Source organism: Hippoglossus hippoglossus, chromosome 10 (assembly GCF_009819705.1).
Source record: "Hippoglossus hippoglossus isolate fHipHip1 chromosome 10, fHipHip1.pri, whole genome shotgun sequence".
Lineage (NCBI taxonomy): Eukaryota > Metazoa > Chordata > Actinopteri > Pleuronectiformes > Pleuronectidae > Hippoglossus > Hippoglossus hippoglossus.
Genome location: NC_047160.1, coordinates 1,229,367 through 1,373,545, shown reverse-complemented (window position 1 = coordinate 1,373,545; position 144,179 = coordinate 1,229,367). Strand labels below are relative to the sequence as shown.

At 40.1% G+C, this 144,179-nt stretch overlaps 1 protein-coding gene across 1 annotated transcript; it reads left to right on the top strand.

The window, feature by feature from the left end:
* The first annotated feature begins 31,867 nt into the window (after nucleotides 1-31,867).
* gfra3 (GDNF family receptor alpha 3) lies at nucleotides 31,868-96,314 on the top strand. The gene is made up of 8 exons (XM_034598803.1): nucleotides 31,868-32,347; nucleotides 64,454-64,750; nucleotides 76,093-76,152; nucleotides 76,753-77,107; nucleotides 79,354-79,463; nucleotides 81,623-81,757; nucleotides 87,750-87,886; nucleotides 94,319-96,314. The coding sequence occupies exons 1-8, from the start codon at nucleotides 32,308-32,310 to the stop codon at nucleotides 94,532-94,534; spliced, it is 1,350 nt and encodes a 449-aa protein (XP_034454694.1). The 5' UTR covers nucleotides 31,868-32,307; the 3' UTR covers nucleotides 94,535-96,314.
* The last annotated feature ends 47,865 nt before the right edge of the window (nucleotides 96,315-144,179 follow it).

Here is a 144,179-nt window from a genome sequence, read left to right as displayed (position 1 = left end):
AATATTAATGGTAAAACTGTATTGTTACTTTTGCAGAGCTGGTTATGTTATGTTTGTTTGTTTGTTAGTTAGTTAGCAGGATATCCGATATCCACAAAATGGATTGTGGAGGGGCAGGCCATGATGCAGGGAAGCACCCATTACATTTTGGTGCAGATCCGGATAATGGGGTGGATCCAGAGAATAACTTTTTCACTCTCTTTAACATTGTGTTTTTCAACATTTTCATTGATTTCTCAGAGAATAATTAATGGACAAGACATGTTTAGGAGACAGACATTCATGAGTGTGTGCAAAATCCAGATCTTGTAAATATAAATGGGAATGTTGTGTCTTGGCAGAAAGCAAAAACTACTGAACAGATTACTGCGAAACATAACTGATGTATGTTCTATCGGTCAGGGAAGAATCCATTAGATGTATATACATAGATATAGAAGATTCCCTGAGTGTTTGGTGCTGTGGTGCTGCTGCAGATGGCCACACTGAAACAATGAAAGCTGTGGTTCTAATAAATACAGGTCAGAGTCTTACTCCTGATTTGTTCAAACAGCCTTTTGTGTATTTTATGTAAATGTTTCTTTTAAATGTCTGTTTGGATGTTTTTTATGTACCTTTTATAGCACTTTTTGCACATGTAAGCAAATACTAATTTCTGCCTTGACAAAGGAAGACGATAAAATATTTTCTATTCTATTTTTATACATTTCAACATTCAAAATTCTCCTCAATCCGGCAATATGTTGCATGTCATAGAGTTAAATTGTGACTTTACTATGCAAACCAATATATATATATATATAAATATATATAAATATATTTTTGTGTGTGTGTGTGTGTGTGTATTATTGTGGTTGTGTCAAAAGTTTTGACAGCTTTCACACAATGATCCAAACTAATGCACACTTGTATCACATCCCGTTGAATGAGTTAGGACCCTTATCTTGTTAGTCACAAACTTGCTGCCTTGGGCGTCAACAGTATGGTCTTAAATCAACTGACATAAATAATATGTGCTTAAGTGTGATAGAAGGTCCTGATCAGGTAGTGACAGAGCTGTCATGTCTGCAGGTGATCTAATTGTTTCTGACACTGAGAAAAAACCTTCTCTGTCAACAAGGTGTTCTCTCCTGCACTGTCACTTTCTTTGTGTGCGGGGATGTGTGTGTGTGTGTGCATATGCGCCTGTTTGTGGTTTAGGCATTGCTCATGTTGTGGGGACCTAAAATTCGATTATATTCACACAGTCTCCAGGAAATTAATGTAACTCAGTGTAATATCACCTGAAGTTAAGGAATAACAACTAGTTGTGTGTTTGTGTGTCTGAAGTTTTGCTGGTTAGTTAATTATCATCATCAAGAGCAGCGCAGTGCATTTTCCACTGGCAGGATGTGAAAAGTTTCCTGCGTGTCTCGTGTTGTCATCCTCAGAGTCAAATTAGTTTGTGAAAATCTGTCAGTCTTTCAGTGTGTCAGCTGCTTAGCGACAGCAGATCCTGTGCCGCGGGGCCTTGTTTGACACACACACCCTTGTGCAAACAGACACACAGGCCAAAACTGTCACACACACACACACACACACACACACACACACACACACACACACACACACACACACACACACACACACACACACACACACACACACACACACACACACACTCCCATGTACGCACTTAAGCTTGCGCATGTACATGCTTATACTGCATGCTCAATCCCTCCCGTTTTCTCTCTGTCCACACACACACACACACACACACACACACACACACACACACACACACACACACACACACACACACACACACACACACACACACAAATACAAACACAGCTGTGCTCTCCATCTTCCTCTCCTAAACATCAGTGGGGGTGATCTGTCTTCCCCAGTCTCACCTGAGGGTGAGCTCCGAGCGTCTGCAATCTGTCAGCTGTCACTCTCCATCACTTTTCAATCCTCATTCCCCACCGATACACACAATCCAGAGCCCGGCTGCAACAACTCTTTAAAGACTTTGAAACAACTCGAGTCATTTGACTGCAGTTCAACAGCTGCTCAGTAATGAAGGGACCTTGATGTTGGGAAGGCCTGCGGTCTGTGGTCCGTGGATCTTTTGGTCATTGGATTTTCCGTTCAGAAATGGATATTACAAAACAAAAAGCGAGTGGTGATTTGATTTTCATTTTAAAATACAAAATTGAAAATTGAAAAAGAGGGCATGTTTCTATTCATGGTCAAAAGGGGATAAGTGAAATTTAAAAAATGAAAAAATCCTTATTTAATCCATGTATCATTCGTTCTTTTTATATTCAATTACAAAACCAAAATCGAAAAAAATACCTGATACCAAAAAACTAATAGTTTTTTGTAATTTTTTGCTCAGATCAAAAATATGAAATGAAAAAACGGGTCATGGGCCGAACTTAATTTTGATATTTAATTTGTTTGATTTCTGTGACACGGAAGTCAGAGAACTAAATAACAGACTGCCATAAAGAAACTTCCTGTTTCCACAGACTAATTTCCCTTCAGAATGATGGTTCACCACCTCAGAGCCTCAGTCTGACAATATCATGGTCGTGTGTTTTGGATTGGAGGCTGGCTTAACGGCAGTTACTGATCCATGTTCATCACGGTCAGTTAAGCAGACACCGTAGTTTTTTTCGCTCAACACTTGCCAATTACCACATCTGCTCTTAGAACATGAAGAAATGGGCCGTGTTTCGTCTCTGTCCTCAAGTGATTTTATTTTTTGTTGTACAAAATAGAAAATCAAAATCAAACCATTTGTTAAATATTGGTTATCTCGTTTTGACTATGAAAATGCCCCACTTTTCCATTTAAATTTTTGTATTTTAAAAAGAAAATCCAATAACCACTCGTTTTAGTTTTTTCTAAACATAAAATCCAATGACCAAAAGATATACTGACTGCAAGCCCTGCACCCTTTCCACCTTTCCCCATCTTCTTTATTTTCTTATTATCACTTACCATTATTATTATTATTATTATTATTATGCTTACTAAGTTTATTAAAGGCAGTTATGTATTTCTGAGAGTAACAGAAATTCCAAAAGCAATTTGATTAAACAAGTACAGTCAGGGCTGGCCCTGGCAATGTTGGAGCCCTAGGCGAGATTTCAGATTGGCCCCCCCCAGGACCCCCAACATACACACGCAAAACTGCAAATTGTCATGCATCCCCAAGAACTTTTGTACTGTGTACAGATGCACACACAGGCAGACAAACATGTAGGCTATAAAAAATAATTAAAATAGATAATAAAAAAGAGTCTGAAATCTGCTGTACTGACAGCTAGCTAGCTATTCATGTTGACAAAAATAAACATTAATGATGTGCAATTCTCGTGTGAGCAGCTGCCTGGGTTTTCACACAGGAAGCGCATTTCTCTGCACCGGTTCGGGGGTAAATGATGATGGTCTTCACAGGTGACTGACCTACACAAGCCTATAACTATAGAAACTAGGAGAACAGCGGGGAAATCGAAAGTGTGGGATGCATATTTGATCATTTATATAATATATAATATATCACTTATATCGTTTAATATCGATTTGCAGTGCGTTTTCTGGCGCTTACCGGCACGGCGCTTCCCGGTGAAGTCAATAAGATGAACAATGTGCGAGATATGTGTTCCATAGACAGACAGACAGACAGACAGACAGACAGACAGACAGACAGACAAACAGACAGACAAACAGACAGACAGACAGACAGACAGACAGACAGACAGACAGACAGACAAACAGACAGACAGACAGACAGACAAACAAACAGACAGACAGACAGACAGACAGACAGACAGACAGACAAACAGACAGACAGACAGACAGACAGACAGACATTTGTGCAATTAGTAGGTAGATTGTTTAGTTGATTAACAAGTGACTTAGCAAAGAAGGGTGAGTCTGTGGAGACAATAATGAGGTACAGACAAATATTTGCCTCGACTCACACCTCCCTCACCTGCACTGTTTAAGAGTCATAGCCAAGGTAAAGGGTATTGAATTAGTCCACAACCATGTATTTGTAACCCAGGTTTTCACCATAGACTCATCTTTGATGTTTAATGACACTTAATACAGATGGACTAAATGTCCCTATTTTCTCCCATTGTACAAAAATGAAATCAAAATCTGTGACTGAAACACAGCCAGTTAAGAAGAAAGGTTGACCTGCAGTGACATCCAGGCAGTTTCCTAACTCCTACTGACACATAAAGACAATGGCTGTGCTTTCGGTTATATTTACTTGTGAAACACTGTGAAAAATGCTCATTCTATTCTATGTCAGTTATTAGGTGTGTGAGAAGGATAAACTTGAGCTTGTGCTTGCAGGTCACTGCTAGTGACTGTTGAAGTAGATATGGGTAAAATAATGTAATTTAAAATGTGTTAGATTAGTTATAGGGCCTTGAGTGTAGCATCAAGTAACCAAGGTGCTAAGTTTGAAACGCTGCCTGAAAATTTTCCAATGAAAACTTTTTGTGTCAAATTGTGAAAGAGTGACAGCCAATGAGGAAAATCCAACACTTGGATGGCAGACCAATGAGGAGGTGTCATCACTCAGTCATTGAATGTTTTCAGTCTGATTTTATAAAAACAGAAAAACAAAACAATACTTATAAGAACTATATAATCATTAATGATTTATGATTCATTTACTTTTTGATCTAAAACGTACATTATCTAAATCAGACTCATAAATACCCTATTATGACCACATGATTAACGGCCAAGTATTGTTCAAAATATGGTGTCATACAGTGTGAATATTTTATTTTTGGATCAGAACAGTATTGTAATATTTTTTTAATATTTATCTACCTTCATACATTTTAAATACTTTGTTTTGATAATCATAGATGAGATATTATTAAAAATGCCTGATGCTCCTAGGGAGGAGAAAGTCAGTGTGCAATATAAAAATGAGGTTGTTTCATGTGTAAATAAAAGACTGTCATTCGGCAGGTTACAGATGCTCCCCACAGGATTTTCAAGTAGCAGGTGGAAAATTCTGCTGCTGATAATATGCAGATTGTTCAGGAACACATGATGCTTTTGTGAGAACAGCGAGGAAACAGTTTCTTTAATTCAGCCTGTTCAGAGACATAACCCTGTTGTTCGTACAGATTTTTTAAATCACCCTCTGATTTAAATACGTAACACAGAGGCCTTTAAAAAATATCCTCATTTTCACTGATCTAATTAGGAACCTTTCTCATCAGTTTCAGGAAAAGGTAAATTGGCTTCTGTTTCCATTGTAATGTAATTACTTAAGCCTTTTAAAATACAATTATAAACCAGCAACAGTTATTCCACACTAATGCAACAGAGGGTGTTTTAGTTCCCCCTTCATTACTGAGGTCGGACATAAGTGGCAAATATATAAATCAAAATCTACTTTATTTTCTTTTTCTCAGTAGGCCTGTAAATATCCTTTCAATGTCGGGACATCACATGATTGTGTATAGTAGTCATAAATTGAGCATATATTTTAGGTTAATGCTTGTTTTCTTTTCATGGTGGAGTGACATTGGAACACAGTGTTTTTCTGCAGTTATTTACTGCTCCTTGAATTTCATAGCTGTTTCTTTCTATGGGATACAGACGTGAAGTATTAGGCTACTGATAAACGATTTATTCCTACATGATCACAATCTCATACATAAGCTCATCAAGGGTCAGAGGTTATCAGTGTGTAAAAGAGTAAAAAGAAAACGTTTTAAAATGTAATATTTCTGCAAGATGATTTTCCTTGAAGACCATGCATTTCTTTCATATTTAACAAGGTTAGCTGGCTTAAAACACCTTCACCCACAGAGAGTTTCTGTGAATGTAAAAATACTGTAAACATGATGTTGTATCTACACAGGGTTCTCATATTCATGAAGTTTCTGGAAACGCAGGTATTAGAACAAGCGAAAACATGAACAAAATATAACCGCAAGCGGCAATGAGCGGGTTCAAGCCTTCATCGCTAAAAAGGAGAAAGCAGCTCAATAGGGGACAGCAGCTCAATGGGAGGAAGCAGATCAATAGGAAGAAGCAGCTGAATAGGAAGAAGCAGTTGATTAAAAAGAGGAAGCAGCTCAAAAGGAGGAAGTAGCTCAAATGGAAGAAGTAACTCAAAAGAGGAAGCAGCGCAATAGGAAGAAGCAGCTCAATAAGAGTAAGCAGCTCAGTAAGAGGAAGCAGCTCAATAAGAAGACGCAGCTTAATAGGAAGAAGTAGCTCAATAAAAGGGAGGCAGCTCAATAGGAGAAATTATTTCAATGGTGAACAGTTATGGTCCAAGAGGCTTTTTTGTAGAGCACATTGAGTTTGACTTGTGTGTCAAATTTCAAGTCAATCAGATTTAGGGTGTGAGGGGTATGACCTGTCAAAATGTGTATTTTTGAGACCCAATTACAGCACCACCATGTGGCCAATTGAGGTCATGTTCCAGAGAAAGTTGATGCACATCAATTCCAGTTATTGTGCCAGGTTGTGTTTTTCTGAGTCATTTCAGCTCACAGAAATTCGAGCCGAGGCGGCAGACACCATATAATAATAATTACAAACCGAAGCAAAAACAATAGGGTTCTGAACCTAATTAGGAATAACATACATGAAATAAGAGTTCCCTCATTGTGGTTGTATGCCTCCACCAACCAGTGCAGTTTCTGTGTACATATTTCTACATAATTTGTTCATATAAAGGTCATTGTAACATTTACCTTTGACAACTGAAACACTGTAACATGAGGTCATTGTGATCTGGAGCTTTGACCTCCAGGCACTAAAATCTAATCAGTTCATCCCTGAGTTCAAGTAAAGTTTGTAACAAATTTGAAGACATTCCATCAAGCTGATCTTAAACTGAAAATCCCCTTATTATGGAGGGGTGGGTGAAGTGTTTGAGTCCACAAAGCACTTTCGGAGTTTCAGGGGTAAGCGGTGCAGCCAAATCCAATACAATTGAAGTAATGGGACCACTTCTTCGAATGTAAAATACTAACAGAAAAAGGACATAAAATGCCTTCATACTGCTCCTGTGGTTTCATCCAAGTGTCCGTACGCCCCGACATTTAGACTTGAATCAGTATCATTTACATGTTTTTAGCTTAAATGTCCACTACCATAATTAACGATGCTACCAGAACTAGCGATGCTACTGCGTACCCCATGCATACCCTTGGGCAAGAGCTTGTGTGCAGTGTGTGCGTGCGAACATGAACGTGGCTCCAGAGGAGGATCCCAGAGGACATTTAGGCTAAATATCCGATTTTTTTTAAGGTCACCGTGACCTTGACCTTGACCACCAAAATATAATCAGTTCATCCTTGAGTACAAGTGAATATTTGTACCAAATTTGAGGAAATTCCGTCAAGGCATTCTTGAGATATCTCGTTCACAGATTAAATATTCCTCACTGCTTCCACTTCCCTTTGGTCTGAGTCAGACTTTTGATTCCTGAAAATCTTAACCCCATACCAGAGTCAAGAATAGTACTCTGCCAAGGCCCAGCAGGCCCCTTATGGAACCAACGGTGAAACTCACAAGATCCAGTTTTTTATTTAGATCTGCACCAAATTGCACACACTCCAATATCAGTTCATTTAACATGTATTTCGGCCTTGTGACGGACTGGCCGGCGACCACCCACAAACACACACGCCGGCAATCATTCTAACGTTTCCTTTTTTAGTGCCTAGTTTATCGCGATTCACCCATCATGTACTCTGTTTAGACATTAAAAGGAACATGGGAGAGATATTAGCTGATTAACAAGTTATGTGACCATGACAAGATGCAAACACTGCTCACTGTGACTGACCTGCTGTAGTGCTGCAGCTGCTACTGACAGATGCTGCAGACAAGGCTGACGGCTGGGAGTAAGAAGGAGATGCTCATAGGAGATGGATGCTACAGGAAGAGAAAATCAGGTCCCAGATTCAAAAAAATTGTGCGAAATAAATTGAAAAGGGAACATTAGTGGGGGAAAGAATGGGCGTGATTGTGTGTGTGTGTGTGTGTGTGTGTGTGTGTGTGTGTGTGTGTGTGTGTGTGTGTGTGTTCTGTTGGCACCTACTAAACATCACAGTGTAGCAATCTTACCAATAAGTGGAGGAGGTTTATGTACAACTCTTGATTGAATTCAAAGCAGCAGCTTTCTGTTTGCCATGTCCCGAAAAATGCCTATGACGTCACTGTGGTTGATTCAATTGGCAATAAAAGAAGCTCTGACAACCACTCCTCTTTGCAAAGGCTGCAGAGTTTGGTTTTCACCAGCTTTCATTTTGAGAAAGAACATTCCACAGTTGCGGTGCGAAGTGTGCAATATGTCTTAAGCAGCTCAGTCACGTTAGGGAAAACCAGATGTGCATTGTTTTCTTGGACCACTGAAAGCATTGATGTCACATTGATTGGTGGGGGGCATGAGTATGACATATGAAAGACCTTAAATTCTGTCTGCAATTTGTCCTCCTCTTCAATGTCATAGAAGTGGCAGAGCTTCTTCACACCTTGGAGTGCTTCTGTTGTACTTTTTGCTGTTTTCCAATTCTCTGGGACTGTCAGGCAATAGAAGGCATTCAAGATTTCCCATGTGGAATTATCTCCTCCTTTGAAGCATCTCTGAAGCTCTTGCATCATTGTGTCCACAAAAACATCACACACCTTCACATGGTAGTACTCTCCCAAAGTTGGGAAAGCATGGTCAGCAGTAGCTGTAGATTGAAAAAGTTGACAAAACAGATGTTTGACTTTGCACTTTCTACCAACACCAGATTAAGACAGTGTGTCTGACAGTGCACATACCTTACCATGCCAGGCCTTTGGATTTTATTTCAGGATTCTTGACTGAAGTCCCTTATAGCACCCACTCATGTTTGCAGCCCCATCATAACCTTGTTGTCTATTATCATGAGGATTTTCTTCCATTAGAGCCATCACAAGATTTTCAAGAGCATCTCCACAACTCCACTAACTTTCCCTCGATTTTGGCTTGACATGGTCTCATCGTCTCACCTGAAAGACAGACCCTGTCTTACCAGGAGAACAGTAATGGCTATCAAACGTGACAACATTTCTCTGTTCTTCTCCTTCTCTTTGTCTTTTGCAGCTCGTGACTCCAGGTCACCCACTTCAAAAGCTGCATTCAATGATTTTTTCTTAAATGTGTTCCACCTCACCATACCACACATGTGAGACTCTGAGGCACTGTGCTCTTTAATTTTAACTAAAGCCTTTCTCCACCGATTGAACCCTTCTGTTTTCCAGGTTTTGTGGCTCATGAATTTTTCATCTTTTAGAAAAAGACAACAGCTGAAACAAAACATGGCCTCAGCACTCAGAGAATATTCTAGCCATGGGTTATTCTCAAACCACTTCTTTTGAAATGACCGTCCCTCAACATTCTTTGGAAATGACAGTACTGTTTGACAGGGTCCAATATTAGTACACATTTGGATAAAGCCTCATCATACTTTACATAAGAATTATGGGACATGGGCAGGATCAGGTACAATACCCAACTCGGCTCTGTCTCCTGAGCTTCTGTTCCCTGCACTCTTTCTCTGGGCTGTGGCACAATGTCTCCCTCTTTCTCTCCAGACTCTGTCTCCTGATCTTCTGTTCCCTGCACTCTTTCTCTGGGCTGTGGCACAATGTTTCCCTCTTTCTCTCCAGACTCTGTCTCCTGATCTTCTGTTCCCTGCACTCTTTCTCTGGGCTGTGGCACAATGTCTCCCTCTTTCTCTCCAGACTCTGTCTCCTGATCTTCTGTTCCCTGCACTCTTTCTCTGGGCTGTGGCACAATGTCTCCCTCTTTCTATCCAGACTCTGTCTCCTGATCTTCTGTTCCCTGCACTCTTTCTCTGGGCTGTGGCACAATGTCTCCCTCTTTCTATCCAGACTCTGTCTCCTGAGCTTCTGTTCCCTGCACTCTTTCTCTGGGCTGTGGCACAATGTCTCCCTCTTTCTATCCAGACTCTGTCTCCTGAGCTTCTGTTCCCTGCACTCTTTCTCTGGGCTGTGGCACAATGTCTCCCTCTCTCTCTCCTTGCTGTGTCTCCATCTCCTCATCTGACCCATCACTGTCCACCTGCTGTCCATCTGGGAACAAGGCACAATTTATTATTGCAGCATTAATCTATACTTGTATTAACCATAATCAACTATATTGCAATATTGTGTTGTTTATAATGGTCTAAACTTGAACTACTGCATTGTGGAAAACTGGTCTTATTCTTACCTTGTGGTCTTTTTAATCCAGCTGGTCAGGGATCCACTTCCTTTAGCAGCCTCACACAGCTCCCTTTTTTTTGCTTTGATCTCCTCTCTTTACGAGGCATGTTTGCACTGCAGAATGAAATATCATGAGAAGATATGATACACTGAAAACACACACACAGTGGCGTTTTATAACTTTTCCACAGTATTTTGATGTCAAGAACATTATTTAACCTACTGAAACTCAGATTTGTCTCTAGTGAGATATGGTGTTTATTGTGATTGTGCTGTTGTAAATATTACTGTTGCTGCTGTTGAAATAATATCTATTCTAATCCTTTTCTGAATTTATCATTTATTCTATTTTTGATGATAATTAAATAAAAAACAAACAAACTATTGATAATTGGGAGGATGAGAAAACCACAGTTCAAAACCATTCACTATAAGACTTGTCTTATCAATGTTTTGTGATTATAATTTTTTATGGCAAGCACGCACACACACACACGCGCGCGCACACACACACACACACACACACACACACACACACACACACACACACACACACACACACACACAGTACTGCACCTAAGACCTCCGCAAACCTGGGACAGAAGTACAATTCACCCATGACAAAAGAAAGACGTACAAAAAACAAAACAGCCATCATAAGTGTTTTCCTCAGGCAGCAGCAGCACAGTGGTTAACTGCCAGATGGCGCCCAACGTTACTTGTACAGGCTGCGCAGTGAACACAGCGATATCAACCACAACCATGCATGTTCATTGCTCACTGCGTTCATGTAGAAATACACCAAATAATGTGCACACTGCTGCAAACCCCATTTAGCGGCGTTGAAGTTTCCCCAGGTGCAAAAAACTGTAAGACCCCTTCATCATATGCGTTCTTCGTTTTCGTTAAAAAAATTAGGTGGTTTCCTCCTTGTGTTTCATAGTCAACGATTTATAGCTGGATTTTCCATGTTCATACCAAGTTTCACAACGCTGAGGATCCTCATTTGACCGCAAGTCCTCTGACTCACTTGTGGCCGCCGTTGAATTGATCCTACCTGCCGCTGTCACTGAATTGCTTGAGGTCGGTGCTGTCATTGAACCACTTGCATCTAATCTTTGCACCTTGCCTGTTGTGTCAGAAGTTTAATTTGGTTTTCGTTTAATTGACCCCGTCTTAAGCCACCGATCCATCTTGTCAGTTTGACAGTGCTGGTCACATTTGCCACAAATACAGTAGTCAGTGTCGCAAAACGGTCACAAAACAGCTTAAGTCCGACAACATAGCAAAAGAGCCAATTCAAATATTACAGTTTAAGTTTATATATTGATTTAATATTGGAAACAACAAATTGATGCTACTCACTAGGTTTTGGAGTCAAATACAGTTTAAGAAACACTTTTAATGTAATATATTATATTTTACCAAATTTACTCGCGGACCACTATTAGTGAAAGGCTGCTAGGTGATCACTCACTGCAGGTGTTGTCAAGCAGTAATTTTATTGATTTTGTAAGATGACTTCATAGTCATAACTGAGTGACACAGTAACAAGGTTCTCAGCACATTAGAGCAGCTGCCTGGTTAGAATCAAATCGTTTTTTATGCTCCTTCGGTTACCTGATAACAGAAACAGAAAACTCAGATACAGAAAGGTTAAGGATGATGGTAGAGCTCAGGACAGGACCGTTGTTGTCTGTTGCACTGTTCAACACATGCTGGCAATTATCGTTATCAATAGGTCTTTTGATTTCTGAATTCAGGGCTAAGATTTTGTGTTTCTCATTTATAGTTTGGGTTTCTCATTTTTGGTTTGTGAGTCATAATGGGATTTTTGTTATACATTAAAGGCTGCAGAGCTATTAACGTTATAAACAGGGCTGCTTATCAGCCTAAACTGTGGATGAATCTTGTCATAATCACTTATTGTAAAAAAAATACAGAAAAATATGTGTTTGTACAAATGACTGAACTACTAAAGATATACAACCCTGAAACATGAGTATAAACCTTTTTACTCTATTTGTTGTTTGTTTTCACATTATACATTTCTAAGTATACCATAATCTGTTTTACCTTGCATTAGTGTAACATGAATGAACGCCTGAGCAGTGCAGTGGTTTCTAAAACTTGGTTTATTACAGTATAATTGTCCAAAGACTTGACATTGTCTTTCTCAGTTTACAAGGCCTGCAAACATTTCCACTATTCGGTACAAAATCACAATGTCTTTTTCTACAATATCAAAATCTATTTTCAGTGAAAATGAGTGTTCACATTTTTTAGATATCCAACCCTCAAACATCAATAAATATAAAAATTAAATGAAATAAAAAAGTATTGCACTGTTCTCTGCAACTTTGTTATTCACAGTTTAACTTTCTGAGGGCATCCTAGTCTATATTTCCCAGTGCATTACATGGAAAACCCTAAAACAGTGATCACCAACCTTTTCGAGACCAAGATCACTTTTTAATTCCAAACGTAAGCCAAGATCTACCACCCTGATATCTTCCAAGAAACCAACTTAAGAGGGTCATATTTATTAGTTTTTGCAATGTCTGTTAAAGGCTGAATGTAGGAGCATAAATATACACAAAGAAAGGGAGCTGTGCAACTTATCTATTCAATACACAATATTCACATTAATATCAATTCATATTTACAGCTTCAGTTCAACAATATGTTCTGCAGAGGAGCTGCTACTGCAGCACAATGTTTTTACATAGGCTTTGCCTTGAATATGGCCATAAATAGGACTATTTCCTTGTATGAAAGTAGTCCCTTGTACTCAAATAAATACAAGTACTATACAGTATGAAGCCGTGCGTCTTCCGCTCCTACAAATATTTCATAATAAAAAAAACTTTTTAAACAAAAGAATGGATTCAGTCAACAGAAACGCTGGAGTGCTTTTATTTTGAAACGCATACAGAAAGTGGTTTTAACATTTTAAAATGCATGTTTGTGACATAATTTCAACAGATAAACATTAAAACTGATAAACATTAAAACTGACATTATACTAACATAATAAACATTAGAACAACAGACAACCGTCACACAGCTGATCTGCGGCACAACCGCAGCCAGTGAGTTTCGGGGATTGACCGGTAGATCGCGATCGACAGGTTGGCGACCACTGCCCTAAAACATTAAGGAATGCCTGAGCAGTGCACTGGTCTCTGCAACTTCATTTACTACAATGTCATTACATGAGAAATACATGAGAATTTCTTTCTCTGTGCAAATGAGCATCAATGCCTTCAGGTGATTCTGGGTCAATGTGCTCCCGGGTGGTGCGATATGATATTTTGTGAAAATACAGGACTATCATGCAAAAAAAAAAAGGATCGCTAGCATGCTAATGATAGCATGCTAATGATAGCGTGCTAACGCTAGTGCTGTCGTGATCTTTTGTTTTAAGGTTTTTTACGACCCTAGCTCATGAGGGAAAGGGAAGTAAATATGCCAGGTTGGAATTGACAGTTTAAGTTAAAATCATTTTATTTACTGAGTTTTTAGGTGAATGTTCAATCAAATGAAATTACATAAGCAGAAACAATGGCTTGTACAAACAAGGGTAACAAAAGGAGGACTCTCACCTAGAGCTAATGATGTTATTAAAACTAAACAACAGATTAAACTCCTACGCTAATAAACTTTAAAACTGTTAACAACAAAACAAATAATCCACACCCCGAAACTCACTTTAGACTATACAAAACTCTCTAAATGGTGCACTCAAACAATTTCTAACATCCAATCCTACACTTACAAACTTTAGGACGAGTCACAAATGATATCTCACAAAGGATCTAAGGCGTGCTGCTAATCAGCCGCCCTGATTGGACATTCAGTGGGAGGTTATGTAGGGCCGATGCTCTCCCGTGATTGGTAGGGTGGCCTGGGAATCTGCCCATAAGGAGCGAGGGGAAGGAACGATGGCAGGAGCTGCTGATTGAAAACAGGCCACGCTAACACCCGTGGGGGCCAATCCTGCACCGGGGGACGCACAGCCTACTTAACATAAACACACAGCAATACATATCCCAAGGCAGCCGTAACAAGGTTGTTCTGAAAAAAGTGACCATAATACATTGAAATAATATTAAACAAGGATATTACAATCATTAGTGTATTTTTTAAATCCTTATTAAAGGAGAAAATTCTACAATTTGCAGGTGATTCGCAAGGCATTCTGGGTACCCCTACGTTCGAAGTGATGGTCGGAAAAATCGGTTTGGTGTGGTATAGAGCCCTACCCCTCGGCCCTACCCCTACACGTGAACGTGCAAAATGAAGGGGAAGGGCTAAGGGATAGGGCCAAGGCGTGAAATGGGATTGGGCCTCAGTCTGTCCAACTGGGAAGCAAGGCCAAACAGCTCACTACATAATGTGCCAACTGTAGCTCTACTATCAAACCTAAGTAGGCATTTGCTTATTTCTCCAAGAACTGAGTTGGGAAGCCCATTTTCACTCACTTTAGCAGATTTTCTAGGGTCCAGTTAGGCAAAATCTGACCAAAGTTGTGGATTAGCAGAAAACCTCCTAAGAATACTGTCTGTCACAGTGTCTACAATGATGTGTACTTTGACCTTGAAGTCAGTTTCAGGTGATGCTAGTAGCTCATCTTCTGCACACTCTCCAGGTATTTTTCTTTTCTTTTTTCCGACTCTTTTCTAAGTAAGGGCAGTCTGCACTACCAGCTGACAATCTTCCTTCTTTTGCAGCTGTAAGAATATCCATTTCTCTTGGAAGTATTTTGCCCTCACAATAGGCTTTTGTCTGACATCTTTCACAATGTGTCTAAGGCCATAAGCACGTCAACAAACAAGGCTTCCTGAAGCTTCCCAAAGCTCCTAAACACTTTACTTAGGGCCTGATCCTTAGCCCACCACCTAGTTTCTCCTATTGGGGTCAGTCTTCTGTGATGCTTGTCCTGACTCATCTCTTCCCACTTCTGCATACACTTGTATGACTGTTTTGAAGACTGCAATATCATTAAGCAGTGAAAACAGTGATGCACTTTCAACAACACTGCCCGGTGTGTCTGACAGTACAAGTTTCAGAGGATGTGCATAACACCATATATGAATCTGAGTAGGAGGCTGCTCAGAGAGAAGTCTAGAAAACCCCTGATACTGTTAGCTGCACTATCCGTCGAGTTGCCCACATGTGCCACTGTCTATGTTGAGCTTCAGTAAAACTTCTTTCAATAGCTCTGCATAATGCTGCCCTGTAGATGATTCACATTTCACCATAGCAATTAATGACATATCTCAGTTTAAAAGGACACATATCCTTTGAGTTAGTCTTTGTAAGTTGGCCTCCCATCCACACCTTTGTTAATGATGTCTTTTGACAGCAGGGTAACAACAGATCCTCTGCCCTTTGACCCAGTTTCATGCTGCCTCTAACTTTTCTCCATTCAACTGATTACATGCTGTTGGAGACAAACATCATATTTGCTCAAGAGTAGAATAATTCCTAGGATGTTTCCATGATAAACAGCCATATTTTTTAAGATTAAGGCTGCCTCTTGATCTCCCCTGTAACTAATGCTACATTTGCTTATGACTTTTGTGACGTCCACTACACACTCCATCACCTGACGATTCTTCTTCACTTGCTCGGTATGAAATTACATTTGGCTGCCGGTCAACAGGCTTCTTACTACATCTGCCTTTTTTACATTCATAAAATAAGCATCTGCACTATCTCTGTGGAGTGTACTTGACCACTTTTCTTTGGTAAATATGTTTCCAGGCTTTCATACCTGGTATGGGAAGTTCCGGGGGCTGTTGTGGATGATAACAAAAGAACATATCTAAATCCTGTGGCTGAAACCGTTGCAAAAGCATCTGTCTTTTTCTTGGGCAGTTGTTCAGTGTTCTGCTGCTGAGATGTTGTTGCTTCTGTGATCAGTCCCTGAGGAAACTCTGCTCTCACTTTCTCTCTTCCTACAGTAGTTCTGTGAGACTCATCTATACCTAAGTTAAATCACAACAAAAACAGCAATGTGGAAGGCTTGAGCATATGTAACATGTAAACATGTTTTCATGGAAACATAGATGGTTTTGCCAAAACATGCTGCATTATTTTACATTATTATTTATTCTACTCCCTTTCAATGTTGGTCTTCTTTACCATTCTACTATTATCGATAAAAGGCATAACCGGTCACTAGTTATATGGGGGTGTAAATAGTGGTGATTGAAACATATATATCTGGCCTATTAGCCTGTTTACAAACTGAACACTCCTCCTGGGCACACTACTTGGTTCTGGAACTGACTCTGACATTAAATCAACATTTTAAAGTAAATTATCACAAACAATCATTATTAAAAACTCATATCATAATTAAAAGTAATTTTCTTATTATTATGAACTACTAAGCCCTTATTATGACATAAGTCGTAGCATCTCATTATATACAAAGCCATTATAAGAAGCTTCCTCGTGTGTGTGACTTTTTTTCAAGAGGCAGAAACAGACTTCAGATCTGAGGACTGTCGCTTTAACTAGGAGACCTGTCTCGTCACCAACAATTTCTGCTTTTGCCGCTTGTTCTGTACCTTCAAGCAGGTACAAGCTGGTTTTAAACAAATGGCCCATTTGGTCGCGACAGCTTGTAATGCTTACGTTTAAAAAAATTCTGGCCTTTTCAGCCCCTACTTTTCTCTTTCTATTGTCCACCTTGTGTATTTCATCTCCCCATTCTCGCTCACTTGATCTGCCTCCTCCTGTGCTGTGAGTGTCCTGTGGGGTGCAGCCTGTAGTCAAATGTCGCTGCCTGTGAAATTGGTAAGCATGACGTCCTACGACATCACGCTTCAGAGTTCAGGGGGTTACACAGGTTAAGTTATAAGCCTGCATGCAGATAAAAACTGTAACGATTTTGAATGAGATAAACTTGCAGTAGTTGTCACAGTTTATATAAAGAATGTTACGCGACGGCATACGTATTTATTATTTCATTTATTTATCTTTTTATACCCAGCCTCAAATACCAGTAGTCCATAGTGAGGTCTTAAAAATAAACACCTAAAAAGGGGGGAAAAATGATAAATATGACACAATTCAAGCCTGAAAACCAGGTCAATCAGCAAGCTCATTTTCTTTCTCGCAAAGGTATACAGATGTGATCTCCCGTACTGGTCAAGCAGATCTCTAAAATTGAAACATTTTCTGAGAAGTTCCAGACCAACAATGGCTCTAGAAAATTAAATGCCTGGCTGACATAAGCCAGATTCAAATATAAACGTGTATTTCTGCAGCATGTACTGTGTGATTGAAGCTTGTGTTCACCCCCTCTCTCTCTCCCTCTCATTGTGTGGTGTGTTGCTGATCAGACTGACAGACGGAGGCTAATTCATCCAGGTGATAAGGCGTGTCATTGGCTCTTCGTTCTCCATTGCTACTGTGCTTAATGTGACCTGCAGCATGTCGCGAGCGTGCTGGTCAATATTAGCTCTGCAGCTACGGACTCAAAAGGACATGTTTGTTCACCCTGCACCCCCACCCCCCCACCATAGAAGACAAACACACACATACAACACACACTGACAGACAGAGTGGTGATAGCCCTGATAGTAGCATGGAACAATCTCTCATCGAGGCCTCGAGCTAAGAGCAAAACAGTGGCAGCAGATGTTTGGTAGGGGAGCTGGGGTATCACATGTTTTTTTATGATTCACCTGGTTGTTAATGTTTTTAATTATGTTTTATTGATTTTTTTTGTAAAACTTTAATCATTTTCTACAACGCTTTCATGAAGACTGGTTGCCAATTACTGTTTAATTTTTCCATGTTACAACATTGCATCCATCAAAAATAACCAATCAAACCAACAAATGTAAAATAATATTAGTTTCTTCATGGTTTCTTACTATAACATTTAAATGAAATATTTGATTGGTAAGTATCAGTAAAGATTAAAGTTCCTCTCCTGGCATTGATTACACCCCTAGAAACTCATCTCCCATCAAAGGTTAAAAGGTGGTGATCAAAGTATTTTCTTTGATGAAGTGACCTGGAACGGAAGTAGAAGTGTGTGCAGGAGAGAGGAGAGAGATAGAGAAGAGATTAACAGCAGACATAGCCACATCAAGAACCAGAGACAGAACTAACAGCTAGCTATAAGAGACAACTAGCTCGCCATTCTCAGTGGGGACATCCTGGCAGAGCCACCAAAGAAACCAGAGGACATTGTCGGAAGAAACGATGAAGAGGAAAACAGAAGGTGACTGAGTTAGAAATCAAACAAGAATGAATATCCCACTTGACATTTGTCTGCAATGGAAATGGATACAATCGGCATTACTCCTGTGTCAAATGATTTTGCAGTAGCCACCGGTTTTAATCGGCTCTGGCTCAGATAAGCAATGGAAACGTGAAAACCAGGGTGAACTCACGCTGTGTTTGTGACATCAAACATGAAGCACTGAGGGTCAAATAAATTGCAATTGCAAAGGAGATAATATGATTTTTTAGCGGGTTTACTTGGATTAAAAAAAAAATGCATATACCTGCTTTGGTGTAAAAGAGGTATAAGTGAAGTTATCGACTCGCTAGTTTATCATTTTAAAAGAGGTTTAGTTGGCAAGTTAGCCAAAATTCATGCTCGACATTGATAACTACGCTGGCTACTTAGTTAACAGTCATTCGTCTTTCATTCTTTTTATGTAAAATTTCATCTCCAATGTCACAAAAAATAAAGCTTACCTGTCATACTTTTTTTATATACCTACCTTGTCAGTCAACATGGTTTTTGGCTTCTGAGGTTGCCAGTTTCTTCTTCGCCAGCTTGTCAACAAATGCACAAGTCTATTCATGGGGAGGCTCAGACCAGTTTTTACAACAGTGAAGTACGCATCCCAACTGTTGGAGGGAGGCCGAATATATCCAAGAGTGAATCTCACATTGTGTTGCTTTATGCTAGGGGGCTTTCAGTGTGCCTGCTTTCCTGTCCTTTTTTGTGGCAATGAGCAGGGACTGTGAGGGGACCAACTGGAGGCAGAGTATTTCCCAGACAGATGCACAAACTCTGTCAGAGTTGGATCACAGCTTGCTCAGGCTGCTAATTTGCAAAACTGGGAACGAGGAAGGCTTGTGGCTGGAGTGAATGCTCCTATTCCGGCCACCTGAGGTACCCGATGCTGGCTCCTGCAGCGAAACAGTGCTGGGATCCAAAAACTCCAGGTCAGAGTCAGGCTGAAATCATAACAATGTGAAATTACACAGGGTGAATAGAACACATCGCATTTTCAATGAATCACAGAATTTACAGCTGACAGCAGAAGAGAAAACACGTTTAATGTTTGAAAGCAACTACATGATTGGCTGATTTAGACTGCGGTGAAATCGGATTGGTTAGGGAGAAAAAGAGAGAATGGTGAATGAATGAGACACAGAAAGTCTTCCCGATTGAACACACACTGAGCTTCATTTAGACCAGCGGCTGTGGCTGAGGGGTAGACCGGTTGTCCTTCAACCTGAAGGTCGGCAGTTCAATCCCCAGTCTTCCCCATCTGCCAAAGTGTCCTTGGGCAAGATGCTGAACCCCGAATTGCCCCTCATAGAACAAGAAAGTGCTGCTAATAGATGCACTGGGTGAATGTGAAACTATACTGTAAAGAGTGGTCATCAAGACTAGAAAAGTGCTATATAAATACAAAAAACCATTACCATTTACCAGAGGTAACCAACCTGTCGCTCCTTTTAACGTTCTGGACACACTGGTTGTGTTGCCTATTGGCAAATTGTTTGTTGTTCACACTGGCAGTGTGTCTGCTGTAGTTCTGCAGCGGAGCTGTTGGTATAACTGCTGCATTTGTTTCAAAAAAAGCTGTGTTATGTACTTGACTAAATGCCAGGACACTTCAGTATGAAACCGGTCGGCATCTTCCAGTCTTGTGATAACAATCAAAGCCTTTTTTTAAACAAATGAATGGATTCAATAAAAAGAAAAACTGGAGTGCTTTTACATTGAAATGGGTACAGGTAGTATATATATTAATGTTTGTGACATATTCAACAGATAAACATTTGGTCAAAATTATCTTTCACCAGAGTTTTAATGTTTATCTGTTGGATTTATGTCACAAACATACATGTTTGCAACACTTCCTGTGCCTGTTTCAAAATGGAAATGGAAATGCACATTCAAACAAGGGTTTTGTTGTGAAGTATGTTCAGGGAGTGGACGTTGTACGGCCACATACTGTACTTTTTATATGAGTACATAGGAGTACTTTTATACAAGGAAATATAGTAGTTATGGACATTTTTAAGGCAAACCCTATTGAAAAATAATGCTGGCTGTAGCAGCTCTGCTGCAGAACTTCTTGCTGAACTGAGAAGCTAAATATTGTGCATTGAACAGATGCAGTAAATGTGAACACTGTGCATTGAAAAGATAAAGTTGCATAACTGTCTTTCTTTGTGATGATGTAACAAGCTATCTTACGTATAGCTTGTTGTAACCGAAATAGCAAAATGAATAGATATAACCCTCCTAAGTGGGTTTTTTGGAAGACATCGCAGTGGTAGATCTCAGTTTAGGTTTGGAATTAAAAAGTGATCTTGGGCTTGAAAAGGTTGTTACCACTGATTTAGACTATAATGTAACAGTGAAAAACTGATAGAAAATATTCTTAGAAATACAAATAAAAACATATTATTTGGTGAACAAGGGATGAATCAAATGCAAACATGAAAAGCATAATACATTAGAGCCACTAAAGCTTGTCTAACCTTTTTCAGTACCTCTTCACGTCCTTAAATGAATTCAAAGGTAAAAAATGACTATTTCTGTTGTGACATAGCTTGTGTGTGCTTTAATTCTATATGAGGAACCATGGTGGGTGGGAAGGGGTGGACTGTGTGCGTGTTTCAGCTTATATCCTGTTTGTTTAGTCTCTGCAGCTCTATGAGGGCAGCGAGGTAGCAGCTCACTGGGTTTAGATTGTATGTCATTTGGCATTTCAAGTGGAACTAACAAGCCTATAAAATGGTAAAGAGAGGAAGACGAGAAGAAGAGAGAGAGGGAGAATGAGAAAGAAAGAGAGATGGGGGAAAGAGGAAGAGGTGAGGAGAGGAAGTAGGCATGGATGATAGAAATAAAAGAAAGAACAAAAGTGAGATATAGGAAGAGGTTGAGTGGGAGAAATTTCATGTGAAATTGTTTGTGAGATTTGGTAAGGTTATTTGGTATTTCACGCTCACATGGATCTGATCTTATTTTGTGCTAATAATGGACAATTTATCTCAGCCTCAGCTCAGTCTCTCTAAGGGCAAATTCTTGGACATGGACTGTGTGATTCTACACATTCTGGTTAATTTTATTGGCACCCATGAATTTTAAGTACGTAATTTTGAATATCTTCATAAATTAATCAAAATGAATTTTGAAAGGAATATTTAACAAAATGTCCCAGGTTACAGAACGGAAGAAAAGAAAATCATCATTGGGAGGGAATTGAATGATGAAATCAGCAGATTACCAAAGCAATCTAAAAATATTTTCAAAATGGTAAAGACGAACTAGCCAGCATTACCAGCAATTAGTTAGGACCTAACATATCAGACATGAACGACAAAGCCATCACACGACTAGCACTTGCCAGAGCAAATGACACTGACCGCCCCCCTCAATCACCATTTCACATTAGTGCCATCAGAGGAGCCTCTGCCATTGCAGCGCTAACAAACTGTCACGGTGAATGTGTCATTTATGGATTTATGGTTTTATGTTTCATTTATTGTATTGTCCTACCTGTTGGTTGCCTGTGTTAAAATGTGCCTATTTGTGTTGATCTATACTGAATTGGCTGTGAAAACAAATTTCCGCAAGGGGACAATAAAGTCATTGGATGTGTAAAGCTCTTGACAGTAGGTTACAGTAAATACAGACAACCAATTAACACTGATACTATTCTTTACTACATACTAATTATTAACAATAAAACACTAATACACATTTAAGGCCTTCATGATGAAAGATGAATGTAGAACCAGGGTTTGGTTCACATTTGGACACAAAAGCCTATGTATAATTTCTTATTACGTGCTGTTAGTAAAGAGGAAGGTACTTGTGTGTCTCTGACACAGCTTGGTCAACATGGTAGTGACCAGAATGAGGGAGATGGTGATGGGGTCACAGCAGAGCTGAAGCCGTGAAGAAGAAGAATGATTTTTGTTGAAGCTGGTTGGAGCGACACAGAAACAGAATGGGACATTTAAATCATGTTTAAGAAGCAATATCCAAAGCCTTCATTTCAGTTATGGGTGCTCATTTTCAAAACAATGCATAGGATTCATACTAAAAGTTTATGTGCACACAAAAGCAGACATTGGCTTAAGCAAAAAAAAGATTCAGATTTATAAAACCATGCCCATGCATACCTCAGGGGAATGCTCCCTTTAAAAATAACAGTTCACGTGGAAATCTTCGTAAGTGGATCTGCCTCATACCCCGCAATCTACACGCCCACATTCAACCATAAATCATCAATACAAAGCAACTCATTAATATTAAGTTAACCTGCTGACCAATCGGTTTCTATGGTGAATCATGGCATCAAGCAATGAGAAGGAAGAGCACAACTTGGCTGACACCGAAATCGAGGTGCTTGTTAGTGAGGTAAAGAAAAACAAATTGCTCGGTGGCCTCGTCAGTGATATCACTAATAATGAAAATAGACTGATTGGTAACGTGTTGCTGCTGCTGTGAATGCAGTGAATGAGGTTGACAGAGAGGACTGTGCCTCAAAAAGAAAATATATTTAAAAAATTGCTTCTCACCGTCAGAGTGTCAGAGAAGTTGTTGTATCGCCTACTCATTTTAATAATCCCATTCAAAAAGGCAGGATTATTGAATTCAAGGAAGGCTGCGGTATCCCCAATCTATAAAATTTAACAGGATTATTTGTATTCCCAAAAGAGGCTTTAGACAGAAAGGTAAATATTATACAGTGTTAATCATATCACACACATACCTGTCGGCTATTTAACTCACAGTGATGTGCAGTTGTGTTTCTACTGGGATGGTTCGGTTGTAATACTGGACTCAAAGATCCAAGATCACAGAGAATCTATATCAGTTGATGAGTCAGTCATCGTCAACGGACAAGAAATCTCTGTGGTCACTTTTTCTCCTCTTACTTTTATATGTTTACATCCCCATCAGTGCCAGTGCATCCATCACAAAGCATTACATACAAATAAATGGTCTGTATTTGATCTGAATTTATATGAGCTTTTCTCGTTTTGATGACCATTCAAAGGGCTTTACAGTACAGTTTTTTTCTTTTGCCATTTACCAAATCACACATACATTCATATAGTGCATCTATAGGCAACACATTTTTCAATGAGAACGGCACCGGGCATCATGGTAAATTTTAGGTTCAGTATCTTGCCCAAGGACACTTCGAAATACAGAATGGGGAAGACTGGGATCGAACCACCAACCTTGTGACTTTCTCTATCCCCTGAGCAGAATTTATGTTAACAGCAATCAGACCGATTACTTCACATAACAGTCCTTTCCTAGCCCCCACCCATATTTGGAAATGAAAGTTTGCCAGGTGAAGACAGTTAATCTGTAAACAGATTTTACACACACACACGCTCAGTGTTAGAAGATATTAAAAAATACTAATGGCTATTCACTTTTACAAATGAAGGTTCTTATGGAACAGTTATGTTGCACAAACACAAATAACACTGCTTGTTAAATTATTATTTCTCTGTTTCACTTTCAGGTGCAAGAACAGTCCCCAAAAATGTAATTCCTTTCCCAAGCGCTATTCAATAACAACAAACTTCAAAACATTGAGAAGATTGCCTCATCATCACACCATCATCCTCACCGCCACTGTGTGGTATCTCCACCCAAAAGACCACCTCTTTCAGCTAGTTAGTAGAACCAGGTAGATCCCCTAAATTTGTTGGCATGACTCCAGATTAACTCATCTTTCAGGCCTCCCTCCCAATGTATCTCCAAGCACAACCAAGTAAGATGTACCATGCATGACCTCCACTCATCCCTCAGGTCGTTCCTTTGTCTTTCATTTACTGTTCCTGTTTGCATCCATCTTGTGCCCTCATATTTGCATCATGTTGGATGATACCTGCAAAAGCTGAGATTTTGTTGTGACTTTCTCTCCTCTTAAAATGGCACTACAATGTACTATTTCCCTTTAATTTGGCTTTGATCTTAGCTTTGAGGAACTGAAGCCAATACCAACTAACATTGGATGAGAGGCAGGGTACACACTGGTCAATTAATTTAGTCCTAATTCATCCAAATAGGTCTAAGTTTCTAAAACATTGCTTATATTTACCGAACTCATGTTGACCCAAGAACTCTTAGACCCAGAAGATGTATTGATGCATTCAAATGTTTGGTGGCATGACAGGCTGCTTCTTACAGATTGAATTTATGCAGAGATTCTTAACTATGTGAGAACATATTTGTGATAAAATATTCTTAAATCTACGTTTGGTAAGTTCAGCTGACGGATCTCTGTCGAAGTTTGTACTTTTATCAAACTTCACTACTGTTTTCTATGCCCCGTCATTGAGTCCTGTGTTAGACTAAAACAGACAAAATATCTATAATTTCAGTATGAAATAAAGAAAAACAAAACAGTGCATTTGATGTTAATAACTTTACTGGGCTGATTCTGCCTCAGAAGCACCATGTATTTGATCAAACAGAAGGCTTGACAAGTTGCAAAAAACAAGAGGCCATGTAGCGATGTCACAGTGGAGGAGTGAGATTCCAATTGGGAGTGTACATTTGTTTAGATGTTTTGAGAGGGCGGCATGTTTTATAGATGAGCCACATGAAATAACTGAATATTATCACACTAGTTACATAACTTGTCTTTCAGTGTCCTAGCTGACGTTCCTCATAGATATGAGAATGATAATTTTCACTCTGTCAGATTTTCCTAAACAGGTTTATTTTCTCCATCAGCAATCCAGGGATTCACTCACCAAAAGAAGCTGCCATAGAATGCCTCCTACCAAATAAATGTTGTTCTCTTTGTTCTGTCTTACAGTCTTCAACTGGGGTCATCTTTACTGTTTATCAGATTAGTCCATATTATTGAAGCTTTATTGTAAATCTACTACTACTGCTGTTCAATATTGCACTTCTGTAAGACTCTTCAGTATCTTTGCCAAGGACCAAGGAGACTGGGATCAAACCGCCAATGTTGTGGGTAGTAGACAACCCTCCTAAGCCACAGCCATTCAAGAATAAAAATCAATGCTGTTGTATTTTGTATGGTTTTCTGGACCCAAATTGCAGATAAAGGAACAAGTTGGTTGTGCAGAACAGAATATGTTTTTGCCTGGCAACATGAACAATTTAATGAAGGTTTTTTAAGTTGTGTACTGTTAGCTTTTTGGTTGAGTTGAAGCACAATACTTGAGCACTGGATATCTTGTTGGTTGCCACCTTTTTGATAAATGGTCTTCCACTGAGACAGTGAATCGTGGGATGACTTGGGCAGGAACAGATCCACCTTTTGGAGCCTTTATTTCTAAGGATGGAAGGACACATTTGTTGACTGTCCCACCGCTGTGACCCAGTCGTTGTTCAAATGCGGCCCCTGAATTGAGACACAACTAAGGGTACTGACAAAGTAAAACAGGAAATAACCAGAATGGCACTCAGTAGAGCACATGCTTCCATCACGGCCCAACAGTCCCCTTAAATTCAATCAAGCTGAACCAAATTTTACACACATTGTTTTATCATCAAAATCTATGGATTATTCCCTATGAATAATGAAAGTAAATAAAAAAATCATTGATGCTTCCAACAAGTTGAAATCTGTTCACTTTTTTTTGTTATCTCACAAACAAACATGGACAGGGTGACACAACTTCCTTGGTCATCTGCTCAAAGTCCAAACAACTGAAATCAAGTGCATATCCATTCAACAAATCTTAACGAGTCCTAAACACATCTACACAAAGAAATTTAAAAAGTCCATAAAGTCAGATGACCTTCAAAAGTCCTTAACAAGGACATATCATAATCAGAACAAGAAATGTGCTCTTTTTTATTCCACAAATTCTACTTCATTTATTAAATTTATCTATTCAGGTTAAAAAATATTACACTTTTGTTGGCAAACATAACCTGGAGCCTCTAACTAGCAGCTCCACTCTACCAGATTTTTTTTCTCAAAGTGATCCTTAAAAGAATAAGAGTTAGATAATGGATGGCAAGATGTCTAAAATGCATGCTGCATATATGCAATCAAATAAGAATGCTATCTTCCAATCCCTTTAAAAACTAAGTGTGCTTGCACATTGACAGATTGGTATTATAAAGATGGGTTTTCCATGTAGAATGAGACAACACTTCTCTGGACAGGAAACAGTTTAACTTTGCCCTAAGGAGATGGCTTGTGCAAGCAGAATGTTGCAGTGATAAGCCCTTAGAGGCTGTGGTTTATGTTGATTTTAGAAAAGCTATGGGGGTTAGGGTCATGTGTCTGCCGTGGTGCCATTGGCCATGACCCCAGATGCAGGAGCCGGGTTGGCATTGGCAGGGACCCCCTGATGCAGAAGAAAACTGAGTGTTGGCAGAGAGCCCTTGGCTTCTGGCTTGGTGTCACTGGAAGTGCTGTGCAGTGGAGATCCAGAGGTGCTGTGCAGTGGAGACCCTTGCAGCTTAAGCCTGTGACTTTGGCATGGAATGGCCACTAGAAATCTGAGGCTGAAGCTTGGAATGGTCGCCAGGGACCTGGGTTCCCCTTCCCCTAGGGGCTCCAACCCCATGATATCTGGATTTGGCAGCCAAGCGAGTCCCACGAAAAGGGGACTGATCATCCAAATATGGTCAGTCTAGGTTATATTCAGACCAAGAGTCTAGCAGCATGCTACCAGGTCGGACATAAACAGACTGGGTGGCTGTCTGAAGGCTAACAAGCTAAAGGCTAGCCGACAGGAAAATGGGATGGAGGCTAGCAGGCCAGAGGCTAGCAGGCCAGAGGGTAGTTGACTGAGAAGCTGGCTGGAGGCTGGCAACTGCAAATGCAGGCTGGATATTTAACCGCAACAGTAATGTCCACAAAGTTGTTTCGCCATGGTGGCAAAAAACCTATTAGCCCTAAGGGGCTTTGTGCCAAATTCTGTGCAGCCTCATGGTGCTCCTGGGTGTTGCCTCTCTTCTACTCATCATACAAATAATTATTGTATAAATTATAAATTATTTCAGAAGAAGAGGGGCTAAACCAGAATTCATTTACTGGATCCATACTGGCCAGTTTGTCCTGTAACGTCTTGAGACTTGTGAGGACCCATAATGCAGATGACACACAAGGGCAAATAAAACAAAGTCTTTAATTTGACCCATGGGTAGGTATAAAGGTTGGCAGTGAAATCAGGCAGACATACCCAAAATCATCTAGGCTGAAAGCACGGTCAAAAAACATATCCGTGTTTGAGAATCCATCCAATAAATGTGGAGGAATTAAATTAAAAAATGTCAGCCCCAAAGTGGCTTTTGAGGAATAATCACAGTAGCACCAGAGTCAGAAGAATTCAGTCTGTTCAGAGGTTTCAAGGCAAATCTATCAGTACGTGTTGAGATATTTAAGGTTGAATAGAAGTGGTGGACCAAACAGAACATTGCTGGTTGTAGATAACATGTATACAGTATACAATATACACATGCTATGTGGCCTATAATACAGTAGTGATGGAATTTATATGACATGGAGCAGTTAGCTTAAATTTTTATAACATGACATCATCGCATTATATGCACCATCTCTTAAAATGACCTACACCATCATCACCATGGAGTCCTGTTGGCCAGTGGCTGTATGTAACGATTTACTGCCAGTTTGGCAGCAGACCTCCATGGTGGAGACAGATGTGGTCACAAAGCACACCTTTATTATGATGTCACAGAGGTTGTTATTTGTTGTGATGTCACAGTGCTGTGCACCATATGTCATTCCCTGGAGAGTTGAGGCTCTCCACTGATTAGCTGAACAGCTTGTTGCCCAACAGGCCATGACGTTGAATGACCTCTGGGGGTGAACAGAGGGGCATGTAATTTGCTTGATGGGACAAGGTGGTAACACTTTTGTGTGAGCATGAGTGTGTATGTGTGTGTATGTGCATATCATTAGTATAATGAGCCCCCTGATTTTACGTTGAAATTTCATGTTGGCTGAAAAAGCGGTTCATACATAAAGTTACATTTTGCATTTCTTTATCTCCATGCCCTCCCTGTTGCTCGGCTGTCTAAGGAGCTGACCGATCATCTTGTTTCTCATGTTAACATTTTGTAAATGCAAACCCATAAAAACTCTGTCCCCTCTCAGCTGCTTCCATCACAAATCATAGGAATTGCATGTGATGAAACTGAAGCACACGTGATGGGGGATTGTCTGTGAGCATGTGTAATTGTGTAAGTGTTGTACATGTTAATACTATTTATGGCTGGCCACCCATAAAACTCTCTGCTCCCGCTCCTCTCTCCTCCATTTATACAATTATCCAGTCCAGCAGTGCACCTAATGGCCTTACACTATAGCAGCACACAGCGCCACACATGTTCTGCCCTAAATCCACACGCCATCTACACTTCCATCACAATGAAAAACCACATGCTGTAAGCAACAAGGTGTGAGCCAAAATGTTCTAACATTTACTCAAACTCAATAACATTACACACAAAAGCAGGTCATTTAAGTCTGTTATGTTTCATTATATTTTTTCTTTTTCTTTTGTGAAAAAGTTCTTAAAGTAAATTAGAATAAAGTTAAATATACACTGTATATTTTTCAATATACAATGTGAATAACTGCAAATGATTTATACTTAATGCATGGACCCTATGAGTAGTATCTTGTGCGCACACACACACACACCGTCAAACAAGGATTTACTGTACAGGCATGTGCTTGAACATGTGGGTGACAGACAGTTCTAGCGACGGTGTCACACTATTCCACAGAGAAACACTGACTGTAAAAATAACTTTTGTCTCTGTTCAAGAAAGCTCCACAGGGAACCTTTAACCATGCACAGCACCAGGCTGTTTCCCTGTGTTAAGGTGGAGACACTTCAACGTTATAGAGCAACACAACAGTTCCTACAATGAACACGCAGCAACAGTGACAGATAAAGTCCCTTTTAACATGAAGAAACCTCCGACAGAACCAGACCCAGTGGGGGGGGGGGGGTGGGGTGGGGTGGGGTGGGCATCTGCCTCAACTGGTTGGGTTGAGAGGAGAGGAATCAGGGGAAACAGAGAGAGAGTGTAGGAACAGTGGAATAAACTTTGTATTTAATCACTGTCAGACTGGCAATTGAAATGACAAAATAATAGTGATCTTTTAAGATGTAATATCAGCACCAATTATTTAATAATAGTAATAACGACAACAGTTAATGCTTAGAGCAGTTCCCTCAGCAGTAGGCTGGAGGTCAGTATAGGCCTTATCTCCCATTCTACTCTTACAGACGCTAAGAACTACAAGTGAGGCTGTATTGAGGGACCAGGTGATCTTCTTCGCGGTACACCTGGAAGCCAAGGTAATGTCATCTGGTTATATTGTTTCTCTAAGGGGAAACATTTAATTGAAAATAAAAAAAAAACTGAACTTGGAAGTAAAAAAAAATCACAGGTCATTCAGGCCTTTACGTTTTTACGACATTCCTGAATTTTGGCCACCGGATAACTTTAATCTGGTTTCATGGATACATTCAGATTTGTTTCATCTGCCAATGGAAGTCTCCACCCATTTCTTGTCATCTAAATCTATTACAATCTCTATAATATTCTTTAAATGTTTGTGTGTACACAGTATTTCAATGGCATTCTTTCACGATTTTTTGGCTTGCTGAGAAATGTGTAAATGAATCTGAGAAATGTGGACGTAAGCTAAATCACACCGGGTCAACAATTAGAAGATGATTATCCTTCACAGAGATTATGTGAAAGTTAATATAGCTGTCAAGTGATTTGAGTGGTTTTATTCAGCATTTATCCTGAAACAAACTTTAACTAATGGTTGTGTAGCATAATAAAAAAGAAAAGGTATATTATGAGAGGATGACTCATCTCTTAATGCTGCAACTGCTGAAGTTGCACCTCTGGGTACTTCTCAGAATTCAGTCCTCTGTATCCTGTTATTACAGACACGTCTGCATCCCCTCAACTCAGCTCTGTGAAGGTGCAGGGCTTATGGAAAATGGCCTTTGTTAAAGAACAATAACACATCAATATTGAATAAATAATATTATATCATTAAAAAAGTACATGAATTGAGCAACATGGCATACTGTTGAGAGACACACCTTTAAAAAAAAAACCATTTCTAATGTTTCACACATTTTAGTGTTCATTTTATTCCTTCTTTTTATTCAATTAAATGATATTTCTATAGTGCCAAATTGCAACATACATTATCTCAACGCACAAAATGATAGCGAAACCCAACAGTTCCCACAATGAGCAGCACTGGTGACTGTGGAGATAAAGAAAACTCTGTCACTGAGTGGAGGAAACCTCTAGCAGAACCAGACTCAATGTGGGCGGCCATCTGCCTCGACCGGTTGGGGTGAGCAGGGAAAAATGGGGAGGAGAGAGAGAGAGAGAGAGAGAGAGAGAGAGAGAGAGAGAGAGAGAGAGAGAGAGAGAGACTATGGGATGGGGAAGAAAAGTTTGTGACATGGAGTAAAATAAATGGGCAAAGAGACAAAGAGAGGGAGAGTGAGAAGTGCTCAGTGCATGATGGGAGGTCCCCCAGCAGTCTAGGCCTATAGCAGTATAACTAAACAATGCTTCTCACCTGTACTTTATGTTTCTTTTATTTCTGTAAAGCACATTGAATGGCCTAATGCCCTCTACAAATAAATGTACCTAAAGCTCCACGTCCATGGGTGACATTTTACTTATTAATGTATAGTTACAAGTACATGATTTTGAATGATTTTTTTCGTACTTACAGGCTTTTGAACATGGAACTTTCGGTTTTACTTTCCATAGAAGTTCTGTTTTTCAATGAATGCTGTGAACTCAAAACGTTGGGTTTATTGCAGCTGTTTGGGTTGCCTTGATGGAAAACAAAACGAGCTAAGAGATGCAACACAGAGCTGTGAAGAAATGCAAAGCAGTTGATTGTAAGTGCAGTGACTACAAGTATCAAGGTCTGTAGGTCATATTATCCCTCTGCTTAGGAGAATTTCAGATGCATGGAGAACTGCAGCTATTCTCAACTTGTCCTTTAAAAGACCAACATACTTCCCTGATTTTGTTGCAGTTTTGAAACAAATCTCTTTACTAATTGTGAGGATCATTTTGGCCGGAGACAAAAGTTTCAGAGGCCACTGTAACATTCTTCACTGTCTTTACATCACGCGACAGTGGGCTAGACTGATAAAAGAAACTCAAAGGACAGCATTGTAAGTGGTATCATCATGACGGCTCAGTTCTAATGACCTCAATACAGGAATTATTTTCATCCCTTGGTTTATTGTCCCCAAGGTGATGATGTGAAGAAGAGGAGGAGGAGGAAGAGGAGGAGGAGGAGGAGGAGGAGGGATACCACCAGTTAATAACCCCTGCCTCCCCTGTCTGACAGCATCATGAGCGCACAATGTGCGGGACCTCTTCACCAGCGGAGCCGCGTCGTGATGACTGTCCAGGGGCCGAGCAGCAGCCCGCTGACGCCTGACGTGTCCTCCATCCAGAAGCTGATTTCTCCACGCAGCGCGCCGTGAAGCTGGGCTTACAGACACTCACACACTGTCACACACTCGCAGCGCCTGTGTGTGTTGGCTCCGACACATTTATCCCAGGCGGCTCAGTCCTTCCATCTGGGGATTGAAACTTGAGGGACTTTACCGTGGCAGTCAGAGAACAAAAGGCGCACGGACGGACGGAGGGAGCGCGGTGAATGTAGCGGCAGGCTGGGTGTCTGTCTGCGGGGCGCACAGCGGTGCTGCTGGAACAAGTCCCGTCCCACGTCCCGTTTTACCCCCGGTGACACGCACACGGCAAACATGATTCTCCTCGGGACTGTGCTTCTTCTTTTCTTCTCAGGTACGTTCAGCAGTTTCATTATCAGTCTGCTATAACACATACATGATTCATCTGTTGGGAGACACGGGATCAAAAGCGCAGTAACACAAGTTATGCTGCAAAGAAATTCATCACACTTAGCCACAAAGAGAATTTCCTCCTCACTTTTATTCTCCACTTCCATCACTGAGAGGTGCAGGGTGAGGATCCACAGGGACGAGACGCTTTTTCTCTCCTCTCAACTTTTCAGCAGAGTGAAAAAAGCAGACGAATGTTACTGACTTTATAAGTTATCAATGGTAGGTTATGTATTTATAATTCAGTTTCAATTCAGAATTGTATTCTTATAAAACGTCATTTGGCTACGCCCTTCCAGCTCCAAGCTCAGAACTGAAACTTTAAAAGCAGCCCAGAAACACTCAGGCTGATCGGATGAATCCCAGCAAAAGCCAACATCAACAATTAGGTCAAGTCTTTGTTCAATCTGTATGGACAAAAAAATTACAAAAATACCGTGAGTTCGTCTTAAAATATTTTTTTATTTTTGAGTTATGGGTACTGTTTGATCCCATATTTTGCTCGATTGTACATAAAATAGCCATAAAGCATAGAAATAATTAGACAATAAAAAGTGACTTTGGGGAAGCCAATGTCCTGACAATTATGAAATTAGCAAATAGAATTTGATGGATGTATTGAACCCTAAAATCGCCTAAAATGTGTGATGTAGAATGAATTCACTGGGGAGAAAAAGGGTTATACTAGAAAATATGAGAGCGAGAGAGAATATGATTGTACATAGAACAAAGCCTTAAATATGTCCTCAGTCTGCTCTCATGACGAAGGATTAACGCAGCTCTTCCTGCAAACAAAAGCAAAAAAATCAGGCATAAAATGAATTGATTTGGGCACCTGTATTTAGGAATTTATACATAAAATAAAGGATTCTTTTTGATAATCTTTTTTCCAGTTGCTCACATTTATACACTTTTATAGATTTTTAAACTGTGTCCGAGAGGCAGTTTTTGGTTATGGTGAATACATGAATCATAGAAAAGGTTTCAATATTTTTACCTTCGTCCTTTCTCTGTGAATGTCCCTAGAACTTATTTTTGGTCTATAGTTGACCTTTTGTAATTGACTTGAGTTTTTCCCGTGTATTGTTTTTTAATGATGACAATTATTGACTGTTTTAAAGCGTCGTATGGATACTCATGAACATTAGAACCTATTAATTCCATAAATCATTTTGTGAATTCTGAGAAATACCCAGCAAAACTTGAAATCTCAAATGATTAAAGTAATATATTTTTTGAGTATTTGTAGGACTGAGGATACGTGCTTTTGCTATCAACCAGTCAGCTTTTTGATCATGACTTAGTAAATGATGAACTTATTGTTGGCTTTGGGCGTGATATTGTCCTGAGCATGAGCTAGTCCTTTTTCTCTTTGTATGATATGTATAGAGGTGATGTGTTCCGTAGTCAGAGCAATAAAATAATGACAATGAAAAGAAAGCATAAAAAGGGATTGTTAACAGCACAATAAACATAGTCTGGATCTTCTCTAAAGGGATGTTTACAGAAGCCTGAAACAGTGTGTTGTGCTCAGGTCTCTAACGACCATTTTGTGGTATTCCATGGCACACATCTGGGAGGGCAGTGTCACCAAAAGAGCAAAAGGGAGTTTCCACGTCAAAGACAAGTAGACTCAGGTCAACGTTTGAGGGTCTGTGATTCTTCATTACAGATGTAATAACATACATTCATGATAGTATATCTCAGTGTTAAGAAGCTGCTTTACCAAACCCAGACAAAGAAACAAAGACAGATTTTTGGTCTCCAATGTTGGGAGTGATCGTGACTGAACAGACTCCTGAAATACAGGTTACCATAGTCATAGGAATCAATAAACGTCTGAAAAACATTTCTGGTCGTCTGCAATAAAGAGGGTTGGGTGAAGCCTTCCTAGAACTGAAGATTAGATAACAGGTAAGACAACAGACTTTACAATCTGTGGGTAAATAGGGAGATTTGTTTGTGACAAAATATGAGAGTTATAATTTAGTACACAGGGAGAGAAGCAAATTTCTGTGCAGAGTTTTACCTATCTCCTTTCTGGTTTTTATTAGATTCTTAGAACTTTAGAATGTGAGAAGGCCTTTGATAACAATTTCATCCGAACATGGCCACGTATGGCTCTTACACTCAGATGCTTTTCACAGTTAAAGTCTGATGTTATGGTGAAAACATAACAAGAGCACATGGAGAAGTCGCCCGACATGACTTAGCACATGGAATCTCACAGGATGACAAATCAGTTTCAGTTTCTGGCGACCAAACCTGTCCTTGCTTGATGTGAACTTTAATTACACTGAAATGAATGAAATTGTCTTTATGTGTATTAAAGATGAAACACTTAAGATATATCAACATTTCTCAGACAAACACCCGCTCTGTAAGATAGGCTAATTTGATGGGTTGGGTTTGTGGACTTATCTGACAGTATTAGAATACAGTGGTTATGGTTCACTTTTGCCTGTATGTGGTTCCACGCAATATACAGCAATCCTGGATTTGTTGACATTTAGGTCTATTTTTCCCCCTCTTTTTTCAGTCTTAAATGTTTTGTTTGCGTTTGTATTTTTGTCATTGTATTGATACAGTGCTGTAGGGGCGGCTACAGCACTGTTGACACAGGTTGGTGGAATCACATCCAAAATACTAAAGATCAATATATATATGTGTTTTTTCCAATGAACACACATATCTGGATATGTATTCTCAGATCATCTTTTCTACTACATTTTTCAAATTACCTGAGCTATTCCACAGCCCTCGCAGGTGCCCCCTGGTAGCTGCAGAAGGACCTCCTAGTGCACAAAGACGACTTGGGAATTAGATCATGGCAGTGCGCTGGAAGGACTAATGACATTCCCCTACAGTGGCTTTATGTGAGCATGGTCTGTGCTGCAGAATGGCCCCACTGTGTTCATTAGCCATGTTAATGATTGTCCAGCTTGTAGTGACAGTGTAATGTTGAGTGACAGGCTCATATATCTCCTTGTCTCTCTGCGTCAGTTTCACCCAGCCTCCCCCTGCTCTCGCTCTCCCCCAAGGCTTTCAGGTAGTGTCTGATTTTTTTCTTTTTTCAGTCTCAATCTAAATTCCCCCTCGGATTCAGTGGCGCGTCAGAATAAATTGTTCAAGTCGTTCAATGAGGAAGTGCAGTCAACCAACGCCGGTGTGCAAACACATTTGGAGCAGTGGTGGTTGACGTCTTATCGGTGCACAGGCAGGTGTTTGTGTGTATTTTTAGGGGTTGGAGGGTGTGTGACAGGGCTCATTTTGTGTAGACGGCCCTAGTCGGTTTTTGAAGACCTATACTGATACCAATATTTTGGGAGAGAAGCTGCCCACAGGGAATATTTACCTTGTCTTTTGGATCTTATTAGTGTATATGCTTATGGTTCCCCTCAAAGAAAAAACTGTTTTCTCAATCATAAGCATGGAGTCAAAACAAACACATCCTTTTCTGTTAAAGTTACACTGAGTCGCCTTATTAAACAGCACATATTTTTGTCTGAAAACAAAAAGGACAAAAACAGCTTTCTTCTCCTTGGTTCAAAGTGTGTGGAGCTCTGTAATGCCACATATTGTTCACCATTTGACAAATTTGAAAAAATAATTAAAGAGGAAAATTAGAGCTATCTTACCAACTGTTAGTTTAAGGGTTAGGGTTTATCAAAGACATATTTACCACTTATTGGTTAAAACTAACAACAAATGTAACTGTAACAGAGTGGTTTTTGGTGTAGCAGTATGTTGAAAAATAATATCATTCACTCTTACTTGAACATTTTTAACTCAAGTATCTTTGCTGCATTTCATTAGTGCTGCAAAAGTCATATGGTGAAGTTATGATGAACCATTTGAGCCAAATCAGCAGCTACAGCAGAGAAGAAGCTGCTGCTTTAATGCACCACCTGGCACTCGTAAAGTTTCCCGAATAAACGTCATAAAATAAATATAATGTCATGTTGCGTCATCAATAGGTGTTTGCTGGGCTGGGCTGGGCTAAAGGCTTTATGCTAAGATATTTTATGGTTTTTAGTTCTGACTTCAATGTTCTGTGCGGCACCTTTCTGCTGTGTTTGATAATCAAGTTGTTACTGAGCAGTTCATTCAGCTCAGTGTTGGAAAACCTGGACGGAAATAGTAAACCCAGACAGACTGAGTAGACTGCTTAAATTTTACATTGCAATTATAATAATAAATAATTTGTGCATATGCCCCCTAAAAAGTTGAGTGCCAGGTATGACAAAAGAAAGAGACATCACAAATCACCCTAAAACTCTATGCTTGGCCAGTTAAGCCATCTTGCAGCTGCTGAAATGCTGCATGCTAACAAGGTGCAACATTTCTGATATTTGTTCTTGTCTCGTCAAATTTGGATCACCCTTTTTAATAAAATGAAAATCTATGCAAACTTATATATTGCTGCATAAATAGTAATATGTTTGTCAAATTTAAGATATTCTCCCATCCAAACACACAACCTCCACTTATGGCACAGAAACACACACACACACACACACATGCACACAAAACCATGCCAGGTGTTTCAAACTGTAGGCTATCTTACCATGGTAACACACCTATTACTGATGATTCCACAGCACTGCAGGGGTGTGTGCTGTGAACAACAGGAGTCCTTCCAGTGGGAAGAGAGAGAGAGAGAGAGAGAGAGAGAGAGAGAGAGAGAGAGAGAATGTCTTATCTGTATTGACCTCCAGTGACAGACAATGATATCTATGAAGAGAAATGAGTCCAAAGAAATGAGCATCATAAACCTGCTTTGATGATAAGTGTAAAAAATGCGAATAGAAGAGGTGATTGTCCCAGGTCAAAGGGAGAGAAAAAGAGAGTGTGAGAGAGAGAGAGAGAGAGAGAGAGAGAGAGAGAGAGAGAGAGATGAAGAGTGTGTATGAGGCGAATAGACTTGGTAAAAGAAGTGAGGAAATCCATCTTCCTTCTCCTGTCACATCCAGTGAAAAATGAGCAACTTATGTGGCCTCCATCCAACTGGTTCCATCTGATCTGGGTGCAGAGGTGTGTGTGTGTGTGTGTGTGTGTATGTGATACAGTTCTTCTCAAAGGGAATGGTGTATCCAAGGGGAAGTTTGGAGGTCTTCTGCGTGTTTTGTTGATAACCAGGATTTGGAACTCAAACACAGGGGCGGCAGATGGTGTGTTGGCTTCTGCTTCCTTGGCTGTGTGTGTGTGTGTGTGTGTGTGTGTGTGTGTGTGTGTGTGTGTGTGTGTGTGTGTGTGTGTGTGTGTGTGTGTGTGTGTGTGTGTGTGTGTGTGTGTGTGAGAATTAGATTGAGTGCCGTGTGTGTAAGAGTATTGGTGTATCCTTACCCAAACTCAGTGTCAGGCATGCCTCAGTGGTCCCTGAAGATACCACTGCTCTCTGCGGTCAGAGCCTGGACTGATCCCAGGTCAGCCATGGCCTGACCTCAGGCCCATCTGCTATCATGATGACAGATGTGTCAGAGACTGGCTTCAGATCTGTGGCTGGACCCACAATCCCTAGTTAGACTTTCTGATAGACCTCACTCCTTGTTGGCAGGAGGACCTCTGCCAGAAATTTTGTTCAGTAATTCAAATCTAAAATATGTTTGGTTATACACTGGACGAAATGTGTTTTGATCTTGGCTTCTTCTTGTCTCATTGTAGAAGTAACGGCAGTATTATTTCGTCCAAGTTTATTTCTAAATGTCTCTAGCATAGCAAAGCCATCCTACAAGTTTTCACAAATAAATTGGTTTTACAAATTAAAGAAGGTAGAAAAGTACAAGACAGAAGGATCAATGGCTCTGAAACATGAAACAGGAAAAATCTGACAATGGGTTGTGAGTTTAACAACTAATAAAAGCAACCCAGCGGCCTGGGGTTATAGCATGTTAAAGACCTCCATATGTTTGAAAATAATTATTTGATATGATGTATTACTAAACCATATAGAATGGCAGAAGAGTTTGTAGCTGCTGCAGAAGAGTTTATAGCTGTTAATGGGTGAAAAGCCTTCTGTCATAGCCACCTTCTGGCTATATCACACTGTCCCCCAAGCCTATTTACAAGAATGTGCTTTCTAACTGACTCTAATCAATTGCTGGGTGTTGTACTGTTCGCTCTTCGAATGAAAATTAATGACCCTACATATTTTCACACCTTTGCACACCTGGCTAACTATAGCAAAGAGTGAGTGGGATTGGGGAATCATCTCCACAAAGTTACAAAAACAGCTGGACGCAGCCCCTCCACATCCTGCGGTTGCAGACATCTTTGACTTCCTTTGAATGCAATGGATAGTCTAATCTGAATGGTGTTAGGTATGTTACAGACTTTGTTGTATGTCATTCACGATCTGTCCTTCATTTTTTTCAGCTCTCTAAAGTCACTTATAAAAGCAAAAATGCAAATAAATACTACACGAAAACAGCATCAGAAAAAACACTGTTACAGTTTTATACAAAATAATTGTTATCACAGAGCCCACACAGCTTTATTGAATGTCAGTTAAATGGGAATGATAAAAAAAACTAAATGTGGAAAATTGGGAATATTTAGGACCATGAGCATTTGAAACTGGCAATCTGGTGAGTGGGTGTACAGGTGCCTTTAGTTCAGTAGTAATACTTGGTCATTTGTGGTCTGATGCATGTTCAGGATCCTGACGATCCCACTAGCTTAAAGCCTGGGCGTGTTTGCCGCTGAAAGAAAGCGATCTCTGGGTTACATCCATTTCGTATCTATGCTGGAAGAATAATGATCACAATCATCTTACCTGGGGCTGCTAGAATTGCCATAGTTTCTTTAACACAGCAGGCTCAGTGCAGAGCTAAAAGCTGCTAGGGTAAATTTTGGCAAGCAGAGCTTTCTGAACCTTAAAGGGATAGTTCATCCAAAAATGAAAATGTACTCATTATTTACTCACTACTATGCCAATGGAGGGACGGATGAAGTGTTTAAGTCCACAAAACAGAGTGTGGAGTCTCAGGGGGTAAACTTTGTTCGAGCAGAATCCAACTATACATAAACAGTGATGTTGATGTTATTGTCTGTATTGTTCTAATCTTTATTTTTTTTAAATGTATGCTTCTTAATTTTTGGTAATTTCTCCCCTGTGGTATCAAAAAAATGCTATAGAGTATTTACCTGGGTATCGGTATTGAGTTTTAAATTCTAGTATTGTGACAACCTTATTTTATAGTAACTTCTATATAGAGAACTATATTGTGAGCTCATCAGGAAAAGAAAAAAAAAAGCTTTTGGACACTACTCTGCGCATTTTCTCTGCATCAGTAATCACGTCATTGCCACAGGATTATTTTGTACAACAACAACAGCGTCGGCCAGTGGAAAAAAACCCAATACATTTTAAATGTGTATTTTACACTTAGTATCAATACTTTTTGTAAAAAAACATGGTGAATGATCATCTTTAAACGTAGAAATAAACTTGTTTCATGTAGTTCGTGCTGTGATGTGCTGCTCGGCTTGTATTTACATTGATAAGACAGGTTGGGCTGTTCCTGCTGCCCTCGCTCCTCTCGTCTCTCCACCACGAGTGGTATATATTAGTCGGTTGTACACTATTTTTCATGATGCATTATGGGAAATAATGAGTGCACTATATAGGGTATAAAAATTGTCACTAAACCTTCAAACACCACTACAAAATGGCAAACTCACTATATAGTGTGCTATATAGTGATGAGAGAGTGATTTCAGACACAGCCAAGTTGTGATCTATTTAACATTTGGGGATTGACAATTAACAAAAGAAGAGAAATCCTCAACGATACTTTCAGGAACTGACTCTCTAAGTGTTAGTTCTGTAATGTAAACAGAAATTGTTTTGATGTGTAAGTGTTTAAAGGAGGTAAAAATGACATGGATCACTACTTGGCAGAAAACACAGACTATTCAAACATGAATTCAGGTTGCCAACAAAAATTCCAAAAACTATGTCCTAATGAGGGCTCTCATTTGGATACCCTCTATGTCTGTACCATGGTGGACCTCTTCCTGCAGGTCTTGGCTGATGCCTTTTTTGTAAAAGAAAAAAAAATAAGAAAAAAGCAGTCCCACTCAGCAGGAGTTAGAAAATTGGGAGACATTCATCACAGTCTGAGACCTTTGCAACTATTCAGACATGATCCATTATTTTGCTCTTTGATCATAATTACAGCTTCTCTATTACCTCAGTCTTTCATAAACAAGGAAGGGGGGGGGGGGGGGGATGAGAATGTCGAGGCGTACTGATTCAGAGTCTCAGTGTTGGACTTTGCAGGTGACTCACTGATGGACTTTTATACAAATTACTGTTAATTTAATGTGAAAGAGCACCACGTTGTGACAATAAAGTGCCAGAGAGGGGAACCAGAAGTCAGCTCATATCAGTGATTTTCTGCAAACTGCTCCACATGGTCTTGCTACTACACATTTTTAGAGATATTAGTTGACTTACCCTGGTGTTACATAGCTAATTTTACCAATACGATGACGTTTTTACTCCATTCAAAGGTCACCCAGACTCTGAAACTTCAGCCATCAGCCATAATTGGACCCTTATTTGGAAATCAATGAAAGCTGCTTGAAGGGTTTTAGTGTGGCATTAAGACTGAGATTTTGTAAAATGTTATATAGTTGAAACTCATGTTCTTTGGTTTTCTGACCAAAAATCATCAATGGCTGTGATTCTTAGTTAAAAATTGACCATTTTGGGCCTTTCGCTTGTTTCATATTATGAAGTATCCTCATGTTCGCTGTTTTCAGTAATAAAAAAAAAACCCCGTAGATAAATTCAGGCCAACCCTGATTACATGATACCTTTCCTATGTATTTATTGACAAAAGTACTTTTTGAGGATTGGCAACACCTTGAAACTCATCCTGTTTCTGTGAGAGCCCACCAATCACAAAGGAGGAGTCCTCATCATTGGAGACTTTTCTCTTGTTTTAATGAAGCATGAAATATGGTAATATCACATCACTGTATCTCGTCGATCAGTAGCAGACTCAGACTCTCTCCTGTCAGGCTGTTGAAGCATCAGAATCATTTTCTCTAACAGTTAACACTTTACAGACTTCAGTCTCTTTGGGCTCATCATCTGAGACACGTGATTTTTGGCTTTTAGACAGATTTTCTCCCTGTTTGTTTTTCTGCAGTAAAGCTGTCATGAGACGACATGAAAACTTGCTTTCACTCATCATGAATTTACTTCCTCTGCCCCAGCAAAAAGACGAAATATCCTGCAGGTTAAACTTGTCTGGCCACACACTAAGTGCTGACGCTACTACAAACACACTGAAACCCTTGGCTTCAACATCAAGGTGACAAACAACATATAATGTAATACGCAGTAGAAGATTGTGCGACAATGGGTAAGTGTGAGAAGTGTAGGATGACCCCCACGTAAAAAAAATATATTTCCAGAAAAAATATCTTATATTTCATTATTGACCTTACAGGAATACTTTGACTGCTTTATTTAGCTCCAAGACAAGCTAGTTAGTGGGCCCTGAGCTATGGTAATTCTGTCAGGCTGTTATGTAATTTTAACAACATTTTTCACATGAGGAATGAAAGTATACGCAAATGCATAGTTTATCGATAGGGCAGAGCAGAGCAGAGCAGAAGAAGACACCATTGCTTTATGTGTTCATAATGTGGAATTAGAGGGTGGACATCTCTTTTCTTTATTTTTTTCCATCCATTTTTTGGACGCTGCACTTTAACATTGCTGTAGTCGGTCATAAGCTCCTGAATTTTCTGTATATCCCGGATAAAGTATGAAGAAGCTTTCCATAAATAAGGCAAAGTGTATTGTATTCATCACATCTACTGTTACTTTACGCAGCCCTACTTCAGCTTTACAGTGCAGTGAAGTGCATGAATAATGAAGAAGCTTCCTGGTCATTTACTGATGATCTCAGTCTCCATGTGATTATGACTGTTTTGGCTCTCGCTAAGCACTGGTTGTGCTTTGTGTGGTTTTTGCTCTTTGTAGATTTATATTTTCCAGCACACACTGCTCCCCACAGACAGATTTTTCTGTGGTGTTCAATTTAAGTTTGGGTTTTTATAGATGTTTGTCTTCTTTTTGTCTGTTTGTTCAGTTCTTGTTGCCATCACTTCTCAATCTGACCAGCCAGTTATTCCTCTCTTTGTCCCAAACAAAACCAGAATGTGAAACACATCACTTCCACTTCTCATCACAATGGTGGAATTTTGTTTCCACCCAGAGTAACACAGACCCTATTTATTCACCACAGCCAGCTCAGAGTTTTGCTTTGTATTTTCTTTATATGAAGGAGGTATTGGAACAGATAGAAGGATACGTATAAAGCATATTATGCAGGTAAGTCAGTGAGATAAGTAGTTACAATAATAAAAATGGAATCACATGTGGATTACTTGCAGATGCGCTTTGTGCTGTAAACTAATCCAGCAGCTTTCATATTAAATCCAACCCTGTGGCACATGATATAAAATGTAGTGTTAGCCAGCAGTATCTGCTGCTGTATTTTAAATAATGATATCACTGCCTCAGAATTAATGTAGTAACGATTTATTGATGTTGAAGTGCATTATTATTACAAGATGAACTGTTTGAACTGTAGCCTCAGGTGATGGTACAGTATATTGACCTATTTGTCACACTTCATTGCTGTTGGGCAGCTTGTGATTGATTTATTGTTATCAGGTTTGTCTGTTCCTCTGTCCTTCACACACAATATATCAAGAGTGGTGAGAAAATCATTATAACAATGCCATTAAATTTTGTGTTATCAAAATTACACAATCCCTTGGTGGGGGTAAATGGTCTGTATTAATATAGCACTTTTCTAGTCTTCATAACCACTCAAAGCGCTTTACAGTACAGATTGCCATTCACCCATTCACACACACATTCATACTATTAGCAGCACTTTTTTTTCTATGAGGGGCAATTCGGAGCTCAGCATCTTGCCCAAGGACACTTCCGACCTTCTGGTTGGAGGACGACCGCTCTACCGCTCAGCCACAGCTGAAGAGTTGCGTAAATGTAGCAGTTGTTCATGTTCCGTTGCTGGGCTCACCACTCACAACCAAGTTAATTAATGTGTGTTAACATTGTAAAGTGATGGTAAAGTAGCAGCAGTGAGTTTGTATATTTCACCCCCACCGTCCCAACAACCCCAGTCCTCTCTGTCATCAAAGCAAGCTTTGACCCCCAAAAACCTGACTTCACTGCCTCTGAAGCAAAACATAACAAGTGTGTTTTTTATTCGTTGTTGGCTGAATTTTCAAAACCCTGTTGATAGACATCAGAGTAGTGGCAATGATTTACAATAAAACATGTACACCTACCACTGTGCTACCTGTTATTCCTGTGCTGAAAGTCTTTCTTCTGCATCTTGCTGCACTCTGCGAGAACATCTTCAGCTTTCTGCGCTCCTTTTTGGCTGAGGAGGGATAACAATTATTCCCTTAAACTGACACTACATAATATCAAATATGTTGTATTGTGGGGAAAAAATTGAAAATCACTTATTAACAATGATTATCTTCAAAATAATTACCATTAACTGATAATGACTCAGAGAGAAACTCCTGTATTTTCCTGCAACGTTAGATTGTCTCAAACTTCTGAATATTAATGCAGAGAGCGACGCACTCAGAGAACACTACACCTTGATTAGCAGAGAAGAAAATAACCTACAAAGCAGAACAGAAATAAAGGTTTACAAGTGTTTAAACCTATGCATATTCGGTTATCTGTATATGTGATGTGGACCAGTGTGTAACAGTCACACATTTACAGTCATTTCATCCTGTTGTCAAATCTATTTAACGGTAATTGATGCTGGATCAGTATATGTGAGAATAATTCTGCTAGCCATGTCAACTGGCAAACCAGGAAATCTTAACAGCCATTAGAGAAGGCGAACTGGCTTGGGGTCTTGAGAAGTTGTAGCATCTATCTACTAAGAACATAAATCTCTGCGCCTGCCTGTATGTAGAACATAAATCTCGAGAACTTCCCACTTGGTGTGCGTATTGTTGAGGGCATGAGGAAGTGGAGTGTTGAATTCCAGCATGCAAATAATAAAAAAGTGACAGTATGTTGTACTCCTATTTGAGGAGGGCTCACTAATGTCAAGAAACAAATCGTAAATAGGCTCCAGAAAAAAAGCACTCATCCCGACAATGTACTATTCACAGTACGGAAACGGGAGATTAAACTGAGATCTTGAAGAGCAACATCGATTAAGAGCTGAAGATCACTAACCACTAACAACAGCTTGTGACCATTTTACATCATGTATTTTTACAAACCTTTATTGACGACAACTGGCATGATTGGATAATCTACAGTTACTGGAAAATGGGGTTGAAATGACTGACCTCCGTTGCCTTCATACTTTCATCAGACTGACATCTGGCACCATCTTCAGCAGTACATGCCCTTCAATGCAACTTGCCTTGCATTCAAATGAATGTACATCTGTGTTTAATGGCATCTATGAACTAAGTGACACCTTGCCCTCCAGGGAAGGTGTAAAACTAATGTTGGCTTCTACAATCCTCCAAAAGCAGCTACTTATTTTGCTCTAGTGCTATGTTACAATAACTGAACCTTCCACATTCATTGGCTGATTGCTTTTAATGGGGTTTTGATTGCATGTTTTTAATTCAAATCTAACCAAATTTTACTTGAACCAGAGTGAACCTGAAACGGCACAGAGGGTCGACCAATCGCATAGATAAAAAAACAAGTAAATCAATACTAATTCCAATAAATAAAAGTGGGAGTGTCTGGGGTGCAGAGAGCTGCATCCCGTTGAAAATCTGCAGAAACCAATTTAAAAGCAGCCTCAGGCAGGTGGTTGCCAAAGGTTTAAGGAATTGCATTCACCCTTATTTGGCTAGCACCCTAAAAGGAAGTATTTCAGGTATATAGACAGAAATAAACCAAAAATATTTTGAAAACAATTTTTATTGAATTCTCACAGGCACTGACGGTCTACCAGGTGCTTTGTCCGAGTAAACTATTATATTATCTACTTAAATAGTTTAACACCTTTTAAGTAGTTTTTTTTTCTCAGGATGTGGGAGGGGGCGGTGCCTAGCGGCCCATATTAACAAGCCACCACTGGTCAAAACACATATGTATTACTAAATGGTAATTTAATAAAATATTAAATGGACTATATCATAGTGACTAATAGGGCTGGGTGATATGACTTCAAATCAATATCCCGATTATTTCAAACTTTCAACCTGATTACAACTAATGAACGTAATTTGAATGCCCCATCCACATGAGGCACATCACTCGGTGCCGGTCAATAAGTGATTCTGCTCCTCTACTCTCTTCTAATCACTCACACGTAGAACTGATCCTTATAAAAACCTGCTGAATTCATATTTATGTTGATGGTTAAATGGGGTGTTGCTTCTTCTGCAACAATGAGTTCAAACACAGTGTTGCATCATAATCTGCAGGAAGAACCTTTCGCCTGTCTGCAATAGTGCTTGTGTGCGTGTGTGTGCTTGTCTCTGTTGCTCTTCACACAAACTGACGATCACATTTATTTAGTTATTAATTGATGATGTTGGATCATGAATCCGGATCGTTCTGGATGTCAAGTGAGTGAGGGGAATGAAACCTGAGAGTTCTGGTTTCAGTTTGTCCCTCTTTCTGCCTCCACTTTCCCCAGTCTGCATTGTCACCTTAAAGAGCCTAGCTAGCAACACTTAGAGCTGTGTGTGTGTGTGTGTGTGTGTGTGTGTTTTTGTTGTTGCGGCAGCTCAGCCTCTGACTGATCTCAAAACTCACCATGCTGTTACTTTCCTCCAATGTCTCAAGTGGAGTTATAAACTTTTGGCACAAGTTCTACTCTTTTGCTCACCCTGAAACATTTTCACTTCACACACAGAAATCTGTTTAAAACATTCACATCTTTCAGTGTATTGTGTATGTTGTGATCCATTTATTAAAATCATTTTCAAGTAAAAAACATGAATTTTGACTTATCAGGAACATAATATATTTTCTTAACAGAATTTGTTGTTGTATGTGAGTATATGAATTATATGTATTTCTTGGCTGGTAGTTCTGACTTTCTGGTGTCGCAGTGTAGCCGTGCACTGAGGGGAGAGGCCCCAAATGCAGACACAACAGACAGGCTGAAGTGGTGAAGATGCTTTCATCTGAATAAGGCCGGCTGACAAGCAGATGAGATGACAATGCAGGCAGGCAGAAGAAAAGGCTGGAATATAAGGGGAACCAAAGCAAGTAGCAGGAATTAATGCAGGGAAAACACATTGGAACTCAAACTAATGAACTTTCAACGAGTGTGGGGCACTTAGAGACTAAATATATAAAGAAGACAGGGATTATTGGGAACTAGTATGAGGGCAGGCAATCAAGAGTAATTTTACACAGCTATATTGATACCATTTACTTAAGTCAAGGGTCTAAATACTTCAATATTTATATCCTTCTATTCAGCTTAATTGCATTAGCTTTATTGCAAATATATGCTTCAGTTTAACATTTAAGTCATCATACTTTACCACTATATTTAGCTGGCTTTTCATCCTTCTCTTTTCTTTCACACCTGAATCCTTGGACCTTTTTATTGTATAATAAGTGGAGCTATAATTAATCGAGGTATCCTGCTTGGTGAAACATTGGTGGAGAGACTTTACTCAGGACCGAGCAAGTCTCAAGGTCTGGCTTGGGGTCCCGCTAAGGGGCATAGGGGTTCGGAGGCTTTATGGAGCTCACTAGCTGATGCTGTGGAGCTACCTTGTTGAATCTCTGTGGAGCTGGGCAGCTTCGGGGATTTGACAACTTAATGACCAAAGCTTTCTTCTCAACCATAGATATCTTGGGACAGTAGGCTAGTTCAAAAGTAAGGGGATTGCTCAGTGTTTTCAAGGTCAGGATGTGACATAATGCTAGCAAACCTGGGAGCAGAGACAGGCAGGTGGCTACCCGCCTTGATTGTAGGCCAACAATGGGCCCAATGCTAGCTGAGTAGAGGTGAACAGGGGCTATGATTGTTTGAACTGGTTGGTCCGAATAACTTGCCACCAAATAAAATGTCATTGATTGATGATCTGATCTAGCAGGTGGGAGTAACCCAGTTGGGAAAAGTTGCTTGTGGGCCTGAACTTGAAGGTCAAATGGGAAACAGACTTGGGGCTAACATATTTAATGCTAGCTGAATCAGGGGTGTTATCAAAGTTTCTAAGCCACTGAGGCAATTGACTCTTGAACAAAGGTTTCTTAGACACCTTTCTGCATTTCTTGCCTTAGCTTTATACCCAGGAAACATGTCTTTACTGCAGCATTAGTGTTCATCATTTAAAGAACTTTCACTGGGTCCATTTTTGAACTGTCACAATGAAGAGGAAAGGACCCAAATAACATAGGCTGATGCGTTGAAGGTGCTTTGATATGAAAAATGCAGGCATACAAGCAGAGGTGATGGCAGTGCTGGCAGACAGGCAAAAACAGTATACTGGACCAGGTAAACACACTGGACAGCAGGCAGCAGGACCGCAGGGAAAACACATGGGAACTGAAACAGACAAACTGACAAAGAGTGAGAGGGAACACAGAGACTAAATACACCAGGTTGAGAAGAGTAATTGGGAACAGGGGAAAAATAATTGGGGTGGTGTAGGCAATCACAAAGGTGTGAAACACTGAAGGGCAGAAAGTAAAACACCAAACAGACACACAAGGTAGACAGTTTTATAATTTAGGAAGCACAGAGAAATTAAATAAGAAACAAAGAATGTTTCAGAAACCTTGGTTTAATTCTACAACTTAATAGAAGCTCACAGTTGAATCTTGAATCTACATGCAGCTGCGTCTTCTAATGCACATGTAAGTCAGGAGGTGTATCCACAATTAAAATATGACAGATGTGCATATATGTTACAGAGTGCTTGGTTACATTCAAAATCAAGGCTTATATATAAACATATGTGAACTTTTGTAGATGATAATGTTATATTTCTATAATATTTAAGATGAACTTACCCAAAACAATTAGGTTCTAAGTGCATTATTCTTTTCTTACTGCATATAAAATGGCAGCCATGGTTTTTGCCATGCATTTTCTGTATCCTTTTGGAAATAAATGAAGTCTTATTTCATTGAAAAAAGACAAAATCAAACTGTTGTATATGTTCAGTGTCTAGAAAGCTTCATAATGTTGTGGACCTTTACACAGTGACAGCAAACTATTCGAGATCGGCTTCTTCAGGATAACTAAATCTAATAAGGCGTATTATTTGTTTATTATTAATTTATTATTAATGGGTGTTGCTCTACTACTAGTGTAATAAATTGCTGCTTTAAATAACCTGTAAAGAAAAGTCAAGTAAGTAAAAGGACCCCAGTGACATCAAATGCAAGTTTATATAAGAAAGTAATGAAGTGTTTATGGAAATGATTCACACATGTGTCATCAGGCAAAGGTAACTCAGAGAGAAGAGCTAGGTAGAGACAGGCAGGGACAGTCAGACAGAGGCATAGACATAGGTAACTCTGTCTCCAAGTTATGATGTAGATCACTATCGTATTTCGACTTGTAAAAATTAAAATCAGTAGTCTTGTCGTGTTGAACTCTGTAGTTATGAGTATGGAAAACCCCTTATTTCTCTTCTAGGAGACAGACTGTTCAGGGTCATTGTCTGTGGTAGAAGGGTCAGATCCAGGGAGAGAGCCAAGTGACAGGGGCCCAGCACATCATGAGGACCGCAGAGGATAGGGCCAGAGGCAGCAAAAATCATGAGGAGACTATAATATATATATATATATATATATATATATATATATATATATATATATATATATATATATACACTACCGTTCAAAAGTTTGGGGTCACTTAGAAATGTCCTTATTTTTCAAAGAAAAGCACTGTTTTTTTCAATGAAGATAACATTAAATTAATCAGAAATACACTCTATACATTGTCAATGTGGTAAATGACTATTCTAGGTGGAAACGTCTGGTTTTTAATGAAATATCTACATAGGTGTATAGAGGCCCATTTCCAGCAACTATCACTCCAGTGTTCTAAGGTACATTGTGTTTGCTAATTGCCTTAGAAGACTAATGGATGATTAGAAAACCCTTGAACACCCTTGTGCAATTATGTTAGCACAGCTGAAAACTGTTTTGCTGGTGAGAGAAGCTATAAAACTGGCCTTCCTTTGAGCTAGTTGAGTATCTGGAGCATTTGTGGGTTCGATTATACTCTCAAAATGGCCAGAAAAAGAGAACTTTCATGTGAAACTCGCCAGTCTATTCTTGTTGTTAGAAATGAAGGCTATTCCATGCGAGAAATTGCGAAGAAACTGAAAATTTCCTACAACGGTGTGTACTACTCCCTTCAGAGAACAGCACAAACGGGCTCTAACCAGAGTAGAAAGAGAAGTGGGAGGCCCCGGTGCACAACTCAGCAAGAAGACAAGTATATTAGAGTCTCTAGTTGAGAAATAGACGCCTCACAGGTCCTCAACTGGCAGCTTCTTTAAATGGTACCCGCAAAACGCCAGTGTCAACGTCTACAGTGAAGAGGCGACTCCGGGATGCTGGCCTTCTAGGCAGAGTGGCAAAGAAAAAGCCATATCTGAGACTGGCCAATAAAAAGAAAAGATTGATATGGGCAAAAGAACACAGACATTGGACAGAGGAAGATTGGAAAATAGTGTTATGGACAGACAAATCAAAGTTTGAGGTGTTTGGATCACACAGAAGAACATTTGTGAGACGCAGAACAGGTGAAAAGATGCTGGAAGAGTGCCTGACGCCATCTGTCAAGCATGGTGGAGGTAATGTGATGGTCTGGGGCTGCTTTGGTGCTGGTAAAGTGGGAGATTTGTACAAGGTAAAAGGGATTTTAAATAAGGAAGGCTATCACTCCATTTTGCAACGCCATGCCATACCCTGTGGACAGCGCTTGATTGGAGCCAATTTCCTCCTACAACAGGACAATGACCCAAAGCACACCTCCAAATTATGCAAGAACTATTTAGGGAAGAAGCAGGCAGCTGGTATGCTGTCTGTAATGGAGTGGCCAGCGCAGTCACCAGATCTCAACCCCATTGAGCTGTTGTGGGAGCAGCTTGACCGTATGGTACGCAAGAAGTGCCCATCAAGCCAATCCAACTTGTGGGAGGTGCTTCAGGAAGCGTGGGGTGAAATTTCTACAGATTACCTCAACAAATTAACAGCTAGAATGCCAAAGGTCTGCAATGCTGTAATTGCTGCAAATGGAGCATTCTTTGACGAAAGCAAAGTTTGAAGAACAAAATTAATATTTCAAATAAAAATCATTATTTCTAACCTTGTCAATGTCTTGACTATATTTTCTATTCATTTTGCAACTCATTTGATAAATAAAAGTGTGAGTTTTCATGGAAAACACGAAATTGTCTGGGTGAACCCAAACTTTTGAACGGTAGTGTATATATATAGTGTATATATATATAGTATATATATATATATATATATAGTATATATATATACAGTGCCTTCTGTGGTCCCCTTTGTTGTCCCCTCCAGGAATGGCTCTTGAGAAATGTATCTGTTTATTGTCCCCCCCAACAGTAAGATTAAAGAAACACCCCTGTGTGGAGCCTTAAAGCCGGGCATCCAGCAAAGAACCGTCTTGCACAAAACTACCCAAATATTATGTGATATTTGGTGTAAAATTAAGGAGTTGCTCAAAGCAAGTGGTGTGTGTTAATTTAAGTGCATTCATTTCAGTGACCCTGAATTAAGTCAATGTCAGGCAGGCCTGCACAGAGGTTGGAAGAGCTTGGGTAGGGGTAATGTCTCCCTGGCCGGGTGAGCAGGAGAGGTACGCCTCTCCTCCAGGAGAAGTGATAAGAAGAGAGTAGGAGAAGTGATAAGAAAAAGAGAGAGCAGAGGAAGACCCAGGGTTTTATTGGCCTGGTGACCTCATGGGTCCTGAGGCACACAGTGAGTGTTTCATATCTAGATGAGAGAATAAAGGACCCTGGGAGACTGAGTTCTGGAAGCTCTCCTTTGTCCTCAGGACAGAAGGAGACATGGGGTCAAGCTTTGGCTACACAAGTAGTCCAGACTATTGTTCATAAATAGTAGGTCCCAACATTAGGAATGGAGATTTTTTTTTTTTACTTTTCGACTTTTTCCTCCTTCGCCAATTTAAGCCAAGTTCATGCTATATGACTTTCAAAGTTGTCTGAATACTGAGCAGTTTACACTACACAACTTGATTTGTTGTGATCGGCAGAGTTCATACATGACTGACTGGCGACAGCGGGTCACACACAACACAATCTTTCACAGAGACAAACCCACAACCAATAGGCTATGTCTGCTCTCCAAACTACATTTTATTATGAAAACACATGCAAGAAGTGACACGGTGAGTCCAAATGAGTAATCAGTTAAAATAGGAGTTGGTGATCCAACATGTATTTCTCTTGGGTGAGTTAGAACAATTAAAGCTTCAAATTCCATTCAAAACCTTGAATGTTTGATGACCATGGTTGCTGAATTGAAATGTGAATATTTAACAAACATGCTCAGTATGAATGGTCTTCCATAGAAACCGCTCACCAGACTCTTCTGTGATGTCACACATTGCTGATGTGCAGCAGATGGCATACGGGATGCTCATCATCCATCCAGTGGGAAAACAATGATAAACTCCACCAGCACTGATGAAGAGTGCTGCCTGCCGTCTGCAGGCACAGTGGTAACAAAAGTTTAATCTTCCCTTCTGCCATCTACTCATGACAAACAGCTTTTGAAAATTCGAACAAAACTGAGACATGTTCATTTATTTGATAGATATATTAGTAAAGTGTAAACTTTTTCCATCAGATGATTTTGAAATCTGGGAGGGAAAAATCTTATTGCCAAAATTAGGGGTTCACCTTATAACCATACTTGGTCCCATTTGAGGTCAGAATTGCCCTTCTGGCTTTGCACCATACACACTGTTTCTTGGACTTTCCATGGGAACCCTTTTCTAATAGGGCCTATGATAACAAGGAAAAAAAAATCTATCTACCTTATTCATTTCGATGGGTCATACTTACTGTAATTTATTAGGAGAGTCCTAACAGTGTACTCCAACCAAAAAGGTAAAATATTACAGCAAAGAAGTTGCTTCTATTTGGTGTTTTGTTTGACAATATAGCAAACTAATACAGGCTGTTGACATATAGTGTGAGTGTGTAGGATTTAAATTTTAATATCGGCAGAGAAAGATAATACACTCATATTTAGAAATGTTATTTCATTGGTAGTTGGGCTGGGCAATTGGGCAAAAATGTATCGAATCCGACATTTAGAACCTCTAACTGACCTCATCCTGCTCATGTCGGTTAATTGAGTTAATACTTTCCCCAATGCGTGCATTCATGAACTGTCAGTGTTATTAGGACACGTACAGTCCTTGAAGTTAACTTTGTGTTTGTTTGAACACTTTGCACGCACTCAGTTCAACTGCTTCATACAACACAAGACATAACGTGACGCGCACAGGACATCAGGGTTAAAGTGTCCAGAACGATCTGGATTCAGGATCTGACATCATCGATTACTAACTAAACCAATGTGTGAAGAGCGACAGAGATGATCACACACACACACACACACACACACACACACACACACACACACACACACACACACACACACATCTATCTAAGTGAGGACACTCATCGCCATAATGCATTCCCTAGCCCTTTACTCTATCCTTAACCATCACAACAAAAAATATGGTCCTCACATTATATCTCTATGAGCACACACACACACACACACACACACACACACACACACACACACACACACACACACACACATGCACTTCTGCAGATTATGACACAAAGCAATGTTTTACCTTTATTGTTGTAGAAGAAGCGACGCCCTGTTCATCCATGAACATAAAAATGAATTCAGAAGGTTTTAAAAAGATCAGTTCTACGTGTAAGTGATTAGAAAAGAGCAGAGGTACAGAGTCTCTTGTTGACCAGTACTGAGTAATGTGCCTCATGCGGGTGGGGGAGCACAGTATAATCATTAATTAATCAGAATTTAGGTAAAAGTTTGTAATAATCGTGATATTGATTTGAAGTCATATCGTCCAGCCCTAATCATCCTGTTTTTGTTACTTTAGAATGAGTCTTTTATTTAGGTCTTCTTCCTCAAAGTCCACCATGTTGCACTGCCATGTTTCTACAGTAGCCCTTGGTCACCGTAGGTTTTACTACATACTTGGAGGTGGACGGTAGGGCGGGTTTAGTCAGGTGGTTGCAATCTGTATCCTCACCACTAGAGTCCTCTTGATCTTATACACTGAACATTTAAAGTCACATGCTTTGTCAGCCCCTCTATCTGCCACACCTCTTATACCCTTATTCCTCACAAGTCATGATTCACAGCAAGCGTTCTTTTTCTATCTCGTGTCTAATATTTATCACAATCAAGCTGAATTAGATGTGTTGTCATATTTCTGCTGGATAAGAAACTAGTAATTAATTTAAGCAAAAATACAAATGCTGCAATGGCTTTGATAATATTGACAGTTTACTACAATGTATTCCCTTTGCCCATAATAAGCAGTATTGCATTTCCTGTACTGTTCCTCTACACAAAAAGTATGTATGGGTATCATCAATATCAGATGTGTGGTCCACCTAATTGATATATCTCTTGATTTGGGAAACATCCTCCATGGTAAGCAGTCACTGTTTAGGTTTTACTCAGTGAATGTGCTGCGAATTGTGTTCTCTTAAACCTCTAGTACCTTCTTGTGTGTATTCTACAGAAAGCTTAGCAGAGGCCAGCAGACAGCAGTGTTTTTGATGTGGTATTAGGCTGTCAAGAGCTTTGACACAGAGCCAAAGTGGCCTGCTTTTGCTGGATTCACTTGTCTGTGTAGCATTGAATAAAGCTGTTTTGATTAGTGTCTCAATAGAGATAAATAAATATCAAAGTATTACATAATTATTGTTGAAAAAATAATGATGGTGGTTTTGCTATATCCGTTTTGCTCCAAGTGAAAATGCTCTGCAACCCAGTAAATCATTTTAACATCTCTATGCTTGAAATTATTATTTTGGTGTTAATTTTGCAAGAGATTTACTTGTTAAAAAACAAGATATAACATGTTAGTAAGTCAGCTTTTGAGGTGCTGGTCAGATTGCCTGCCTCCTTGTTTCCTTTCTTTATGCTATGCAAAAGTTTATTAGATTTCTTCAAGGGATAGTTCACCCCAAAAATTATATTCACTGATTATCTACTCACCACTATGCCGATGGAGGGGTCGGTGAAGTGTTTGAGTCTAAAACACTTTTGGAGCTTCAGGGGTAAACAGTGTTGCTGTTAAACAGAAAAAAAACATAAAATGCCTCCATACTGCTCCTGTGGTGTCATCCAATCGTCCTTAAGCCCCGACATTCAAATTCGACTGGAAACAGCATCATTAGCATCAACTCACATGTTCTTGCGAGAACTGCAGCAGTAATTTGGAGGAGGAGAACACCTGACATATCATGTCCTCCATATCAGAGCCAACGGTACCTTGACTGCTGTTAGGCACCGGGATGAAATCCTCAGAGCGATTGTCAGACCTTACACTGGTGCAGTGGGCCCTGGGTTCCTGCTGGTGCAGGACAATGCCCGGCCTCATGTGGCCAGAGTGTGGAGGCAGTTCCTGGATGACGAAGGCATTGATGCCGTTTCCCTGACGTAAATCTACCTATGGGACGTTATGTATCGGTGTATCCAACGACGCCAAATACCACCACAGACTGTCCAGGAGCTCGCTGATGGTCTGATCCAGGTTTAGGAGGAGATCCCCCAGTGTGATTTTGAATCCAGCCCTCAATGGGTTAATGATTTTGGTTTCCATCGACCGTTGTTACGTCATTTTGTGCTCAACAAATTATACAATGTACATTAGCAAAGATTTCAACTAGAATAATTTGTTAATTTTTTTGAGCAGTGTACACGATAGCAGCAATGGGGCTTGGTCAGTAAAATCAGGTTAACACGCACACAGAATAAGTGAGTGTTGCTGGGATACAAGATGTGGTACTACAAAACTGCTGTAATATCATGTTACTGTGTTAAACCATCTACCAAAGGCAGTGGTGTAACGTTATTGTAGTATCATCTCTGCAGACGTTGTTGCTTTGCTTGGAGATGAGGATTTAGCTCTCTGAAAAGCAGAGGTTAAGTGCTATTTGTACCTGACTGCACCTAGAACATGCTTGTATACATGCATGGTTAATTTGTGGCTCATTTCAAAGGACATGTAACAATGTCAACTTTACATACATTAGTCACCTATAATGACCACATGTTCAAGTTAACTAAATAGACACTTTCATTATGTCGAGAATGTTACGCAGTAGTCAGCCAAACAACTAACCAAGTAGTAAATGGACTGTAGTTATCTAGCGTTTTTCTAGTCTAATCAACCACTCAAAGCACTTTACAGTACAGGGACACTAAGATACTTCGGATAGCATACTGAAGTACCTTGACTGAGATCAGTCATGATATTGCATGCATTGTTCGACATGTGAGCAGTTTGTAAATTAGTACTCTGCTTTGAAGGATAGTTCTGTGTTTAACCTTTGTCCGTAGAGAGAGAGAGAGAGAGAGAGAGAGAGAGAGAGAGAGAGAGAGAGAGAGAGAGGGGGGGGGGGGGGGGGGGGGTCTGTGACTTGTGCACAGTGCAATATATGAGCAGGTTAGACTGTTAACCAATAAATATATTATACAACACCTCAAAACTGCATGCTGCGAAATTGCTCAAAATATTCTTGTCCACCATCAATGACTGCTGTCGAATATGACAACATGATGGTAAATTCAGTGTAATTCACGGTTTTACTCATTCCTGATACCTTCTAATGGAAAGGACTCTAATTTTGCAGTACTCTGCTTGCTTATGTCACCACACGCCAGTGCAATATACATTTGAGAATGACCGATTCAATTGCTGTTACTGCCGAATTCCAGCGGCAAGGGAAATAACAGAGTTCAAACTGACTGAGGTATTTATAATTGGTCATCGGACTTTTACCGTGAAATAAAAAATCTTTTGCTGCTTTGCTCAGTCCTAAGTGTGGAAAAATAACTGAAATAAAGTCTTGGTTGGCAGTGCATACTCGGTTGTGTGTGTGTGTGTGTTGAAATGCTACTGTCTGACATTATGTTTGTGACCTGAGCTTGACATGACCCCACATACAGCTGTGAACATCAGAGGACACTGGGTTTAAATCTGGAAATGGAGTGTCTCCTGTGAGATGAAATTGAATTTGTTTGTAGAAGTTTGAGGATGGAAGGAGGGGGACAGGTTCTGGTCAAAGCGGTGGTCAGGATCAAGCCAGTGGGGCTGGGCCTGATGTGTGGACACAGTGAGTGTTGGGATGTGGTGCTCCACAAAGGCTGTTTGTTCACCCAACAATGTTTTATGTATGTGGTTAGTCTTTCATCAGCACACTCAGTATTCAATTTACATACTGTGTACTGATCCGGCACTGAATGTTAAGCTGTTTATGCTATCTCAGCCACTTTATTCTGACACTGAGATGTGTGTGTGGAAGTCTGTGTGTGTACTCTAGACAGATTGCTTTGCCCCCTCCGCCCCCTCTCCTGTGGTTGTGCAGTATTGTGTTCTGGTAATAATGATGGGTTCCGTGCCTCCCAGTCTCTCTCCCAGCAGGACACACACATAAAAGGGTCCTTCTCAGGGTCCTTCTGTGTGTGTCTATGTGTTGGTTTTGCGATTGTGTATGTGTGTGTTTGTGCACAATTTTGTGTGATTCTAAGAACATCATTTTCGGAGGTGCATGCTGATTGTGCCCCACACTGTGCGCGTGTCCAACCCATCAAGGTTCACATTGGTACGCTCGCTCTTTGTCTCTGCCTCTATCTCTCTCACTCGCTCTCTCTCCCTCGCTCCCACCTCACCCTTTTCCCATCCATCTTTACGTTCCCTTATTTTTCCTCCACGTTTGATTTCTGCTGTCCTCAAACAACATCTCTGCTCTTCCCCTGTGCAAATGAGTGATTGGATTTTTCCAGGGGAGCCTCTCCTTTTTGCTCGGATGTGTGGCACAAATTGAAGCAACGGTGCACGAAAACAATAGTTCCTCCTGGAGAAACTTTGAGTTCCCACGATCCCCTATTCAAAACGCTTTCTGTTATAAATAAATAAACTAAAACAAGTTCAGAACTTCATCCATGCCAGTCAACTGTGACTGTCTTGGCTGAAGACACTGTATTCTGCTACAAAAGAGGAGGACAGTAGGACACGGAGGGAGAGAAAAAGAATGAATCTCACTGAGTTAGCTGAGAGTGTTTTCTTGTCTGAAGCACACCAGGATGTGAAAGCACCCTGCAGGTCAGAAAACACTGTTGACAAGACCTTGATCTTCACCTTTATGTATGTGGTCAAACAAACTGGTGCTGTTTGTGTTTCTGTTTGTTTCATTTCATTGAGGCATATGTGAAAGCTTTACATTGAACTCTCATGCTGTTTGATTCATGTGTGGTATGAAAGCAAAACAGACAAACAGGATTTTTTGATGATAGATTTCAATTATTTTTAACATGAATAAAAAGGCCAAACCCTTGTTAAATTATTCCATTTAACCATGGGAACTCTCCGGAGAGTTTTTCAATCTCTTCAGCAATCTATGTCAGAACATTTATATTATAGTAAGATGCATCTTTTCCATCCTCTTCATGGCAAACAGTATGCAGTCCACTCAACCAATATAGCTCATAATCAACTATTTCTTATTCTCCTTTGTAACATCAGAGCAGATAAGGTGCAAACTGTTTCCTCATTGTAGGAACTGTTGGGTTTCTCTATAATATTGTAAGGTACATATATGTAAAGTGCCTTGAGATAATTGATATTGTGATTTGGCGCTATATAAAATAAAATAAAATTGAATAAAAAAGCATAGTGTCCTTACAACACCATTATAAAACTGTAACACTGTCCTGTTGATAGAACACTTAAACTGCAAACAAGGTTAATTACTAGTCATTATTATGACAGGATATAGTGATTAATTACCAGTTTTTTATTTAAATTCACAAACTCAAAAGACTATTTATGTTCCAAAAACTGTATACTTACATTAACCTTTGGAACTTTCATTTACTTTACATTAAACAAATGAGCAACAATGTTGATTGTCTTTAGTAAGAGATGTTTTATGTCACATAACCGGCGGAAATTTTTCCTGATAAAAAAACTTAGGATCAAGGATTTATTTTCTTTGGCCAATACAGACATGATACATCCATATCATTTTCAAGCCCAGAGCACATATGCTAAACAGCCAAAATACTATAAAACTTGCATCACTTACAGTCTCATCAATATAGGGAATATTTAAAACAAAATAAATGCTGTCCCTCACATCTGCACAGGGACTGTTAGTAGAGGATGCTTCAGATAAATACAGACATCCACTCTGTCTGAGCTCATTTTGAGCACAGACAGGAGAGAAAGTGAAGGTCTGCTCACTGAATCATCTGCACTTTTTGTGTTGACATCAGTCTGATGTCTGCAGACTGCTGTTAGCAGCAGGGACAGACTGAGTCCACCCGCTGCTCACTTCATTTCTACGGCCCCACATCTCATAGCGGAGATAATAACTGTTCAACAAAAACAAACTGAGCTCAGATCAGTCTGTAGAGTCTTTTGCAGACTGACTCACAATTCTGTTCACCTCACAGTTCATGGGACTGTCATGACTCAAGGTGGCTCGTACTTTCTGTTACATTATAAGTTAAAATCATAATCACAATTTATTGATTCAAACTCTCAGCTCTAACTGAAAGCTGCAGCAAGTAATCACTGCAGACACAGAGCTTTTAGCACAGAAGCACATTTGTACTGAGAGAACATACAAACAAAAAATATATGTTGAGAATTAGAATCTAAATTGGATCTAAAATCTATTCATGGACAGCAATTTTCAGTGACCAGTTTCAGTCCAGGAACCATTTCCTGTGTCCATGCTGCAGGTGTGACAGAGACCTAAGCTTTTGAAGCGTCATGCTTTACTTTATGAAATCTTCTCCCTGACAATAAACTTACTGGACAGTCTTTTAAATCATCATTGACAAATATCAGTGACATAAAGACCCCCATCCCTGACCACTCCCACCCTAAATATCCATCTGTTCATAAGTACAGTATTTTGTCACTTATCCAATCAGAACAGATAAGAATCTGTGGCACTATGGTGATTCTTCAGGAAGTCTGCGAACAATGCTCAAGTTTGAAAATGATTTGTGAGATGACAAATTAAGACCTAAATTGCCATCTAACAAATAATTCTAAAACTGGAGCATTGTTTGAAAACATCCTTCCCAACCTCTAAAGAAATCATGTCCTGCAAATTGATTGTTGCTGGAACAAAAAGCACACTGTTTAAATGTATTATTTTTGTTATTGCTGTTGTTGTTGATATAGTTTTTAAAGTCTAGTGAAGAACATCAGAGAGAGTTTCATGAATACACAAAAAAATTCTCCACCTCCACCATCAAAGTGTTGCTCTAGATTTGCCCATTCTAGTTACTGTCTATTCAAATAACATCACAGATTTGTCAATCTTCCCCGATTAGAAACATTGTTTTATAGGCTGAATGCAATCTGCAATCTGGTGCAATAATTGACCCAACTCTTCTTCTCTTGGCATAGACTTGAGCACTGCACAATTGGTCAAACGTAACAAGGTGTCACACACGTCTTGAGTACTTACGAGTGTCAACACGTACAGGAGTAATGGCTCCACTCTCTCTATATGTTGGTACTGGCATCAACCATTGAAAAACCCGTTCCACCTCGACTAGAAATCATCTGGTGCACACTTTGAATTAAAGATGTCTCTTATTGTAGCAGATATTCTGGAGGTTAGGTCTGTGATAATAGCAGAATCTCACTGAGACGAACATATAGGCTATATAAAAAACACTGGTTAAACAACAATAAACAGACTTAAAATTTTGCTAAAGTCACTACAAAATATGAGAAACTGCAGATTTACCAAATAGTTTACTGTCACAGTACTCAGCTTGTGCTACTGCTTATTCAAATCAAACCAATTTAATTATATTTGGTGTGCGGACATCCACTGAGAGATGTCAGTCAGACAGGCAGAGATTCGTGCTGCTACCTGTGTTTCAGATTGGTAGGAAAGGCTTTGGTAGGAAAGGCTTTGGTAGGAAAGGCTTTGGTAGGAAAGGCTTTGGTAGGAAAGCCATGTGAGTGAATGACAGAGCCGAGAGAGTACAGAGAGAAAAGGAGGGGACCCAGGACGAAACCTTGAGGGACCCAGTAGTGAGAGGAAAAGGTTCTGACACAGATCCTCTCCAATTTTACCCGGTCAGTGCGGTCTTTGATGTAGGATGAGAGCAGGGAGAGAGCAGAGCCTGAGACACCCAGATCCTGAAGGGAGGAAATAAGGATCTGGTGGTTCACTGTGTCAAACGCAGCAGAAAGGTCAAGAAGGATGACCACAGAGGAGAGAGAGGCTGCTCTAGCAGTGTGAAGTTGCTCAGAGACAGCAAGAAGGGCCGTCTCAGTTGAGTGGCCTGCCTTGAAACCAGATGGGTGAGGATCAAAAAGGTTGTTCTGGTGAAGATAGGAGGAGAGTTGATTAAAGATAGTACGCTCAAGTGCTTTGGAAAGGGGAAAGAAAAAGGGAAGAACAGAGACAGGTCTGTAGTTGTTTACTTCAGACAGGTTGAGGGTGGGTTTCTTGAGGAGAGGGTTCACTCTTTCCTCTTTAAGAGAGTTAGGGAAACAGCCAGTTGACAGGGAAGTGTTAATAAGATGGGTAAGAAAAGGAAGAAGGTCAGGATCAATAGACTGGAGAATATGAGAGGGGATGGGATCAAGGGGGCAGGTGGTTGGGCAGGCGGAAGTTACCAGGGTAAGAACTTGATTGGGAGACAGGGGGGTGAAAGAGGAAAGAGAAGGGGATGAAGATGAAGATGAAGTTGATGGAAAGGTACTTTCAGAAGGTGGGTTGGAGAATGACGAACCTATGTCATCTATTATTATTATGAGCTCTTTGACATATGAAGAGGATTGATTATTAAGGATTTTGTCTGTGAGGAGCATGTTTTGCGTAAAGTTTTTAGTGAAGTTGCACAGACATTAAAACCAATTTGTTCTGTGTCCTAACTTCAATAAAAATAATGTAATTTTGCTAAATAAAATATCTCATGTATCAAAAAAGCATGGATATTGGAATTATGCAATAGCATCCAAATATTTCCACGAACAAGCACAAATGTTATTGAATAGAATCCTCCAGCTACACTGAAGTAAGATTTGGTTTAACAGTGACTGTTAATTGATGTTTTATTCTTGGCCTTGTTAAAGCATTTAGGTGTTTACATTTTTAAGAAATGAACACAGCCTTACTCAGTTAAGAGGACTTCAGGCTTTTGGGGCTACAGCCTTACTTGGATTAAATACTGTCATTTTTAAAATATTGTTAAGGTGTGTTTAGACAGAACACAAAGCAGATGTGTGCAGAAGTATTTGCATGAATTTAACTGCTGGATTGTTTATTCACTCTAAACTGCAGACTGTACAGGCGTTAAGCTAGTTACCTAACTCTGTCTCACTCTCTCTCTCTTTGTGTGTGTGTGTGTGCATTCGTATGCGTGCGTGTCTGTGTCTCCGCTTCTTATTTCCCACCTAGATTCATAAAGCCTCAGGACAGTTTCAGTGCACATTTTTCCCACATTTTGCATGTGCACAGGTACGTCTTCACTTCGTTAGTTCACAATCTAGCCGGCCACACCTATTATCCTGCCCATTCATACAATCTCTTTCTGATAAAAAGGTCCAACGAACAAATTCAAAGGAATTGCCACAGTTAATGGCTTCACATGCAGGTGTTAAGTATATGTATACTGCTGACAAACAGCAGTAAGAGTCAGAGTCCAAAACAAAGGTTGCTAGGAGATAGCTTATTAGCTCTGTCAGACACCGTTATGCAACCTCCGCAAACCTGCAAAGCTCGATACCAGAACCAACCTGTTGATCACAATTATCTCTCTGACCTGATGTGTGTCCTGCTACCTGAACCCATTTTAAAAAGCATAAGCTAACCAGTCAACCACTTTAACTAGTTCTAATTTTGCTTGCACATGAGGTCACCAGGTTAACCAGGTTAGATTAAATAAATGTCTAGTGACATTGCTTCAACTATACAAAAACAATGTGGACTTCTCTCTGTGGCTCATGAGTGGGTTTAATAAAACATTTAAGGATGTGGACATAAAGGGCCACAACAAGATTACACAAAATACCAATAAATAATGGGATAACTGAATCAAGCTGTGTGAGGCAGCTTTAATCAAATGTAGAAACATGAATTCAATTGTAATTACTTTATTAAATATTTCAATGGCTCTCTAGATTGCAAAAAGAACATTGCCCACAGTTCTTGGTTTAAGCTGAGTTCTCCACTCTGGAGTCACACATCCCGCCAAGTAAAAGTCTCTTTCGCTGGCTGTGCTTGATGCTAGGATGGCAAGCACATTCTGCACAAACAGTGCCAGGTTACAAAACATTCTTTCCATCAGAACAAAACCTCAGACTAGTTGAGGCTGCCACCTCACCCTGAGGCTGTATATTTCTGTCACTGGAGTTCTCCACATCAGAGAAATATTCTCCTGTGGAACATGGACAGGGTCGGATTCCTGGTGGTGGGCTAAGGGTGCATAGCAGGTGGCTTCCATGCTTCTTTTTTAGTTCTTAAAAACACCTGTAAGCACCTGACTCACATGAAGCACTAAAATATAAAATAGAAGGCTGCAGTTGGTGCCGAGGTTCTCCAACCACATAACAGTCCAGTGAATGGTTGGATTTTTGGATGTCTTTGGCAGAGTGTGAAATTATTTGTCCACACCATCGTCAAGTTAAGTTAAAAGTCTAATAAGAGTCACTAATATTTTGATCTTGTGAAATGATATTCACAAATAATTTCACACCAAAATGTGATGAATACACATTGATTTTCTATATATTTTTTAGATAAATAAAATCTTGTTTGTAAAATTGTAAGGCTACATGCATCAAGTTGCTACATGCATCAAGTTGCTCCATTCTCTAACTCTCTCTGTGTGTATAGGGTATATATATCCTATAAAATAGGAGATGCGGTCATAACATGACACACTTTAATGCCAGGTATGAATAGACAAAAATAGAGTCTACTTGAGATCGGATTTCTCAGGACAGATTTTGCTATCAGGCCTGAACGGTTGATTAAATGCAGGCATGTATCTGAATGTGTGAATTTGTAAAGGAAAAAAAAAATCAAGCTTTTGATAATGTAATGACAAAAATATAATTTGCATGAGTTAAAAAAGTTTTTGTAGTTGTAGAATTACCTTGTGTATGTGTTATTAAAATTTGTGCTGAAAAACAAACACAGACATTTACTATCTGTCCACATCATACTGAAGTTATAGGCTATGAATTACAAGCAAAACTTACAGCTCATCTGCACGTTGTCATCTGACGAGCCAATATGACAAAGTCAAACTGCCCAACTGGGCCAAAAAAGACCCGCCCCTCCTTCTGATAGGATAACACCTTCAAGACATCTGCTAACATTAGTGAAGCTATAATGTTTACAGGTGCTATGAACCTGACAGGGCCAGGAGAGCCCCCGCAGCCCTGGCAGCTCATGTTGTTTAAAAATTCCGTTATGGGCCGCATCAAATTGTCGAAAGTGTAATTGGTCTTGCGGCCAAAGGTTCATCATTCACTTGGTGAATTCACTCAAAACTTTGGTTGTCTAAACATGTTGCCTAGGCAATGAACTCTTCTTTATAGCATGAAGTTTACTACTTTGGAACCACTTTGCTACATTTACTACAATCAATGTGCTAAGAGTTAATTTCTCAAAGATGTTAAGTTTTTGACATTTCTTCTCAATTTATGTCTTTCTCCATCTTCTTTTCCTCTCTTAGATGCCTTGTCATCCTCATCACCAATGTTCCCCTACCCCTCCACCCACACTGACTGTGTTGAAGCTCATCGGGTGTGCTCTGCTGATCTGCGGTGTGAGGCATTGTACCGGGGCTTGGAGCTGTGTGCGGCTGACGCAGCCATTTCCTCACTACGGGAGCAGGCCGCAGCTGAGTGCCTGGAGAGACGGGATGTTCTGCTGGCCAAACACCCCGCTCTGTTGGCCTGCAAGTGCCAGCGTGGTTTTCGCAAGGAGGAGCAGTGTCTGCACATATACTGGAGGGTTCGCCTGCTGCCAGGTCAGTCCGGGTGCTGTTGGGGTGGGAACGGGTACTCATAACAATCTGTATGTGGATTCATATCTGCAGCTGGGTTCCCAACCAGCATTTTTAAGAGATAGACAATGTATTTGAAAAACTGGATCATGAAATCATCCTTCATCTCAATCAGTTTAAGATTACTGTACAAAATATTTACTTTGCAGAATGTAATTTAGGTGAAAGTGATTATCAATCAATCAATCAAATTTTAATTGTATAGCCCATATTCAAAAATCACAATTTGTCTCATAGGGCTTTAACAAGGTGTGACATCCTCTGCCCTTAACCCTCAACAAGAGTAAGAAAAAACTACTAAAAAACCCTTTTAACAGGGTAAAAAGAAGGTAGAAACCTCAGAGAGAGCCACATGTGAGGGATCCCTCTCCCAGGACGGACAGAAGTGCAATAGATGCCACATCCACATTAGCTTATAATATTGTCGTTGCTTCCCATCACTGGAGGCAGCTCTTGGCAAGTAAAGGAAACCAGATTTATTCTGAACTTGCAACTTCTCCTAAACTGGTAAGTAAATGGTTATTAATGCTAACATTGGGTATGCAGCAAAACTTACAAAAAGCACCTTCGAGACACACTTACTTTCACTGACATTTGTGTTAAGCTGCTGTTTAGCAGAAGTTAAAGAGTTACTCTTCTCATAGATATACATGTTTTCATATTTTCATCTGCGACCTTGAACACTCAGTTATAACTCCTTCCTCTTTAAGGCTTCTCTTCCTATAACAGAGAAACTGTTAACCTGACTTTCACTGTACTTTTCAAAACTGCTTTTAAAAATGAAAACTTCCCCTCAGCACATTTGTGCAGGAATCTAAGTGGAAATCTGAAAAAAACAACATCAGCAATTAAGATGACATGTCCATGACTTTTTCCTTGTTTAATTGTAATGTGATCTTTTGATAGTGAACTAAAGTTTGACTATAAAACGTATGTAATGTCTTGCTTTCAGTTACAGAACGATGCCCCAAACTCAGAATATAATATTTGTCTTGGACTGCTGTAGCTCAGGAGGTAGAGTGGGTTCCCCACTAATCAGAGGGTTGACAGTTTGATTCCCATTTCCCCCATTTCCCCCATTTCCCCCATTCTGTGTGCGGGAATTGTCAATGGGAAAAATACTGCATCACAAATTGCCCCTGACGGCTTTGCCAGTAGTGAGTGATGTGTGATTGAGAAAGTGCTGCACAGAGGTGAACTGTATGAGTGTGTGTGTGGATAGAATGGCGTAACTGTACTGTAAATTGCTTTGACTGGTCATCAAGTCTAGAAAAGCACTATATAAACACAGACCATTTACCATTTATTTTCGATAAGCCTGTTTGTACTTTTCACAATGTGATCAGGGTCCAAAACAAGCACCCATCACTCACCAGATTCAAATAAAAATAGCAAATATTGGCAAATAGTATTTATCAGCTCTTAATGCAGGATACAAAAGAACAGTAGTTGACAATGAATGTGATATTTAGAGCCTTTGATCCTTTCAATTGAACTTGATTGTTTCGCTCAGCTCTTAAAGGAAAGGGTCTCCTACAGATGTTGAAAATTGTGGGTAATACACATTCCCATTGTAGTGTAGGGTAGTTAGAGTCAAAATAAAATGTTAAAATTTTACCGATGTGCTGATTTGCCCTCTAGAGGTTAACATACATGGAACAATAATGTAAATGATTGTGTTTACAGTCCAGCTAGTTGTATACACAAATATGTGGTTAAAAAACAAATATAGCTTATAGTCTGAACATGCTTGTGGCTGTAGGAATTGCAGTTTGACCAACTCTTATTGTTTTTTCAAATTCACCTCACGGGCTGTCTATTAAATAAATGTATATAACATTACCCCGGCGACTTACATACTGGGGATCACAGAGTAGTGAGGTATTTCCTGTTACAACTAAGCTAAGAACAATTAATAGCATCCTACGTATTGTTACATAGTTCAAGCCGTAGTTGTCACACAGTTTCTGACTGTCCTTCAAACAACATTAACATTAGTAAAGTATTGCTACAATCTGTGGGTAAAAAATATACTGGCCAATTATATGCAACATTGCAAAGCTTACAGAATAATGAAGTTTGTCAGTTTATGGGTAGACAGTAGCGTGGACTGCATTTACACAACAACTCCAAGTGTTTTACAATGTATGTGTCATTCACCCATTAACACACACAATCACACACTTATGACATGGCAGTAAGAGGTTCAGCATCTTGCTCAAGGACACTTCAACACACAACACAGAGGAGGAGGAGCTAGACACATACCTCCTGAGCCAAGCATCCCTGACTGTCACTTGTTCAGAAAGCAGTCAGAAGTGCGGTGATGTGCACAAACATACAACATTTTTGCAGTCTTGGGGATTTTGCCATTGAAATAAACTTAAGCCACTGGGTCCTCACTTCCACAGTTGACGGGAGGACAAAAAGGCTGTTGTGTTGGTCCTTGCATCCAACAAGAAAGCATTTTACATGCTCTTGTTTTTCTCTCTTGATGTCAAGAGGGGAGCAAAATCTGACTGGCATGTTTGCACACAGTTTTACTGAATGATGGATCAAGAGAAGAGACGGTCTGTACACACACAAGAGACACATAAATGTTGAATAAGTGCATTTTGCATTATATCTTCCCTTTAAAGGGTAAGGCAGGTATTATTCTTTCTTCTTGTTGTCAACAAATCTAATGAAAATGCCAAAGCCAGCATACACGTCTGTTTCAATACTTCCAAACTCCCACTGGTTTTTCTTGAAGATAAAAATCTTTGAAAAAAAACACAAAACCAGCAACTGCTGTTAACTTTCAACAAATGTCACTCAAACTGGAGGAACTAGTGCATTTGTAGGGCACTACTTTCAGCGACAGACAGATGGCTATTTAAGCACTGCAGTGCACCTACTGTATATGATCATGTTGTAGCTTATTTCAAGAGGTTATCCAAACACTGTTTCTATCTGTCAATTTAACATACATTAACAATAGCTGAGCATATGATGAATGAACAGTTTGAATGATTCATTGATTATTTAGTTGTGCTAAAAAAGATTTTGAGGAGCTGTAGTGCAGCACAGGTGAAGTTTATCTAACAGGATAGGTTATGAAAATGTCACTAAGCTAACCTCTGTTGTTTCTTTGTAAATTCATTAAAAAAACTGTCAGAAGAGTGAATAATAAATTAAATTAATGGCTGTGGCGCAGAAGGTAGAGTGCGTCGTCCTCAAATTAGAAGGTCGCTGGTTTCAATCTCGGTGTCCCCCATTCTGCATGCTGAAGTGTCCTTGGGCAAGATACCGAACTCCAAATTGCTCCTGACAGCTGTGCCGGCAGTGTATGAATGATGTTTGAATGGCTACTGTAAAGAACTTTGAGTGGTCATCAAGATTAGAAACTGTCATATAAATACAGACCATTTACCATTGACGTTTCATATAATGTGTAGTTGATCTTAGCCAGGTAGGAAAAAATGATGATATTCATTGTGCCACTCAAAGGCTACTAGCAGCTACTTGTAACGTTAAGGTTTTTTCTTTTTTTTTGAGTGTCACTCAGTTCATGAGTTGACCTTGTGAATCTATCAGTATAATTCAGATATTAATGTGATAACCCTGACCATTCCATTGCATTTTGCTTGACAAACGCTGATGTGGATGATGCTTAAAAATATATATATGAATTTGTGGAGCGTCATTCCAGTGTGCTCAGACAGCACCACACCAATACAATAGATGAATCCTCATTTGCTTGGGGCAGCAGCAGGATGGTGTATGTGGGAGTGGGTGCAAGTAAACTAAAGTCAAGTCAAACATTACTCAGACAATTATTACCAAACACAAATGTGCCTTAAGGGGCTTTATAATCTTTGCAGCACAACTTGACACCCTCAACTTAATAACAAACTTTATGTGAGAAATGTTTATGGTGTTCCTTCTTAAGAAACCTCCTAAGAATAACCTCCAACCCCCAAAATGGGGGAACAATTGAAAAAACCTCAGAATGAGCAGTAGATGAGGTAGACATGCAATAGATGTTGTGTCTATAAGATAAAGCACATAAATTCATAGTATGAACAATCATTAGGAAAGAATTCTATATTATAAACATATGTGAAGACCTAAAATGAGGACAGCCCTTACAACCACATGAGGCAAGCCATAGTTAGCACACAGGAGAAGAAAATACATAGAAGGGGAAAACAAACAGGAAGAGGCTTGGACTTATGGAGGACAAAGCTCCAAAACACGGACAGCCAGGGGAGCGAGACAGGTCCCAGGATGGCAGATGGTCCAGCACAGAGAGCCTGACTGATAAGAGAGGACAGGGAGAAGAAAACAGGCTGAGAGAGAAGAGCTCACAGCCTGGATGCTCATGTGTTTGAGGGAATAAACAAACAAAGGGCCAGACAGATTCAGGTGTTATCAGAAAATGTACATTAGCCTTGCCAAAAGGACCCCATGGACTGTTCTTTCTGTTTGAGGTTTGACATATTTATTGTGATTACAACTGACCCAGTACATGTATTCAAAGTATTTAAAGCATAACTGTTATTGTATGAAGATTTAAAGTTTGAACATGCAGTCAGACAGACTGATATCAGCAGTTAGCTTGTTCCAGGGGAAGGGGCATGATAGGAAAGAGGTTAGACCCACAAGTCTGATCTGACATGCGAAGGGAACCAATGAAATTAGTCTATAATGTGGCATCTAGGTTTGAACCGACTTCAGGAATCCAATGTGAGCAGATCTTTCACCACTTTGATTAGTGCACTTAGTGGAATGACACTCTGAAAGCAGACTGAAAAGGCACATATAGATTACTATTAGACACTACATTCCTGAATGTTTGTTTTTTTTGTAAAGATTTGAGAGGTTTGGAAGTTGAAAGTGATACACTGACAGTATTCACAATTGTTAAGTCCCTAAACTGGCCTGAAATCTTTGAACAGTGTAGGGGTCCTGGAGGTAGTTGGAAGGTTTTTAAGCCAACACCAACCTGGACAATCATTTGAGTCTTAACGTTCAAATAGAGACTATCTTGGATTCACTTTAATCCTCAGCTGGTTCTGTAGAGGAAGCTAGAGATGGAAACTAATTTTGTTTCGACCTAAGATCCTGTGAGGTGTAAAGAACATGCAGCTAACACACAGCAGCGTTTGGGTAAGTTTGGTTGCAGTGTGTGGGGTAATGGTAAGGAGGGAATATGTCATCACGTGCAACAGTGTGGCTTTCTGATGTGTTCCTAATAGGTTTTTGGACAACAATGGAGCTCAATGGCAAATATCAGGCTACACACAAAACTGGTCTTATTTGTCTCATTGCAAATAAATCTAACCCTAACCCTAACCTGTTAGGATATTTCAACTTTGTGGTGCAATGTTTATTACGCATCATTCAACACACTATGCACAGAAGTTAGGTTAGGATATGGTAGTCTTTTGCTTTGCATGTACACTTTGTATCCGTAAGATTAGTCATAGCTGTCACTTAAGTAGAGTAAGTGTTGTTACACTGAAACTTAGTGGAGTGAAGTGTAAAGTATAGCACTACAAGTACATCAACATCACTACTTACAGTACTAATATGCAGAGTATATACCTATAACTTTCCATGACTGGTGACTTATACAGAAACAACAGGAGCAGGTGTTTTAACATACACCATATACTGTTGGTGCATGTTCATCTGTTTTTCTTACATTCATTCAGCTACATCTACACTCCAAATAATCCAAAATACAGATGAATATAAACAATAGATATATATTAACTCCCTAAATCCATAATTGCCCAATTTTCTATTATTAACTTTAACCATAAATATGTCATCTTGCCAAAGAAGCCTCATATGGTAGACTTCCACACACACATACACACACACACACACACACACACACACACAGTAATACAAGCCTATCTGGAGAGCTGGTATGATGTGTGCATTAGTAAGTGAGCTAACACTAGCCAGCAGACTCCTTCTCCCCTGTGGCCTATTAGTCAGCGGAGCATTAGTGTAATTACACACTCTTCAGTTCCTAACGCTGCTAGGCTGCTCTAGCGTGTCATTACCATAAATATATATCGCCTGGAATAGGATTTACATACATAAACACTTTACATGCCATTACATTCTTGATTGAGTTTGTACTTTGGAATGTGTTTAAATAATTGGCACGAAAAACGGCTCGTCCACTGGTCAATCAAGGCTCAGCTAATGGTTTTCACAATTGGACAAAAGCCGCCCTCAACATGAGCTGATGATGATTTTGGCCTTACCCCCATCTTTCTTATTCCTAATTTTATCCCTCATATTTTGATACAAGCAGCAATAATATTTTGCAGTGATATTAGAAGAAAGATCATTATTAAATGTAATTTTTTTATTAGTAAAAGATTTATTTGCCTAAATAGCCTACCTGAGCAACTAAATGGTTTTTTGGTGTCATATCATAGATGCTGACAGATATAGGTAGATGATAGAAGTGAAACATATGGTCTTACCTGCACCCACTTTAGTCACACTGTGCTTCATTTGACCTCAGTGATAGTAGAGTCCACCCGCACTTTGTCCAGTCAGGAAAGGTTGAACCAGGCACAACTGGGCTGTTTTTAAGCTACTTAACACTTTTTTTCCATTTTCAAACAACTATTGGCTCAACTGACATGACATTTGGTTCAGACATAGTGGACCTAAGAGGATAAATCTACCTACTAATTCCACTTGTCTCACTCTAGGTGGAAAGTGTATCTCGCGCACTGTTCATCTAACCGACTTCACACGTGATTGAGAGACGTAAAATGTTTAAGATTAATACAAATTTAATAAAGAAGTGACCAGCACTCTGCAACAGTCAATGTGTGTGCATGTGGGGTAGGGGGGTCAACGTGCCTTAAAGGGTTAGTTCACCGAAAAATGGAAACTCACTCATCCTCTACCCACCACCATGCCGATAGAGGTGGGTGAAAGTGTTTGAGTCCACAAAACACTTTTGGTGTTTCAGGGGTAAACTTTGTTGCAGCAGAATCTAATACAATTGAAGTCAATGGTGACCTCTTCTTCAGACGTGATCAAAAAACTGAAAAAACACAACCTGCCTCCGTACTGCTCATGTGGTGTCATCCAAGTGTCAGCAAGCCCTGACATTCATATTATACACATTATATACCCCTGAGACTCAAACACTTCACCCACCCCCTCATTGGCATAGTGGTGAGTAGCATATCATTTTCACTTTTCGGGCAACTATCCCTTTAAGAGTCTGACCGCTGACCCAGTTGAACCTGTTTTTAAGTCCTCTAATAAACTATAGCAATGGTTGGTCTGCTAGATTGCTTTGATATATATATTTACAACATTCATAGAATCACCTACTGTTTGGCAATTTGTCTTCAAAGTAAAAACATGTTTACTAATACTTTAGATCGAGCTAAATTACAGAGCTTTTATTTTGAAAAGTTGTGAACTTGCTTCTGAAAATTGCTTAACAGACCTCCGAAATAGCAAACATGCGATGTATGTAAATATAATAGCAAATAAGTAAATCATTCAAGCAAATATATAAATTCAGTTTCATAACATGAAAGACATTGACTATTAAATCTTCACTGTGGACAAACCAGGTATGATAAACACAAAGTTTAAAACTTCACTCTGCACTGTTTATAAAAAGCTCTGCACACAACGTCCAGCAAACAAACAATAAAAAAGCGACAGTATATTATAGAACTGTTTGAGGAGGCCAAGCAAGATAAGATAATCCTTTATTAGTCCCACAATGGGGAAATTTGCAAACAACCCATTCCAAACAGGTAGGTTTAAAACGAGCACTGCATCCTACTTCTTATAATTGTTTGTATCCTTTAACTTAAAATTTACAGGACTTTGGTTTATGACCAAATATAGCACCTGCAAAGATAACAGTCTCATGAGCTCAAGGTGTACAATTGTTAGCATGCTAACATACTTATCTAACATTACTATAAACCAGGGTTGGGGAAGGTCTGGCCCCAACCCCACACACAGACACGTGGTCAGTGAAGCAGAGATGAGAGAGGAGAACTCTGTAATGTGAACGAGGCGGTTTGTCACATTAGTTTAAGAAGAGTGGCAAAAAAAGGGTGAATACAGGGTTTCCATGACGGACCGAAATTATTAGTGTGGCTTCTTCAGGATCAGAGCAGAGGCACCAACACCAATCAGAGGTATACGGACACGTATAAACATACGGACCCAGACACAAACACACCTTAAGGAAACTCTGGAATATTAACCAAATACAATACAGAGCTAAATGCTCATGTAAATCATAACCATATCATTCTATGCTCAATGTTTGATATTTATTCAAGAGCAATTTGTGTTAACAGGGCCTGAGAGTCCATTTTATACATTGTTAAAGTTGTGTGTGGTTTATTTTATTTAGGTTTATGATATTTTAATATTTTTTCTTCTAATTCAAATGTTCATTGCCCTTTAACAGGTTGTACTTGTATGATTATGCTATTACATTATCAGTATATCAGTGGTATAAAATAGTTTGAAAGTGATAACAATAATATCATTTATCACAATATTTTCTAGGACAATATATCTTCCAACAAAATTTGTTATCATGAAAAGCCTGCCTTAATATTTTTAATAATGCACCAAGTTAGAGGTTTCCTTTCCCAGTTACACATATCGAAGCAATTATGGTATTGTACAATTAAATATCCCTAACTTAATCAAGAATCAAATCGAGACCTTGTGGATCAGAAACGAATCGGTTTGGGAAATCAGTGGCGATACCCAGCCCTAGTTAAGAAATTAACAATGTAATGTATATGGGAACTGTCATGAAAAGGTTTAACAGTACTAAAACGTGCAGTAAAAAAATATGTACCAGTGCAACTAATGTAAAAAGTTAGTCTGGAGCCCTGGTGTGATATGTGTTTATAATAAACAATAATTTAGTATGGCCCTCGAAGGATGTTATATAAATTAAAATGGCCCTTGATAGAAAAAAGGTTCCCCACCCCTGCTATAGACTCATGGTGGATTTACAGATGAACCTTAAGTACTTACAACATAGCTACAGAGCTCATGCATTAAGATGGCATACGCAAATAATGCATAGATATCTATGCATTAAACTACTCACCGAAGAGTCAGCTTTGGTCCTTCTTACCAGCATTTTTATGATGACAGCTGATGTTTTGTTGAGAGAAGACAATATCAAGCAAGTTAAGAAAGGCTTTGTTATCTGTAGAGCCATTGCCACGGCAATGCTGCTGCTCACTGCGGTCCCCTCACTCAATCGCAGTGAGCAGGGCCGACTCAGGCCATAGGTGACATAGAACACCTATTTGGCCTAGGGCTCGGAAAGTCAGGGTGCTGAAAGAATACCATTAACGTAATTATTGTAGTAACAACATTAGCAACAAAAACAGCCTTTTAATTACAATAATTTTGCACCCCTTAACTGTCGTTGACACTGTGCACCGCTGTGGGGATAATGGCCACAATGTGCTTCACACATGAGGCTAACTGACTGTTGGTAAATTTAGCTTAGATCAGTTGCTGGAATGCTTCAATTATTATAAGTATATGTTACATAGATATTTCAACAAAGAGGTCCAAAGACTCAAGTGAAGAGAATAAGAAAAAACAATAGGTACTGTATGACTTATGTTACATTGCAGTAATAAAGATAATGCTTTTGTAGCTGCATGGAGGCAGAGCTGGCTTAAACTGTATAAACAGATATACTGAAGTGAAGTACCACTGCCTTCAATTTTACTCAACAATATTTGAGTAAATCTACATAATTACACAAGTAACAGCAAATAGCAGTAGGGCACTTGCTTCTTCCTAGAATGTAAGGAATGAGACTTTGTTGACTACTGTTGGGATTATATCCAGCCATTGTACCTTTGTAGAAAGAAACAGTGTTGATGAGGCACTACTGGGAGGGTAATGTGATTGTGTTGGTTGTGGGAGAGGGAAACAAATCCTAATCTCACCAAGGCAACAAAAATGTCTAGAGCTGGTCCAGACTGTGAATGACAGAATGCACATAAACTGATTGAATGGCCGAGGCCTGTTCTTCAACAAAGACACATTTTGTGTCACAATATGAAATAACACACTTATTGTGGGGGGGGGTATAATTAAAGCAAAATACAGCCTGATCATCAACAGTACATGTTGCTGTGTTGCCATTTAAAGGGATTGTCTGACTGAATAAATGAAATAATGCACAGTGGATTTATATGTATCTATATAGAGGATGTCCAGGACTGGTGCCTACTCTTTGCTTCTAATAGAAAATGGAAGACTTGTGAATGTATGCAAAGATGTTTAATTTTCTAAATGTGCAGAGACAGCGTTTACTTCAGGGACCCTCTGCACTGCAGGGGATGCAGGGGGAGGTCTTTGTTCTCCTAATTAGCGTTTGAGAAGTCAACAGTTCCAGAAGATACACTGCACTACTGAATTTAAAGATGGAATCAAATATAACAGAATAGTGTACTTTATACTCACAACAACATGGTGGTGGAGGCCAGTTTGATGTCGTGTCAATTATTTATTATTTAGGTGATTAGAACATACTGAACAAACGACTCATGTTTACACACATCACTTTATGGTTTTCTCCCACCATCATAGTGTATATTTACTGTATCACTATTACTTTACTCCGCTTTGTGTCATTATTTCACGATAAATGTAATCTTGACTCATTGTGTGACGACACTGAAAGGGAAATGACAGTAATCTACTACTCTAAGAGAGTAATCTTCAAACTTCTATTTTTAACTGTTGAATGTTTGTGAATTTCTGTTCACAGATCTTAAGATACTGTAAAGAAACCATTCAGCCTTTTACCCTTTTTTATGTGGCTGACACCTGTTTTCTTTCCATCTCGTACTCTCATCTGTATTGTGCAGAGCTGGTTTGTCCTTGGTTATCAAATCTCCGAGGGATTGACCTGGACACATTTTCATGAGTGACCCACAGTTTCAAATATCCCACCCTCATGGCTCATGGCACCATCATGGCTTTGATAAGCATGATCACATAACAGCATTTCATTCCTGTTAAAATGTTTCAATGCTATGATTTTATTCATGATTTCTAATCTATTGGTCTCACTCCAAATTACACTGATGACCTCCTTACAGTGCTTTGCATGGAGGTCATGAGGAGCTTTATTGGTGTTTCTTTTGTTTCCCTCTGCTGTCTTTACCTCTGTGTTTGTCGTAGATTTGTTCCTCTCATGCAACTGTGGGTCACATTGTAATTGATAACTGTTTCAATGTGTTCCTTTTCTCCAGGCGAGGATGAGCTGGAACTATCTCCCTACGATGACACACAAATGGCCTCCTTAGTGGCAGGTAAAACACACTCTGGGATATTTGCACACACATACACACAGTCATTCATGTGGTCTGTCTTATAATTACATGATTTGATCAGCCTCCATCAGTCATACATGTATGTGTAATGACAGACAGCTCTATAGTCGTTCTACACGGCTTACAAATAATGCCAGCTCAAGAAAGCAGCTCTATTAATCAATTTGTATCAATCAATAAATGATAGAAACTAATGACTGAGGGAACTCTGCTCTTTGCATTTGTTTCCCTTTTCTTCTGTCTCACTTTATGGCCTCAGAGTTTCTCCTTGCAGACACAGTCTGCTGGTGTTGGGAACTGTGGACTACATTAAAGGTCTACTTTGTTCTGAGGCTGTTCATTTGCATTATGGTCGAATTGTTGTGCTGGATTTGTGATTCTGTGATTTGTGATTCTCTTTAATGAGCCATCTGATGGCTCCTTCACAGATTCTCCTTCTGAAGGAGGTTTCAGTTTAGTTGTATGTTTCCAGCTGTAATGAAAATCTAAATTGACCTTTTTCACTTATACAGGCACAGTTATTGTGGGTTTTGTAATATTTTTTGTTTTTGCTAATTTAACTTTTCCTCACTTGCTCAGCCTCATCTTTCATGCAACTGGATGGTGAGAACCAGTGCCTGAAGGCGGCACAGGACTGTGGTTTGTACGAGAAGTGTGGCTCCCTGCGATCAGAGTATGTCCTGGCCTGCACCAAGCGGGTACCTGGGTCCAACTGGTGCAACCAGCACAAGTGCCACCGGGCCCTCCGGCGCTTCCTGGAGAGGGTGCCTGAGGAGTACAGCCTGGGTGTCCTTTTCTGCCCCTGCACTAACACACTGTGTGGTGAGAGGAGGAGGAAAACCATTGTACCCTCCTGCTCCTACCAGGACATGGAGGGACTGCAACCTAACTGCCTCCGTCAGCAGAGTTTATGTCGCCGGGATGACCTCTGCAGGTGAGACGTTATGCTTGGGGCTTATATTATCGGTAACTTATAATATTTGAAAGGTCTTTATGACAACTCAAATGTTCTGCAGAACTGATCACATATATATATACACTACCGTTCAAAAGTTTGGGGTCACCCAGACAATTTTGTGTTTTCCATGAAAACTCACACTTTTATTTATCAAATGAGTTGCAAAATGAATAGAAAATATAGTCAAGACATTGACAAGGTTAGAAATAATGATTTTTATTTGAAATATTAATTTTGTTCTTCAAACTTTGCTTTCGTCAAAGAATGCTCCATTTGCAGCAATCACAGCATTGCAGACCTTTGGCATTCCAGCTGTTAATTTGTTGAGGTAATCTGTAGAAATTTCCCCCCACGCTTCCTGAAGCACCTCCCACAAGTTGGATTGGCTTGATGGGCACTTCTTGCGTACCATACGGTCAAGCTGCTCCCACAACAGCTCAATGGGGTTGAGATCTGGTGACTGCGCTGGCCACTCCATTACAGACAGCATACCAGCTGCCTGCTTCTTCCCTAAATAGTTCTTGCATAATTTGGAGGTGTGCTTTGGGTCATTGTCCTGTTGTAGGAGGAAATTGGCTCCAATCAAGCGCTGTCCACAGGGTATGGCATGGCGTTGCAAAATGGAGTGATAGCCTTCCTTATTTAAAATCCCTTTTACCTTGTACAAATCTCCCACTTTACCAGCACCAAAGCAGCCCCAGACCATCACATTACCTCCACCATGCTTGACAGATGGCGTCAGGCACTCTTCCAGCATCTTTTCACCTGTTCTGCATCTCACAAATGTTCTTCTGTGTGATCCAAACACCTCAAACTTTGATTCGTCTGTCCATAACACTTTTTTCCAATCTTCCTCTGTCCAATGTCTGTGTTCTTTTGCCCATATCAATCTTTTCTTTTTATTGGCCGGTCTCAGATATGGCTTTTTCTTTGCCACTCTGCCTAGAAGGCCAGCATCCCGGAGTCGCCTCTTCACTGTAGACGTTGACACTGGCGTTTTGCGGGTACCATTTAAAGGAGCTGCCAGTTGAGGACCTGTGAGGCGTCTATTTCTCAACTAGAGACTCTCATATACTTGTCTTCTTGCTGAGTTGTGCACCGGGGCCTCCCACTTCTCTTTCTACTCTGGTTAGAGCCCTTTGTGCTGTTCTCTGAAGGGAGTAGTACACACCGTTGTAGGAAATTTTCAGTTTCTTCGCAATTTCTCGCATGGAATAGCCTTCATTTCTAACAACAAGAATAGACTGGCGAGTTTCACATCAAAGTTCTCTTTTTCTGGCCATTTTGAGAGTATAATCGAACCCACAAATGTGATGCTCCAGATACTCAACTAGCTCAAAGGAAGGCCAGTTTTATAGCTTCTCTCACCAGCAAAACAGTTTTCAGCTGTGCTAACATCATTGCACAAGGGTGTTCAAGGGTTTTCTAATCATCCATTAGTCTTCTAAGGCGATTAGCAAACACAATGTACCATTAGAACACTGGAGTGATAGTTGCTGGAAATGGGCCTCTATACACCTATGTAGGTATTTCATTAAAAACCAGACGTTTCCACCTAGAATAGTCATTTACCACATCAACAATGTATAGAGTGTATTTCTGATTAATTTAATGTTATCTTCATTGAAAAAAACAGTGCTTTTCTTTGAAAAATAAGGACATTTCTAAGTGACCCCAAACTTTTGAACGGTAGTGTATATAGTATATATATATATATACTATATATAAATAGCACATAAAACATAGCAACTGATAGTATATATATAAATATACATATAAATAAGAATGTAAATAAGCAAAATATGAATTTATTATTTTGGTATCCATGTCTCAAAAGAGCTTTTTCTCAGGTTGCATTTCAAGTATATTCAGATATTGCACTACTGTGAAACCAACATTTCTCCATGTTACACAATATAAATACATGAAAACTTAACAAGCTACAAAAGGCTACATAGTATTGATCCTGAAATGTGCACTACAGTCCTATGTAAAGGAACAAGGCCATGGGAACAGTGGGGCCAAAGCAAAAATATAAAGCAAAAAAGTGATATTGACAATTGAAAATGTGCTAATGCTTCCACTGTACCTAAAAACATGGGACTGAAAACCACTGTACCTAAATTTACATGAACGCAAACACACCCCAACATACACTCACACTCAAATGTCCTGCCCATTTCTTGTGTTTGATGTTGAGTTGCTGTTTGTGTTGTTGCCAGGTCCAGACTGGCTGATTTCCTTAATAACTGCCAGCCATCTCCTCTGACAGCCAGCGGCTGTCTGAAAGACTCAGCAGGCCTCTGCCTCCGAGCATATGCTGGACTCATCGGTACGGAATGCGGGGGGGGGGATTCGTAGTTGAATTACATAAAGTAGAGGGCTGCATTTTACCTCAAGACAAATCATTTCCAAGAGATAATGTTTTGGCACACTGAGTGCAGTGATATCCCAGAAAGTGCTTTGGGAAGTTGAACAATGGATTATAATAGAAAAAACTGTAAAACATACCATATCCAAAGCTTATGTATGGATTTTCAAATAGGAAATGTTTTCAAATACAAAAAGAAAAAAAAATATTTTACTAAAAGTCACGATTTCAGAAAAACCCACAAGTAACGCAAGATCCAAAGTTAAGTCAGGGTACTTCCAGTGTGAGCCATTTGTGATTTGACTGTATCAAAAAAAATGAACATCTTCACTATATAGAACTTGTTGAAATAATGGCCACCAAAGTTTGTCTCTCTTCATACTCATCACATACTCATACTTATCAATCTACCAAATATCAATATTAAATCCATCTCTGATAGTAGCTACTGCACTACGTAGCTAAACAATGAACATCTTGGTTGTATCATTGATGCATCTACAACAGCTACTGTTGTGTTAGCAAACAAGCAATTTAAAAAGTTTGATTATATAACAGATAAGCTTTTAAGTGACCTATAAAGACCATTTTAAGTTTTCACAAATATAGATTTTTGATTAATCATTGAAGCAAATTCTTTAAAAGTCCCTTGACCCGTGGCCCAGAATAACTGAACCAACCCTGTTGAATAGACTCTTTAACTAAAAAAAGATTTGATAATATGCAATCTCAACATAAAAGTGGCTGAGTGGATAGGAGGAAAGATAGAACAGAATGGGAGAGTAATGGGTTGCAAGTGTGCGAAAGGGCTGATCAGACAGAGCAGAAGTGGAGGAGAAGCAGCAAGATAGAAAATGAAGACCCATGACAGCCGACAAGATTTGTAGATACTGACAATGATGGATGACTTTTCTATTAGACTCACAGCTTTTTAAAGGCACAACCTGCACAATCCACACATTCACACCAGGGTATCCTGCGAGAGATAAACAAACAATGTGTAAGCAGTGCACTGAAAAAATACACATCGGGAGAAGTTTTCTATTTTCCACTACAGAATTCAACTCGACTAGTTGTATACCATACTAATATGAATTGAAACCATTCAACCAATTCTTCTACAAATTGTTTATTCTACTGATTTGCAATTGGAAAAAAATGTTGGAGGAAACATAATGCTGACTGGCTAACATTTTTGCTAAATTTGAAAGAATTTTATCCAACGACTTGCAAAACTTTTACACTAACATATTAGTAGTGTGAATTGATATGTATTTAGTACAACATGCACTTGTAGCAACCAAAGCATTATTAAACCTTAGAAATGTTTTTTACTAAGGCACTCAAAATTGGGCTTATGGTTAGGGAAAGTGCCTGAACTAGACAGCATCTGAAGGGAAATGATCAGGACACAAAACTTATTAATTAACATTTATTGAAAACCACAATTTGTTGATTTATGAATATATGTGTATTCCTGATGACAGGTCTTTAAGGTAGAAAAATACACTCTTGTGTCTAAAAAACATGTAACTTTCATGGTATTATTGTTCTGCATGTTTATAAATTATGTAAAAACAGTGTAGTTTCAATCTTAAATTATTTTTAAGTTCAGGGACTACAGGTACAAAATCTGGTACATTTAAAGTAATGCTAAAATCTAGGAAATAAGCCTTTCCATTTTTTATTTGACCTTGGAAACCAAGCAAACCAGTGTATTTCTCAAAATGTTGGAATGTTTTTTAAGTTTAAGTGGTAAAAGCTCATTTTCAAATATCTTGGCTGTATGATTCTATAATTGCATCAAGAATGCATCAGCAGAAAACCCCATGTTTAAGTTTGAAAATGTTGTTTCAGGCCCTTCAGTGAAGTCGACATCATGTTTTTTCTGCAGATAAGCTTTGCTGGAGGTAAAACCAAAACTACAGAAACCTTTTCTGATTTGTGCCCAAATTGCTCAAAGTTAAAAACAGTGGAGAAGCCGTTTAAGGCTGGCAGCCTTTTTGGCCATGGCATCATTTGTCTCCAGCTGCTTTATTTCTATTTTGGATTTACTATGATAAAGAATTGTTGAAATGAAAGTAGTTCCTTTGACTAATTTTGCCCCTTATCACCTACAGGTACCATCATGACACCCAACTACATCAGTAACAGCTCTGCTGACGTGTCACTGTGGTGCAACTGTGAAGGCAGTGGTAACCAGTGGCAGGACTGTCTGAGACTGCAGCGTATGTTCACCCAAAACACCTGCCTGCGTGAGTCTGTCTAAAGTCTATACACATGTTTCATATACTTGTCTCAGCAGAGTATTTCTTATCAGATGATTTTGATCAAATTTCAGACAGTTAATAATATTTTTTGTTTAACCAACTGAAAAAAGCAGTCAACTGCCTCAGGACCCTGGACCTGGATTTTCCTTATCACCTGAAATGGACACAAGGCAAATCTTGCCTTTTCTCAGGCTTCTTAATGATTAGCAAACGTTGTGTAAAACTCAAGTGAAGACATTTGTTATTTCTGCCAACATTTTTAACATTAACTACAACAATAAGCCAAAAATATGACCCCTAAAGATTGAGCAAATAACATTGACATTTTATGGTCTGGTAAATATTAGACATTAAGTGAACGGTTGGTTCTTGTGGTCAATGGGTTGACTGGGAGAAAGGGGCAGGTGTTATGATCCGAGTAACTTTGACAAAGGGCCAGTCATTATGGCCAGATGGCCAGGTCTCCGCAAGACCGACTATCCCATATGCTCTGAATTGTAAGGAGGTTTGCTGTTTGCAACTTTGTGTGTGGCTTTGTGGCTGCAGAACTGTTAGGAGTGCCTCGCCAAGCAAGTATTTTCCCAAATAAATATGCATATAAATAAATTATTACAAAATAACCGATACATGAAACACCTGAAGCTGGGTAGTAATGGGTCTCATGGGTTTGAAGGCAATTTATAATTAAATTACTTTGAGGTGTCTACTGTGGTACTTGAAGTACACTTTAATCCAAAATGGGTAGTAGGTTGATTGAATCAGAGATATATCCTACAATGCATTGAGGCAAATCCTCATTCACGAGGTTATTGGATGTTTTAGGTCTTTCAACATCATACACTCACCCAGCTAGAGTTGATCAGACCCTGGCTTGTAGCCCAGTAACTTGGGCCCACAAATCACCACTGACCCAAAACCATCTGAAGACCCATCTATCTGCTTCCATGTTGGTCTTGATGGCTTTCTGCTTTTGCAGTCCCGGTGATATCAGTTAAACTCTGCCCGGTGTTTGTTTTTCACATTTAAACAACGCAGCTGGAGATTCTCTGCTCGGACACATTCACAACAACAACAACAGTTGTTCGCACATACAGTGTGGACATTCTAATCTGATAACACGGAATCTGAAATTAAAAGCAAAACCTTCCACGTCCCACATGTGTAGTCACCACTGGTTTATGTTCAGTTTCAAAGTGATGTACCAGTGAAAGTGGCGACTGAAAATTATTCAGGGCTAAAGGAAAAGCGTCCGGGGCTACAGCCCTGAATGCCAAAGCCAGGCGACGCCCATGGTCCCAGGAACATTGGTCCTTGGTTCAGTGCAGCTAATCCAAAGACATCTGGAGCCTTGTCTACAGATAGACTTGATGACTTTCTCCTTTGCAGTTCCAGTAAGTGTAGACCTTACATAGTGTGCAGTTCTGCACCCCACTTCTTCCTTTCATTTGCCTCTTCCATACAGTCCTCCCAAGAAACTACAAGATCCAAAAGAGGCACCTGTTGTGAAGAGGTTGAAGACGACTTACAAAACCAAAGTTGTCATGATTTGGTCATAAACTTACCCTCCTCTCCAAGTCCACTTGCGGCTCCCACTTGCACACAGACGTGAGCAGGCTAACTGCTGATCTCAACACTTTACCACATCTCATTCAGGGTTAGATAGCTACTGTCCTTACCACCTTATCAATGCAAGCTTGTGGGAAGGCTCCCAACACTGCTTGTTCACTAGCCACCATGCCCACCAAAGGTCTGTGTCTCAGAGAGTACTCTGCTATGTCCAGCATTTCCATTTTCTTGCCAGTTTGCACCATAATGCCTGTTCGCACCAAAATGTGAAAGTTCTGGTCCCGGAGTCCCAGTGTGTGAGAAACTCAGAACCCTTCATAGAGACTGCTGAGTGGGAGATGGAGATGAAGTTTGTTGCTCCCAAACAGTGCTGCACGGCAGATCCAATCATTTGCTGAGGTATCTTCTGCTATTTCTCTTCAGTGTCTCCACTGTCGACACGATTACCTCATACACCAGCAGAAACCAGATTGGTAAATCCAAGCCTTAAACTTACCTGGTAGGCCAGTCCATTGTGATGAGGCCAATCTCAAGCTCTATGATGGTTGCCTGGATTTCTGCTGCACCCCTCAGGCTACAATCAAAGATCTTGCAGAGACTCTGGACTGGTTTCACAGTGATGGACTAACCCATCTTAAAATAACAGAAACTGCTTTCTGTCTCTTCAATACCATGGCCCTGGAGTTATCAGGCTTGATACTGATCCTTTCCCAGGAATGAGCTAAGAGCCTCATTTTCTTGTATATAAAATTACATTTGAGTATGAAAGTGCAATAATATAAATTTGAATAAAGAGACTTAAATGTGATTGTTGAAAATCTTTAAAAAAGAAAAGAAAAAAGCAAGGTTTTGGACAAATCACTATTACAGACTTTTACTGTGGGGTAGTTTGCCTGCCCATAAATCAGTAAAATGGGCCGTTGCTCTCAGTGATCCGAAACTGTGAATTTCAGAATGACAGTTTACAATTGTGAAGGAGCCCACAACAATCGGTTAACTAATGATTACACTGAATATAACTCATATGTGTATAATTTAGTTTAACTTAATTTCTTTGCTCTGTATATGGCTTCCAGTTGCTAACAAACATAACGTGTAGGGCAATGACAGATGAACCAAATGAAGCTAGGCATTTGTAAACTGTCTCTGAATGTGATGGACTAGAGGCTGCTCTTGTTTCTGTTCTTGATTGCAAAAGTTGTACTCCACTTGAGGCAATGAACGTTGTCAGCATCATCTTTAATAAAGTGTAACTGCACTTTTGAGTGTTTTTTTACCCCCGCCAATCTCACTAAGGACAACATCTGTGTGCTGTATGGTGAGAGAGAGCTGTCACTGCCCCTTGCACCGAGTTGAAGAGATGTAATTGCAATATAACTTAAATGTAGAAATAATAAGCCCCCCTGGTAGAGCTGCCGCCCCATGAGGTTCGATTCCAGCCTGCGGCCCTTTGCTGCGTGTCGTCCCCCATTCTCTCTGCCCCCACCACTAAACTCTCTTTCTGTCCTATCAAATGAATGCCATAAAAGCTCATAAAAACACTTTGAAAAAAAGAAGTCTATTTTCCTAATTTTTCCAGAGAAGAAAGATAACCAGAGCTGATTGATACACATTTTAATTGAGCCCCAGGGACCGTTTTTTATACTGAAAAGCATATTTCCCTCTTTGCTAAGAGGTGAGATGGATCTGAACTGCTCTACTATAGTTGAGTTCTCCCTGGGTATCCATAGACCTTCCAGTTGACATGGTTCTTTGGCTTCTGACGTTTTTTCCTTTCAGCTCGTCATCAAATGTTCATGTCTGCTACTGTTGAAGGGGAGGCTCACATTGTGACTTTTATATGCGACATTGATAAAAATAAGAATCACAGTAGGGGGACCCTGAAAACTAGTCTTACATTGTCCTTTAATGGGGGATCCTGTGGCTGAACTGGGAGATCAAACCCCAAACCTTGTGTTGGGAGGCAACAGTGCTATTTAATTGAATTACATTTTATTAAGTATAGTGGCATATATACTGTATATCTTACCATACATTACCTCAAGGCACTTTAAATAGTAAGGTGAGAGACAACAGAATATTATAACCACAATACAATCTGCTAACCACTGCTAACCACTGTGCTACAATGCTCCACCAAGCCTCTAAATTTCAATATTAATGCGTTGTAATTGATCTTTAATCTGCCTACTTCTTACAGTAAAGTGAATGTGCTGCCTCCCTGCAGTGTTGTCATCATAGTATGGTTCTCAGATTTGGTGTCATTGTGCCTGTACAGACACTTGAACCAAAACCTGCACTAAGAGGCTGACCATGTCCTGCTAACCACACCCTCACTCCAGCCCTGTACACCAGATGTACGATGATTAGCGTATATATGTATGATCATTTTGCCCTCTGTACGATGCACGATTAATTATGCCCAAATTTCCATGATCTACAAGAATTTGATCATTTCGTGACAAGGTAAGATATGGATCACGTCTGTATTTACGCATCTCTTCTCACGTGACTTCTTTTCAGCCAATAATGCTTGTGAGTACGGTGTGACCGAAGCAACGCTTATGGTCACTTGTCATGACCATTTTGAACCACATTTCAGAGCAGTGTTTCAAAACAACTGTGCTTCGGAATCTTGACACAGCTTCGAAACGTTGGTATAGAGCGTCCCATCCCTACTCTGATCGCGTCCGATCATTTTCCTCAAAATCATATAATTTTAAGCTTCTGGTTCGATACTTTAACATTTCCCATGTTTTCTATAAACCCTCATTTTATTTTGTGCTTTTTGTATGAAAAATATACTAATAGTCGGGAACTTTCTCGTTTGCTGCACCTCTCGATGTGCGATAATTCACATCACTTTCACCGGCTACAGAGAACTTCCTGGTCTAATCAAAACATTTGCTTTTAACCCCTCCCACTGCCGTTGTTGCCATGGTAACCCCACAGCTCCTTACAGGAGCGAGTAACAGTGCAAACCTCAGTGTACAGTAAACCACATTAAACAGTCTTTGGAGAATTCTGTCGATCAGATGTGTCCACAACACTAAATTGTTCTTGTAGTTTAATGATGGTATGCATTACTGTCTCATGATCCTCCACATGCCATTTATATCTTAAATCATAAAAAGCAATTTAGATTAAGAATTGGGGGATTGTTGAAAATATAGAAAGTCCCATTTGAAGTCAAGTAAACTATTGTTTTCTAAGTTATTGTTCTTATGAAGCCTGTTTTTAAAAATGTATCTCAGCACCAGAATTATGAAATCAGAATGAATGTGTCACCATTAATGATACTTTGAAGAACAGCTCAAAGGGAATAATTGAGAAAAGAAAGACTTTGCCATGATGTCTGCTGAATCTGTCTGGGTAGTTGGCTCCTGCAGCGATGTTCACAGCTTGAACTGATCTCTACCTCTTATATATCGGCTATACAGCATAAGCATTCACAAGAGTCTCAGACCCTTTTTCATAACTGGAATTAACATGTGTCCTGGGTCATCTGATCCCAAGTGGACAGCTCTTAAGTTCAGGTGTGAATGTGCCCACAATGCATTGAGGATGCATTGAGATCTGATCACACAGACCACAGGAGGTCTGGTCTGTCTATATCCACACTCTTCTAGCAGGATGTCAATGAATGTACTCTGGAGCACATTGAAAGACCACTTACTCAACCGGTGAATTTACTCGTTTGCATTCTCAAATTGAATACGCTTGCTTTGCCTAAACATCATTTAAAAATTGGTGAAAGCCCAAAGAGTTCCAGTACAAGGGTGTTGGGGCTATTTGCCTGAAAATTTTTAGAAAAAGTCAGTTTTTTTCATTTCTTCTACTTCCTTGTGATTAAAAACTAAATTCCATTTGGTCTTTGCAATCTAAAATGATGGACGTCTTTAGAGCCAGTGAGATCCGATCAAAAGTAATCACTCAAGACACATTTGGAGATGCACTCCAATGCCAGGTGGCGTATTAAAACTGTATGAACAGGGTTTTACAGGCTGTGTCTGTAGCAGGAGGCTTCTACAGGGCTCAAGAGGTGTGACGTGAAACGCTAGAGGCTAAAGACCTCTGGCTGCCACTCAGTCACAGCAGCTGTCAATCAAGCTGTCAATACACACTGAGCCTGTTATGTCCAAACACTAAAGTCTGGATCGATGCATCAATGCACTTCCCATAAAGCTCTGTGATTCATCAAACTGCCGACAGCTCGAACAATAAAGCTGCCAAATAGATATGAAGGTTCACACCCACCCAGCTTCACAGCAGTCCAGCTGAGCACGCACACACACACACACACACACACACACACACACACACACACACACACACACACACACACACACACACACACACACACACACACACACACACACACTGGCAGTGACGATGCTGTGTCTCTATGCAGGTAATTCTATCAGTTGGATGGGGAGCCCTGGCTCCCTGCCCGCAGATGTCACCCCCCCTCCTGCTCCCAGGCCCTCCCCATTGGATCAGGAGGACGAGCTGCTGAGCAACAACCACCTGCCTGAACACAACAACGTCGTGAGTACACTTTAGTCACAAACATCACCCCTATATATCTTGGTGAAAGTTGCAAAGGTTTTGCAAGTACATCAGTGAACGCACCACCATCAGACCCTTTGCGATAAGAAAAGGGCTGCAATTGCTAATTATTTTTCAAAAAAATCGTTTTCACCATTTTTTAAAAACGGTCTTTTTCTGGGGATCATAAATGTCTCTATCTGACATCTATCCAATAGATGGTGGAATAGTTCAGTCTGGATCCCAGTGGTGGACCTACAGACAGTCCAACATAGTCTCTACAGCCAAGTTGCGATTGTGGCTAAAAGATGCCAATTAGACCGTACAATATGAAGATACACAGAATAAGTCTCAAAGAAGGAATTCAGCAACACAGAATCAATGCAATTCGGGTTTGTAAAGTTCAGACTCTATTGGGATCAAATAGAAAAATAAAATGTCCTCTATTCAATGCTTTAAGGAACACTTTTATTTATTACATAAATTAATTAACATGCTGTAACCCAATATTAGGGTTAGTTTACTTTCAAGGATTTATTATAAAGGCCTTAGATATATTGCTATAAAATAACTGACATGAAGATTGTAGTATATCAATATTAATATGGAATGAGTGTGTAATATCAATTCATAGTTTCAAGGAAACTGGAAGGCTTTTACTGTGAAGAAGCTACAGGAAGCACTTTGAATATTGTATAGTAATAGCAGATTGATATGGAGCTGTGGTAACCACTGCTGTATAATTCAAGAGATAATGCACCAATGCATGCATTTTAAACAAGACTCATCATTATTATGTATGCAAACTGGAATATGGAGCATGCACTAAGGGAAGCTGTAAGTTTGAAGGAATTAAATGCATTTATTTTCCGTTATGCATTCAGTTATACTTTTGATTGGTCACATAGGCTATCACTTTTGGTTGTCATGCCGAGGAGGTCAAACCTCTCAACATTTGAACACAATGGTGTGTTTCAAAGATCAAATGAGCAGCTGTGTGGCTGTTATCAAAGCACTTTGTCAAACCTTCAAAAGACTCTACTGAGAGTGTGTGATCCAACAGGATCAAAGCTAAACACAGATGTCATAAATGTTATGGGTGTAAAATATAATACCACTAAACACATTTTTTGGTCATAAACCAAAGTATTGGATAAATTACAATTCGGAGTTGATGGACGCATAACATTGGAATTATCCAAATGATTCACAGCAATGAACAAGTCATCCACAAATCTCTGTGTTCTTCTTTTCTTTTGCTGTTTATTGGCAGTTGGCAAACCGCTTTTATTTACATTACCATCACCTAATGGAGGTAGTAATATATTACTTATTAACAGGCACTAGTAATAGAGACAATATGTTATATGATAGCCAAATAATTACTATTAGGTTTTCATTATTCAAAGACTATTCAAGAATTTGAAAATCATGATCCATCCTTACAAGGAACGCATTGAACATTAAATTCCTCAACTGTAATGTTATTCCCATCTGAAAAGGGCTATCATTTTGTTCTAAAGGCCATGGACAAGAACAATATTTTATCATCTAAGTTTTAGGAATTGTATGTCCGTCCTACTTGGCAGTGATAGGGTTTGTTTTGTGTTTGTGCTCAGATTGATCTATTTTTGTGTGTCTGTTTCAGTATCATTCATATGGGGATCAGGGTCAGAACTAAACAGTGATCAAATAAATGTTCAAACTGTCCAGACTGCGTCTTTAATTTCGTCTCTCCCGACCAATCAGGCTTCACACGTCTGTAGCACACAAACACATCTTGGCCCCGAAGAGTTTTGAATTCTGTCCTGTTAGATCATGTGAGTCTGCCAGCTCAGTAACGTACAGACACTGACAGACACACAGAGATGCAGAAAAGGGCTGTCAACATATGCTAGCTGCATAGGCTGCCCTTGTCCAACATTGACCATTAAATATTGCCCAATCCAATTGTGGACCTGGCTACTGTAACCTTGGCCAGACTGGTATGGCTGTGGCTCCGTGGCTCCCAGCATGCCTCAGTGCCCGAGATAATCTTGGCCTCCAGACAAGAGGGGATTCCAACTCTCTCCTCCTCAGTTGCCCTCCTCCTCTCGCTCTCTCTATCTCTCTCTCACGCTCTGTGTCCGTCTGTGTCTCTCTCCCACTGAATGGATTAGATGAGGTGCTGGTTGGAAGCAGTGCATCAGTCAAGCTTCATTAGTATGAATTTATTCATGCCCATATGTCTCCCACCTCTTTCTCTTCCACCCAAAATCCCCCTCTACTCTCCCTACTTTGTTCCTCTTGTCCTTTCCTCAATCCCTCCATCCCACCTTTTCTTCTTTTACTCACCTGCTCCACATCTCCTGATCTGTCTGTCACTCAGCTGCTTGTTTCTTCCGAGGAGCTTTTGCTTGTTTCTCTAAAGTGATTTTTCCAGAATTTGAAAGGTTTCACTTCAAAAAGCTAAGCATCCTCTCCAGCAGTGGGAAAAAACCCGTCACATTCAGAGGCAGAGATGAGCACTCTTTGTTTTAAACGTTACATTTCTGCAGAGAATGTGTAGTAAGGTGGGATGTCATTTTGCGTTCCTTAATTTTCTTATTTGCAGACATACTCAAACAATGTCAGGTATGCATCAAATCAATTAATCAATCAATCAAATTGTATTCGTACAGCCCATATTCACAAATCACAATTAGTTTTCTAGGGCTTTAACAAGGTGTGGCATCCTCTGCCCTTAACCCTCAACAAGAGTACGGAAAAAACTACCAAAAAAACATTTTAACAGGGTAAAAAACATAGAAGCCTCAGAGAGAGCCACATGAGAGGGATCCCTCTCCCAGGACGGACACAAGTGCAGTAGAGATTGCAAGTAGCTGAACACATCAACGAAAAGAAGACATCAAAAATAAATTATTTTGAGTATTAAAATAACAATGGCCTCTTGTTACACAAGCAATCACACCTCCAACCAATTCCCATCAGGAGGCGGGGTTGAAAAGTGAGAGGAAAATAAACGTAGCAACTACAATTATAAAAAAAAAAGCCCTGTGAACATATTTGACATGCCTCTGTGCATTCACCAAGGTTCAGCCTAGAGAAGCATAATTCTACCAATAACAAGGTATTTTTCGAAGAGGTCAATCATATAACAGTGCACACTCATGTCCCACATCATAACAAACTGAGGTGGCTGCATCCAACAATTTTTGTAGTTTTCCAAAACCAGTGATCTGGCAATCTAACCCACTTCAGGTTGTAAATGGCCCAGGTGGTATATAAAAGTGGCTGTATTTTTTCTTCACAAGACTTTCTCTTTTTCTTTTCCTGTTCATTTTTTTGTGTTCAAAATAATAAAAGTTTTCAGAAAAGATTCATCATCTACTTTTCATCAGTACAACATGTCCTACATGTATAAAAAAAATGAATCTTACATGTACAAAACTGTATTCACTCCAAATACAAAAAAAGATATTCTACAAGTATGACACAACCTGCTGTTGTTGCCTGGATGGTGAATTACTTAGTACATCTGTGAGAAAATCCTCATCATGACACAACGGCGGAAAAATCATGACAAAAGTCATTTAATATATTTTGTGTCATACTTGTAGAATATCTGTTTTTGTCTTAATGGGATATATATTTTGTACTTGTATGAAATGCGGAAGGCTATTTGTTTCATTTATTAGAAATATGTAGTATATTTGTTTGACAGGTGCATTTTGTGTTTGGGAAATAAAATGCATTAGTGTGTGACGTATTTGCACGACACTGTGTTCCTAATTGAATGGTAGGAAATTAGTAAAAACATGTTTTGTTTGTTTGTTAGGTTTTGGCATGATTGTAGCTCCATACCATTGCCTCTGCTACAGCTACTAATAGGCATAAGAGCCTTTATTTGCTCAACTTGGTCTCCACAGCTTTTTTGACGGCTCTCTTTTCTGGTATCACAAGCTATGCACTGAGCTCGTTGTTGGTTCTCTCTTTCTCTTATCAGAATTTGAATAATTACATATAATATGATCTGTCGCGAAATAGTTGGCAGGAAGGTGGAGTGAAGGACTTTTCATAACTGTAACCATATTTATAAATGTTCTGTATACTCTTTAGCCAAGTTATCTTTAACATTAATTAAAAATGTCTTCAGGCTTTTTAAGTCCCCCACCAATAAGTTATAATAGTAGTAGATCAAAGAAAAAGTCACAAGACTGTTAATAAAAGATAGTGACTAAGAATAGCTGTGCAAACTGGATGAAAGTTGAAGTTAATCAGAGGAGGCTCACTCTGTTGGTCAGGCTGAATATTTTTAACATTCCATCTTAAATTATTGTCAAAGACTGTACATAATACTGACTGGAATCCTTTTCACAACTAATGAACTAAATAATTTTCAAATCCTTACAAAGGGGAGACTAACATAACTATAATTAATTTCTGCACCCTGAAGGAAAACTGGATAACTGCCTTGTTTACGGCTTCTGCAGCTGTCACACTAGATGATGAAAAGTTAAAGCCAGTCAAAAAATATAAACTGCATAAAGCAAGCAAGTATCAGAGGCAGTATTTCAATGGAATGATAGAACAGAATATTATTATCAGTAAAATAACTATTTGCACACAAGATCCTAGCATGGGCCTTGGGCTCCTCCAGATGCTGCTGCCTAAATTGAGGATGAACAGCTGGGCGTAACTTAGCAGTGTATCATATTCATCAATAGCTATAAAAGTTTCAAACAAAGACTTCTGTTGATCAAAGTGTTTACAAATGAACACACAACACATTTAAAGGTCCCATATTTTAAACTTTAGCTATGTTTTATTTGAAGTTTTGATATTCATAAGAAGATTTATTTTCACCAAAAACCACCTCAAAATTGTTTTACGTCTCTTACTTGCTTCTCTCTGGAGCTCTAGAGAGGTTAATTAGCCAGTCAGAGCTACTTTGTGAGTGACGTACATGCAGCCAACCACAGCTTGCTACTGTAGCCTCATGAAACTTATCGGATCAACACATCAAATGCAAATGGAGATGGTCAGTGCTGAAATTAGACAGACTCAGTCAAATTCAGACGAAGATTCAATGGCTGGTTTGGTGTGGAACTATACACCTCAGCCTTGGGCCTGGTTCCACTGCAAATGCCTGGATCATCTGTTGCCATTTGGATGCCCTCCCATGGTGTTGCAGTATCCAGGTCCAACACAGGAGTGCCGGAGCCTGCTGTCCTCTCCTTCAGCTCACTCTCCTCAGCTGCTAGATCCTACAGGAAGACTATTAACAGTACCAGAGTGCATTGAGGCCAGTCAGGGGAGCATGCAAGACCACAGAAATGTTGTCCATCATGGACATTAGGGAGGTGGGTGGTTGGGAAGCTGGGACGGCTTGGATTGTTTGGGACTGCAGATCAGAGACCAGCAGCAGCGTTAAGACAGGTGCATGGAAAGAATGTCTACTATTGGTGGCGTAATGGCAGAATACTGTGCATGGGTATATTATGGCCGAAATATGCTTCGCCAGGGTAAAGCCATCAGGCAGGGTATTCATTGTTCTGAGCTCTAACACAAGGTGGTGGGAAGGTTGCAGTCCACATGGACATTCATAACAATATTAGTTCTTCGCTCCAAGTATCACTGGAAAACCACAGGACAGAAGTGTTCCCCTCTATCAGCAGGAGTGATAGAAGCGGACACTTAAAACAGCAAGATAAAAGTAGTCCTACAATCATATTGGTAAACTGCAAGAAGTTTGTATCTGTGGTTTCATGCATAAAAGCTGGACATGCCTCATACCATACCTCAAAAAGCCCCACAAGCCCATATAAAGGCCCAAGGCTGCAGCCATACAACAACATCTTTGTTCGAAAATGCATCATTTCTGCCATTCTGACAGTTTGTAGAAGGACAGGAAGCAAGAGCAATGTAAGAGGGATATGATATGCAACAAGAATGCAATAATTAAGGATGAACTGGTTGATGCTGGGCTTGTTTCTTCTTTTTAAGTCCTCTGGTTTGATCCCTGCCTCAGCATCAGTCAGTTGAGTGTGTGTGACAGAGAAGCGCACATAAATGCAGTGAATACAATACAGAAATAAGACAAAATTCTGTAATAAAACTAATACAATTTCATGTCAAATTGAATATATTGAGAACACATTCTTTCTGATCACTTTAAGTTTCATATTAATTTTCATTTTAATTCACTGGCATCGGGATTATCATAAAATTACATTTTAAAACTTTAAATTTGATCTAAAATTATCGAAAACAAATACAGTTTTACCAAATGAAATGTGTGTACCTGACACACATATCTACCCACACATATTAGAGGAATCAAACTAGATCTTTACCATTTTGCGTTTGGGTGAACATTGTAATAGCATTTTTTTAAGCACTGTAAAATGTGACGTCCCCACCAGCTTTGACTTACAGTCTCCTCCTTGCCAGGTGGTGGAGAGCGAGGAAGAAGAGGATCTGACACAGATAGAGGAGGAAGGTGATGATGGTGACCAGTTTGACGTCATCCCGCTGTACTCAGAGAGGGCCACTGTCTCCAACCTGGGCTCCTCTGGGACTGGGGTGGCTGCTTCCCTCAACACCGGCCCTGCTAAACCCATACTACTGCTCCTTCTGCTCCTCTCTTCCTCGTTCAGCTGGGGGTAGAGCGAGGGATAGCGAGAACACACACACACACACACACACACACACACACACACACACACACACACACACACACACACACACACACACACACACACACACACACACACACTCACATGTAACGGACCCTCCAACAGTCCTGGACTAATTGCTGTAAAATTATAAGAAACAGTGAAGAAATGGACTTCACCTTTTGTCAGTAGCATCCCCTCACTTCTTCACTCCTGCCCTCATTCCTTCCTTCCCTCCTTTGACAATAGCACTTTGGTCGACATGGTCTGACTGCAGCTGCTGTGGTGTATTCATGTCCTGAGAGCACAAGAGACCTTGCCGTGGCAGGGCCTTCACAAGCTGCCATCAACCGATGAGCATCACGCTGCTGTTCCACACGTAGGTCCAGAAATATTGCTTCAACTCGAAAGGCTTGCTCAGTTATTGGCAAGTTAATACTGGCAATGTTAGCTAAGGTGTGTCAGTGTGATGAATCCTGGCTCATAGGCTACATTCTTGCTCTGTCATACAAACAGCAACTCCAAACAGATGTCCCAAAAACTGATGATTTGAATGTCCTGTAATTTATAGATGTGATTTGCCAAGATGTTTGGGGAAGGTGGAAGTTAGGTAAATATATGTCACATCAAACCATACAGTTTCTAGACATTACAATAGAGTAGCAGAAGTAGCCTAAAGTGTGATTACTACTCCTTTCTCATAATATATTACCCATGATGCAGATTCAAATGTGAAATAGCTGAATACCCAGAAAAAATAAAAAACAATAGATCCAGTATGTTTGTTGTAATGGGGAATCTACAAAAAGGGAACATCTTAAACTCATACACTTAAATGTATTGAATCTATAATTTGCCTGTCCACTACTACACACTACTATGATGCTGCAGACTTTCATTGAAAATTCTGTTTTTATCTTTTTATCTATTAAATTGCTACTTTTTATGTTACAGGTGGTTTGTAAATATGTTGACTTGAGATGCAGCTATCATTATCTATTGAATGTTAACAATGTTATTTTAAGGCATTTCACACACTCATAATTGTTCTCGAACAAAATGCCAGATTTTTTTCTGTCATTAAAATCCCTGGGCAACTGGTCAAAAAATGACAACGATTCCTTAATTGCTTGTTAGCCCCTCTCCCCACATTTCTTGGAAATCTGTTCAGTCGTTTTTGCGTAATTTGCAGAGGTAATAATTTCACATCCCCAAACTCTTTGCTAACTAACCTTGTCAGTCAGCTACACCCACATCCATTCTTTACAGTCCAGCAGAGTATGGAGCATAATGAGTGAAGAGTCACTAAAGAAATGATGTGACTGGTGCAGACCGGGTGTTTTTGTGCTTGGATGTGAATCTATCACTAATGTAGAAATGCCCCGCAGCTGCAGTCAGACCTTGTTTTTTTGTTTTTTTTTCAAGGAAATGATTTATATATTTATTTATTTTGACCTATTGATGGATGATGATTTGTACCCCTGGGTTTGACTTACCTGTATATGGGTCATCGTAACAACAATAGAACAGGGAACGGAGGCTGATTTACGATGCATCAGTCAAACTTTATCATGGTGATGAATGGAGTGATACTCTCTCCCTGCCGCTGTCCCTACTCTACAGCCATGGTGACTGACAAATTACACACTTGTCTCTTATTGTTTAATGAACACCAAGTGCCAAGTGTGTGATGTGTGTTTGTGCACACTGGTACTGGGATCAGGCAGAGAGATTGCAAAGAAAATTGGTTCAAGCTTTTTGTTCTAATTTAAGTCTTGCATGTCATCATTCTCACAGCCACACATGACATATAGATGGTCACACACACACACACACATTTGCAAACATACTGCCTGCCATATATTCAGTCTATGCAGCTCTTTCTTGCTTCATTGCTCTGTCCCTGTCCTTCTCTACCTCCCTGGTGACTCAGGACCAGGGCCCAAGCTGCCACAGGCACCAATATGAATAAAGCCTTCATAATAAAAACAACACACTAGAAACTATATGAGCTCTAAAATGGCAGAACAAATCAAATAGCTCCCCAGCAGGCAAAAGACACGTGCTACTTCTGACGCCAACAAAGAGACAAAATGAAGCGAGTTAGAGAGAACGAGTGGGAGAGAGATGTATGGAGGAGAAATTAGGGGGGAAAAACAAGGCCAAGTCCCTGTGTGGTCTTTGTGTGTTTGATGTTTTACTTGTTTATAGTTGGGGGCTCATAATCAGTCCCTGACAACATCTCTTTATCATCTGACAGACTCCTTGGGGGGAGGGGTGTGTGTGTTGGTAGGGGTGGCGGGTTGGTAGAAGTGGGTAGGTTGGGGGGTATCAGGCAATGATAGAAATAGTGCAGTATAGAGAGAACAGAAGGGACCCCGGAGCAAAAGCACAGCAGAAGGAATCGCCAGCTCTTGATTTTCTGTGTCTTATAAATCTTTTGCTGACACTAATTTTTGCCTCATTCCTTCCCATTTCTGGGGAACGTGTACAATTAACTCCCATCTGCAGGGGAGCCAATGGTGGTGGAGGGCAAGGACACAGAGGGAAGGAAGAGGAGAGAGGGAAGAGAAAACTGGAGACAGGGAACTGAAAGCAAAAGAGAAGAAATTGTGATGTGAGGAGAAAATAGAGAAAAGGGAAAGGAGGAATTGAAGAAAAGGGAATGGGGTGAAAGAAGAGAAGAATAACGAGGAAACTAATATGAGGGAGAGGGAAGAAAAATGAAATGCGGAAGCAAGACAGAAGAATAAGAAAGAGGGAGAGTGAAAAGAGATGTGAGGATGGAACAAATGATAAAAAGCAGGCAAGAATTCAGAAAAAATGTAGATGAGATAGAAGGAAAAGGGAAAAGAGAAAGAAAACAGAAGATGAGATAAGAAAAAGGACTTTGGAAGCAGTGGTGAGGTGGAAGAGTGGAAAGAGGATGTAGGAAAGGTAAAAGAAAAGGACAGAAGAAATACAAGGAGTAGTGGGAACCAAGAGGGGAGAAACCATAGGAAATTGAAGTAGGAGAGATGTGGAGAAAGACAAAAAGGACGCAGTCAGGAGAAGGAACAGTGAAGAGGAAAAAGAGGTCTGCTTTGGGAGGCCACTGAGGAAAAACACTACAAAAGAAATGAAAGGATGAGGACAGAGAAAGAGAGAGAGGTGACAGGTCTGCAGTATACCTTAACCTCTGTTTCTCTTAGACTCTGCTGAGAAACACACACATCTCAAAGGTCTTTCTGTCTTAACACACTCCTCAGACAAAACCTGTGTCGATCAGAGAACCAGTGATAAGAGACAGAGTGAAGCTCTGTGGGCTCTCTCACACTCTGCAGTAAATACTGATGTTCTGTGAGCAGCAGTTTGCTTCAGTGTTAAGTGTCATAAACAGCAATCAAGCACTGTGATCTGACAGAGGATCCTGATTAGAATGAAACATTCATTCATTGTAATGACTCTGACACATCAAGTGTTTGCATTCAGCGACACGGGTATTCATCAGGGAGACACAGGTCATGACAGTTTTACAAAGGTTAAAGAATTACCACCATCAGATCATCAGACTTAAATCATTCGTTGTCAAATTCCGCTTTAAAGAAATGTTTGAAAGACAAATTCTATATTCATCTTAATGTCAATAAAGCCCATGAAAAGACTCAAACTATCTTGTTAACACGTATTTTGTATGTATCCAAAACCACAAACCTTCAGTGTTGTTCAAAAAACACAAAGGTAACTGGGCCACATGTTCTTTTATTTTCATTAACATACATGCTGTCATATATTATATTACTCAGTGCCCCCCCCCATAAACACATGCACACACACACACACACACACACACACACACACACACACACACACACACACACACACACACCATCCTGCTACCACAAATACTAGAGCATCGAATGTGGATCAGTTGCCGTCTCCAACAACTGCACTGTTTCCTCCTATTAGTTTGTTTGGTAAAACTACAGTGTGCAGCTGTTTTGCAAAATTACAGAATCTTTAAATGAAATGATATATTATGAAATATATATTTATGAAGTGTTGTTTCAATATGAGAACTAGTGGGCAGAGAGAGTAGTCTATGATGGGTTGTGTCGAATAGAAGAAGACAAGTAATGGAACATCGCCCGTGTCCTTAAACTAGAAAGAAATAATTCTACCAGTTCTGTGACATAATTCGACTTTACACTTGGTTTACTAATAATCAAAAGGCAATGTCTCTGCAGATATACTCCCACCTCCATTTTTCCAGTTTTGTTTGACTTTACAGTTTGATATCACATTGCTTTTCAGCATCATAGCATAGAATAAACAGTTAGAGATAAAACATTTTTATCATGAAATATTTTTATTGAATTCAATTTTATTAGAAGTTTTTGACCGACCCATCAGCTGAACACATCTGTGATGTTCTTCCTCCGATAGAGATTAAATATTGTTCAAAACGTTTTCCCATCCCTGTAGCCGACTAATGTGTTGAACTTGTACGCTGCTTTGCTTTCACCATCTACTTTAACTGGAGTAATTTCCATGGGTTTTAATTCTGGAGTCTGTGCCGCTCTTCCATCTGTGTGTCTGTCCGTATGTCTGTTCACACTGTCTTTGTTCACACAGAGGGTTTGTCAGTCAGTTGGGACACCTGCAGGAATTGTTTGAATTACCTTTCAAGGCTTCATTTAAAATGTAACCAGTCGTGTAACGAACCACTAAACTGAAAGCACAGCTGTACCTCCCAGACTGTCACTCCCAACAACCTCAATTAACCACATTGATTTGAGATATCTGGTATGAGATTCTCATGAGGACTGTTGCTGATATTGTAAAACAGTGACAGGTGACTTAGGGTGAAACATAACGTTACCGTAAAAGCAGCAGTGTAGAAATAGTTGAGGGCCGATGAAGAAACATTTAGAAAAACAGTTATAAGTGACTATTACTATCCAGTGTGCTATTGATTGACATATTGATATACAGTATATAGATGCGACATTTGCAATGTACAGAGCTTGAAGACATTGGGGTTCTTCTCCCACACTTTACATGGTTGAGGGTGAGGTTTATACCATTATCTCAGTATTAAAGTGAGAAACTCAACAGTTTCCACAAGAAGCAAATACTTGAAATGGAGGATTGAGCAGAAAGGGGGGCGTGAAAGTTGTATTAGTTGGTATGTTATGTTCACGCTCGACTCCCTGCTCTGCTAAGCTCCATGTGTCCTTGTGGGGAGTGGCTGGCTGAGTGAACTACGTATGAAGTGGACAGTGCCCTGCTGAAAACACAGTAGGAATCTGTAATTATACCATCGCCTGCTGAGCTCTGTGTGTTACAAGGAAATAATCATCTTAATATGACAAAAGCGGGCATATCATGTATAGTAAATTACTTCAAAAGGCAATGAGCAGTTCTCTCAGACTCAACCACCACCCAATAGTTGGGGTTAATTGAGATCAGCAGGGGAGGGCAGGCCCTTCACCGGGCACCATTGTTCATCTTAATTGTTGTCTCAGCTGTTTGTTGTCGGGGCCGGCACATACTGGCAGGACGACAAGAGGGATGGACAAAGGCATAAAGGGAGACAGTGGAGCAAGAGAGAAAGGAGGGAGTGGACAGTAGTGATTTACATTAATATGTACGGAAATAAACAAGCAGAGAAGCCATGCGTTAAATCAACTCAGAGAGAGAGAGAGAGAGAGAGAGAGAGAGAGAGAGAGAGAGAGAGAGAGAGAGCCTTCAGGGTGAGAGAGGAATAGAAAATGTTTGTGTATGTGTGCTTTGAAAGAAGTATTTTTTTTATTGTTCTATTACGATGCAGTAGATTTACATGCACGGAAGGTCATGCATGCACACACACTCACACACTCCGTGTTAGATTTAAGCATCTAAGTGTGTCTGCTTTCTCTCTCTCTGGTATTTTAGTATTCTAATCCATCATTGGCCTGACATGGGGATGCTGTCTCTCTCTTTTCTCTCTCTTTCTATGTCTCCCTCTCTATGATTCTGCACATACACGGCATCCAGACGTAAGATAAAGAGCGAGCAGGGGGAAAAACAAACTCCACAGTAGGGAGAGCTTTATCCTGAGAGATAAAGCGGCAGAATAAAGCAGCGACAAAGAGATATTGAGGAAGTGGAAAAGATGAAAAGTGAGTCAAAGAAGGGGGAGCAAGGAGCAAAAGCGCCAGAAGAGGAAGAAGGGATTGGAAATTGAAATGGTAAAAAGCAGGGAAGGACAGAAAAATGAAGGCAGAGGGAAGAGGGGGTAGAGGGTGGTGGGATGGGTGAGAGAGCAAAAGATAGAGACAGAGAGATGTGTTGCAGTGTGTCGCGGCTGAAGTCCTCCCTGCTCCATTTCACACTCTGTAGGTCCTGACGCATCGGCGCTGAAAGACACACACACACTCACACACTCACGCAAAGGCTCCGTCCCTCATTTTCAATTTCTAATTCACACGCACACACTTGTTCCATTTCTCAGTCATCCACGGAGATAAACAAAGATGCACAAGCACAAAGTCACAGTCACCAAACTGAAATTCCTGCAGCTTTTGCCCTTGACTTCTCTCTGCTTCTCGGATCCCTGCTGAATCTATTCAATGGGATAAAGAAATATTAAAGACAAATAGACTCAATGTGTATTACATAATCTACATATCCAAGAAATGTATATAAATAAATTATAATACCAATCACAAATATATGCAACCAAATTGAATGTTTAACTCCACACAAATGCCCCCCAAAATTTAAAGTATTTACAACAATTGTACAAATTGACACATCACGAACTAAATAAGTATCATACTTTCAAATATAAAATGTTTAACTTCACAGATCGGAAAATGTTTATTTAAAAAAACTTCATTTGTAAATGAATTAATATTTTATAATTATTCACAGATGATTAAAGTTAAACATGTGCACCAATCAAAATCAATAAGCACAGATAAGTAACATTTCCGTGTGGAGTTGTGAGATTGACTCCAGATGCTGGAAAACTGGGACATCTGGGCATTCTGTGAATTGATTTGTATTTTTGCAACAGTACAAATCTTTTCTTTAACTGTATTTTTTACAGACATTTTCAATCAGTATAAATGATAAATTAACATTGTTTTCATTTTTTTCTGCAGAATAACAGACAAACAAGCAAACAAAAAAGTCCAGCAATAACCCTCACAAGACCAGACTCTGCAGCATCAATGTGTGTGACGTGATCAAACACAAATTCATGACTCACACAAATGCCTCCAGATTAATAATTTAGTTCATTCCAATATTGAATTCAAATACGTGTGGTCCAGATGTTTAGTCCATCAGTCAGCTCCAAAAAACTGCAGTTACCATGGCAAGGTCATGCACAGATCAAGCATATCTCATCAATGGCTCTAAGACACATCTGTGAGTACCCCAAATTGTTCACAAATGTTTTTTACACATTGTACGTTTAGATTTTCATTCATTTATCAGGTTGTCATCTAACAATGGACGGGAGAGTGAGGGGAAACCTGCAAACACACACACGCCCAGAGGTGATGCGAAGGTTATCAGCAGATAATTGTCTCCATCTCAATACAATAGAGGAGAATACAATTCTAATTGTGGATGTGAAAACTGACATTTGAATAAGCAACAGCAATGTGTTTCATATTCATGTGATTTTTCTTGGTAGCACTCTACAATAAGATACACACAAAAGAATCAGTCCCTGAATGATAAGCTGATAGAGAACAGATTGGGATGTACTATATTAATGAATAAACTATCTCTGAAACAAAGTAAAGACTACCATCATGATAAGCTCATGATTAACTTTGGATCAGCTGCTGAGCGGTACAAACTAGTGACGAGTCTTTCATCACTCATTACTATGTCATCAGTTACTCTCTGTCTGTCAACCACTAAACAGAAGGTCAGCGGTTTGATCCCCGTGTCCCCATTCTGCATGCTGAAGTTTAAAGTCTAAACCAACTGAAGGTTGTGTCAATAGTGTATGAGTGATGTGTGATAGAGAAAGTGCTGCACACAGATGTAGAATGTGTGTGTGAATGGGTGAAAACTGTCGAGTAGAGATATTGTCATCAAGACAAGAAAAGTGCCATATAAATACAGACCATTTACCATATTTACATCCACATTGTTTTCTATACTAACCATAATGACAAAATTAGTCTCAAATATAATATCTCCCATTCTGTTTTTCATCATTGTGACCCTAAGTAATTTAGAGACTAATCATTAATGATTCATCAATTATTAGATTGTTCCTGATTAATTCCTCACTGGAATGTCAGTTATTCCTCATGAAATCACAACTTTTTGGTTCTAATGTTACAGAAAATATTGTATTTTCTTAGCACTGGTCCTAATACTCTATCGCACAGAAGAGGCAAGCAATTCATTTATTAGTTGTTTATTTGTGGAACTAGGGTGAACGAACCCTTTAAAAGATCAATATCATTGTTTCAGATCAGACATTGTTATAAGGTCAATAGCAAACACTAGTTGAACTATTAAGATTCCATTGACGATTGACGAACCTCTACATGATGTATCACTTCATCCAGCAATGGTCAGAAACCCCTCAACAAGCACAAAACCCCTATTTCTCTTCAAACTCCTGGGATCTGTTTGAAGCAGCAGTCTGTCGATCACTGCTGCACTTTGTTATTTGTTAAGCTGTTAAAATGTGTGTAACAGGGGACTCGTGTAGAGTCTTTTGTAATTTGAGTTTATTAGCATTGTTTTGTTTAATTTAGCTTAATTCCCAGACCCATATGATAATATTAATTCTGTTGATTTCGCATTCAGTTGTAAAACTGTCTCATTCTTGTACACTGACTGAGATTGTTATTGTACAATTAAATATGCAGTGAATTAACTTTTTGGGATTTCCTGGAATTTCCTCAATTCCTATGTATCTTTAATGGACTCCTGGGATTTCCTGGAGTCTTTGAAGACTAAGTTCCCTCATTAGGTCTGAATGGAAGTTTCAGATGTGTTTCTTCGGTGGGTTTTTGTCTTTGAATGTTTTTTTCCAGCTGACACAGATGCACAAGCGCATCACCGTTGGCATGCATTGCCATGGTTACCCCGGTCTCACCTAGGCAGCTGCACCTGGTGTGAGCTCCAAAGGTAAATTGAGCTGAATGATCGTTGGAAGTCTAATTCTTTTCAATACATCCTTGAGGATGTGGAAGCCATTTTGATACCCACCCCCCACCCCCACACTTGACTGACTAACCGACTGAGCCCCCTCCTCTCTCCTCCTCCACCTCTTATCCTGGCAGGTGCCTGGCTGACTGGGAGATCATCGTCATGGAGATTGAGATGATTAAACATTCTCATACACACACACACACACACACGGTCACACACACACACGGTCACACACACACACAGTCACAGACTCAGAAATGAGACTGGCTTTCGTGATCAGCACAGTCTGATGAAAAGTTGTCTCTCCAAAGGGAAGACAGCCGCACGGATTGAGCTGTCACTTGAAGGGAACTGTGCTCTACTCTGTCATCCCTCTGTGTGAAAATGGATGGGTGTCTCTTTCTCTTTCGTTCTGTCAAATGTAAACCTTTCCTTTTGGTAATTCCAACTAAACCCTCAACCTAGGGGACGAGCAGGTGGAGATAAATGTACTCCATTTAAAGAACATTGACTATGGCTGAAACGCTCCTGTCACTCCCCAGCTTCCTCTTCCTGCTTCCTGTCTAAAGCATGTCAGTGTACAGTAAGAGTGAGGGAGGCACATACAGTAAACGCAGAGCTACTATGTGATCCATCCAATGCTCCTTTGGTGCTGTGCTTTCTGCCTGTCGGACTGTATAAAAAAACGGATAGAAGCAAATTAACCCCAGCCAATAGAGATTGGTGGTTGATTGGTTTTAAACTGTGGTGGTGAAAAACTATGTATCTCTAAGGGGTAATATGTGGCTCTGCATGAAGTATCTCTATTTATGTTCATTTGTTGACATTTTGTCCTGCTGAATGTGCCCTTGGGGGGACATGAAACACTTCATGCCTCTGCTGTGTTGTGAAGAATAAAATACATGTAAAGCCGACATTTCCTTACCTTGACTGTTCCTCTCTGATTATTCCTTAAAGAATTCTGTAGATTTGCATGTTGTTTTATTGTGGTGTTGTGTCTGTAATCCAGCACAATAAATTTGAGTTGAAAGTGTCACTTTTAAAGTGTAACTTCACTCCTCCTTGCAGGCAGGGCTGAGACACTCACGAACACAACTAAAAGGTGATATGTGGCAAGTTGGACTGTAAGTTGCCAAAACCACCACCATACATTATTAGGATGGTGAATGGTGGATGTAATCAAATCAAAAGAATAGAGGTGGATTTGAGATAAATAGAATCCGAGGCCTGAATACAATCAGCATCACTGGTAAGAGATGAGCCGCAGAGGCTGAAAATACTCCTCAGCGGCTCAATGGCAGTGCTGGAGGAGATGCAGAACACACGCATACACACACACACACACACACTAACAACACACTGACATGTATTTTGCTTGTGTTCATGTGCGGGTGCCCTCTCTTTCTATGACACACACACACACACACACACACACACACACACACACACACACACACTGCTGTGCCATTGACCACGTTCAACCCATAAATTGAACACATTTATGTGTGCAGTATCTCTTAAACTTTTTTGGAGGTTGATCACAAAATAAAGGGACTGAATTTCAGTCTTGTGTTAGTGAGGATCATAATTGTGAGGTAACATGTAGCTGTCTGTGGCCTCATGTGATGTTCCCTTATCTTTTAGTCCTTGTCAGGACTGCTGGTCAGATGCACCCCTGCAGTAGTTTCATTCCATGAGTTCCTATTGAGGGTTCCCAAAAAGTCAGTGTATTTTTAATATGGGCTACAATTTAAAACCTGTCTGTTAATCTAATTTAAATGTAAACACAATAATAAAGCTAAAAATGAGCACTCAACAATTAGCAATTGTTTCAATTCAGAGCTAACAGATGTCTGTTATTTTAACTTAACAAAATTCTATTTGGTTTGATTTCATTTTGTTTTTTTCTATGCTTTACTGTTGTTGTCCCCTCTCATCGGTGTTGATTTCAATGAAAGCTCTGATAAAGCCACTGTCCGTGACCTGCTCAGGAGTAAGGAGCAGACAAACAGAGCAGCTGGTTAACACAGTGGAGCATTTACAATAAATGCTAACATTGTTGTGTCTGCTACATATGTAAAGTGAACATTTTGCTGAGAGGTTCACTGAATCAAATTGAATGTAATAATCAGTCTGTTTTGTATCTGTAGCCTATTTTGTAGCCAAGATACTTAAGTAAATAGGGATAATTTGTTATCAAGATTTTAATGTAACTTTTGCTTTTTATGATAGATGATATTGGCAAGCAACATCAATTAAAAAGGTTAAAAACATTTTCCATGTAACCATTATTTTCTTGCTTGTTATTTTATTTCTTAATTAAGTGTTCGACAGTTTGAACAAAAGCTTGTATTTCCAAATTGTCGTGATTGTTAATGCGTTGACATGAGCTGAAGTAAAAGATGATTAGTCAGTCATTGGAGAAGCTGCTCTGAACTCTCATAAACCTTCATTGTGTTAAAACATCAGCTGTACCCTGAAAAGCAGAGGATTTTGAGATACAGGGATGTGAATGAACAACAATGACACTGGTGGGGTAATGAGATTTATAACGCGCACTGTTGCTTTGAACATGTTCGGCTGCATGCTGTGCATACAGATGGACGACGAAAAGTAAACATTTCTGTGCATCTGCAGAAGTCTGCGTTGATCAAGTCTCCAAGTGGCAGAGTGATATTCACACTCGCTCGGGAGGGTGTTTGCTCGAACATATGGCCACGGTAATAAGCATGCACATACATAATGATGCACACGTACTACATACAGGGATCGCTGTAATTTGAATTGACTTTACAGACAGATTGATTTTCCTTCAGGCAGTAGTTTTAAGTACAGGACAGATTGCAGCCCACACAAATGGCCTGATGCAGCAAGATCTAAGCCTCAATACTTTCATTACCGAAACTAAGAAAACACAACTGAGCTGTTTTTGCAGGTTTAGTCTAACGGTGCAAATTATTTGTCCTGTAGCTTCTACCTGCATGTTCATATTGGCCTGATGCTGTAAATAAATCAAATTCAATAAAAAAATTTAAACATTTAAACTGGTTATGTGTTAACTCCTGTCTGCTTGTCATTCTGCCTGCCATGAGAATTACTCCTGTCAAACTGGGATGAGAATGAGTCCAAGGGTGTTTTAATGGAGCCTGTCAGTGTGAGACTGATGAAAACACACTGATATCCAAAAACTCATTTGATGTTGGCACGAAAGAAAACAACCACACACACGCTCAAACACTTGTGTGGAGATGTGTGGAAGTATTGCTATACTTGCAAGGGCCGTCCAATAATCACACTCACTACCCTATCCCTGAAGTACCTTCAGTCGTGTTGCACTCATAAATGCATCAGCACTTCCTTTTAATGTGTTCCTTTGTTTTAGAGATGTGGTCTGTTTTTAAATGTGTGGCTGGGGGTATTTCACTTCATGTATGAAGCGAAATACCAGTAAGTATACCCGTGAGTGTATATTATGGAAGAGACAAAAGCAAAGGGGCTGGACAGGGCTCTTTTTAGGTGGAGGTCTTTTCCTCCAATCCTCTGAAGCGGACATTGGTGTTATGGAGGACGATTGTGGTTCCTGAGCATTTACAATTCAAGTCACCAGCTCCAGCTCTAGTAATGGCTTAAGCTGGAACTCCCAGAGAGAAACCCCCCACACTGAGCAATCACAGCTCGACAACCCCTGCAAGCCATGTGTCTGTGGTGTGAATTGTGTTCATCCACTGAACTCTGTCATTATGTTCCGCAATACATGGAGTCCAGAGACAGTGACCTCATCCTCTATTAATTCCCATCTGCTACATTTAGACGTGGTTCTCTAACGTCTACAGCAACACAGTAACTAAATGGTCTGTCTCATGAAAAAATAATTCAATTAAAATGGCAACACTGCACATCCTTCTGCACAAGGACATTGGTTTCCAGCTCCATCAGTTGGCTCCACTCTCCTCTGATAATGTTCAGCCTTGACTGGAAAGAAAAGGGGTTGATTGGTCATACCAGCTGTTAATATATTCTGATAAATCTTGCATGCTGTTTGCTACTCTGCTGCAGTTACACTGTGCACCTCAGGCCACAGAAATTACCACGTATCACTTGACACACCCTGTGCTCTCGTGCTGTGCACCATTGATTCACAAAAATAGAGCCCTAGGGGTTTGGAAGAGCAAATACAAAGCTTTCATAAAGACAGTTTTGGTTCAATCCCTTCTGTGTTGCAGCAAATTGTGATTAAAAGTAAAAAGTGAGCATTTATTTATATGTCATAGATTAAGTCCAAACAAGTGTTTGAACGTCAGGCTAATCATTTGTCATTGTAAAACATGGAAAGTCCTCACAAAGAGAGTAATACCTGAGAGAAAATAGAGAGTCACACACAGACAGTGTGTAATAATCAGACGAGTTTCTTCCCCACTGGCAAAAATCAGGACCAATTGGCTGCTCCTCAACAAACTGCTGCTTGTTGGTGTGTGTGTGTGTGTGTGTGTGTGTGTGTGTGTGTGTGTGTGTGTGTGTGTGTGTGTGTGTGTGTGTGTGTGTCATAGAAAGAGAGGGCACCCGCACATGAACACAAGCAAAATACATGTCAGTGTGTTGTTAGTGTGTGTGTGTGTATGCGTGTGTTCTGCATCTCCTCCAGCACTGCCATTGAGCCGCTGAGGAGTATTTTCAGCCTCTGCGGCTCATCTCTTACCAGTGATGCTGATTGTATTCAGGCCTCAGATTCTATTTATCTCAAATCCACCTCTATTCTTTTGATTTGATTACATCCACCATTCACCATCCTAATAATGTATGGTGGTGGTTTTGGCAACTTACAGTCCAACTTGCCACATATCACCTTTTAGCTGACAGTTAAGCAGGTGTGATAAAGGTGACAACTCAAATTCTAATGTCATTGTATTGTACCCAAAAAGTTATTAAGTCCGCCGAGAAGCCTCTATTTTTTTTTGCTATATATATCTTGCAAACTAACAGTCTGTCTGTTAGTTAGCAAGATGACATCAAAACTACTGATCGGATTATCACCAAACTTGGTGGAAGGACGTGGTATGAGTCCGCAAAGAATCCAATAAACTTTGGTCCGGATCCAGATCAATTGTCGGATCGAGGAATTTTATTTCACTCTCTTTAACTTTGCGAGATTGGGAATTTTTCCAAATTTCCATTCATTTCTCAGAGAATAATTCATGGATCTTGATTAAAACTATATGAATATTAAAAATATATGAGTATGTAAAAAAATCCAGTTGCAATGAATTTAAATTTGGTTTCCTAAAGGGACTGTTGGACCTTGGCAGAGCTATGCCTCTGTGAGTGGCCTTGTTGGCCGATTTCAACATGTTGCTTGGAGGTAACTAGAGAAAAAGTGAGTGTCATGGCGGCTAGGAAGCTGGTGTGTATGTCGCCGCTTCGCAGTCCACAGCTTATTCATGTTTTTTGTGCAAACTATCCTTCTCATTGCTACTAGATCCACTGCTAATTGACTGCTAAGAGATTTGCTCCATATCCGCTCCTGGCTTAACTTTTAGTAACTCTGTGCTGTCTGTGTAGTCGTCGTACTCACCATCTCTGAAGATCATCTGTTGGCTGTTAGCTGCCGATCAGCTGTTAGCCTCCCCTCATCGCTGGTGTACACACCAACCTGAGGATTTTTCCACTCAGATCCTATCCCGACTGGACCCTCATCTCATCGTAATCTCAGGACTGTCCCTCCTGGTTGTGGCCTGGTCTGTTCCTGACCTCGCTTGGTCCCGTCGCCATGGCACCTTGTGGCTGGCGCTAGCAGCCGCTTCACCTGCTCAGGCTCAGCTGCTGGTGACCTGGTGACCTGATGGCCGAACAGTGGCTGGTTGCTGCTTCCTGTTCCGGCTGTGCCCCGACTGGACCCTTGGCTCTCACAACATCTGAGTTCCCCCGACCCGTTTGGACTTATTTTCCTGCCGCAGCCCACTCAATGGCTGCTTCTCTGCACTGCTGAGATCTCGTCTGCCACTTCACTCCAAACTGCCTCGCGATCATTAAACCCCTGGGACTCCTGCGCCGTCCTCGCTATGTGCACAGGGCAGCCCGATACAGACATGTTTAGAACGGGCACTTCACTAGCAGAACAAAACCCAACAGTTTCATGAATGGCAAGCACTTATAATATATTTATCCTAATATGTACTTTGTTCAAATCATTTTAGACTCTGCTTACACCTGTCAAATCTTTCAGCCATACTGCATCACACCCATTGTATAAATCATGACCTTCAGTAAGATGATTTAATCACACTTGTTACCAAGACCAGTTTTAATGTTTTTCCTCCACTCCCTTACACCCTTTTGTCCCTCCTCTTCTACTCCTCTCCTCTCTTATCTTTTCTTCACTGCCATCATCTACCTAAACAAAAGTGATTCGCCGGAGCCCCGAAGGGCAAATGCAGAGGGAGCGGCAGTGGTGAGCAGGGGAAGGATGAGTAGTAGGCAGAGGAAACAAAGTAAAGCTTTTAATCTGTAAATGGAGAAGGGTAATGGTCATTTAAGCATTAAGATATCCCCTCTGTCCGTCTGCTCTGTTTGCGTCTCCTTAATGCTCCTTAAACATTTATGAAGGCTGATAACAAAGAAAGACCGTAGCTACACACAGTAATCAAATCACTGCTGGTTATAGGGCCCTACTCGGAAGAGGGAGGGTGGGGTGGAAGGAGTGAGAGAGTGGGGGAGAAGCTCGCAATTAAAGGGAGAAAACAGAGTGACAGTAATAGAAATAGAGAAAGAAAGGGAAGAAGACAGAGAAAAAATATATTAGCTCTTAAAATCTGGCAATGTGCAAATAAACTGCAGCATGTTGCTGTCAGGGAGAATATACAAGAATGTATATTACACATTGTCTAAACACATCTGTCTGTCATCTGTCTCTGAGGGGTCCCCTCCAAAACATCATATATTCATTTTACAGTTTGTTCTCTGAAATTCATGACTCGTTACCTTCCCTACTGAAAATGGTGGGATCATAAAAGCTATGATTTTAAAATACCAATTAAGTTAGACTGTTCCCCTTGGTAAATCTTATACCATTATACTTATTCATGAGTCATGACCCACCATTGTTAATATTGAAACTTATTGACTCAAAGAACACGAGTAGTTTAATTGATCCTATCAGGATAAGAAAAAAAACAAGGTATAAATGCACACAAAGGTACTGAGACTGAAATGCAATCGGATCTGCCAAACCACTTTTGGAGAATGGATCTCTTCTGCATGTCAGTGCATTTCATTCAGGGTGACCATATTTATAGGATGAACATCCACCTCGAGGGTGCGTTCACTCCAAATGCGACCCTATTTTTTGTGTGTGATGAGATTACATATGACGTGATGTTGCCAAAGCCAATCAGCACTGAGAATGAAATTCAGCAGTCTCAGGCCCTGGCACCGACCCGAGCTAGGGGATGATCAAACTGATCACTGGTAGCACTGAAAGCAGCAGTCACCCAGATGCAACTTCTGGAAAAGACTGTGACATTTCCCAAGCTACATGTGTGCACCTCTGGATGGTCTTGTGGACCCACACACAACGAGGCTGGCTTCTCTGGCGTTTCCACAACAGGTTCAACACAGGTCTTGTAGTCACTTCAGCCAGTAGTCCTCCACTTTACCAGAGGAGAGCAGGGGAAGGACCATGGATTGTCTTTATTTGCATCATCCTCTTCATGTCCCAATATTCATCGATAAATAAAGCTGTCTGAATAAATAAGAAAACAGACAGTGTCTGTAGCCCTCATTGGACTGTAACAACTTTCAATCATTTCATTAGAACTGAATGAAATGATGGCCAGACGATAGTGATCAAGTCATGAAAAGTAAGCTCTTAGCTGTTGTCAGGCAATGCATGTTCATGTGTTTTGTGGGCTCTTGTTGGCTTTTCCAGGATTACCAACCCTAGTTATAAGCAAAAGTGTAAGCAATGGCTAGTTAGCCTTCCCTCTCTATCACCGGGCTCATTCAGATGCTGGACTGATACCGGCTGGGTGGGGCTGAGAGGAGAGTGCGAACCCATATGACTCATACGGGGGAGGAAGTACGAAACGAGACGTTTCGATAACATACTTCTTAGAATGGACTGTGTGAAAAAGTCCGCGGAGTGACTGTTTTCATACTTTGAGGGTCCCTACTGACCCCCTTCAAGTAACTACGAATAGTAAAAGCCCAGAAAATGTATTTTACACAATATGGGCCCTTTAAAGCAATTTTCTAGTCTTAACCATGTAAAGTCCTCTACACTACGAGTCACATTTACCTGTTCACACATAGGGCGTTTCTATACACAGCATTTCTATTTCTATCACAGATCAAAGTCATCAGGCACTGGAGGATCTAACCACCAACCATTCAGTTAGTGGACGACCCACCTTTATCTCCTGAGCCACCACGAGGGCTGAATCGAGTCCATCATAGTAGCCACTAGTCGTTGATTCTGTGTGTCATAAAACTCTAGAAATAAGCATTCAGTGGGTAAGGCACACATTACGTAACTGTAGAGAACACCTCAGGTTTAAAAGGGAAGTGTAAAGGTATGTAGTCACCGACACAAATCTACTTCTATTTTTTTTATTTATGTATATTTGTTTTTTTCAGCAGGTAGAACTTAATGTAAATGCTATCAAGACATGGTACCAGGTTTCCTGCCCTTTGGATGCAAGCCCATCCTCAACGTTAAATAAAATCCCTTTTTTTCTCAACAATTTTGTAAAGAATGATTAATTTAGCATGACTAATGTTTAATCACCAACATTCCCAGGGATATTAATCCTTTGCGAATGTGACAGCTGACAGTGTCGGCTTCACTTCCTTTGGGAGGGAGAAATCTACCTTATCACAGTATTATTTTGTGCTCATGGTGCCACACAGCAATATTTCTCCAGTGTCTAAATTTTTGATGGTCGTGATAGTTACAAAATAATTATGTCAGATGTGGATGCTGGAAGATATGGCATATCAAAATATGTGTCAGTTTCCCAACATTATTGGTCTGTGTGATGATCTGGTTTTCTTCCAATTTCTACAAGTTATTCATATTTCTCCCTCTCCATCCTTCACCATTTCTATTATCCAAATCTCCCTCTGTGTGACCAGTGATGGGGTCTGGTTTCTGCTGATTCATAGTCGATGGGGCTGAGACAGCACGGCCAGGTAAGAGCGACTGTCAGAGGAGATAAAGATGAATTTCCTTCCAAAAGCAGGTAGAGATAAAAGCAGAAGTACATATACAATCTGTGCTTCCTATAGGTTGACAGCAGCTCAGTCAGTCATCCAGCTGGCTGGCGAAGAGGTGGAGTGAGAGTGGAGGGGGGTTACTCAGGGTTAAATGGAGCCAATCACAGACAGAAAAACAGCATTACACACCACATTAGGCATCATCTCACCACTCTCTCTCCCCCTTTCTCCCCTTTCTCTCTCTTCCTCTCTCTTACTCTCTGCCCAGGTGTGCATCTTGCTGATAGTGTCGGCTCTATTTGCACATTCACTTGAAATTCTCCAGAACTAATAGATTCTACCAGATTCAACTAACTCAATACTGCTGATCTGCAGCTTATTACAGGCAAACAGCCAAGTAGCCAATCATTCAACCAACCAGTCAACCAAGGAACTGAACTGCAAACATAATATGGATATGAGGTCTGCATCTGGACTATAATCTATAAAGTCAATCCTTTATTATTGTTTTACGATAACTGAGGCAATGCAGAAAGCTTAATAACATCTCCTGGATGACTGCCTGCTGCATGGCAAATATACTCCACCTCAACAAAATGTATTAATATTGTATACTGTTGTGGTCTGATAAAGATAAGCCTCAACTGCACTATGCAGAAGGACAAAAATATTGTGAAGATCAGCATGCAATCCATGTACTTTGTTATAAAATGGTAAATTCCAGTATTAACGACTCAACACAATGTACTGGTGAAGCAAGGCAAGTTTATTTGTATAGTGCATTTCAACTACAAGGCAATTCAAAGTGCTTTGCATAGGATATATAAAGGTAATGTGACAAATAAAAGCAACATAAGAGAATACAAAAAGAAACATAAAGGACATTTAAAAAATCTAATGGAGAATTAGAAAAAGAAATAAAGAAATTATATAATAAGAAATAAAAGAGTAAAGGTAACAGTGCAGTGTAAGAAATGAATCATTGTGTGTAAAATGCTGTGGCCGACAGCAGTTTTCAGCATCAATTTATAGTTAAGAGTTAAGAATTGTGGGAGTTTGTTTCACATATGTGGTGCGTAAAAAAATAATTAAAAAAAACAATTATTTGACAGACATGAAGCTTGTGAACTGTAGGGATACAATCCATGTTCTTGGTGTTAGTAAGGAATCGGGCAGCAGCATTTTGAATCACTTACAGCTGTCTGATTGATTTTCAGAGACCTGTAACCTTGACACAGCATTACAGTAGTCAAGTCAATTGAAAATAAAAGCAAAAGTTTTTTCCTGAGTTAATGACTACATCACAATTCCTGGCTTGGGTTGTGATTTTTTTTACTTTTCTGAGTGCTTACTCTTACACTCGGGTCATACTGGTGTGTGGGTCACGGAACGCCTGGCTTTTCATTTCTGCGTCCATGTTATCAGATCAGAGCGTCCACACTGCCTGTGTGAGCAACGTGGTTCAGGCGCTATTCAGCAGCGTGAGCGGTGCTGCTCTTCTCGAGATTTGAGGTCTTGCCTATTTTCTCTGTGTACTGCACACAGTTCACAGCAGAATGGGCAGTGAAATTATATTATATATCACCATAGTTTCAATGTCGATCTGTTCACTGCAGCAACACGTCCTATTGAAAAAGGTACTACTCACTTAAATGCCGCTCTGTCTGGTCTCCTGAATTCAATTGCACTACCAAAAGGGTCTGACGTTGGCATGGAGATCGAAAGGTGTTGGAAATCTAAAGTGGAGGTCTTTTTCTTCAATGGCGCAAGCATGTACTGGATTACAAGCAGACACTGTTTGACAATGTAGTCAAACTTATTTAAAAACAGCCATCTCTAACTACTCACTCTTTACAGCTCATGTAGTAAAATGTGTGATTAGATGCTAAATGACTTTGTCAGTTCCAGCTCCTTCTGCAGAACCAGTTGAGTATTTTATGCAATATCTGTTTGAACAGATTATGGGTCCTTGACTCCAAAGATGTTGTCTACCCTTGCGATGACTTTGAAAGAACATCTTTTATTTAAATCAGTTTTATTTGCATAGCACTAAATCACAACATAGATTGTTCAAAGTTGAGATATATTAAGTTTGAGACCTTATAGCTTTAAAGAGAAAAACCCACCTGGAAATTGTTTGATGGCCTCTTAGATCATATCCTTCAAACAGTATATTTACAGACTATAATTTGAAAAGTTATAACGGAAGGATTTTAGAGTGAAGACATTACAACATGTCACTGTTTTTTTAGTGACACAAGAAAGTATATTTAAATGGAAAGAATACTTTGAAAGTTGATGAACTGGTTGATGATGAAATGTTTTCATTGGTCAAAGGCTCAAAGGTTTCAGGTTTATGCCACGTTTTGGCTTTTGGTCAAATCTTCACCTTTACTCTGGACATTTACACAGGAGTAAAACTGGATGTAATGACTCACACAATAGTTATCTAGCACCACTATCAGTTTTAAACAATATTTGTAATTTTTCCTAAAATTCTTGACAGTTCTCATACATCACCAAAGCTCTTTTTTAAAAGTGGCATCAAGATGACTCACAGAATCATTCATTTTAGCCAAATAATTTAGCTGCATTCTAAATTTTGCCAAGAATAAATGATTTTACATATATTTGATCTGATCTTCATCAGATGTGAAAGAAAGGATCTTTGGATGGATAAGCCTTTGAATTGTGGCAAGCCAATAAATTTGGCAACAGATGAAGAGCAATTTTGCTGAACTGTTGTGCCTGATAAAGATCACAGTTACTCAGCAGAAACATTGGTCCTTGTTGTGAAATTTTAGACAACCCCTTTAGAAGCAATATCAGGCTAAAACTGAGGTCTTCTTTTGCCTCCTTTCATGAATTAAAATAGATTAATTTGGGTATTTAGTGTTTAATGAAGTCCCCTGACATTATAGGAGTTTGTTAATCCTAGCTACCATCATCCATCATCCATCATCCATCATCCATCATCCATCATCCATCCATCCATCCATCCATCTAGAAAGGTGAAATTGAAGGTGGGGCCTGTATAGATTTTCTCAAAACTAAGGCTCAAATCCCATGTCAGAACAAGTAAAAAGAAGTAGTTAGTTTTTGTGAGAGGGGGCGTGTTGATGTCTAGCTGCAGGAGAGAGGTGTGGAGGTGGCCCAGGAGATCAGCACCATTTGAGCTGATCAGTACAGCTCTTTTTAATGCAGAAGTGTGCTGGACGAGAGCCAGGGAGATAGACACGCTGCTCCGCTACTTTGTTGCACAAGACCTGCTTAGGTGAGTAGTCCTGCAAAGATAGTAGCCGGGCAGAAGCAGTGCAAGTCATTATTGATTTATTTTGTACTCATAATAAAGGTGTGCTGAGTAACCCATAGTGGCAACAAGAACTGCTACAGTTTCCTGAATACAATCATAATTTATGGTGCCAGCATGTTGGATCATGGACCAGCATTTCAAAACTCTTTCTTTCTTTATTTCTTACTGTTTTTCTTTCATTCTTCACTACTTTATTTATTTACATTAATACTTAATATCACATGTTTCAAATGGTTTGTTGCTATGTCAAACGATGAGCCTGACTGTAAGTAGCACTGTGTGCACAGTTTTATTTATTTTGATCTTTTGAATACTTTATCCAACTTCATCAAATTATTTGACCGTATCCAACCCTAGAAAGGCTTTTTTAGAATTTTAGCACCAACATTTTGATGTCAGTCTATTCATAATATAGCTTATGCTTTTAGGGTCACGGCAGGGCTGGAGCCAGTCCCAGCTGATATAGGCAAGAGGCGGGGTACACCCCGAACAGGTCGCCAGTATATCGAAGGGCTAAACTGTGGGGAGAAGTTGGTTAGTTAAAACTAATCATGGAGAGAACATTAATAACAGTGCTAACCACTTAACCACTTTCCCCCCCTGTTGTAAGCATTTTAAGTGTAAATAGACACAAATACACAGTATTGTGATACCATTGCCTTTATAGGTGGCTGAAAAAGCATGTCTACCCATTGGTTCAGTCAGTTAGTGGCCTTCTCAGGGTACAAAGGTCCCGGGTTTAAATCCTTGAGGTGTCCAAGTCCTGCTTGCCAACATGGCAAGTATGTTATATCCAAATTATCGTATTCAGCTTGCAGCCATACTTTACATTTGGATATTGAACCTTTAATCTGAACAAGTACATCAATGTATTTAACACATAAATGGTTTGGGGTGTCACACAAACAGTAAAGGAGTTTTGTCTAGATTCCAGGTTCAAAACCATAAGTGAGCAGCATATCGGCATTCACTTTGGGTAAAACCTGTATGAATCTATGCCAGAGGGCCGAATGGCATTGACTTTGTGATTGAATAAGCCTTAGAACATTCCCGCTCTTCATACTCAGTCAGTAATTGCAGAACATTCAAGCTGTGACAAAGCTGACACGAAGACACAAACAGGGGGCTATATCTCAAAATTGCTCACTGGGTCCTAATTGTACCTGTGTTTACACGACTTGGCATCTGGCTGCTATATTTGTCAGGTAAAGATGGCCAAGTGCAGGTGCAGTACATTGGTAGCCATTGCAACCTCTAAATGGCATGTGCAATGGTACTTCTTTTCTCACATGTAGCCGTTATTTTATTATTATTATTATTATTATTATTATTATTATTATTAGCTTTTATTTAACGAGATTAAAAAATCCTTTATACAAGGGAGACCTGGCCAGGAATAGCGGCAACACAGTTTCAACAGCATAAACTAACATGAGTGTAACTAGATCAATTCAATTAGCCTTTTCTGCAGTTAACAATTCACTACCTGCACAATGTAGTGTGACGTACTTCCACTTTCCACACTGCCAGTCGGTTCACTTCTTGTCAACGCCAGACTGTTACTCTCATGTCCAACTTGATCTCCACATAGTGTTTTCTTCAGCTTCAATCTTTTTTTCACTCTCACAATTAGCTTTCTATATATCCTCAATAGTATCTACCGTTCATATTTTGTATATAGAGTTCATTGTTAGCATTTTTTATAATTTTTAGTGTCTGTAAATAGCGTGGTTAACACAGGCAAGGCCCCTTTTCTAAGACGATGAAGTCCATTCGGAGTCTTAATCTTATTCTCTGGTAGAAAATGCCTGCCACACACCAACCAGTCAATCACGTCGATCTCGACAGTCTTCACTGTCGATCCCCATAACTCTCTGGACTCACAGGCTGCGCCGCAGATCAGCTGTGTGTCCGTTGTTCACACTGAAAGTATGTTCGCTACTGCTGGTTTATCTACTGCATTTCCTTGAATACAAGTCAAGTCGGATACCCAGTTAGATCAAATGAATGGATTCAGAAAGTGGAACGCTTTTACTTTGAAACAGGTTCTGTAAGGGCCGTTCCATGTGTATATTTATACTCGTACATTGAGCCTTTAACAGAAATTGCATAAATAATGAATGTGACCCTCCAAAGTGTTTCTTTTGGAAGATACTCAGCTCACGTTTGGAATAAAAAGTGATCTTGGGCTAGAAAAGGTTGGCGACCACTGCTCTAGACCGATTGGTGACAGTGAACCCTACCCTTCGAATGTATACTTCCCATTTTTGCCAATGAAAAGCAAACGGGACTGAGAGAATCTCTGTAGAGCTGACCTCTCCCATAAACAGGATTTTCATACCTAGGCTAACTGGCAGACTAAAAACAATCAAAAAAGCTAACAATGAACTCATATACAAAATATGAATGGTAGATACTATTTAGGATATATACAAAGCTAACTGTGAGAGTGAAAAAAAGATTGTAGCATAACAAAAACATTGTGTGGAGATCAAGTTGGACGTGAGAGTAACAGTCGGATCGACAGGAAGTGAACCGACTGGCAGCGCAGAAAGTGGAAGTTCGCCACACTACATTGTGCAGGTAGTGAATAGCAGTCAAAACAAGATATTTTGTCACTCACCTCTCAGAAACCTCAGGTGATTGTCTAAATTGCTGATACTCCAAAGTTTCATCTGGGCATTTCTTATTATTTAAATGAATCACAGATCTGGCAATGAATAGATTATGTCGCTCTTGAAAATCAAGTGTTAAAGAAACAGATTGCACATTCCTATTCTTATGATATCAAAGAATATTGAACACAACTAAACAGTAAGTGTTAACAATTTTAACATTTAAAAAAAATATATTTTTACGGTATGTAACTATAACCCTTGTGTTGTCCCTGCTTCCCCCGGCTGTTGGCCCCCTCACATAGCCCACCCCATATTAGGACGCACACGTAGCGCAATAGACAAGTGAGCAGCCCTTGCAGATGTATTTGTTACACCCGCGGCACATGGTGTGAGTTTTACAGTCCTTTTTCCTGGGGCATATCTGACACCTCTTCCTCTTACTCGCCCCGAGCGGGGCTGCTGCTAGGGCTATGGAGGAGGCCGGACACTCGGGTCGAGCGTCGTAGTCAACAGCTCTCTGTGCGGCAGCGGCGGCGGCTTTTACAGCCTTCACAACCGCGGCGGACGCGTCCGTGCGGGGGATGCGCTCCCTTCGTGCGATGAACGGAGTCACGAGAGCCTTTCCCAGCTGCTCTAGGAACACCCTCCGCTTGTTCCGCTTGCCCGGCATCCAGTGTGGGTTGATCTCTCCATATCACAGAGGCATTGTAGGAAGAGACGTCGAGAATGTTGTGAAAGACGACCAGGGGCCAGCGCGCGGTCATCCTCCTGCAGCTGTACGTTCCGATCACCTTGTCTAGGTTGTCCACGCCACCTTTTTTGTGGTTGTAGTCCAGGACGATGACCGGTTTCCCGTCCTCGCGGTCGCTGATGTCGGCCTCAAGGTGCCGTGTGCTCAGGAGCACCACATTCCTGTTTTTCTTTGGGATGTAGGACACAAGAGTGGCAGTGGGCGTGAATGCGAACTTGGATGAGAACACCTCTCTTCCCTTGACCGCGAGCAGCCCGGTCGGGAGCTCGGGCTTGTTCTTCCGAACAGTGCCGAACACGGTGAGCTTCCTCTCCAGGAGCTGCCGCGCGAGTTCGTAGGAGGTGAAGTAATTGTCGCACGTGACGTTACGACCGTGCACTCCCTCCGTTACATCGAGCACTACCCGCAAACCCCTGGTTCCGTTCTGGGTGTCCGCCGCTCGGCTTTCCGGTGTACACTTGCATCTTCCAAGCGTAGCTTGATTTCGCATCGCAGGCCACCCACGACTTGATCCCGTATTTCGCCGGCTTGCTGGGCATGTACTTACGGAACGGACACCGGCCTAGGGAGAAAAACAGGAGGAGAAGAGATGAGAGGAGATGAGATGAGGACGAGGACTAGCAGCCGCTATCTACATAACATAACATAACATAACATAACATAACATAACATAACATAACTAACATAACATAACATAACTTAACATAACATAATAATAATATTAAAAAAAAAAAGACTAACCTCTGAACGGAACCAGTTGCTCGTCCACGGTCACTTCGGGCCCCGGGTTGTAGAGGTGCGGTAGCCGCGACACCCACGCATCCCAGACCTCTCGCACGGCCGCCAATTTGTCCGTGGCTCGTCTCGTCTCGCGGTCGTCGAAGCGCAGCAGTCTGGAGTACATGTGGAAGAGTTTTAGGGGCATCGTGGCACGAAATATCGCCCGGCCGCTCTCTGCGTCCCACAGGCTGGCGGCGGCCTCGCCCCGGGACCTGTACACGCCTGCTAAGATCAGCAGCCCTACGTAGGCGCGCAGGTCGGTCTCGTCCATCCCTTTCCATTCGTCACCGTATTTTCGACGACCCTCCCGATTCGTCATCTCCAGGATGATGTTCTCTACCGTCGGTGTGATGAACAGGTGGAACGTCGAGGCTAGGTCACCGGTGCGGGACGTTGCGTGGATCGTGGGGCCCCGGGGGACCCGGCTTTGAGCCGCAGCAGAGGAGGAGGAGGAGGAGGAGGAGGAGGAGGAGGAGGAGGAGGAGGAGGAGGAGGAGCAGTGGCCCTCCTCTTGGCTGTACGCCCTCGAGGACCATGTTATTTCCCCGTTTCTTGAGGGGAAGGTCTCTCTTTCCACGAGTCCGGTGGTGGTGGTGGTGGTGGTATCGCCGTGGTCTTGTCCTCCTTCTTCTTCTTCTTCTTCCAAGGATGAAGAATCTGCAGAAGCATCACCCACTGGGTCGTAGTCTTCGTCACCGTCGTCGTCTTCGTAGTCGTCGTCGTCTTCGTAGTCACCGCCGTCGTCTTCGTCTTCTTCGCTATCGCCGTTGTCTCCGTCTCTGTCTCCGTCTCCGTCCTCTCTGTCTTCTTCTCGGTCTGCTTTTCTGTCTGCTTCTCTGTCTGCTTCTCCATCTCCTTGTCTGTCTGCTTCTCGGTCTGGCTCTTTCCTCTTCGGGTTCAGAGGATGGTTGCTGGGAGAATAGCTGTTGGAGAACCTGTTCTCTGGTGAAACGCTCCTGACGCGACATCGTGCCATGGTCCGTGAGAGAGTGGCACACTGACACTCATATGTGGGTCTAATGTACCCCCCCTTGATTTCAATTGGAATCAGGTGTGGGTCTAAATGACCCCACAGAGCACCACAGCGCCCTCTCTGGGGTCTAAATGACCCCTCCCATGACAATCGAGAATGACAATCCATTGGTCTCAATTACCCCAGGAGAATTGGATAATGACAATCCTTGGGTCACCCTAACCCTAACCCTGACCGGCCAGGGCTTGTGTATGATCACACGCACGCACTCACGCACGCACGCACACACACACACACAGACACACACACACTCTGGGTCAATTCGACCCAGGAACAACACAAGGGTTAAGACACACAGGGTGGAGTGTAAAAATACAATTCATAAATATTTTGGGTTTCTGGGTTTCTATGCAACCAGCATCGCTCTAGAGAAGGAAATGTTGTTCAGTAGTTCCAACTCTGTTCAAGAATAAAACTGACACATTGATAGTAGTGTTGATTAGTATGAGTTGTCCTTATAAATAAATTAAAGGAAATGGAGATGTTGAACATGAAAAATGACTTTTGTGAGTAGGCTACTCAACTCACAGAGATTAGGTTATAGTCTCACAGAGCTGCTGATATGGCTGTAGAATCTCACGGAAATATAGCAAAAGAATAGAAGGTTGCAAACAAACTTCCAGGTTGCAGGGTTTTTTTGGACAAGAAAATAAAGCATTGAGTAGTTATAGAAACTATGTAAGCAGTTGTTCTCGCATAGTTTTGCTGTTCAGTGAGCCTTTCTGTGTGTGTTGCTTCTGATATTGTTATAGTGATGTAATATGTGATGCAATGTTGGACTGATTTCCTTTAAAATGTTGTTAGTCGTGCTTTCTCCAAAGCAATAATTTAATCTTACCACTATGACATCACCAACCTGTTGTATCTGTATTCCAATCAAACCTTAATCCCATTGCCAGTGGAACCAATGACAGATACAGTAGCAGTTGACATGTAACTTGTGTTATTATAAATACTTTAATCAGTGTGCTCCAGTCAATTAGTCCTTTCAAAAAAGTTGTAAATACTGAACTATTAACTACTACTTTAATAAGTATTTATGTATTTTGAGAGAAAATGATTTTGACATTGTAATAAGAGCATGAGCATAACAATTGAATATTAACTGGAATATTGGGGTCATTGAACCTCATAAATACATCATTATAATTTTCATGTTTTATTAAGTAAAATCTGAAAGAATGTGATGTAATGTAGAAATATATGTACTTTCCTATTCTAAAATACATTACAAACTTTGGAATGCAAATCATATATGAAAAACAAAAGCCGAAAAACAAAAATTTTGCAATTAAGCATGTATCAACAAATCAAGGGAATGACACGTATTATTCCTACTTGCATGTCCCTATATCATACTTTATAACGGAGTAAATTTAAAAAACAACCCTGCACGAGCACACTGGTAATGGTAGTTAATGTCAAACATAACATATTAAATGCCTTGAAGCACAAGTAGCTTATTGACTACAGCCACTGATTGAACTGGGTAACCTTACAGTCAGGCTGGGGCAGCTGACCTTTTAAGAAAAAGCAGTATTGAGTCAGTCTGGCTAGAATTAATCAAAAACAGAAGCTGGCAACTACTAGGAGAAGAACTGTCCTTGTATTTCTATGGAAAAAGACATAGCTGTGTGTAGATAACTGTTAAAATAAATTCACATGCAGGATGGCAGTACTTTGATCCAAACCTGTCCCACTTAAATTACAAATGCCTGAGAGGAGCACTGGTCATCTTAGTGTCAGGATGTGGGGTTATCGAGTATAGCCCACCGTAAGTAAGAAAGCAAGAGAGAAAGATTATAGCCTATTTAAAAGTAGAGGGATAATAGAATGCCAGATTGATGTGTGACAACGTTGAACACTGAATAAAAAAGCAAGTGAGATTTAGTTTGAGAACTATTCTTCGTTAAACCAATTTTTTAAAATATATTTTAATTGCCCATTTCATACAAGGTTAAAAAGTGTTCACTGTCCCACCTAAACAGGACTACACTATTTTAAACACCAACTTACCACAAAGTATAAAACAGCAGTCACATGTTTAACTAAACCTACAGTGCCTGTACTGAAATTGATTATTTGAGCCATCTGTGACCTTCAGCACTGCTTTTAGATTATGGCTTGGATGAGCAAGGGGGTGGTCTGGCTCACACTGACTGAATGTCAGTCACACTCAGTGGGGTGTATATGCTATTTTAATGGATAACTCATGTTGGTTACGATAAGGTGGAAAATATGAATAAATCGCCAATTACTTGAAACCAGTGTCATTGGTCCTGCTGAAATGAGATCCGATCGCAACAAGGACAGACAGCACGTAACAAACTAACAAATGAAATGCATAGGACATGACTGAGTGGCATCCAGATTATGTAGCAAAATAAAGATCACATTTTACATGTCACCTGGTTAATGACTGTCCTTTGAATCATTCCCAGCAAATACAGAGCATTTATCTGCTGTGAATTGTCACCTTTAGCTTTTATGAGTTTTTTGATAGTAAGCAAGTCCCACAAGGATGGACATGTGACTGTGGTAATACTAAAAGTGCCAAAAAAAGCACAAAGTCACATGTGGCCTAAATAAGCCTACATTTTATATTATTTATCTGTAACCATCTAAGTTTGTACAGCAAACAATATTTCAAAAAGTGTTGACACAGAGTTCAGTCCAATCAGTAGAGTCTGTTTTGTTTCCCCCTTGAATGGTTTTGTATTTATATAGCGCTTTTCTAGTCTTGATGACCACTCAAAGCTCTTTACAGTACAGTTTTACATTCACCCATTCACACACACATTCACACAGTGTGAATCTATTAGCAGCACTTGTTGTTCTATGAGGGGCAATTCAGGGTTCAGCATCTTGCCCAAGGACACTTTGGCATGCAGATGGGGAAGACTGGGGATCGAACTGCCGACCTTTAGGTTGGATGACGACCACTCTACCCCTCAGCCACAGCCACCCCTTAACCCCCAAATCTGCTCAGTCCAGTCCATTTTCACCAAAAGTAAAGGGCAGTGAACTCAAAGGTCTCTTCCCACAAAAGTAAATCTGTAAAAAACACGGCAGGTTTTTTGGTGATACAGGAGATGATTGACTGGGAGACATGTTAACTGTGAAAAGCATGAATAGTTGCTACAACCTTGTTTTCATGGAGGTGAAGTCCTTCATGATGTATGGTGGTGTCACTAATTGTCTCTATGATTGTTGTTTTTGTCCTTATCGCCTCCTCTTCTGATTCTTTCCCCTGCATCATCATTTACCTTTTCCCTCGAATCATCATTGCTAGCATTAGCCCCTGCATCATTAATGACTATTTTCCCTGCATCATCATTTCCCCTGCATTGTTGGCCAACTATCCCCTACATTGTAATGACCTTTTCCCCCCCATGTTTATCTACATCCATGACATACGTCCCCCTCTTCATCACTGGCCTTTTTCCCTGATAGCTGACTTCTAAATTCTTCATGAAAGTTAACTTTTTTCCCCCTGCTGTCTCTCTCCCTCTGCTGTTTTAATGCGTCATAATCAGGTAGCAAATCATCTTTCTTTAAATTTACATTGCTTCTTAATAAATATTCATATTCTCTTTATTTCCTACATATTTCTCTACTGTTCTATCTTGATTGAAATTATGTAGATTAATTTAAAATGCCATGGTAGCTGCAGTGTAAATATGTTGCTTTGAAATTGTTCTGTTGAAGAATTAAATAAGAAGAAAAAAGAAGGGAATGATAGAAGAAAAGAGAAAGAAGGAAAACAGGGATGAATGAAAGAGTCAGGAAAAAGGGAAAGCAGGAGAGAAAAAGACTGTAAGAGTAGATTATATTAATAGATGAACATGATTACATGAAATAAAGACATTGAATGAAGAAAAGAATAAAGCTGGTGTAGGTTGAAAAGAACAGAGAAATAGAAAGAAGAAGAGGGGAGTGTAGAGATGTAATGAGGGGGACAGCGGGGAGAAGAACGACTACAACGCTCATTAAAGAAGAGTAGAGCTCCATTAACCAGCAAACCGTCCGTTTGGGCGTGAGCGCGTGCTTGCATGCATATGTGCATCTGATGTGTGTGTGTTTACGCACTCCAGTGGCTGCAGGGCTGTTGTCTGTACCTCATAAGTATAATGATGGCACATAAAGGAACTTCATGGCATTGCACACATGCACGCACACATGTGCACACACACACACACACACACACACACACACACACACACACACACACACACACACACACACACACACACCCAGTCTAGACTGCAGTGGCTCCTAGCTTCTAATTACATATTGATATAGCAAACAACACAAAGCTATTCTGTGCAAGCTGATCACAACTAAACACAACTGAAGCTGTATACTGAAAGAAAACGGGATAGTCAGTCTGACACACAGACACACACCCCCACACACACACACAATTATACACACACTATCAGTAACTATTATAATGCCCCAAAATTAATGAGCTGAATTGGAACTGTAATATGGATATGGCTTTGCATCCTGACGAGAATCCATAAAGCAGATCCTTTATTATGGTTGTATGAAGAACTGAAGCATTGCAGAAAACTTAATAACACTGTTTGGCTGACTGACTGGCTACGTGCCTGACATCCGAGCTGCATGCAAAGAAAATTCTCATTGAACTACTTGTATTCAATCTCAAAATCTTTTTTCATTCTTCCCGTAAAACAAGTGAAGAAAATTCAGAGTGAAAATGCAGCTGTGGCACAACTTTAATTTCTATGATGCAGATGGATGCGGACTTAAAACAGCCAAAGCCTTTTCATCTTTTTCTGGGAAATATTATATGTGATTGCTCATCCTGGATCTAATGTTGGTGGATAGACTTCACCATGCACAGTCAGAAGGCAGTCAGTTGTTATTGGCTGATGTCACACCAGGATTTGTTTCACATTATCTTCCCTCAACAGTATTTTTAGGCAAGACTTTCCATTCAATCAGGTGCTGCGATTTTGAAATACTTCTCTTCTCTGCTTTGTCTCAGGATCCAGGATCGCTGGTGAATTTATATGAACGTATGATGCACAGTGTTAAAACAACAGTGAACAATCTACAGACAGGTTGGCAACTCGGCACTGTGGCTCTTGAACCTACAAGCATCCATCATCATTCTAAAATGGTAACAATGACAAGATTAACATGCTGATGTTCCACAATTAAACTCTACGTTGGTCCCCATTTTACTTTAGGGCTGAAGAGATCTTCAGTGGGAGAGTAGGACAGGTAGTGTCCTGATAGTTTGGGTCAGAATGAGGTAGACAAGAGAATAAAGAAATATAAAAAGGACAATAGAATACAAAATAAAGTTGATATGTTGAGCCACCTTCTAAAACATGGTAAATGACATTCTGTGGGACATATTGGTTAGTCTAGGGAAGTGGTCTTGGTTTGTTTTGGTTTTGCTCATGTTCTCATTTTCCGCTTGAGAGACTGACAAAGGTTTAAAATATTAACTGTCAAAATATAGGGTTTATCGGATCCTGGACTGGAGACAAGGTTACGACTGAGGGAAACACAGCAAAGAAAAAGAAATATCAAAACACAGGAGAACATCGGGAAACCAGGAATAAAGAGCAGCACAGGCAGTCTCTCACTTTCTTTGTCTTTCTCTCTGCACACCTGTCATCAAGCCATCACTATACCATCAACCAGTCACTGTCAGATCAATGTGCAATCCACATTTTTTTATGCACCACGTGTCAAGCTCTAGCACAAAAGAATCAACCTGCCTTGCCTGTTTGTTTGCCTGCCTGCCAGTCTTATCTTACACCTGTACTCCCTCTGCACGATCACCAACCCCTCTGCCCGCCTCCCCAGTCCACCAAGCCCTGTCAGCCGGCTCTCTGCTTTGAGATCCCCTCTGCCAAGCCTCCGCCCAGATTACGCCCCATCATCAAATCCCCACCTGCCACCCTTTGTTTTGAAATAAAATACTTTTTCCACTGTGTCTTGAGTCTGCATTTGAGTTAATCTGTGACATAAATGATGCTGATCTCACTACAAAGTTAGTGAAAACAGCAAAAAGGGGCAATATAACTGTGTGATGTAGTAAATCAAGTTTCATATCATGTCATAGGCTTTTTATTTTCAATCATTGCAAAGTAACCATTAACTAAAGCTGTCTGATATATGAAGTGGGAAAAGAATAATACTATTTTCCTTTAAATTGTGCTGGAGCATAAATATAAAGTAGCATAAGATATAAATACCCAGAGTTAAGTACCCTACTCAAATAGATTACCTAAGTACATGCACTTAGTCACTTTCTATCATTGCTGACTGGCAAATGCATTGTGTTGCCAAATGATGAGCTTTGAATGTGCCGTAGGGATGTCGCTTTTTATTCCAAAGTCAACTTGTCATTCAAATGAAGAAAATATGACCTCTTTAAACTGTAATGACCTGATAGAATTTAGAGTCCATAACTACAATATAGTGTTTGCATTGGTTTGCCTCACTTTCATCTGTTGAAAAGCAATACATTATATGGAAGTATTTTGGGCTCTACACTTTAAATGGCAAATTTACCAGCAGCCATTTGGCTGTTTGGCCATTAGTTTGACTCAAAAGTGGCAGTCTGACTGACTACTTTTCACCATAGTCCTCCAGACACCTCACCAACCTCACCACCAATGAAATGATGAGATTTACTGTATAGTCATGGATAAGTGGCCCATTGGCATTGTTTCAGGACAATGAGAGAACAGAGTCAGGGAATAAACTTGACACAATCTCAAGAAACATGATGCAGATATGCCACCACATGTGAAATGGTAACCAGGGTACTGAAGTGAAACACACTGTCTCTGACACCATAAGACTGTGTGGGTAGCATTTGGCGTTTGAAATCATTTTGAAAATGTGATGTGTTAGTCTGAATATGTTGGATCTTGATTTTGAAAATGTGACAGTTCTTATACGAAGTTCAACCTTGTACTAACATGAATGTGTTAACCCAGAGTGAGATCATGAGATTTATCTCTGTGTACAAAAACAGATCCAGGCAATGATTGAACTAGAACCGTGTCTATAGATAAAAGGGGAATAATGTGTCTTCCACCATGTCCAAAGCTTTCTTGAAAAGCTTTCTTCCAACAAGCTGGGCTTTTATATGCTCTGCCAGGTATTATGAGTTCAGAGCACTAGTATCCTGGAGTAATAAAAAAGAGAAGACTACTGACGGGTTGTCTTCTCAAACTAGTGTTGCTTTTACTCAAGTGCACTGCGATGCAATAACAGCATTGGATTAGGGCCCTTTACAAACTGGCTGAATACATACATTGTTCCACTATGTGTTGAAAACAGGCACTGAAATCATCCACTTCCAATCAACAAAGGTACAAGGAACACAGTGTAGGTGGGTGATTAAAACATTGATTCTAACTAATGCAGACTTCCTTATTGGAACACTACAAACGTAAAAGAGGCCCAAAGCCAAGTATTTGGTATCCAGATCAAATTTAGATGAGATACTTTACAATTACAGGCACAAGACAAATGTGATTAGTCCATTCCTTTCTGAGGGAGAGCAGTACAGATTAACTGAGCTGAACTTCAGAAAATCAGTTTTGAAAAGCATCTTAGTACATAGTTTTGAGGCATGTGTACCATTTATGAGAATTTCAAATTGATGTTAACAACCTTGCTGATATACTCTGTTTTGGACAAAAGTCAAGTAATCACAATGGCTGTGGATAGAGGCCATATAATTTGTCCACTGACACTTTGTTATGAATGGGCTTTATGGTGATCATTTTACAATGCAATAAAGAAGAATATAGGCTACTTCAAAATTGTAGTTGTTTAAGTATTTCTGTCTAATTTAACAAAGTATCTTGTATCTTGTATCTTGAATATATATATAACATTTGGGTGTGACTGATAACTTTCTGATCAACCCATATTCCTTGTGTGAATGGGGGTCAGTGTCACAACAACTTTAGAAATTTAAAGATAAACAATAAATTGAATGCTCTCTGACAGTATGGACATTACAATGTCAGTAAGCTCTATATTTCAAGCATCCGCACACTGCCATTATCCATCTACTATAAATTTTAATCTTATCATTAGTTTCATCAATACAATTTTTTTTATGTTTATTAACATCTTTACATGAAACTTGCATTGTGCCATTCTCTTTGTTCTCTTTCTCTGTTCTCCCCCCCCCCCCCCCCCCCCCCCCCCCCCCCCCCCCCCCCCCCCCCTTGCTGTTCCAACCAGTGGAGGCCTCCAGCTAACCCTAACCCCACCATGTGACACTTTCTGGTTAAGTTTCAGCCTTTTAACAGGAAGGTTTTTTCTTACCACTGTCTCCAAGTGCTTGCTCATTGGGGAATGTATTAAAAGTGTTCTGACCAAACGTCTGCTATGTTTGGCCCCATGTATATAAATAGAATTGACTTGACTAACAATACATCAACATGTAGGTGTTAGTGTGACTTACTGTAACCTATAAATAAGTGTAACAAGTAGATATGATGTAGTTGTAAATGTGACCTAAAATAGTGCAATTGAAACAAGCTGTGGTGCTAAAATAAATACTTTTAAAAGTAGGCTGTGGCTGGGGGTGAGATAATGTTATGACTCACATTAATGATCATCTTGTAACAAGGCAGAAGCACACCACACTTAAAAAGTAGGGCGATGACATGTATGTCAGTATCAGTATATGAAAATATATGAATGTAGTAGCTAATCTGAGGCAATGCAAAAACAAAATGCGTAATGTGTGGTTACAGGTTTGTCACATGGCAACTGGGCAAGCAGACTTTAACAACCTGGGAACACTGGCCAGGTTTTGTCCAGTCTACAATGGCATCTCAGATTTACCCACCCAAGGACCTGCAACACACACACAGGCACGCGCACACACACACACACACACACACACACACACACACACACACACACACACACACACACACACACACACACACACACACACACACACACACACACACACACGTCATTGGACAAAGCGGAGGGTGCCAGGGTTGTCACACTGATTAATACATACTATATATTCTGTTTCTATACAGACAAAAAATAATACACTCTAGTCTCCCAGATGATTGCATGGTTAATAGTTTTTTTCTTTTTTAAGGAGGAAGTCTTTGGGGAAAGATAAGATGCTTCTTTTAACGTCAGCTGGAGAGACAACTTGGGTGTCTCTGTTTGACTGACGGCAGCTGATAGGCTATCAGAGGAAATGAGTGACAAAGTAAACAAACTTGTGTTGTGGCTACATGTCAGTGCGACAACAGAGACTTGTGAAAAGTGAGGAGCACAGCCTCATCTAACCTATTAGACACACATAAACAGACCTTTTTCCAGAGTGCTGTGTCAGCACCAGAGAATGGACTGACTTCCCCCAATATTATTCTGCTGTTTGTACTTCTTTAGATTAATCCCAATCGTCTTTAGGACCAGGATGCGAAAAACAGTTGGTTGCTGTTCATCGTTTGTGTTGGCTGCTGCCTGGTTCATTGATCAGCTATTATGAGACAAAAAACTAATCAAAATATAAAGTTCCTCCTTTTGATATCTGACTTTCTCCCTAAAGGAAACACTGGACAATATATTTATGGAACAGAGATGTTTATAGTTGCAAACTTTAAACATTTAATCTCAATTGAATCTGTTGTTGAGGAACTGCAGTTGATCATGTTGCAGGTAGAGGCATGAATGTGAGCATGGATTTGTATTTACATTTATGAACAAAGTCTAGCACCACAGCAATTGAATGGCTAGTTTAATTTGTTGCATGGTAACATAGGTAAGTAGAATAGCACATAACTCTGCCAGGGCTGAGCAATCCTAAACACGATTGTCTAGTAAAGAAACTAGAAGGGTGCTTGCTGAGTGCATACCTCTGCTAAATATATTGCTCTATCTTGCCATGTTTTTAAAAACGTGAAAGAAAAATTGGATTGGATGAAATTAGATTAAAATCATTTAAATTTTGCAAAATTCTACTAACTAACAAACACACAAACAAATGCTGATGAAAGCCATCTTGGTGGAGGTCAAAACGTTGTCTGACAACCTAAATGATTTATTTCTCAGAAAACATGGTTACAGAAAGTGAAAACAAATCCTGGACTTGCTGTCTAATTCATATGCACCTTAATGGAATAGGTTCTCCCACAGCCCAATCCCTCCATGAAGGTGGTGGATATAAATCTGGTAGTGTTTGCATAATCCTACCAACACACAGGCAAACATACAAACACAGGTGAAAACATAACCTTAGTGGAGGGAAATAAGCAAATCAAGAAACAAGCAAAAACAGTCAGGGTAAAAACAGCTTATTGCCCCATCTTCCAACAACTCTTTCCTCACTATGGCACTGTTTTATCCTATTATTCTGTATCTGTAACCTGTGCACCGTGTCACATCAAAGACTAGGTTCCCACACACCGTGAAGGACAATAAAGTTTTCCTGAATCTAAATTCTGAATCTAAATGCCTACCATACTGCAGATATTTAAAGTTACATGCAGGATGCATTATTTAATCCAAAGCTCACTGATTCCTTTGATGCTATTCCATTCTCATGGCAGAGTTTTTCCCCACAGGGGAGCACCTGGTATGTTCTCTCCCAGTCTTAAATCATGAGGCAGTGTGAAGGCATCAATGTGGCAGGTGGCTTAGAGCAGACAACATACTCTGCTATTTATTATCTTTGTTTGCTTGGGATGTAAGTCAGCCATTTTAGAGAAGCACTCACACTTGTTTCAAGACTGAAATTTTCACAACATTTCATCTAATTGGCATTTTGAAACAAGTTCACAGTTGTTAACAACATAGAAACTTATATCAAATCAGTAGAAAGGTTAGCTATATAAAAACGTATTCAAACTAATGAGCCAGTTTTTCAAACTCATCTAAAAATTGAAGTCCATCAATCAATTAAATTTCCTTTGTATAGCCCATATTCACAAATAACAATTTATCTCATGAGGCTAACCAATGTGTGAAGTCCTCTGCCCTGAACCCTCGTTTTTCCATGAGTGAGGAAAAACTACCAAAAAACACCCTATTAACTGGGGGGAAGATGTAGAAACCTCAGAGATGTAAGATATCTCTCTCCCACGAGGGACAGAAGTGCAATTTACAATTACATTTACAACATTGATGAGAAAAGACAGTATCTATGGTGTATCAATGTTTAAACTATTTATACAAAAGAAAAAGTCTGACAGAGATGAAGGGAGGAGTCATTACAATGGTGTTGTCACTAGTATGTGTGATGAGGCATATTCTATATCTTTACAATCTAGTCATAGTCCCCCGCTGCCACGATCATGATCCACAGTCACGATACACAATCCACACTTAATATCCATGATCACGATCCACCATCACAAACCAGGATGTGGCCACAGCTGCGGTCCTGGATCTGCGAACGATAAAGCACAAGGACTCTGGGGAAGAGGTCAAGTCATGTGATAAAGAGGGAGAAGAGGAAAGAGAAGAGGAAAGAGAAGAGGAAAGAGAAGAGGAAAGAGAAGCTCCATGTGTCATGTGTCCCCCGACCTTCTAGACCTATAGCAGCCTAACTAAGAGCAGGTCTAAGACAAGCCTGGACCAGCTCTAACTATAAGCTTTATCAAAAAGGAAGGTTTTAAGCCTACTCTTAAACGTACAGATGGTGTCTGCCTCCCGAACTGAAAGTGGGAGATGATTCCACAGGAGAGGAGCTTGATAGCTGAAAGCTCTGCATGGATCCTACTCTGCTTTTAGAGTTGTTAATGATATGGTACTATGAGCTTTTTTAGATATGATGGTGACATATATTAAGGGCTTTGTAGGTGAGGAGGAGAATTTTAAATTCTATTCTAAATTTAACAGGAAGCCAGTGTAGTGAAGTTAATACAGGAGAAATGTGATATACTTTGTCTAACTATATTTCAATCAGGAGACATTTTTAAGTGACATTAAAGTTATTGTGAAAAGGACAAAGTTGGTTAGACCATGGCAGCAAGAAGATCATGAATAAGGTGCTGGCAACATGAACAAAAGCTCCCCTGAATGCTGGACCCTGGTGGTGGTGATGAGGAATGGAGCTCAAGGTCGGGATACTGTCATGGAAAAGAAACGTTTAATCAGAGGGATTGATAGGAGAGGTTCAGGCATCCAGAACTGAGGTGGTGAAGTGGTTGAGGTGTGACACCAAACTTAAAGGGGACATAGCATGCCCATTTTACCACAAGTTGATATGGTTCCTTGGGGTCTTAATGAAATGTCTGTAACATACTTTGGTCAAAATACCACAAGGATCATATAAAACAGCACCCTTTTTACCCTGTATAAAACAGCCCTCCACAGAGTGACCTGTTTTGAGTGCCTGTTCCTTTAAATGCTAATGAGCCAGCTCCCCCCTCCCCCCTCTCCCCCCATGATTTTAAACGATATACATTACATATTTTATATGATATAAATTATCAAATATGCATCCCATACTTTGTATTCCCCTTCTGTTGTCCTGGAGTTTTAATTTTCCCAATCACATAATCAAATGTCCCCCTCTCCCCATCCACGACAAGCACACAAGCAGACAGACAGAGAGAGAAAGAGAGGTGGGGGGGGGGGGGGGGCTATGAAGACCATCATTTACCCCCGAACCCCGACATTCAACGGGTACAACAACAAGCGGAGAAAGCAGAATCGCGGGCTGACCTTATATATACAGTCTATGGGGCTGACCAGCGCGGAGAAATGCACGTCCCGTGTGAACAGCCAGGCGGCTGCGCGCTTGAGAACGGCGCTGCGCTGCCTCGCAGCGGCGCTTCCGCGTCCGGTGTACCCCGGCGTAACGAGTGGGGGGGCTCTGTGTGTTTGTGCCAGTGTTACAGTAGAGCTGAACACTGCGGATGTCTTCCACACTGCTGGCTGTGTGGCGTTGACACAAATTCCAGCTCACGCATGGGAGAGCGAGCGGTCGCGCCCGAGCAACTGCTGCAGCCTCCCAGTCCCAATGATCCAGACAAATGCCACATGTGAGTGAATCGCGGGCTGACCAGCGCGGAGAAATGCTCGTCCCGTGTGAACAGCCAGGTGGCTGCGTGCTTAGGAACGGCGCTGCGCTGCCTCGCAGCCTTGCTGCGTCCGGTGTAAACCCGGCGTAACGAGTGTGGGGGGACGGGGGGGGACGGGGGTGGGCCAAGGCCATGTAGGGAGACTTCCAGTGCCTTGTTACGACACAAAACCCAGGAAGCTCAATCGAGTCACTCAAGCATGACATTTCTGACTTAGAGGAACCATAACAAAGTTCAAGTTTCCCAGAGTTTTTGGGTTGGTAGACATGCCAGATACCCACATTAACCTGTAGAAGCACTAACAAAGTGGAATTTGCATGCTATGTCCCCTTTAAAGCACTAAAAACAGGAAGAGTGGGACATTTGGATAAAGTGTGTGAAGTTGGGATTTGGATGATAACAGATGAGCAGGTGAAGCTTACAGTTGGGAAACTGCGCCTTTGATTCGGGAGGTCATCTTCCTGACTGGACTTTCATTAAGCTTCAGAGGTGTAGAGGACAAAGTTGCACCCATATGAACAGGCTTGAACTGGTTTTGAGAAATAAACCTTAACTTATGCTCAATAATCAAGAAATGACCACTTCAGAGTAATTTTAGCGGTAATTTTAGCGCCCTATAATAGGGCTATGCTTAAAATTCTAATATAGTTTTTGAAATGGTTTGACAACAAGTTTGTGTTTTATGTGGAATAGTTTCATTCGTAGTGTGATCACATGAGGTGCGAAACTCACAAAAGTGAGATTGGATCACAATACTATCTGTTTAATAAGATTAAAACAAGCCGAAGAGAACTGTGAAGCTGCTTTAACCGTGAAAGGAATAGGCTGTGTGATGGTGTTGGAACCATAAGACTTAAAGAGAGAGGTAAGTGGGTCTATCTTGTTGTCACATGCAGCTTCTCCTCAGTGAATTGGTCATGTTCCCAAATGTTAGCCGCAAAGAAAAGCAAAGACATCAATTTGCTGTTCTATCTTAACATGTTTGTATTCAACATTGTGGCCTCTATGGCAGGTGGTGCTGCTGTAGAGGTTCAAAAACACAATTGCAAACAGCCCATAATGGACTGAACAGCAACATCAGTTCAGCAGTGTCCCCTTACCTTCATACTAGGCCCAGTCATTTCTGCATACACTACAGTATTTATTCATCTGCTGCTTCCTGGTCCTGTTTAAATTCTTATTTACTTTAACTGTACACAATTGTATATCTGTATTACTTACCTCAATGCACTCCTATTACTTTAATCATTCAGTATTTATCATTCAGTATTTGTATACATTCTTACAATCTGTTTTCACAGCTGTTATCCTGTACACCATCCTTTTACATTCATATACAATACACTTACTATTTAATTTTAGTATACTGCACTGTTTTTTAACTGTCCGCGGACATTGCACAATGCACTGATGTCATCATTGTTTCTTTCTTGTTTTTACTAGTGACATGCTCTATGTGCCTTTTGAATTGCCCTCCGGGGACAAATAAAGTTGTTTTGAATTGAATTGAATTGAATTGAATATGTACAGGGGGAACACCAAAACCGCTGTTTCGCAGGTAATGTTTTCCTTGGACACTATGGATTAGATAAATAATGCCATTTGGGGGAAAGCTTAGGGAAGCAGCTCTGCCCTGCTTTTTATCAGAAGTGGGGAGTTAACCAGGCGTTTGTTAAAGCAGCCAGTAAATCCTCACACAGGTATTTCCTCTCTTAAAACCGAAAAATACAGTGTGAAAACACTTATGATAAAGAATGAATCCCATCTGCGTATTGTAGCAGTTTCCACCCACTGCCACAAGGGACAACAATGAGCCCATGTCATATCAGTATAACAACTTTTAAAAATGAATTCCAGAAAGGATGAAGACTAACTGGTCAGTTTGGCAAATACACATCTGCTTAGCTTACCCACCTCCAAGGTTATTATAATTTATGACCAGACCGTAAATATCTGCTCAGGATTCAACTGCTGTGTGATAGATATTGTTATTGTCAAACTAAAACATGTTGACATCGTGTTTGCGCTAGCTATTACCAGCCCTCTTGACTTTATTTATGGTGGGCTGTGTTACTGGGACTGTCCATTCAAAATCAGCTAATGTGGCAAAAAATCAGAGAGATGTTGTAAACCAACTAAAATTGAGATTAATGTGAACTGACCAAGAGAACAACCTCTCAAAGAGAATGATGGTGGGGAAGGAGGAAAGAAGAGAAGAAGAAGATGAAGGGAATAACGAAAGACTGGATGAAGAGAAGGGATTAGTGGAAAAAATCTAGGACAAAACGGATGAAAGATAAGCAAGAGATGAAGAGGAGACAGACAAAAATTATTAGGCTCGGCATAAAGAGACCATAAAAAGATGAAAGCGACAGGCAGAGTGTGTGTAAAGGGGTGTGGGTCAAACAGAGTGGAAGAAGGGATGAGTAAATAATGAGATGGAGAGAAGAGGAAGCGGGTCCTTAGCTAAGTCAGCTGGCGTATACTGTAAATCCCTCCAACCTGTAAATAATTCATAAACACTTCTTTCCATGCTGATGATTGCTTTTATTTTATCACTCATGTCCACTACATATTGCATACTTGACTCCTGAACTTAGTGTAGCACAAACAGACTTTTGTTCATCAGACACTGCCGTCCTCCTCCTCCTGTCTTTTTTGTCTGCCCTGTCTTTTTTTATTGGTATAACTAGCTTGCTATTGCTTTATTGATCTATATTCCACTGCTTTTATTTTGTGCAAGTCTTTGAGGTTCTGTTGTCTTGGACTCAACAAGACTAGACATGAATGAACTTGCTAGATACTTGACTCAATATGTTTTCACTGGACTGGGCAAAGTTGGACTATTTCAGAGTGAATTGGATGAGTTTAATAAAGAATAGTTAAGCTCATTGACATAAAGGTGATGCTATAAAGCCTAAATCAGCAGTACCCACCATAGAGGCCACAATGTTGAATACAAAAGTGTTAAGAAGCAAATTGATTTTATTTGAGACTTGCCACATTTGAAATAGTGGCTTCAGTGTGACACTAAAAGAAGTCGTGAACACTAATAAAACCGACGACACCACATTGTTTTTCTTAAAATAACTTTGGGGTTCATCTGTGTGGATACTTTGGAGAAAAGTCCAAGGGACAGTGTACAGGGATAAGAGTTCTACAATACTGTGACAGATCAATTCAATTCCAGACAAGCCATTAATGAGACCAATGTAGACAAGAAAACATGATTTTGACTTGAGAGCACAAAACCTGCAGGGCTGCCCTTTTGATATCAAGAAGGGATCTGTTTAGCTGAGGACCTTTCCTAGCTGTCTGATGCTGTTGTTTTCTTACTACTGCCAGCTCCAGTAACATGAAGATGCATGAAGGTGTTGTTTCCTCCCATCATTCAAAGAAGTGAGGAACTGCTGGATTCACTATAATAATATTTTATATTACAATTATATAATAAATCATTTTGGCATTGGTCCCCATTATGATGGCAAAACATGACTGCCACAGATTGCCAATATAAAGCAGGAGCCACTTCAAATCGGGAGCTGAAGGATACTTACCGACTTTCCCATGACCTGACTTACAATTTTGGATCTAAGCTTTTGCCAATTCATTTGGTGTTTTACTGTTCTTTTTGCACCTAAGCCATTGGAAATAGTTGTTGGAAATGCCATCAACCTAATGTGGAAAATTGTCTAGTGTATCCACAGCCAGGAGTAAAGGACCTATGCTTCCTAGGAGGAACGGTCAAGAGAAAAATGTGTCATTCATAAGTCTCATTTCAAATCAGCTAAATAACTAGTACTAGGTTGTATAATGGGAAATCTTTGTAATGTTGCTTCTTGTGGAGGTTATAGCTCAACTCGTGGTAGCTATGTTGGTACAAGGACGCCCAATCTGACCCATTGTCCTGGTTATGTTCTTAATTACGTAATGCTCAAAATGTAGGGATTCTTTGCTTGGCAACATTGTTGCTAACTTAGCATCCACCAGCTTACTTTCTCAGACCATGAAGCTGTATCATTATTGGTCAACTCGTCAGAGAGGTTGAGATCACTGATGATCCTTTGATACTGTATGAAAATCTACCAGGTTTACCTCTCATTACGGTGACATCACACACACTCTCTCCTCTCACTCCCTGCGTAGCCAAGCAGATGGTATCAGTTAAACTCAGAGTTTTCATGTCTGTAGTAAGGGTGAAAACCTACAAAGGGACAACAATATTGACTGTCTTTGCTTTGTGGAGGTTTGTGTGACTGACACACATTCACCGCAGCACTGCATTTTATGATCTGAATCCGCTTGTTCTATTGTTCATGCTGCTGCTCAGTGAACATGTAAAAAAAAATTGTCACAGACTTTTTGTCTATTCTTATTAGAAATGGCGGCATTTTAATGTTTGGTGTTTAATAAATACAGGTCAGTAAGCTAGTGTTGGTGTATCGATTCCCGAAAAAAATATAGATCTGCCAGTGATACTACTTATCAAAAGTTACTTACAATGTGTGAGCAATTTATTTGGCATGAGCTGCTGCTTGGCCTGTGTTAATGCTCCAGAGCTTCTTCAGATTGTTCCTATGACATTAATGAGTCCTCCTCAAAACACCCTGTGTTCCTTCTACCAGATTTATCTGCAGTGAAGATTTTATAGTCAGTGTTTTAAATAAATGAAGAGGGAACACACTGCTAGGCCTGTTGCAACCACATGTGTACTGTGTTTAAATATCATATTTATGTTTTTCACAGCCCTTGTAAACATTTAAGCCTTTGTTATTAAGTTGAACTTAGTTACATACTATTTTGAAGAAAAAAACGATAAAATAAAAATATCAGAAAATGATTCACTGCCAGTAAAGCTCGTTTTCCCCCACATGCCTGGTGGTGAAGTTTTAGTTTAGGAGTGGTTATTGGGGAGATTTACATTACCATGAAACGGATCATAGTGCTAATCTCACTTCTGACTCTGACAGAGCTGACCAGGGATACAGTGAAGTTCCTGCTCAGGCCTGTGGGAGGTGACTAATCAGAGCAGATAGAGCTTTTTTAGGGGAACATTATTCTAATCAAGGGCCATTTAAATTGTTATTACGTCATTCATAGGCCATACTAAATTATTGAACACGTATCACGCGAACCACTCTAATGTGATGGCTGGGACTGCTTCTCTTTTTACGAGGTGTCCAGAAGTGATGATGACTCTACTACCTAATCTTTGGATGTTTAACCAAATCCTCATCCATGGTAGAGCCATGCATGACTTGAAAAGACAGAAATTTCTCAATAATATCAAACTTTTTGTCTGAGGAGAAATACTATGTATCAAGCAGTCTTGTTGTAATCATAGTCTATGGTCAGCAGCCACCACGATCATGATCCACCATCAAGATCGGATGCCACTATAGTCCACAGTCATTGTCCACTGCCGCCATTCGAATCCACCATCAGCTGCCACCTCGATCGTGGTCCACCACCACTATCAGATGCCAACACGATACAGGATCCGCCATTACGATCTCTGATACGCGATCCACAGATCATAATCCACGATGTGGCCACAGCCGCGGCCCTGGATCTGCGGACGATAAGGCAAAGGGACTCCGGGGAAGAAGTCAAGTCAGCTATTCACTCGCTAAGTGCAAAACTTGCCTTCAAAACATTATGGTTTTGTGAAAGCTTCTTGTTGGACAGATGTGGCCCAGAGGCTACATGTACCCCACCCCTGCCTTAATAAGAATGGAGCTAAACCGGGCCATTATAGGCAGAAGGTGAAAAGTTCAACAACAAAAAGGACAAGGACATCAAAATAGAACATAAAATCTGACTGATTTGATTGATTGATTATGGCTACAAAAAAAATGCCAGTTTGCTTCTAAGTTAATAAATTTGCTAGGGACAGCTTATAAGAAACAAAGGTGACATTCCAATTACTTTTTTTATTATGAGTAGTCATGTAAACGTAACTGGAAGTGTTATGTTTCGCCCAATGTATTTACAAAAACTGTGAATAGAAGTGGTTAATGTGGCACAACTTAACATACATTAACATCTCTCTCTTTCTCTTTCTCTCTCTCGGTCTCCATGTATTTATATCATATAGCTGCAGTCTCTTAAGTTTTTGTAACTGATTGAAATGTATTTTAGCTCATTAGCTAAAAATGTAGCTGCTTTTAATACAATCTTTGGCTCTAACTAACCATCCTCATTGGTCATTTTGAGATCAATTGTAAAAAGAGCATTTAACACTTCAGAATTAGTGAAATGCTTTAACAAAAAAACCTGAGTGTCAGATTTATTGGCACTTGAAGCCTTATGATTATAGTCATTTGGTAGAAATCCTTATCTTCAAATATATAATCAAATGAAAGAATGTTTACAATGGCTTTTTCAAATGTAGTCTTTCTAACTGAGATAGAGGTCAACCTTTGAAAATTTAACTTGGGATGAAGGATGAAGTAGAATTGTGTAATAATGATTCAACATTTTAAATCACACACAGGTTTCCTAACCTGTTGATGAAAACATTGGCAATCAGTGATACTGCAAAATATGTATTTGTGCTATTACAGTATATGTTTCATGAAACATTTTTGCAATTTCCATTTTTGACTCAAAAGGTGCTTGGTCATCAGAAGTTACATTAAATGCTTTTGTAAAATAACCTTATTGACTAATGGAAACCCAATATCACTGTATTTAAGTGATTGGAATTTTTCTTGACACTGATATGTGGTTTGGATGTTTGGAATGTTGTGTCCTTAACGTATGTTATTGAGCAGTGGCCACTGAAGTCAAGAGGGAAAACATCGGAAGTTATAAAAGGCAAACTGTGTTGGTTAATATAATGCCGATATTTTTTAAAGTGTCAGAAGTTCAAGTTAAACAATTAATGTTCATATTACCAGATGGTTAGCAATAAAACCCAATAGCTGGTAAAAGAGGGATTTGATGTTTTAAATCAGCATTCATGACCCTTTGAATTACATTTAAAAAAAATTATCAAGTTATTTAAATCGAAACTCAAAAGTCCAGTGACAGTTACGGCTGTTGCTCGTCTCTGCTGGCAAATTAATACCAAAACCAGGCAGTCCTGCCACTGCTCCATTTGCCAGTTTTCACTGGCAGTTTGACTGTTGTTGGACTGGGAGCCCCTAGATAGTTGGAAAGCATCAGGTGAGGCAGTGAAGCATGGGTACGGTTGACTACTTGGGCCAACTGGGGACACAGAGACTCCTTTTATTGTTCCCAGGCCTGCCTGCAATCTTGCTGTGGCTGTATGTAGGGTTTGGCTGAGTGAGACCTTTGGCCTGGCTCCTAGGCTCAACCAAGGGTTGTCAGTCTGTAACTGTGACACTCCAAAAACAGGGGCCATGGCATTCAACTCCTCCACCAAGGCAGCTGGTGCTGGCACAAGGTACACTCCATAATCCAAATTCTTTCACATTGCACGGATTCTTTATTGTACATATATATATTTTTATATTTTCTTACTTTGATTTTTACTCTTAAAGAACACAGTAATCAGAGTGGAAGGCATAGAAAGAATTTCATTGTATATATGACAATAAACACTTTGAACTGTGAACTTGTCCTTTTCTCAAATCTTTTACAAAGTGGGTAGTCTAGGTTGCAGCTCTGTTATCTCATGACAACAGGCTGCAAAGTTTCTCTCAACTAGATGCAGAGGTGAGTGTTGACTTAAAAAATCATTTCTTGTCACAAAGCATGTTGCAACAGTACATTTCTCTCTCAGCCCACATACACTCTAATTCCCTCCAAATCCAAATGTTGTCCATAAATTAGGCTTTGTCACACCACACTGACACATGCACAATGCAAGCATTTGAGATGATTTTTTTATTCTACTTGATGAGTGATACACAAAGTAAACTGCAGTGAGGTTATCCTCTGGTACGTGGGATTACCAGAAATCTGGGGACTACAAATGTTGAATAGAGATTTGAAAATGGCAATCTGGTCAGAAGGCCAAGAAAATATTGAGATGTTTTGGAATGGATTCTCAGTGTTAGTACAAACATATGGCACAATAAAGGGACCGAAGTCCCTAGAAGTTCAAAAAGTTGCAGTGAACCATTCACCAAACAAAGTGCTTTCCAAACACAAACAGCAAATGTTCTTTCTTTCTTCAGATGACCTATCTACAAAAGAATATGAGAAGGTGGTAAAGAGAAAGTGAAACTTAAGTGGTGGTGAGGGGAGGAGGGGTTGAGAGAAGTTGAGATGGAGCCAATGACTGAGTGTTGCGGAGAGAGACTGCGAGGAATGATGTGAGGCCTGCAGGTGTTTTCATATCCTAAAGAGATCGATATTTGCGTTCATTCCGACGCTGACTTGTACCATGCAGCTTCAAATAAATAACCATAATCACAAAACGCCCCAAGATTGACTCTCGATAGAATTATCATTCTTTTCTCTTTGGCAGATTTGGGATATTGCTCCTTCAGGGTTCTCAAATGACTTTGTTGTTGAGTGTGTTGTGAGTGTGTGCGTACGCACTTGTTTATCTCTGTGTTGAGAGCATTCAAATTCCACTGAATCAATGAACTATGGGCATTGTATGAAGTGTGTGTGGGCAATCTTGTGACAGTATATAGATCTGTGCTTTTGTGTGAGTGTAAGTGTGTGACTGTGTGTGCGTAGCCATGGGCTGTGAACAACAACAGGCCACAGTAATTGAATCTTCATCTCAGCCCTTAAGTCTTACCATTAGACAATGATAGCACACACTGCTAGTTCAGTCTCATTACAGTATCAGAACAATATAGCAGTAGTTGAAGTGCACAGCAGTAGGTTTTCTCTGTGATCATTAAGAGCTGATGGCCCACTGTGTTTGAGCCCTAAGAGATAGACGGATAGAAAAGTGATATAAGGAGGAAATGATGGAAAGTTGCAAGGTTATGTTTTAACTAGCTATTAATATGTAATTGATGTAAGGTTGGGGACCAGGAAAAGCCCACTCATTTGAAATTTCAAATGCACATACCACATATTGATATTAATTCTACCAGTCAGTCAGATTTCAGTTTGCATCCCATCCTGGGCAGAGGTTTGTCTTTGCAGGTCAATCAATCAATCAAATTTTATTTATTTATAGCCCATATTCACAAATTACATTTTGTCTCATAGGGCCTAACAAGGCGTGACATCCTCTGTCCTTAACCCTCAACGAGTGTAGGAAAAAACTACTAAATGAAAACCTATTAACAGAGGAAAAACATAGAAACCTCAGAGAGAGCCACATGGGAGGGATCCCTCTCCCAGGACGGGCAGAAGTGCAATAGATGCCACGAATAGCTGAACACATCAAAGAAATTCTAATATTTACATCATAGATTAGAAAAAACTGTTATAAACATAATGGAAAGGTTTGTTTCTTATGTATTTGTACATAAGAAATTGTCTGATAGAGATGAAGCAGCAATGACAATTGAAATGGAGGAGTTATTGCCAGTAATGGTAGAATATGTGAGTAGGCATATTGTATATCAAGCAGTCTTGTAATCATAGTCCATGATCAGCTGCCACCACAGTCATGGTCCATCACTACAGGTATAAACTTCATCATTACATTGAAACAAGTTGTCAAAAAAGGGCTGGAAAAAAGCCATAGGCCCAGGTGATTGCCAATAACAGCTAACACTGTGTCTTGGCACAGGGACAGAGCACGTTGGCACATGTACTGGAGCGT

What these genes read in the sequence shown, in the direction of transcription:
- gfra3 (XM_034598803.1), top strand. Translation starts at nt 32,308, where the DNA reads ATGATTCTCCTCGGGACTGTGCTTCTTCTTTTCTTCTCAG. An exon ending in AATGGCCTCCTTAGTGGCAG is followed by an intron (nt 76,153 to 76,752) that starts GTAAAACACACT and finishes TCACTTGCTCAG; the next exon opens with CCTCATCTTTCATGCAACTG. An exon ending in CACCCAAAACACCTGCCTGC is followed by an intron (nt 81,758 to 87,749) that starts GTGAGTCTGTCT and finishes GTCTCTATGCAG; the next exon opens with GTAATTCTATCAGTTGGATG.